This window comes from Alligator mississippiensis, chromosome 1 (genome assembly GCF_030867095.1).
Source record: "Alligator mississippiensis isolate rAllMis1 chromosome 1, rAllMis1, whole genome shotgun sequence".
Lineage (NCBI taxonomy): Eukaryota > Metazoa > Chordata > Crocodylia > Alligatoridae > Alligator > Alligator mississippiensis.
In genome coordinates this window covers 221,691,915-221,836,093 of record NC_081824.1, presented here as the reverse complement: position 1 = coordinate 221,836,093, position 144,179 = coordinate 221,691,915, and the positions used below count along the sequence as shown (strand labels likewise).

At 42.9% G+C, this 144,179-nt stretch overlaps 1 protein-coding gene and 2 long non-coding RNA genes across 6 annotated transcripts in view; 2 read left to right on the top strand and 1 right to left on the bottom strand.

Annotated features, from left to right (window-relative positions):
• BTBD3 (BTB domain containing 3) overlaps positions 1 to 35,993 on the top strand; it is a 38,062-nt gene extending 2,069 nt beyond the window's left edge. The window contains exons 2-6 of one of the 4 annotated variants that reach the window (XM_014595024.3): positions 17,176 to 17,292; positions 23,695 to 23,983; positions 24,533 to 24,623; positions 25,121 to 25,239; positions 30,913 to 35,993. In XM_014595024.3, coding sequence (XP_014450510.1) covers positions 23,841 to 23,983; positions 24,533 to 24,623; positions 25,121 to 25,239; positions 30,913 to 31,945 — 1,386 coding nt within the window. In that variant the 5' untranslated portion in view covers positions 17,176 to 17,292; positions 23,695 to 23,840 and the 3' untranslated portion in view covers positions 31,946 to 35,993. Of the gene's footprint in view, positions 1 to 17,175; positions 17,293 to 21,639; positions 23,984 to 24,532; positions 24,624 to 25,120; positions 25,240 to 30,912 lie in introns of those variants that run through there. The other 3 variants (XM_019500809.2, XM_006277241.4, XM_006277240.4) reach the window with 3 other exon arrangements.
• Positions 35,994 to 74,379: 38,386 nt separating this feature from the next.
• Positions 74,380 to 84,819, top strand: LOC132247099 (uncharacterized). Its single transcript, XR_009458451.1, has 2 exons — positions 74,380 to 74,790; positions 79,128 to 84,819. It is a non-coding gene; the product is annotated as an uncharacterized LOC132247099 (long non-coding RNA).
• On the bottom strand, positions 79,637 to 107,189 carry LOC109286490 (uncharacterized). The gene is made up of 3 exons (XR_002094553.2): positions 106,951 to 107,189; positions 80,574 to 80,672; positions 79,637 to 79,727 (listed from the first exon to the last, which is right to left on the bottom strand). It is a non-coding gene; the product is annotated as an uncharacterized LOC109286490 (long non-coding RNA).
• Between the last annotated feature and the right edge of the window lie 36,990 nt (positions 107,190 to 144,179).

Below are 144,179 nucleotides of genomic sequence, written 5' to 3'. Positions count from 1 at the left end.
CACTCTCACTTGAGGGAATTAGGGCTTTGGGAATTGCTTCTTTCCATCATAGGAAAGTAGAGCTAGAAAGGGTTTCACAAGGTCATCTAGTTCAGCCTCCTGTTCTTGTTGAGTGCAACAAAATCCACATTGGCTGACCTTCAGGGTAAGCTACAACCTACCCTGAGTTGAGTAGAATCGCCTTTTTAATTGCTTGACTTGACATTGTGTTGCTATTAAAGCATGTTTTTCATAAATACCAATTGTTAGGCTACCTAAATCAAAATAAGATGTCTCCATAAACACACTCTTTATTATTTGAGTGGCTTAGTGGGGCTGTTTTACCTTATTTGGGTCCCTTCCCATACATCATTGTCAAGTGCTTAATCTGTATGTCAACACTGACACTAAGACTTTTGGGGAGAAAGGTAGTGGTAGGCTGTTTGTATAATTAGATGTATCAAGTGATATGTGGCCTTGCTTCATCTGGTTTGATGCTAGACTAGCTACTAAACAACAAGTAGTTGTTTTTAGGAGAGAAGAATCGGTCCCACCATTTTTTATTATTATTTTATTTTATTTCTTAAAAAACAAAAGATGGGTATGGTCTGTCATGAACATAGTGTGTCCACTTTAATTATGGAACTAATTCTGTAAATGACATCTGCAGTTTTACCACTTTTAACCTTACTCATTCAGTTTTAAAATAAATGTTCTGGTAATTGTGAAAGATGAACTCTGGGAGTTTGAAGTCATGTCTTGTCCCCAGCTGTACTCTGTAGCCAAATAAACACACAGTTTCCTTACGATATATAGAATCATAGAAAATTAAGGTTGGAAGGGACCTCAGAAGATCATCTAGTCCAACCCTCTGCTCAAAGCAGGACTGTCCCCAAGTAGATCATCCCAGTCAAAGCTTTGTCTAGCTGGGTTTTAAAATCTACCAAGGATGCAGCGTCGACCACCTCTCTGGGTAACCTGTTCCAGTGTTTTACTATTGAGAAAATTCTTCCTAATATCTAACCTAAACTTCCCTTGCTGCAACTTGAAACCATTGCTCCTTGTTCTGTCAAATTCCCTCCATCGCTCTTCACTTTAGTGAATAAGTGAATGTTATTGCTTAGCTGGTATGCTAAAGCTGTCATCGGAGATACAAACAGAATTTGGACTGTGAGGACGTCTACCCATTGGAAGATGTATACAACCAACTTTTCTGTTGGCCGCCAGAGATCTATTGGTGGTGACATAAAATCACTACTAACCTGGGTTGGATTAAGCCTGGTTGTGGCTCCACAGTCTGTTTTCTTAAGAAATGTAGGTTCTCATCTGTTCTGTGAACTGTTCAAATATGATACTGGTGCCACAGCTTTGTTCAGCACGTGTTAGCTAGCTATGGTAGGTCAAAAAAGCAGTCTTCCCTGGCTGCTTCTACCATGCCTCCCCTCCCCCAACTATTCTTTGTATTACAGAAGTGTCTAGAGCCAGGGGCTGGCAACCTTTTAAGCCGTGGTCTGGAACAACCTGGTTCCATTCTGGCACAGGTGATGCATCAACAGTAAGGGGTGTGGGGGTCTCCCGCAGCCATGCTGGGGCCAGGCAGGTGGGAGCTGTGCCTGCACTGTGATGCTTTTCTCAGCCTCCACTCCCCAGCTGGGGATTGAGAGCAGCTTCCAGCTGGAAGGGAGCTGTGCCTGGGCCAGGCAGCTGGGAACTGCACCCATGCTATAGCTGCCACTCCCCTGCCCATTCCCCCATCTCCTCCCTTCCTCTGCCACCCCTTTCTGGCTGCAGTGCAGGTGCAGCTGGAAGCTTCCTGGCTTCGGCTTAGTTCCCCACCCATTGGAAACCACACCTGGTGATTGGGGGCAGGGAGAAATAGTGGTGTAGGTGCAGCTTCCCGATTCCTAGACCCAGCCCTAGCATGGGCAAAGGCAAAGCCTGTTGGATCCGACCAGCGAACCTTATGTTGCTAACCCCTGATCTAGAGACTCCAACCAGCACTGAAGCCTCTTTGAGCTAGGCACTGGCTACATACATAGAAAAGAAAGTTCCTGCCCTAAAGAACTTACGGGTAAGGAGGGGTGAAAAGACTTGTCCAAGGTGGCTTAGTTACATCTGTAGCAAAGCCCAGAACTGAACCCTGAGTTTCTAGTCCAACGTCTTAACCACAGAACCATGCTGTTGAAAGTTACACAACTAAAAAGTTGAACAAAAGGGTTCCTGATGCCTGTCCCTTCTGTCTTGGCTTTCTCATACCGTTCCAGCTCTAGAACCTGACCAACCATAAAGTACTTAAAATACCATATGGATTACAAGGGGATATAGATAATGTATGAATGTATATGAGTTTGACTTGCACAGTTGCAATATATAATAATAAATAATGCCACTATAGGCATTCCTAATTGTTCCAGAGATGGGAAGTAATTCTTTGGAATTGCAGAATCAGTAGAGTAAGTACAAAAGTAGCACAATATTCATTTTAGTTTAACTGAGCCTATTAATATTAGAGTTGAGTTTAAATTCCAAAATATTCCTTCCTTTTGAAAGCGTAGTACAGTGCAGTAGAGTCTATTAAAATTCTTGTCATATGGTGTAGTTCAAAGACTTAGTGCTGTGATTATTAACCAGAGTATCCTGGGGTGCCTTGAGAGCCTTTCAAGTCATGGGGTACCACTCTTACCACTGGTAGTCATGCAAATATGATTCACAAGATAAACTCACAGATTTCAAATAGGGATTCAAAGACAAGAAACAGATGTTGCATTTGTTGCTGGGTAAATTGTGGCTGTGTTTGTCCTGGAACAAAAATATCCTGGGATTGGCATGTACATGCCTCACCTTTCTAATCACGGTTTAGTGAGCCACTAAATACGGTGCCACTTTTCTGCCATTGATTCAATTATGCAATTCCAGGATAACTGTACAGATGTACTTTGCAATATCCCATGTTAAATTGTTACTGTTTCTTAATCTGGGAAACTCTTTAGAATTGATCCCAGGACACCGAACGTGGCTGTCTGTATGATTGCACTTTGTTCCAGAGCAAAATGTTTTATCCTGGGGTAAACACAGCATCTGTTTACAGCCCTCATGTTAAAAACATTCTGACCTGTTGTGGTCTTTCCGAGTTCTTTGCAACGAAATAATTGCTCTATTATTTTTCTGTAGCCAAAAACGAGTGAAAACTAGTAGATGGCATTTTCCAAGGGGTGTCTTGAATCTAAAAAGAACCACTGATTTAGAATGTAATAACAAATGGCACTGTCAGCCAGGTTGGCCAGGTCTTGCCACTGTGATCCCTCTGCTTTACCTGTAGCAGGTTAGGGTGTTATGTCTTGTGTTGTGTCAAGGATGACTGTGTATTTTTGCTAAGAGATTAGGCAGTGGATTTCATAGTTTCATAGTGCTTAGGGTCGGAAGGGACCTAAATAGATCATCAGGTCTGACCCCCTGCTGGTGCTGCGGTCATATCACCCTAGCCAAATATCTGTCCAGCCTTCTCTTGAAGACCCCCAAGGTAGGAGAGAGCACCACCTCCCTTGGGGAGCCCATTCCAGAGCCTGGCAGCCTTAACTGTAAAGTAATGTCTCCTGATGTCCAGCCTGAACCTTCTCTCTAACAATTTGTGGCTGTTATTCCTAGTAACCCTGGATGGTGCTCAGGAAAACAGAGCCTCACCCAATTCTCACTGGTCCCCCCTGGTGAGTTTGTAAATGGCCACCAGATCCCCTCTCAGCCTTCTCTTGTGGAGACTGAATAGGTTCAGGCCCTTTAGCCTCTCCTCGTAGGGCCTGCCCCACTGCCCCTTGATCACGTGAGTGGCCCTTCTCTCAACCCTCTCAATGCTAGCCACATCCCTCTTGAAGTGCACTGCCCAGAACTGGATGCAGTACTCCAACTGCGGCCTGACCAGCACCGCACATAGGGGAAGGATCACCTCCCTGGACCTGCTTGTGATACATCTGTAGATGCACGACAAGGTGCGGTTAGCCTTATTGACTGCTTCCTTGCATTGGTAGTTCATGTTCATCCTGGAGTCAACAATGACTCCAAGATCCCTTTCCGCCACTGTGTTGATAAGAAGGGTGTTTACCAGCCTATTTGTATAGGATAGTTTGGATAAGGATGATTGTGCCTTAGGCAGGGGGTTGGACTAAGTGACTTCTCAAGGTCACTTCCAGCCTTATAGATTCATGGACATTAGGGCTGAAAGGGACCTTGGAAGATCATCGAGTCCAGCCCCCTGCTTCAGGGGCAGGAAGTCAGCAGGGATCGTAGCATCCCAGCAAGATAAGCATCCAAATGTCTCTTGAAGGCATTCAAAGTAGGTGCTTGAACTACCTCTGGCGGCAGTCTATTCCAAACCTTGGGGGCTTGGACAGTAAAGAAGTTCTTCCTTATGTCCAGCATGAAACGGTCATGGAGGAGTTTGTGACTGTTCGATTTTGTCATCCCTTGGGGTGCTCTGGTGAACAGACATTGCCCCAGATCCTGGTGAACACCCCTGATAAACTTAAAGACGGTCACCAGATCAACCCTGAGCCTACGCTTTTCCAGGCTGAAGAGTCCAATGGCTCTCAGCCTCTCATCATAAGGTCTGTTTTCCTGACCTCTGATCATGTGCGTGGCTCTCCTTTGCACGCTCTCAAGCTCTCTCAGCCTTTCTTCTCTAAGTCTGTGAATCTAGAATAATTGCCGCATTGTCATGTAGGATTATAACAATAATACAACTGACATAGGTGAACTAAAAAGTAAATCAAGACACCTTCCATCTGTAGTATAACTAGTTTTGTCTTTCATAAAAGGGGTACTTTGGTTTCAGACAAAGCTAATGCTGTACGCATTTAGAGGAAAGTGTCCCACCATGTAAATAACGTATTTCTTGTTAAGTACATCTTCCTAATTTTTCAAACTAGCATGCAAATAAATTCCCCTTGCATGCTGTCTTTAAAATAGCTTTAAGTTCTCATTTTGATTGCTTGTTTAAACAAGGATTTGTTCCTTCTTAGCTCATCCTCATTTCCCATTCTGCAGCTGCCAGTGCAGGGAATCTCTAGGGGCAGAGTTACCATGGAGGGGAAATAAAACTTGCCATTAGGTTGTCTGGACATTGCTGGGCAACTATCCCTTAATGGTCAACAAGAAAAATATATTTAATTTGAAACCAGGATTTTTAGGAAATAATATCTATTGTCTGCCTTGAATATTCATTAATACAAAGCATACGGCACTACGTTGTGAGGAGAGGAAGGAATTGAAATAAAAATACTAGAGCGTGACTGATCTAATAAGTGAATGTGATTGAAATATTTAAACCCTAAGAATATAAATTCAATTTTTCAAAATAGTATTTAAAAGAAAAGACTGTTTATATTTCATCTTGCCTGTGAAACCTGCATTATACCTTTGAGCAAAAAATCCACATCAGGTACAAGCAGGTAACAGGCTACACAGCCTTTAATGTATGTATGTCAAAGGAGATTAATCCAGTTTAAGTGCCTGCAGCCATGCTGCAATAAAATTTAGCTTCTTAGGATCAGATCTATCAAGGGGTGGTAGGCATCTGGTTCCCAGTGTTAAATTTGAAAGTTAGGCACTTAAGTTCTCTCTGCACCATGCACGGAGTGAGCTGGGCACCTAGGAATGGGATTCACAACAGCTAGCTGTTGGAGCTGGGGATGGCTGAGTTACCCAATAGGGAATGCCAAAAACAGAAGTGCTTCTAAAATCTTTACTTTCTCCTGAATGTACACATTTACCTGCAGCCCTGAAATGACTGGTAGTGTGTGACTGCAGTTTACAACCCTCTCCTGCATGTAAACACCCAAGTCATAAAGTAGCTCTTTGATTTTATGTATGGGATCCTTTTAAAACATGACCAGAGGAGGTGGTAGTACCAGGGATCTATGTAATGGTCTGGTGGTTAAAGCAGTAGCCCTGGATTTCAGTATCTTCCTCAGCTTCAGGAGGCTCAGACCCATATCTTCTACTTTCCAGGACAAGCAAAAGGCAAGGGTGGGGTGGGATGGCATCCCCCATACCTCTTGTTGCATCCTTGGCTGTACAGTATGAGTATGTGTAGGCCAACAGAAAGCAAGAGTATGTATGACTCTCTATAGGCCAGACATGAGGTAGTCAACTAGGGAGGGAACAGAGGAGGAGAGTCCTGGGTTCCTATTCCTGCTTCCAGGACTCTGCATTTTACCCCATGATTCTTTAATGCAAAATACATAAGCAGAATCCAGGACTCCCCCATTCCAGGGGGTTGCTCTCATGTTGGATTGTGGAGTCATACTCACTCTTGCTAGCTCTTGTTTTGGCCCCATCTGTTCTTGCTTTTGTAATTGCTGTGCAGTGGTTCTGGATCAATAAAAGCATGGGGAGAATACCTTCATCATGTCCTAGCCTAGAGCCTGGAAGTGGGAGATTTGAGTTTGATCTTTCTCAGGCTAGGGAAGACTTGGAACCCAGGTCTCCCCCTCTTTTGGGTGGTTGCTGTAACCAGTACATGAGTTTCTACTACATAAGTGATCGGTACCACCTCTTGGCTTTAACTGAACTTAGTACTGTGCAGAGCATGCCTTCTGGAGCTGTCCCTTGGGATTTTAAATCTGGGAATGTCTAGTCCATTAATCCCAGCTGGGTTTAGGAATGAGAGAGTTTCCAAGGTGCTCTCTCAGGAAGGTGGTGATGCACCTCTGGGCATGGATAGTTGCAGAATTGTTGTAGTTGCAGAATTGTTGGCATATAAGGAACTTCAGACCTTAAGTGCCTTGGTAAGATTTTAAGTGCCTATGTACTGTCAGGGGCCTAATTAGTAGATGAGGATTTTGTGGATTGCACTGTTGGGTTTGGGTGCCTGAGTTCCACCTGAGATGTGATTTAGGTACATAAAGTATTTTTATTTTAGATCTGGCCCCTAGAGCTTTGAGTGATTGAAATCCATTTCGGGTTGGTAGTGATCAAAAGTCACTGTCTCTTCTTCACAATTAGTTTAGTATTAACTAATTTTTTTTATGACAAGTCTATGACTTAGTTTCTTTGTGCCTTCACTTATGGGGAAAGCAAACATCAGTAACAGAAAAGTTCAATCACACTTTAAGTACAACAGTTGTTAACTGTCAGCTATGCTCATGAAATAACATATTCTTCTCTCTCTCTGATTGGGTAATATTTGCAATCTTTTTGTCTTTTAAAATGTCCTAGTAAATAGTAAACCACCAATTTTTCCTGATTCTTCCCCCGTGGCCCAAAAAGCTGCCAGGTATAATCTTGTACTATAAACACAAATCTGCCAAGTCACTGATTTGATTTAGTTTTTTATACAACACTTTTTATTTGTAGTAATGTTTAGGGAATTATAGTTTAAAATAAGATTAATATCATCCAGTTTTCTCGTAAGAGAACATAATCGCATTTACTTCTCAGCACCTAATACAGGCAGGACCTCTTGAAAGGTTCCTTTGCCTAGTTTTAAGGGATGCCTGACTGAGCTCTTGGAGCTTGTCTTCAGTCCACTAAATAGAGACAGGGTGGGCAAGGGTGGGGTGAAGTCCTGATCTGTTATGACCTGGTGAAACTGTAGATTTGTCTGCGCACAAAAATTGTAACACGTTTGTCACACCCATGAAAACAGAGCAACTCTCTCAGAATTATATACCTCAAGCAACCCCACCCAGACTAGGGTTTGTATCGAAGTAACTATTTTGTTCAAAATATCTCGCCCTTATCAGAAATAGTTAAACTGGTACAAAACTTTGTGTAAGCAAGACCCTCCTATAAGACAAGAGTGGGTCTCTACTTCCTTTTAGGCCTCAGCCTCTCCATTCAAGCTCCAGCAAGGGTGCTTTCCATTGGGCACAAAACAATCATTACATGCTAATGACTTTTGATTACTACTGACCTCAGTCAATTTAAAATTAGTGACCTATAGATGAAAAGCACTGTATCTTATTACCAGTTTCCTGAGCTGTCCAAACTCTCCTTTGTAGGTCACTTTTGGTAAGGTGAAGAATACAATTAAAGTTGACCTGTTTGTCACTGCTTAGAAAAAGGGGCTGAATGCTGTCAAGTCTGCAGTATTGATTGTAGAAGCCGAAATGACAGTCACTAAGAAGGAGAACTTACCTGTTGACCCACAGATTGCATAGAGCAAAATTAAAATATTTCAACACGCCATACAAAACTCGAGTTAAATGTAATTAAAATTCTAATGCTTCACTGATGAGGGCCAGAAATTGGAATTTCCAAATTGGGCGGGAGAAACAGCCATAGCTGTTTTTAGAGTTTCTATAGCCTTGAAGTAAAATTTTTATCATGTTCATACAGTTGTGGGATTATTTATTCAAGTATTTATTCCTGTGATTAACCATATTCATCTGCAGTTCTCATTTGCGTTTGGATACATTATGAAGCAAATTAGGGTTTATAGATTAAGTTCTAAAGGCAAGTTGGGGATATTGCCTACCTACACTCCCTAAACTGTGATAGTAGGCACTATATACCAACACACTGGCAACACCATACACATGATGTACCAGTCCAACTTTTCATAGATTTCATAGATTTCATAGACATTAGAGCTGGAAGGGACCTCGGAAGATCATCGAGTCCAGCCCCCTGCCCAAAGGGCAGGAAGTCAGCTGGGGTCATAGGATCCCAGCAAGATAAGCATCCAGTTTGCTCTTGAGGGTGTTCAATGTAGGCACTTGAACCACCTCCGGCGGCAGGCTGTTCCAGACCTTGGGGGCTCGGACAGTAAAGAAATTCTTCCTTATGTCCAGCCTGAAATGGTCTTGTAGTAGTTTATGACCATTCGACCTAGTCGTCATCCCTTGGGGCGCTCTGGTGAACAAACGTTCCCCCAGATACTGGTGGTCACCCCTGATAAACTTGTAGGTGGCCATCAGATCACCCCTGAGCCTGCGCTTTTCCAGGCTAAAAAGCCCCAGGGCTCTCAGCCTGTCATCGTAGGGTCTGCTTCCCTGACCTCTGATCATATGTGTGGCTCTTCTCTGGACTCTCTCAAGCTTCTCCACATCCTATTTCAATTGTGGAGCCCAAAACTGGACGCAGTACTCCAGCTGCGGCCTCACTAAGGCCGAGTACAAGGGGAGAATGACGTCCCGGGATTTGCTTGAGAAGCATCTATGGATGCAAGCCAGTGTTTTGGTCACTTTACTAGCTGCAGCATCGCACTGCAGGCTCATGTTCATCTTGTGGTCAATGATGACCCCCAAGTCTCTTTCTTCCATAGTGCCAGCCAACATAGCACTGCCGAGCCTATAAGGATGCTGCAGGCTTTTCTTCCCAAGGTGGAGAACCTTGCTTTTATCAGCGTTGAACACCATCAGATTCTCATCCGCCCACTTGCTGAGCCTGTCCAGGTCAGCCTGGCTTACCCTCCTGTCTTCAGGTGTGGATGCTTTGCCCCAAAGTTTGGTGTCATCGGCAAACTTGGCCAGTCCGCTTCTGACTCCAGTGTCCACATCATTAATGAAGATGTTGAACAGTATGGGTCCAAGGACAGAGCCTTGGGGGACCCCACTGGTCACAGGACACCACGATGAGTGACTTCCATCAATTAGTACCCTCTGGGTCCGACCCCGGAGCCAATTTTCCAGCCAGTGGATCGTGGAGGACCCAAGGCGACAATTGGCCAGTTTCTCCAAGAGGCGATCATGGGAAACCAGATCGAAGGTTTTTTTGAAGTCAAGATATATGACATCAATTTCTTCTCCCTTGTCCAGGTGATAGGTCACCTGGTTGTAGAAGGAAATGAGATTGGTCAAGCAAGACCTACCCGCAACAAACCCGCGCTGGCTATCCCTCAAGATGTTGGTGTCGGCCAGTCCATTAAGGATGGCCTCTTTTTAATAAACTTTTCTAAGATCTTCCCCGGGATAGAAGTCAGGCTAATGGGCCTATAGTTAGCCGGATCCACTTTCCTCCCTTTCTTGAAGATAGGCACCACATTGGCCTTCTTCCAGTCTTCGGGCTCTACACCAGAGCACCAAGAGTTTTCAAAGAGCCGCGCTAGAGGCTGGGCTATGATGCTTGCCAGCTCCTTGAGTACCCTGGGGTGAAGGTTGTCAGGGCCGGCTGACTTGAAGGTATCCAGCTTCTCAAGATGTTCCTTCACGAAGTCAGCATCAATGGAGGGCAGGGGATCACCCTCACCCGGACTTCCCTGTCCCGTAGCGGGCATGGGCGTCCCATGGGGCTGATGAAAGACTGACGCAAAGTACCTATTTAATAGGTTGGCTTTTTCCTGGGCGTCAGTTGTCAGTTGCCCCATCTGGTTCAGCAGGGGTCCAACGTTGCCCCTGCTTTTCCTCCGGCTCCCCACATATCTGAAAAAGGACTTGTTATTGTCCTTGATGCTCAAAGCTAGTTGGAGTTCAGTTGCAGCCTTGGCTTTCCTGGTATGCTCCCTACAAGACCGGACCAGTGCAGAATAATCCTCCTTGGAGGTGACTCCCATCCTCCATCCTTTGTAGGCCTTTCTTTTTAGCCTCAGGAGGTCTGCTAGGTCCCTGGAGAGCCAGGGGGGCTGCTGTGCCCTCTTGCTGCCTTTCCTCCGAGATGGAATAGACTTAGTTTGTGCATTGAGGATCGCTCCCTTGAGGAGCAACCTATCTTCTTGAACTCCCCTCTCCCCATGGTCATGGTCCCTTAGGGCCTCACTGACAAGCCTCCTGAGCTTGTCAAAGTCGGCTTTCCTGAAGTCAAGGACTTCCGTGTTGCTGACTGACTTGCCAGCTTTTCGGTGGATGGTGAAGGTGATCAGCTCGTGGTCGCTGTCACCCAGCTTCCCATCGATCACTAGGTCGCCGACTAGGTCATCCCCAGTAGCCAGTACCAGGTCGAGTCAGGTTTTAATGTTATCCCACTCCACTTGCTGCATACAGGTGGAACAAAATGTTTGTGGGCTATTTAGTTTTATTTCTTTGAGGACTGTAACCTTATAACTTGTATCACCATAAATCTTACTTTATGGCAGAGAGACTGGATCTCATGTAGCAAATGCAGGGTTAAAATAATAACAATTAGTTAAGAGAAAAAAATACAAGGGCAACTTCAAACCTTACATTTTCAACACTCTTTTCATGTGGCTAGGTAGTAATCTCTTTGGTCTTATTCCAAACAAAAATTCTTGTAACAGACCCCAGTACATGTCCATAATTCTGGGTTGAATGCTAAGCCATTCTTCTACAGTATACTGTCAGCTGCAGAAAGAAGTGATGTCTTCTATGTCAGTTGGATACACTTTAGACCCACATATCTGGGCACCAAATAGGTATAATTTCCATTGAATAAGCAGTAGTTAGCATGCAGCTGCCATAGAATTAATCCTTTTATAGCAGTTTTCTGTGATATAGGGAAGTCTGTTGCTAGAAGCTTACATGAAAAATGGCAGGATGGAGTATACCATGAAGTCCTGGGATCATGTCCTGATGATTAGTTCAGCTCCCTTCCCACCAGATAGGTGATGTTGCCATAACCCGTATAGGCTCAATTTTCATACAAGCCTTTAACTAATAGGTATGCAGTGAAATTGATAAACTAACACCATATCGAATCATAGAAAATTAGGGTTTGAAGGGACCCCAGGAGCTCATCTAGTCCAACCGCCTGCTCAAAGCAGGACCCTCCCTAACTAGATCATTCCAGCCAGGGCTTTGTTGAACCGAGTCTTAAAAACCTCCAAGAATGGATATTCCCCCAGCTCTAGATAATCCATTCCAGTGCATCACTACCCTCCTAGTGTGAGAGTTTTTCCTAATATCCAACCTCAACTTCCCTTGCTGCAACTTGAGACCATTGTTTCTTGTTCTATCACCTGCCACTACTGAGAACTGTCCAGCTCCATCCTTTTTGGAACTACCCTTCAGGTAGTTGAAGGCTGCTATTTGAAACTTTCAAAAAGTTTTGAAACGTTTCAGCTTTTGAAGCTCAAGCTGGGCTTGCCTGCAAGGAAACAAAGTAAGTAGAGGGAGGATGAAGAGGGGGGAAGAACTGCTCTCATATTGACTCTGTAGCTGGCCAGTGACTGTGATCCTTCTCCGAGATCACTTCCAATTCCCAGTGCTCTGGAGGAGGGATGGGTAAATAGAATAAAAGGCAGCATTGTTTTAACTGGCTTGCTTTCTGCCTTGGGGCTTGACAGTTATTGAGCTGTCTTCCAGCAGCTCACGAGCATTAGATAATGAAGGCTACTACTAGCATTGATTTGAATGGTTTCCTATTTGCTAGCCTAGCCTAGCAATTGGGATTCCACAATACCTTTTTTCTTTCTTCTAGACCCTTGTATTTTATTATTATATTCATTGATTTATTCTTTTCAATTTTATAATTATATTGGATATTACACTATAGAATTTAATTTATATAGGAAGAGAGGTGCATTTATATTTTATTTCTATACATTTATACCTTGCGGGATATACTACATACCTTATAGAGTTTATATTGATATGCAGATGCATTTATACCTTGTGGCATAAACCACACAGTTTATAGAATTTATATAATCTGGAATAAATCCAATCTCTATACAGAGTCCATACATTTCTGTACCTACTACCTAGGAGGCTGCTGAAGTGAAGTTCATAGGCCCGGCTGTGAAAAGTGGTTTGTAAATTGTTCCCTCTCAGGTTCAGGCCTGAGAGACTGGAGACAGTGTGGGTTATCACATTCCCTCCCCCCCCTAGCCTGGCTCTCACCTCCCTGATGCCTCCATTTCCATTTTTACTGACTGGCTTTCTTGCCTGAACTGCATGCCAGCCTCTGGCTTCTTTACTATCCCTTCCGTCCAGGAACAGCGCATGTACACAACTGCAGGTGCTTACTCGGCCTGACGAAGGGTTTTTCAACCTGAAAGTGTGCTAAGATATATTTCTGCAACTAACTATTCAGTTGGTCTGCTAAAACATACCAGATTAGATTGACCCAAAGGACAGGACCTTGTTTGCCAGTGCCAAGTCCTTAGACTAACATCCCTAGCACCTGACCAGAAGGACGCAGGGCCCCGGGCACATCTAAGCCCCTGAGCTGGGGCTGGCAGGGAGATTTCTCTGACAGCTGCTGGAGAAGAAGCTCCTGCAAGAAAGGAAAGAAAGGCTCTGTTACAGTTTGGCTGCCTGTGTTACTGTGCTAGTGGTCACTAAGTTATTTTATTACCTGTTGTAATTTAAAGTGGTGGACTGGGCTGAGGCTGTAGGGGAGGAAGAGACCTCTTTGGGGCACACTACCATGTCATGCAGAGGCCCCAGTCCCATTGAGGGTGCGCCTTAACACACATACACAGCATCACCCATGTCACAAGTTTTCCTTGTCAGCGGTGTGAAGTGCAGTTTCCCAGAAACCCCTGCACTGATCTCCTTGAAAGCTGGCAGCTCCATGGCTTCAGCGGGAGCCACTATCCCTGCAGTTTTCACCCCGCTGCACTTTAACACACGACACAAGTTTTGCTTTCAAGACTTTGAGATGCAGTTTCCCAGAAACCCCTGCAACTATCTCCTTGAAACTTGGCAGGCCTCAGAAGGGGCTACCATCCCTGCATGTTTCATCTGAATCAGGCAAGAAATGACAAAGTTATAGGCAGTTTTGTGCTTCCCAATTATAGCCTGTGGGCGAAACGTCAAAACAGCGAAACAGTTTCGACAAATCAAAATGGAACAGTGGTTTCAAAACTAAACGAAACTGGAAATGAAACACTGTTCCATCGAAACCGAATGGTGCTGTTTTGCTCAGCCCTACTATCAAATCCCCCCCCCCCCCTCCCCCCCGGTCTTCTTTTCTGAAGAATAATAAGCCCAGTTTCCTCAGCCTCTCAGAAGTCATGTGCCCCAGCCCCCTAACTGTTTTTGTTGTCCTCCACTGGACTGTCTCCAACTACTTCATATCCTTTTATAGTGGGGGCGGAGGGCAAAACTGGACACACTACTCCAGATGTGGCCTTACCAATGCAGAATAGAGGGGAATAATTACTTCCCTTGATCTGCTGGCAATGCTCTTACGAATGCAACCTATTACGCTGTTGGCTTTCTTGGCAACAAAGGCACACTGTTAACTCACATCCAGCTTATTGTCCATTATAACCCTTGGGTACTTTTCTGCAGAGCTACTGCTTAGTTAGTCAGACCCCAGGCTATAGCAGTGCATGGGATTCGTCCATCCTAATTGCAGGACTTTGCACTTGTCCTTATTGAACCTCATGAGATTTCTTTTTGGCCCAATCCTCCAATTTGTCCAGGTCACTCGGAATCCTAGCCCTACCCTCTGGTGTATCTAATACACCCCACAGTTTGGTGTCATCCACAAACTTGCTTAGGGTGCACTCCATCCCATCTTCCTTATCATTAATGAAGATATTGAATAAAAGTGGCCCTGGGACCAACCCCTGGGGCACTCCACTTGATACCAGCTGCCATCTACACTTTGAGCCATTGATTACTACCTGTTGAGCTCAAAAGTCCAGCCAGCATTCTATCCACCTTGCAGTCCATTCATCCAACCTGTACTTAGCTTGCTTACAAGAATGCTGTGGGAGACCGTATCAAAAGCCTTGCTAAAGTAAAGGTGTATCATGTCCACTGTCTGCCCTGCATCAACAGTGCCAGTTATATCATCATAGAAGGCAATCAGGTTGGCCTGACTTGCTCTTGGTGAGTCCATATTGACTGTTCCTGAACACTTCCTTCTCGTCCAAGTGCTTAAAAATTCTATCCCATTCCACTTGTACATACAGCACTGTATCTTATTACCAGTTAGTACCATATACTTGCACCACAATTAAAATTAGTAACTGAAATCTAGCCAGAAAGACTAAATGTGTCATAAAGAAATAAATTATATTCCCTTGTCTTAAGTATTATGTTCCATTTTGGTTGTCCTATCCTTAAAAAGTAAATTGCAGTAAAGATCCAGAAAAGGGCAGTGAAAATTGTTAAAGACTTAGAAAGACTTCTGTATGAGAACTTATTAAACCTGGTTTAGTAAGAAGACCAGTAAGAGGTGATATGCAGAAATGCGGAGTATACTTTCTCTAATAATACAGAGGACAAACAATGAAAATAAAAGGCAGCCAAGTTATTTGATTATTGCACAGAATTTTTTAAGTTAAACTCACTGCTGAAGGTATTATTGAGAGAGAGAACATAGGATTCAAGGACGTTTGGACACTTGTGGAAAGGTATTGTTTGCAATTAGAGAAGCAGAAATACATTTTAAAGTTATATCAAGTAGTGTATTTTAAGGACATAAGACAACTACTAACAAGAGTTGGGAGGAATTTTTTCCCAATGGATTTGTCATTGTATAAGTATCTTCTGTGGCTGTTTTCTTTAAATCATTCGGTATTGGCCATTCTGAGACCATATGCTGTCTTTAACCTGACCATTGGGTTGTCAGCTTGTTCTGTTTTGTTCTTCACCAAGTTTCTTGGCTATTCTAAAAAAGAAGGAATGGCCTCCACTGTTCTAACCTTAATATTTGGCTTCTGTTAAGTGTCTTAACTAATCTACCATCCCATTAGCGCCTCTTTTTTTCAGAAGGTCTTCATCCAGTTCTGTGAACAGAACTTCAAAGCCAGCTTTTGCAAGCAGTACTAGAGCAAAACTGATGGATAAACTAAGGTCTTTTTCAGTGTTCCCATTCAGAACTTTTGAAGCAGCCATAAAATTGGAAGATACTGTCAAATTGTTACCTGAGGAAATCAAAATTAGAGGTATACCTTTTTTTTTCAGGTTCAGAAAGAGTAGTAGTTAACCTTTCCAATATGATTTTTAGGATCATAAATGGGAGGGAAGATAATTGGGTAGATGTCTCCAAAATGAGTAAGGACCTGATCTATAAATGGACTCTGGTATCTGGTTCCCTGAGTAAAATTTGCAATTCCTGTTAGGCACCTAAATCTCCTATCCAGTGTATGGCAAAAGCCTAGGAATGAGCTTCACAATTGCCAGCATTATGGATGAGATGGGGAGGGAATGTGTAACCTAGCCAATAAGGAGCTTTGAAGTCTCTAGTGACTAAGCACTTAACTCGGGGCTTCAGGGAGGTTCCTTTGTAAGAGGAGGATTCACAGGCCACAATCCATTCTTGGATTTAGGCACCCAAGTTCTTCTTTTATTCTTTTAAAATGTGACAGGAGATGACACTTACAGGAAGTGGGAGCCTTAGATTCAGCACCCTCCTCAGCCTGGGTTGTGGAGGATCAAACTCACATTTCCCACCTTCTAAGAATGCACAAGCGGCCAGAGCATCATCACTTCTGGGATGGGGAGCACCACCCACCTCTTTTCTTTGCCACTGTTCAGCCAGGAATACTGGCTCTACAAGACCAGAGAGAGAACAAGTGGGTGTTTGACTGAAGAAACGCAGCGAGGACCGAGGAGTTGTGTTCCAGTCTCTCCTCTCATGAATCCTTACATTTTATCCAATAATTGTTTAATACAAAATGCATTATACTCTATTTAAATGCATGGGACTGGGGAGGGGGAAGGATATCCAAACATAATATAAACATTCAGTGATCCTTAAGGACACAGTGCTGTCACTGCTGTGGTATTAGCAGCCCTGAAACTTGATTAGTGCTGCTCCTTTTCAAGGCAACTAATAGTCTCTGTTGTGGCTGCTACTAAAACCTGGAAAAGGAGAGGAGAGAGCAGCTGTGAAAATGCCTGGCTTGTGTCACTGTCAAAGCTTCTAATAGTACTGCTTTGACATCAGCTTCCCCTTGACTGTTTCTAGGGTAGTGTAAACTGAGTAGGGTTTGTTACAAGTAGACAGTTATCAGTAATAACTACATCGAGTAATTGTTATCAGTCAGCCAGTATACAATTAATTTACAAGACAGTAGATGCTGAGACTGAAAGATGCTCTGCCTTTAGTGAATATATGCACTGAATCTACATTCAGGTAGCTGGACTTTGTCACAGTGCAGACAGTAGGCAACAGGATGGAACTGCCGTTCTGTTATACAGATAAAAGAATGGTGCGCATGTATTTATCAGGTACATGTGCGATTGGGAGTACACGATACATTCATTTTTTGAGCAAAAGTGACCGTAGATGGATGCATTGCTTTGTGCTGAACAAAATGCTGTCATTATGTGGTAGGGGTACTCGAGGCATACCTACCAGATCCATCATTTCATGATTTAGGTGCTCCTACTTTCTCATGCATAGACATGACATGGACACTGACCCCAGCAAGATGGAGGCAACCCTGTGTATGGACAGAAGGAGAAATCTAAGCATAAAGGCACCTTTACTGAAGAAAGTTTACCTGCAGTGGCCTTGAAGGTACCTAAAATATTAGGTGTGGGGTGTTTTTTTGGATTGCACTCTTGGACAAAAGCACAAAAATCTGTCTCAGTACTATATTTTAGGCTCTTAAGTCTTTCTGTTGATCTGTTTGTTTGATTTGTTGGAATTTAGTCTCCAAAATCCTTTGCTTTTAAAGGTGTAGGAAATTTAACTCTTAATTCCAAATCATTCTGAATTTGAGGAGCCAGCACATTTTATATCTTTAATTGAAAGCTTCAAATTAGTAGAAATTGAATGAATAGTATGGGTTGGACAGATGGATACATTTTGATAAGTGTTAATCTTGAGTATTCATTACTGCAAATCAAGATGTACCTTGTGAAGTCAATCTATGAAGGGAAATCTAAAATTTAAACAAAAATTAATAAAAAAAACTGCCATACCAAATGAGAGTGAGTTGGCAATGTAGCAGATGAGAAGTATGTTTTTTTTCTAACTCACTTGGAATAACCTTCCAGTAAATAAGATCTGGTAATGTTGGACAATTAGGAATTCTGATGAGATCTTAGTTTTTGTGGGAGTGTTTGTTCCATGGTACTGATATATAATTAGGGAAGAAAACAAAACATGGCATACTAAGAGACAGTTATAGAAATCTTGGTTATATTTCCTGCCATACCATGAAAAGACTTAGGCATTATTGGAAAATACCTTCATTGATCCCTGAAAATAAATAATTTGTGAATGAGTTGTTGGTGTATTTATACTGGCATCAACAGAGTTTACATTGTGTTAACATTTACACTCTAGTATGCCCCTTATGGCATCCTTCACAACAGGTTTAAAAGGTAATTAGAAACAGCATTCCACATGCATTGTTTAAGTTTGGATTTAAAACCACAATAGACTGTAGGGCTAAGTACAGACGGTCAAAAAGCCCAAGGCTGAACCAATTCAGTCTTTATAGATTAGTCTAAAATGCAGTATTTAAACTGAGAAACAACTGGACATACATCTACATTTGATTCGGGAAGTGCAGCCACATGTAGCCAGAAGCCGGGGGGGGGCGCTAGAGCATGGCTCTCTGGCATGTAACCAGCATGGGCTGTGTGTTCGTTGCTTCTTGCTGCCCCCAAGGTCTCTGGGATTTGCAGTTCAATCACAACAGCAGGACTCTTCAGGGTTACTTATCACTTCTTCCTGCTTCCAGGTGTCACTGGGATTTGTAGTCCACAGTGACTGCCAGCAGTAACTTCCAGTAAGCTTAGCAGGGGAGCTCTATACTCGGAGGCAGGGGGGTTTAACCCCCATCCCTGGCCCCAGACCCCAGCCAGGGTTTTCCTGGGTCAGGGCAGGGAGCAGTCCCTGCCTCTCCTGTCCCCCAGCCCTTCTCTGCTGGATCAGACAGCACAGCTCAGACCAGGGCTGAAAAGCATATTGGGATGCTGGAGGACTCTGGTTTAACTTGAATCAGGAAGGGGTCTGGGACAGAAGTTTCATAAACTGGTTTGACCCAAAACAGTTAAGTCTGATACTGCATTCAGCCAGGTTTATCTTAAATCAGTTGCAGCAATTTTGAAACTGGTTGATGTGCATTGAACATGTGTTCTGTTACAGGTTTAAACCAGTTTCTGATCACTTAAACCAATCTGTGTGTAACTTCTGTCCTTAGCCCCAGAGTTTCTTTAACTTTTGGCCAGATGCTGGTTTCCATACATCTCATAACTTGCTTTTAACTGTCTACATGGGAATAAAGCAGATATCCCAGCCCTGGAGTACCATATTTGCTCACATACCACCCTCCCCCCAGATAAGACCCCGTTTTCAAAAGGCAGAGTGAAGAAGAAAACACTTTATGCTGCTGGCAAAAAAAAAAAAAACAAAAAAAACACAGGCAGCTGCAGTAGAAGGGAGCCACAACAACGGACTGCTCCATTAACTCCTTAGCTACTGGCTGCCTGTGGACAATTTTTTTGTTCAACAGCAGCTCTTGCAGCAGCAGGCCTTGGCTCAATAGCAGCTTGAGGTTGTCTCTGATTCAGTATATACAGGGTTACTTTCCCTTTCCTCCACCCCGCCTTGTTTCCCTAGGAGGTTAATGGAGCAACCCTCAGTTGGTTGCTCCCTCCTACTGTGGCTACCCGAGTTTATGCTCCTGGCAAGCAAGGATATACAGCAAAGTGGAGTCCCAGGGCACCCTCAAGCTGCTGCTGGGGCAGAAGCTTCAGCTGAGTCAGTAGCAACTTCTGCAGCAGGAGCGGGAGGAAAGGGAAACTAACCCTGCTTCACAGGGGCGGTGCAGCGAGTATGCAGGGCTTCTGGAACCCATGGCTAGCAGTTAGGGAGCCCTGTAGTAGCTTAATTGGGGGGGTGGGGAGGGGAGAGGGGCACCAGCCTTGGATGCCAGTTTAAAGGGGGTCCCAGAATGGCAGCCCCTAAGGAGCCAGTACAGCTGCAGCTAGGCAGAGTGGGCAAAGCCAGCTCCAGCCACAGCCCAGCATTACCATACTTCCCCACTTATCACATGCACCCCAATTTCCAGCAGCCGATTTGTTTAAGAACTGGTGTGTATGTGGCATACGAGACCATATAGTTGTATTCTGTTCCTTAATTCTTCGTATCTGGTGGTTTGGATTTTCAGATTGCCCAAATTTTAGGAACTGAGTTGGGAACTTTCGACATCTTTCAAGTTAAAATGTTAATGATTGCTCCTGCAGCAGCTAATTGTTTCTGCAAATAAATTATTTCTCCTTTGGTCTTTTGAAAATAAAGAAACCTTTAGTTCTCATAATGTGAATTTGAGAATGAAAGAAGAAATTAAACCTTATAGGGCATTAGAAAATCATCATAAACGCTTTCGGAAAAAAGACTGCAAGGTAATCCATTTGCTAGGTGTTTTCATCAGGTGCAGGCTGATCTGTTATGGTCTTGACTAAATCAGTTTATGGGAAACTTGTACTAATTATATTGAAACACTAAAGTGTAAAGTCATTAACAATGTATGTGCGCTAGAAGAGTACAGCTGTGTAGAAGAACATGGTCTAAAGCTGCCACAGGAGCAGAAATAACAGTCAGCATTATGTATAGCACTACTGATTTTACCTTAGTAGTTTGTGCACTCTCTCTGTTTCCGCGCATGGACAGAATACATATTGCTTCTATTCCCATGGCATCTTTTAAGTCAAATGATTGTAAGCCCCTAATTGAAATTTCCGAGCTTTCCCCATCCTATGGTCAACTAATCTTATTCATAGCTTCCTAATGGTTTTCTTTCCTCACACAAGGTTGACCATCATTATATGCTTTTATATGTTACAGCAACTTCAGCAGGTTTAATGGAAGATAGTTAAAAACAAAGAAACGTCATAGGTCGATAATCCATCACAGGATGCTCTTTGGAGCCTTGTATCATCAGTTCTGCAGAAAATCTTCTCATCACAGTGTTGATTTCTTTTTTTTCCTGTGTGGCAGGAAATCAGTCAAAACAGTGACATTTAGGTTCATTTTGGGTATAGTGTAGGTAGCTCTTTATCCTATCATCCAGATGCCATCTTCTTGTCAATCAAGTTTTTTCTCTGATTTTGCATATGCTGCAGCAGCTGATGATGGTTTTTGTTCATTTCTTTCCCCAAGAAAGTACAGAAGAGTATTTTTTCAGAAGGTCAAGGTCTGGTCAACTGCTGCTGCATTTAATATTACCCTTTCCTACACTGAGTTAACCAGAACTATGTTTCTTCAGAAATCCAGAGGCTGTTCCAGGATAGGGCCACCAAAATCTATTGGAAATAATTGGGAGATTGTTGTAGATTTTTTTTTTCCCTTAGGAACCTATTTGAAAAAAGGCACGACAATCCTAAGTGTAGTATTGTTCTATATTTACATAGTGTTAAAAAATGGATTTTTCACGCCCAGTCTTAAAATCCAATTTCCACCCCACCCCCCTAGAGTACTGTTGTTTTTTCGCCTTTTCTGCCAAACTCATTTTGAAGATCAGATCATTCAGATATCTAATAAAACAGTCATGGGGGTTGTATCTGTAAAACTTCTGAAGCGTTATTCTTGTGAAATGACTTTTTCAGGCACGCTCAGGGAGGTTATCCTCACAGCCAGAAGGGTTGTGAAGCTCATTCAGAGGGGCTAGGAGGGGGAGGGAAAAGAGAATAATTCATTTTGCCAAAAAAATCCTGGGGATGCCCTATCCCTTTTTCTCATTTTACACATTCCCTAGAGCTGTGTTACAGTGAGAAATTTCTGTAGAATGTATTTCTTTTTCTAAAGACTAAAATGACCTAGGCTGTCAGCTCCCCTCCTAAATTTTGATATTGCCAGCCTTCCATCTGTGGCAGACTGTAACCATATTGCTAAGGAAATATCTGCCATTTGAGGTTGTATAAGTTGTTTCTCAGTGTCTGTACAGCACTTTTAAGCTACAAAGTGCCACATACATTCACTTGTAAATTCACTTGGCTAAGATGGGAATTTAAATCCCACTACCAACTCCCCAGGTGGATCCATTTAACTTGCTTCATTTTCAGGAACAGTGCATAATCTTTGAAATGCCTGCAGCTAGTTCTTGCCATTAATGAACTTTGCTTCTTATGGAGCCATGGCCATGACTTCCAACAACTGAGTTGCAGTCGTTTTCCATTGACTACTCTGGGTGAAATCTTGGCTCCACTTAAATTGATAGCAGGACTTCCACTGACTTTGTTGGGTTCAGGCTTATACCCCCTCTTTTAGCCTCCTTTTCACTGGTGTACTTTTGACAGGAAAATTGTTTTGACCTGAATGTTATGAGATTTATTCTGAAAGCAAAGAGTTGTTTTTTTGTGAAATTTAGAGAAAATTATGAAATTGCCTTTGAGTGGTGAGTAACAAGAAAAAATGATACTGAGAAATGTTGATTTAATAACTGATATTTTTGGGTCCATGTATTTAAAAAAAAAAAAAGAAAAAAACCAAATAGTTAATCCTGCCAAGTTTTTAGAGGCACAGCTAAACACCACAGCAGCTCTACTCTATATTTAAATTCTTCAGTGAGATTATGACTCTGAAGTACATTTCTTTCATATTAAAATTGGTTGGCTTAACTGTCTCATACCCTGTTATTTCAAATGTGTTTATTAATGAAATCTGCATTTATTCATATCTCAAACTATGATTTTAACTGAGACTCCTTAAGTGATGCAGACTTTTTCATCTAAAGCTTTGAAACATTGATTAAATGTATGCAGTCTGATTTGCTTGAATCTGATTTGCACATCTAGAAGTTTTCTTTTGAGGCAGTGCAATGGTGTCTGGTGTAAAGTGCCCTAATTAGCACAGCTTAGTGTTTTGGGACCCTGTTAAAGATGGTTATATTAACTAGAAGCATAAGGAGTTAAAAAGGAAATCTGTGACCTCATCTCTCTCCACGTTACACCAGAGTATAAACTGCACTGAGAGAGACTGTTTATCTGCATCCTTCTCTTTTATGTTGGCAGCTAATTTGCTTGAAATTGAGTTCTTGATTTTCATAACATTCGGTGTTTAATAACTAATTTTATAGCAGTGGTTGTTAGAATGCTACAGAAGCATGCAGTAGTTTTCTTTGTTATATCTATTCCTTGGGAAAATGTCTCTAATCGGAAATGTTATATTAAAGATCTATTAATCCTTCTTATGTAACGGTGCTGTTTTTATTCCCCTGTGGAAATTTGAATAGCATCAAAGATGACCAGTGAGGGAAAAGATCCATAATGTGCACACGTTGCTGGCTTCTCAAGCACTTGCATAACTGCGTGCAATTTCCCTTATTACTTAACGCTACATGTTAAATGAAGAGTGCAACTGCTGTCCCTTTAATCTTAGAGTGATGCACATTACAATAGGTGTCACTGTGCTGCTGGGTCCAATCGTTATCGGTGACTTCAGCTATTGGCTCAGAACGCTGGCTGTCTGACTCCATCTGCAGGGCTGTAATACCTACTCCGTTCAGATCCATTCAACACACAAGTTCAGCCAGCTGAACAGACTAGCAGTGCTACAGCACATCTTGCTAACCTGACTCAAAAAGCCAGTGCTATATAGCTAGAGGCATCCTCTCTTTGCACAGGGCAGCACTTTCAAGTGATCCAGTTTCAGGAAATTTGGAAAAGAGCTTGCAAGCAAGTAACACTGGCAGTAAGGATGGGGATGTATTTAACAAATCAAGTACTGGATCAAACTTAAAGCCTTTTTTTTTTTTTTGTATTCAATGCACTGAAAAGGTCACCTTGTCTTGCTGAAAAAGAAGCAAAATCTGAGCTTTGCTGCTTTTTATTTAACATCCTAGCTCCCTCTTAAATTTTCTTAATGTTCTTATTTAGTTAGGCTATCTAGCTATTCAGACAAGGATACTCATGGTAGATGATAAGGGGAAGAACATGAAATGTCTTACCTTCTTCTTGATGCTTCCAGAGACAGTGAAGAACAGGTCCAAGAAAAGCTCTAAGAAGGGAAATAGCAGCAGCAGCAGCAGCAGCAGCAGTAGCAGCAGTAGTAGCAGCAAGTTACCTCCAGTTTGCTATGAAATCATTACTTTGAAGACCAAAAAGAAGAAGAAGATGGCTGCTGATATTTTTCCCCGAAAGAAACCATCCAACACTAACACAACTGCTGTCCAACAATACCACCAGCAGAACCTCAACAACAACAACACTATTCCAGCCCCCAACTGGCAAGGGCTGTATCCCACCATCAGAGAGAGGTAAGCTCAGGACAGCTTTTTTTTCAAGGCTTATATGCAGCAGTGAATGGCTGTAAAATTTGTTTATAATATTTAGTTTCTCAGCTTCATACATTTGAATAAAACATGATTCTCCTTTTCCCTAAGCAAGTAGTTGTAATGCAAGTAATGGAAACATTTTTACTCTCTTTTTCCAGGCAGAGCAGCTGTTTTTTTTAAGTAGATAAAATTGCTGTAGCAAGCTACGGTACTTTAAACTGATAGGTATTTGCATTCCCTCTTGAGTGTTTCTTGTTTCAGTAATATATGCCCTTGATCTTGATCTCCACTTTTTGAAAAGTTTTCAAAGTTTCTCTTGCCCCTTTTATCCCCAGTATATTTGTGTGATAATTTCCAGAGTGCTCATACTTGTGTGGGTCTTTTTTATTTTTATTTTTTCCTCTAATTTGTGTGCTGTTCTTTTCTTACAGCTAAAATGCAACTTGAAGGTGTAACAAAATTCAATCTCATGGGCCTGGGCAGAAGTAGGATGTCAGATACCATGAATTAACACATTGCTTCTGTTTGTAGAAATGCAGTGATGTTCAACAATGACTTGATGGCAGATGTTCATTTCGTGGTTGGACCACCAGGTGCGACCCAGCGGTTGCCAGGACACAAAGTAAGCAACAGCTGCATTATCAGTTCAGATGTGGGAATAGCAAGAGAAACTCTAAGTGGCGCATTGTAATATAGCGTGGGAGACTCGGAATCAGTGACGCACCCAAGTCTGTATTTTAAATGGCTCTGTCCAATGACATATTTCAGTTGTTACCTTCCTTTATGCTTCCAGTTCAGCATTGGGGCTTATGATAAAAGATGCTCTGTGTAAAGTTAGGAAAACTGTTTTGACTACTTCTTTTAAGGATATCATTGTGAAGATTTTTTTAGAAGTAGTAAGGTTCAGTAATTCTTTACTGCTTTCTTAAACACAGTACATGCATTTCTAGGAGGTAAATGCAAGGAAAACATGTAATTTTGTTACCAAATTTGCCTTCATTCTCATACAACAGCATCAACGTCCGTGTAGCTTAGTATGTCCGTAGTGCTCTCCCACATTGTTTTTGATGGCAATGCTTACAGTTTAAAGCATGAAATAAGATTTCCCTTTCTCAACAGTACGTCTTAGCTGTTGGGAGCTCTGTATTCCATGCAATGTTTTATGGAGAGCTTGCTGAGGACAAAGATGAAATCCGTATACCAGATGTTGAGCCTGCTGCTTTTCTTGCTATGCTGAAGTAAGCATCATTCGTCTCGTGAAAAAGTATTTGTTTATGCTGCATGCGCATACCGGTAGGGTCACGGTTAAAGTATTGGACTTCAGTCTAAACTAAGACACAGAACTAGAAAGGAAACAGTTGTTCAAAAATATTACTTCTTCTGTACTTCTAATATTTTAGAACTTTAAACTTTTACCCCACTTTTCTCTCCCCCTCCATGCATATATTAGACTAATGTAAGCAGTTATAAATAATGACTTTGACAAGGGATCTTTGGGCACATTGTGTACTGTAATGCCTATTGATTTGGTTTGTCACTACACACACTACACAAAGGAACAGAGTTACTAAAAAGGTTTGTCAGCTGTAACAAAAAGAGCTGTTTTACTTTGAAAGTATGGTGAAAAGTAAGAAATCACAATTGGTAGATTCCTACATTAGCATTTTTCTAACTCCTTTTATGAACTTACTGTAAAGAATTCTTGACTGTTTAAAAATCCTCTAAGTTACTAAACACAGCCCCTAAAATTTTTAAATCTCTTTTTTTGTATTGCTACATTAGAAAGTTATTAAAAAGGTATGTTTAAAAGAACATATTCCCTTCACCCCCCTGTAAAAATTGTTGGGGCTTGCATAATCATTTTTTTTTTTTCAGATTTTCTGTTTATGGGGTTCCTTTGTGCCAGCCTGAATCGGAGTGTGTTACTTTTTCACTGGATAAAGGGAATGTAATGGAACATAAATCGTCTCCCTCCTGATTTAACCTGGGCTTTGCCTGTAATTCTCTGATTTTGGAATTGAAATTTTGTCATGAAAACTATTGTTGGGAACTCTTTCCCCCTCCAATTTTAAAAACTGCCATTTTTTTTTGTGTGCTGTTGTTTTTCACTTAAATTCAGATCAATATCTGGGAGTAACCCTCTTAATATGCTACTGATTTTGTTGCATGGAAGAGTGAAATCCCTAGTTAACAACTTAATATGCTTTGTGGGTTGCCTTGACTACCTTCTGATTGCAAAACAGTCCCTTTCTCACATTTCAGTGACACAGTCATGTTCAAAGTTGTATACAGCTGCACAGTTTTCAGTTGTTTCTGTGAACATTAGAAATGTTTGGCATGCATATTGAATAGTGGTTTCTGTGAAAATCAAACTTCCTTCAGTATTTTTAATATATGACTTAGCCATAAAATTATGGCAGGAAACCACCTGGTTAGATGCACCATGCTCCAGTACTTTGCACATTGTTATTTAAAAGGTATTTTATGTACAGTTAGGGCTTGTGCTCTACAAAAGAGTGTGATATAGTCACTTTCCCTCTGGGAGGGGGTAAGGTACTTGGATTCTCCCTTGCTAGGAAGAAAGGGGTACAATGAACAAACCTGGAAAAGGGCATGTTGATACCAACATCTACATGATTCTCAAGCTTGTTTGCACTGAGGCGCCCCTCATAAAATGCCGGCTCCTAGTTTTCACTTGTTTTTTGCCTACAGAAATATAATAGAGCAATTCCCGTTGCATGGAGCGCAGAAAGACTACAACAGATCTGAATGTTTCCAGTTCCCTGGCAAGCTGACAGACTAGGCTGTCAAGTATTTCAGACTATTCAGTTTGTATTTCAAAATAAAAACCAAAAGAAAATACCTCTTAGTTTTCCTGGTTGTTCAGACAACCTTCCACATGCAAGCTTAGGAAGCAATCTCTTTCTCCCTGAATCTGCAGAGTGCCCCAGTGCTTCTGCTGATGCACACAGCATTCTCAAGTAGCAGCATGAAACTGAAGATCCAAATAGCTCCCAAATCAGCCAGGAGAGAAACATGTAGTTCAATCCTCCCTGCCCCCCTGCCCGTCTCCTTCAAAAAGGATGAAGAGATCTTTATGAGAAATTATATGGAATTTGAAAATACATAAATTACAAATTCTTACAATATGATATAACTACAACTATAGACATCAGGCCCTGGTGTAACTAACGCTTACTTGGTGAATTTTGCAGTGAATGCTACAAGATAGACACTAGTCAACCTATTATAGGATACAGAATCTTCAATAATATCCTTTATTGGCTGGTAGTAATTATGCCCCCAACAAAATTGATTAGCTGTTTGCTGTAACTTCACAAATACAGACACACATTGTTCAATTCATATACTAGCTGACATGCTCTGTTAGTGCCTAACACTGAAAATTAGGTTACCAATCATAAATTTAATTTAGGCTGATAGTTTCATTGTAATCCCAATTTGTCCACATCACTATACCCTCAGACAGGTTGATACAGTTGTAACCTACTGTGCTGAAAAACTGGATTGAACTAAAATAGCAGTGTGCATAAAGGTGGAGGTGCTGTGGCAAAATAACAAATATGGAATGTTACAAATGTTGATTTGTGCTATGTCTGCTTTAAATCAGTTATATTAGCTCTTCACTTTCATGCATATTAAACTCAATGTTTATGCCATTTAAATGTAAAACACATGCCACCCTGTTTTGTTCTACTATCAAGCCACAGAGAGGGAATGGAAAGGAGAAAAAAACTTGGAAATTGCTGAGGAGAAGTATATACAGTGGAATAAACTCAGAGAGATGCTAGAAGAAAATATATAGACAATTGGGAATTTAAGCCTGCACTTTCTCCTACAAATAGTCTCTGCTGAAATCAAGAAAGAAAGGTTACAAGGACTGGTCCTGCATTGGAACTTTTTTTCACTTCCTATTTTTTAGTATATCCTTTTGGTATGTATATACTCAAAACCAATACTCCAAATATGATATGAAGAGTAGCATTCTTTGAGGTTCATTATTGGGGAAAAAAAATACCTAATTTTTATTGGACCTGGTTTATCTAGAACTCATAGTTGATTATGTTCTTTGCCCTACTGCATCTTGTGCATTACCAGTTTTTCATCATTAATTAGAAATCCACTTAAGTGCCCAGAGTCGCAGTCAAATCCCAGTTCATAAGAAGAAGTCAGATTATAGAACAGAATTGCCCATACCCACATCACAGGATTGCCCTTTTTCTGGGCACCAGTCAGCAGCAACCAGGGCCCGATTTGAATTTTGGGGTACCCAGTAAGTTTTCACTGTGGCTTGAGCCCCAACCCAGAAAATCTGGGATCACTGAATTTGGCTGAGGTGCCCTGCATAAACCAACCCCCCTCCTTGCAAGCAGTGTAAACGCAAAGGACAGATTTATTATAGAAAACAAAGGAAAAAACCCAATACAATTTAAAACACGACCAACTATAGAGTCTCTAGTTTGCACCCCTTTTGGGGACACTCCACCCATGCCCAGGTAGTTTGAGACATGGGTGCTTATCCCCAGGTTAGTTCTGTGGGGCTTGCATGCCTATACCTGCTACTCAGCAGGAAAGTCCTATTAGCTGCTCCTTGGGTTTTGCTGCATCTTGGGGAGCTGCTAGTGAGCATGGGCCTTTCCGCAGTGCAAGGGGCCTCTTGTTGCTCCCTGGGAAGCTGTAGAGCAGTGATCTCCACTTGCATGTGGTGGCTTTGGGGGGTGACCACCCCCAAAATTTCTCTTGCCAAAACCCACAGCTCCAGCTGAGGCAAAAACTGCAAAAGAACTGGAGAGGGGGAGCCAAGCCAGGCCTCTCCTGATTCCTGGACCTGAACTGCAGTTAGGCTCAATTACCCATTTAGGCTAAGACACGAGAACTGCCACAGCCCCAACAAGGACCAGGCTCCTAAACCTGACCCACACTTTACCAGGCTTTAATCTTGGTGGTTTGCTCCAGGGATTAATAACCCCCACAGTATTATGCCACCTAAAACCCAGGAGAACAAAGAGGGAGCAAAGAAAGGGAGAGGAGAGGAGTCCCAGACTCAGAGGCTCTCTCACTCCCTGTACCCGATTGTTCCCCTTCATGTTGGTTTCTCTAACTGGGGCCCTTCCTGGGGTTGCCCCCAGCCCTCCCAGCTCCCTCATCCTATGTACTTGAGGTGACATCACCCCAAGTATCCAATCAGGGGCCACCAGGCTTCTAGGTTTTTTCCTGTTAACCAATTAAAAAAAAAAAAAAAAAAAAAAAGAACACTGCCCAGTTAGTGAATTAGGCTAGGGGGTCTGCTTTCTCCCTGCTTACATGACAAGAAGCCAGGGTTTCTTGTTTGCAATAAACAGAAGGATGGGTTCTAGAAAAAGGTCTAAAACAAAGGAGCTCTTGCAATGTCCTACACCCTGGCACGTTTCTTTTCAGCTTAAGAAACAGACAAGATACAGCAGAACAAACGCATGTTAAACCTGGTCGTATTCAAACTAAAACAGTATTTTACAGCAACGTAAAACTAAAACGCTTTGCAGTATAATATAGTTATACATTTTGTGTGTGTTGCATGTATTTACATTAAAAGGAAGAATACTTGTAAGAGGGCAGGGATGTTACTATTGCAGCATGTGCCGTTTTATTATTATGTCTCTAGGCCTTGTTTGTTCTAGGAAAATACCTATGTTAGGACTAATACCCTTTCCAATCATATGGTGTTAAGCACAATTTTGCTTTCATTGGGGACAGGGACCAATAGTTGGGAAATACATTTTTAAACAGACTGTCCTTTTCCATACTAAGGGCAAAATTGTTTTTAATGTTGTTTCTAACACAGTGTATGTATCCGTTGTAGCCAGAGCCCTAATGTGTAAGCTGTTAAAAACAAACTACCTATTCATTATTTCCCCAACAGCAGTGAACCTTAAGCATTTAATCACATAAAATTTACCTTACTCTCCCATACACAGCAGTACTGCTTACCATGTTCTTGCACTTGGAAAGTGTAAGAATACACTTTGTTAGAGAAGCTGGCATTAGCATTAACAAACACTTGAAAGTCTTATTTCTACTTTCTGAGATTAGTGGTTTCCCAGAAGGTTTATCAGTCTATGACAAATCTTAATGGTTATGGAGTATGATGATATTCAGTACTTAATATCATCAGATGCACATCTGAGGGTCAAGAGAGAAATCCAGTTTGTCTTGCCACCAGAGTCTCGTTTTTAAAGTGTTTATTGCCAATAAAGTTTCTCAGTTACATATTAAAAGGGAAAAAGGTGAAGTCATGATATAGTTCACCAGAAAGGGTAGATTATTGTCAGTCCTCTGAAATTCATACTTAACTGTTGTTTTAGCCGTATTAGCAACCCTTCTTCAAGAACCTTGATGTAAGTCCTTTTTGGGAGGTGGAAAAATATTTCATTAGGTAATCATTTGTTTAATTGGAATTCTTTACATAAGTTTGCTAGGTTTTGGACATTTAAGAGTTTGACAACTCTTTAGCTGTTGCTGATTTGACCATATAGAGAGCTTCTGTCTACATCCTTCCTGAAAGTAACTTTGATAGAACTGTGTTGGAAGAAAATGTGGCTGGAGGGGTAGTACTTTACCATTTTAGTCTATTTCTTTGTGTCGCTTGTGACCCAAATTTAAGGTCTCATTGATCCTTAGTGTAAATTCATCAACCCCCCCCCCTCGCCCCCAGACTTGTATTAGGGATGAATTTAACTCCTGGTTTTTTTATCAGTATAATTTATGGTGGGTTTGGTTTTTCACAGAAGGTGTTTCTTAGTTTACAAACTGCACCACGCTCCTCAAAAGCCCTGTGTTTTCTGTCTTCAACTGATACTGAAAAACTGTGGGTATGATCAATATCAACATTGTGTATGTGTGTTTTATTTCAGATATATATATTGTGATGAAATTGACTTGGCTGCAGATACTGTTCTGGCCACACTCTATGCAGCCAAGAAGTACATCGTCCCTCACCTTGCCCGCGCATGCGTCAACTTCCTGGAGACGAGTCTCAGTGCAAAAAATGCCTGTGTGCTTCTCTCCCAGAGTTGCTTATTTGAGGAACCTGACCTAACCCAACGCTGCTGGGAAGTGATTGATGCCCAGGCAGAGCTGGCTTTGAAATCTGAGGGGTTCTGTGACATTGATTTCCAGACGTTGGAAAGCATCCTCCGCCGGGAAACTCTGAATGCCAAAGAAATTGTGGTTTTTGAAGCAGCCCTTAACTGGGCCGAAGTCGAGTGTCAGCGACAAGAGTTAACTGCTACCATAGAGAACAAACGCAAGGTCCTAGGGAAGGCACTCTACCTGATCCGCATCCCTACTATGGCACTTGACGACTTTGCGAATGGTGCTGCTCAGTCAGGAATCCTGACTCTCAACGAAACCAATGATATCTTCCTTTGGTATACGGCAGCCAAAAAGCCAGAGTTACAGTTTGTGAGCAAACCCAGGAAGGGCCTCGTTCCCCAGCGGTGCCATCGCTTCCAGTCTTGTGCCTACCGCAGCAACCAGTGGCGTTACCGCGGCCGGTGTGACAGCATCCAGTTTGCTGTCGACAAGAGGGTTTTTATTGCAGGCTTTGGACTGTACGGCTCCAGCTGCGGATCGGCAGAATACAGTGCAAAGATTGAACTCAAACGGCAGGGGGTTATCCTAGGACAGAACTTAAGCAAGTATTTTTCGGACGGCTCGAGTAACACTTTCCCTGTATGGTTTGAGTATCCCGTGCAGATCGAGCCCGACACCTTTTACACAGCAAGTGTCATTCTGGATGGTAATGAACTTAGTTATTTTGGACAAGAAGGAATGACAGAAGTTCAGTGTGGAAAAGTAACTGTGCAGTTCCAGTGCTCTTCGGACAGTACCAATGGCACCGGTGTGCAGGGGGGACAGATTCCAGAACTCATATTCTATGCCTGAGCAAAAGTGTCTTGGGACAGAGTTTGATGGGAAGTACATGTCTGGTTCAGACCCATTGATGCTTGTAGCTTGTTATCTGCAGATATGTGACCAGTACAGGTAAAATGTCACTAAATGCTATGGACAGTTACTGCTTGCTGTACTTGTGGCTTGGATGATGAGGTTTAAATATAATACTTAAGTGTAAGTGGAAGCTGTTAAGAGCCTGTGTATGAGAGTTGGGTGTGCCTACACCCATGATTTCCAGCCTTGTTTGTTGGTGCACCCACGTTTGCAATAGACCAGGAGGTGAATGCTCTCCCTCATGTCTCTTAGGGACCATGCCCCAGCATGCTAAGTAATGTCTTTTTGGTCTGTTTTCTCCTCCTGTCGCCATTTTTTCCCATTTTTGTATTTCAGTTCTCAGTTGTTCATTTGTTTTTGCTCTTGTAGATTCCCACTCTTCAGAAGGCTCAGACAGAAGAGGGCTCCACTGGGCTGCTCGTGTTCTTGTCGCTGAGCCAAGAGAAGCAAAGATAAAGCAGTGCAGCTATGTAGATGTGAGATCCTTTGCTGGCCAACTTTACTAGGGGTAGCTGCAGGAGAAGAGGAAAAGGGTGGGTGACTGGTATACCCAGGGACGTAAGGCCACCAGAGCACTGGAGATAAAACTGGGATCCAACAGTTTTTTTTTCCTACCAGCATCCCTTAGAGCTCATCTGCTTAAGTCAGGAAAATACTTGTATACAAACCACCTGTATAGGCCAGGGGTTGGAAACCTTATGACCTGTGGGCAGGATCTTGCCCATAGAGTGGGGGCATTGCCCGTGCTGCTCCTGGGCACTTTGCCCATACCATATCATGGCTGGGTGACGAGGGAAGCAGCCATTGGGAGAAGTGACAGCAGCAGTATCTAGGTCCTAATTGCAACCCACCTTCAACCTGAACTGGATCTTTCCAGCCTGCTGCCAGAATACTTTGCTGACCCCTGGCATATGTTGTTTTAAATATAGCTCATTTCACTACAGTCACAGAGTTGTTTTTTAAATCACTCTTATTTGAATAATTGCAAAATAACTGGGTGATGACATCTAGTATACAACAAGGTTAGATAAACTTAATATGTAATTGTTTCAAAATGTCCCAAAGCTATTTTGAGCAGGGATTTCCCCCCTACACTATGAAAGGAGGCTTTGGGTAATTATTGTATAGAAATGAAAGAATGTAATAGCCCCCAGTTCAATTTTCCTTTTCTGTAACATGAACTTTACTTTCTTATTGCCACACACAGTAACTCAGCTAAATGGTTAGGTTGTAACAAAATTTCCAAGAGCGGACCAGATCTAATGGAGAGAACCAAAAGTTTTATACCAAGAGAGGAGCTTGTGGCTTTCCTCTTAGCTTTTTTATGTGTAATCTCTTGCAGTTAGCTTTTGTTTTAAATGTAGAATGGAGGATTCTGTGGTGCAGAAGAGTTTTTTTTTGTAGAAAGAAAACCTGATTGGCTTTTCAGACCTGTGTTTTTTGCAGAAAAAGGCTCACTGCTGTTTAAGAGGGAAGAAAGTTTGTATACCTAAAAGATGCAGGTACTTTTTAAACTTGATGAAATAAAATGCACACAATGGAAAAGAAAATCCCTTGTCTCAAGATTCTGAAAGATGTTTGTAAGGAGGACAGTAGCAGGGCAATTTGTCCCACCTTTATTATACCTCTGAAATGTGGTATATTTATTTTCCATGTTTTAAGCTAAACAACAGGACAAAGGTAGGGTCTCTGCTGTATTATTTCAACACAATAATGGATCATAACACAACATTTAATCATGAGTTTTATTATAGCAGTGCTTTTCCCATATGCTTTCTTATCGCTTACCATTATTACACCAAGTGTTCTCTGACTGGAATCCTGGCCTCTGGCCATCTTAAAGAGCCAATATGTCTCAGTGAAGTCCAAAACATGTTCTAAAGTAATGAAAACTGGATTGAAGTAGCCTTCAAAAACTCCAGGGCTAACACCAGGCTTTTCTGTTATCCATAGATGATGAAAAGAAAAGCAAAGGGAAAATTACTCTGCAAGAACCATTCTCTTCACTCACCTTAACAACTAACATTATATACATATATATGATCACATTAATGTTCTTTCTGAAATGTAAATACCCTCAGAAGATATAGAAAGCCGGACTCTTAGTGACATCTGAGCAGAGAGGTTATATTATGTTAGTCTGGAGTCAGGCAGAAGGTAAGACAGGCTGGCACATTGGGTCTCCAATATATGGATACTAAGGCTGCTCCAACACTGTAATTACAACAGATGAATTGAGTCTGCTGGAGCATGGTAATTACTGCACTACAGGAGACTGCAGTGTCATGTGTATCAGCGTACCCACGCTAGAAAATGGTGGTGGAGGCTTGTTTGACAAGCTTTAGTTAAAACGCCCCCACCACTATTTGGCATGAGGTTGCTGATATATTTGACGCTTCAAGTGCTTTAAATGGAGCATCTCCCAAAGCGCCCCCCCCACTGCCTCCCAAAGTACACATTTAAACACTGCTAGAGACTTAAGTGATTCAGAGAGGCATGAGCTGTCCCATTGTACTAGTTGGCACTAGGATTCTGCTCAGCTGTCCGGTCCTGGCATTACCTGTCACCTATAAGTTCTTCCTTCCCTGAACCAGTTAATTCATAAAGCGCCACCCTGCCCTGCCTTCTGCTTGAGCAGAATGCTTCCCCTGAAAACACTTGCAAAGAGATTTTTAAACACCTCCAGTTTAAAAAAAAAAAAAAAAAAAAATTAGATCAGCAACCAAAAATAAACCTGTGACGTGGTGTTATGGATTGGGGGAACAGTTGCTGAAGAAACAACAAAAGAGATTAAGATTTTGTCATGGGATAATGGCCCTCTATGTTTAGGTGATGTCTGAACAGAATTTGAATGTAGTTAAAATAAACTTTAAAACAAAAAGGAAGAAGCTGATAAGCTGCCCAAGTTTCCTTACAGCAAATGATTGACATAGAGGTCATGGATCTGTCTGAATGATGATTACATGGTAGACTGACAGTTGCTTATTGTAATATTAAATAGCTGCATGTGCCTATCCCAGCGTACTGTACTGGCACAGAGAAGCTGGTCTCTGACTGATTCCTGTGTTACTTATTTTTATTTGATTTTATTTTTATTTTTTACTTGTATGCAAATAAAGGTTAGCCATCGACTAAGCTGATTGGCTGGAACAGATAGTTATGGGACCATAATAGTGTGTTGCTGTAATATGTAGGCAATGAGCTTTTATTTATTTCAGTTTTGACTTGTCTCTGACATACTTTTGACAGGGTAGAATGAAAGCTATCCTTGCCTAATTCCTCTGAGTCTGAGTTCCAGGTATTGTTAAGTTTTGAAGTTGGTAGCCATGTTCAGCATTTTCAAATATGGGTGAATAAATGTAAGCACCATATTTAGATACCTAAGTGGCCTAATCTTGAGAGTTTGGCACTATTGCAGTAAATAGAAGCTGTGAGTGCCAGTCACCTTTGATTATAAGGCTGCTTTGTTAATTGCCTAAAATCTGGGCAGCTAACCTTAACACACCCAAGTTTGAAAATGTTGATCTATATATCAGAAGCACCAGTCACATCAGGCTGGAATATAAGCATAACTGACAAAGAAAACGTTTTGTAGATGTTATTTTAAATTGTACCCGGTAATGTTTGCTACTTGTACATTGATTTTTCTTGGCAAGGGGGTTGTAATGTAATATACTTTAAGCATATCTGAAATAGTATTTAAGTACATGTTCTAATTTCTACCTACTTATTGCACTGAACTGTTTTTCTTTTTTTAACTGTTGTGATGAACTCGGCTAATTTCAGGTCATGGCACGCAGTTGTGCTGGAACACTGTTTGACATTAGCAGACTTACCGCATTATTTATGAAGGACAGATATATAAATATGAAGTACCTCATGTTGAATGTTATTGTACTGTATCTTTAATGTAACAGTGCAGATCTTGTTAGACTCATGAATGTGTATAATCATGTTAAACATACCAATAAAACTGGTTCTTAAATACCTGTTTCCTGTAATACTTTGGTAGCATTTGTAGAAGACATAGAAAAATATCTTACATCGGCTATCCTTCTGAGCATTTTCCATTGTTCTAGGCAATTGTGCGGGAACATTTGTTGAGCATAAGTATTCAGAGATCTTTTGATCCCAAAAGAGGTAGAAGTCTGAGGCAAAAGCAAGGAAGAACAATGAATATGTTAATCAGTTGCATTGTTAAAAGGTTGATGATTGAGCTAATGAGATGGAGTGAATGAATGCATTTATATGCTTTATGAAAATCTTTGTCTACTAGCAGTTTAATATTTTTAAATTTTTCTATTAATGTTATTGCGCTTGTGGAGGTGAAGGCAGGAGGGGATCATTCTGTTTATTCTAACAAGCAGTTTGGATTGGAAGGACCATTGCTTGCAATTCTTAATATACTGCAACAAAGCACAGAGAGAAGGTAGAAGTATGCATGGTGGAAGGTGTTTGGAAAGAGGCAGCTCCCGGCGGAAATTTTTAAAGACATGTATCCAACTAATTACATCTCTACCTCACTGAGTAGTCTGACTCCCCATCCTCTCATATAGCCATCTTTTTTCCTCTTACTGAGTTGAGTCTCTGATTAATCTTTAGCAATTTTCTCTTTAAGAACTATGAAGATAAGTTTTCTCTTCCTGTCCTCAGTTTGTCATCTGTGGGTTTTAGATTCCATAGTGAGTGATCTAGCAGAAGAGTTGGGAAGTATTCCAAATTCAATCCAGAAAGGTTCAAAGTGACCTGTTGAATGGAATGGAAAAAAGAACCTTCTGTCCCAACTTGATCCTAAATGCAAATTTAAGTGAATTCCAGACATTCAGAGACATCAAACTAGTGACAGTTGTGATTTGTTTTTTTTCTAAAATCATTACTTGCTGTTAGTCTACATACCATGTGCACACTGAAAAAAACTACCAAACCACACACTAGGCATCATAACCTGAATTACATAAAACCTGTCCTTCTCCAAGCATTTCCAGGGCATTACATTAGCTTTGAAAGCTGACTACTGAGGCCTTGTTCTATGCTAACCACTAGGCCTGTGCAAATAGGTAAGTATTCAATTTGGATTTGGCAGATTTGGAGGACAGCAATTTGATTTGGAGATTCAGATAAGTGTCTTGAATTGATTCAGTTGAATCGGCTTTGGAAGATGTGGCCCCAGTTCAGACAGATTCGGAGATTCGACCATAGATTTTATGCGGAATCACTTAAATACCTATACATTTTTTTTGACTGATTTGCATAAAGATTGCAGGAATGGTAGCCTCTCCTGAGGGCATGAGGCCTGCCAAGTTTCAAAGAGAGAGGTGCAGGGTTTCTTTTTGAAACTGCACCTCAAACTGCTGACAAGCAAAACTCGTGACATGGGTGACAGTGTGCGTGTGTTAAGGCGCACCCTCACTGGTGCTGGGGCCTCTACATGATATGGTAGTGTGCCCGAATGAGGTCTCCTCCTCCCCTACAGCCTCAGTTCAGTCCACCACTTTAAATAACAACAGGTAATAAACAGTGCACTACAGCACAGTAACACCAGCAGCATTTCAGGCAGCCAAATGGTCTTAGACTAGAGCCTTTCTTTCCTTTCCTGCAGAAGCTTCTTTTCCAGCAGCTGCCAGAGAGCTCTCCCTGTCAGCCCCAGCCTTGGTGCTTAGATGTGCCCAGGGCCCTGTGTCCTTCCAGTCAGCTGACCGGGGACAAGTGCTAGGGGTATTGATCTAAGGACATGGCACTGGTAGACAAGGTCCTTTGGGTCAATCCGTTTTCTTTTAGTAGACCAACTGACTAGTTAGAGAAGTATATCTTGGCAAGCTTTCAGGTGAAAAACCCTTCATCAGGCTGAGGAAGCACCTGCAGAGGTGTGTGTGTGTGTGTGTGTGTGTGCGCACGCGCACATGTGTGTGCTGTTCCTGGATGGAAGGGATAGTAAAGAAGCCAGAGGATGAAAGCCAGTCAGTGAAAATGGAAATGGAGATGTCAGGGGATGAGGGATAGGCTGGGGTGGGGAAGGGAAGAGATATGTAGCGGATAAAAGTGGAGAGGTACCTGGGGAGTCAGATGTCCGGCAGGTTGTAGTGTGTCATAAATCTGATGTCAATATTGAGTCCCTGACTTTCTGTACCTAGGAGGCTAATGAAGTGAAGTTCATAGGCCCAGCTCTGAAAAATAGTTTGTAAATTCAACCAAGCACCGAACCTTGCTAACCTCATCACCAGAAGCCAACTTCAGAAGCTCAAAACACAAAACCTGCCAACATAGCTCCAGTATTCCCACAAACTGCACACCAGAATCTATCAAAGACGGCAAAACCCAACTACCTGTGGGGTCACATTCCTCACCACAAAAACACTCTTGTCTCCAGTCTCTCAGGCCTGATCCTGAGAGGTAACTTACAAACCCTTTCACAGCGGAGCCTATGAACTTCACTTCACCCATCACCATGGCTTGAAGGACAGCCCACCAACAGCCTGACATTGCACCAGTGTCCTGTGAGGGACAGGTAGGCATGATCTCCACCCCAGTTGCTCCAAATGTCGTAGGTGAAGTGCAAGGCTACCTGCGGCACTGCCTTGCGCAGCTCCTCCCTCAAATACTCCCTGCATGCCTCATACAGGGCGGGCACTACCGTCCTGCTAAAGGTGGTGCATGCAGGTACTCGATAGGATGGAGCCACAAGCTCCATGGGCTGCCTGAACCCTGGCCGCTCAACTAAGGAGAAGAGCTGGCCATCTAGAGCAAGCATCTCCCCAGTGCTTTGGGTCAGTGTTTCTCAACCCATGGTACGTGTATACCTGGGGGTTTGCGAGACATGGGCAAGGGGTACACGGGTGTTGCATTTTGGTCTTTGCCTGTTCAGGCTGGAAGTTCTGGCCACCGGCCCTCCCACTGTGTCCAAAGCGCCGGGGCTTTCACTCCCCAGCATCAATGTGCTGGGGGATACTCAGGCTGGTTTGCCCTGGGCCGCGGTGGAAAAAGTGGAACTCGGCTCATGGTGGCAAAACCAGAAGTGCCACAGTGGGACTTCCGGTTTTGCTTTTGCTGAGTCAATTGGCAAGGGGTACGTAAGGTACCAAAGGTTGAGAACCACTGCTCTGGGTGACCTCGCTCGCCCTTGCAATGCCCCCCCTTTGTCTGCAGCTTTCCTCCACTACTCCAGGGTGGTCTGCCTCTGCTCTGTGGGGACAGGGGTTTTGGAGCAAGTGGGGGACTTCCCTTTAGGCATGCTCCCACTGGTGCCAGGCTAAGGAGGAACAAGAGCAAGGGGGTGCTGCCTCCTGAGATGCAGCAGCCTTGCTGTGATGGTGAAGTGTTTTGCCTCCTTGCCCCGGCTGATCTGCCTTTGGCAGATAGCATACTTGGGATCATCTGTCACCTCAAAATGATCCTGCATTACGTTACTTCCCTGCTTCTGGGTTGAGGGTGGGGATCCTGCCTTATCCCCCTCCTCAGCAGGCAGAAGCACAACAACAGTAGGAGCTGACTCAGCTGAGCCACTGGCCTCCACAACCTCTTTTGAGGTGCCTTCCTGACAAGGAGACCTGGGTCTAGGGGAAATTTGAGGGGTGTGGAGCACAAACTCAGATTCCTCCTCGGTCCCCAGAATTTCTTTAGCTAGGGCACTCGGGTCCCCTGGTTCCAGATCCAGCTCCTCCTCTTGCAATGGAAGGCTCATGCTGGAAGATGAAATTGGGGTGGAAGAGACTGTCATTCTGCTGCTGGTGCCTATTTCTGGAGTTAGGGGAGGTGGTGCAGGTGCAGGGACATGTACTGCTCCTACCCCCTTGCTTCCACTGGCAGCAGAAGCTTCATGGCTGCTTGGAAAGAGGATGCATCTATGTTTGGAGGGGGGTGGCACTTGTAGCTCTCGCTCTCCATCTAGCTCCTCTACCTCCCCTGCCAGCAGACCTGGCACCTGCCTTTCTAGCATGCTTCATATTACTCTTTCCTGTGCTGGAAAATGTGCCTGTGTGTGTAACTAATAATATATGTCATCATCTTCTTCTCTTACGTATGACTGTCTGACTTCTTCTGTGTTGTTTACTATTGTGTGTATAACTAAAATATCTCTTCTTCTATGACTCTGAGTTCTGTGTTGTGTTAATCTGAATCTCTATCTGACTTCTTCTGTGTTGTCTTTAGTCTGTATGTAACTATAACTAATAATATTAATAGCTATATATCATCTCTTCTTCTATGACTGTCTGACTTCTTCTGTGTCATAATAATATTTGACCTCTTCTATGATGTGTGTGTGTGCATGTTTGTGTGTGTTAATTGTGGTGGGAGAAAACTTCCTGGGGTTTATTGTCTAGCTGCATAGGGACTAGATAACATGGCTAAAGTTTACTGCAGTTTATTTGCTCGAGCAATGACCATAAAGCCAGCAAAGAGGCAAAATGCCCCCCCCCTAAAGGGTGGGGCATTCTTTTATACTTTTTATAACAAGGCAAGACTACAGGGTTAACAAAAGCAATACTTGGGCAGTGCTTCACAGATCTTCATAACAGCATATTTCTATTAAGCTGAACTAGCACTTTTTAAAAGCTAAAAGTTAAGTAACAGTAACATTATGATATGTTAGCAAGAACTTGCAGTGGTAGATACTTCTTAAGGACACGATCACTGTACTTAGAACAATGGCTTCTTTGTCTTATCTTGTTCCTTGCTGTAGCTGATTTTACGGCACACAGACACAGATCCACTTGCTGCATTTTACTCAGAAAATGCTTAACACAGTTAAAATGATTACTTGACACAAGCAAAGGCTTAGCTATCATTCTGCCTTGTGGTCAGCGGCATTGCTAGGTCACAGGTCATGCCTTGTATTCAGCTGTAAAGCTAATACTTCTTAATAATCCAAATTATGTTAACCTAACTATTTTATTTCAGGGTAATAACAAACATGCTCACCACATAATGATTGTGCTTCCCTGCACAGTAATGGTTCACACTGCCAGGGAAAACAGCTTTCTTTGTAAAAAGTGTTGGGGGGGATAAAAACAAAAACAAGAACAAATATAAATGGAAAGAAATGGATTGGATAGGGCTAAGTAGAGGGATTCTAGTTAGTATGCTATATCCAATGCTTTCCAAGAACAGAAAGTAGCAGGATACTGGCTAGGTAGGAAACCAAGTCAGTCCAGTACGTTTCAGACACTTGCTCAGGCATAAACAGCTCAAAAAAGGCACAGAAAGCCTGCAGACAGAGGCTTATGTGCTGTTTCTATGTCCCTCCACCAGAGCACTGTGATTAGAAGGGGACTTGGGGAAAGATCACAGTCACTGGCCAGCTACAGACCAGCTACTGGTCTTTCCCCACCCCCCTTCTCAGTTTCTGTTCCCCTGAAAGACTGCCTTCCAAATTTCCAAATCTTTTCCAAATTGACTTGGAACCTCCGAATTGATGCAGAGGTTTTTTTCTTCTCCTGATTCAATTCGGATTCGGTGATTCGGCTTCTGAATCAGGCTGAATCTTCTACAAAAATAAATCATGGACCAAAGCTTTGCACACTCCTACTAATCACATCAGCATTTTGATACATATATATGATTTTTGTGTTATCAACTACTAACAAACTCAGACCAGTTCTATCTTCATCAAAAACCAGAACTATCGCTGCCAGCCAGCTTCAGCCTTTATTGAGATGACTAAGAACTGAAATAAATGAGCATAGAGAATATGTTCCCTTCTTCACCTTTGAGGTTCTTTACTGAGAAACAGTGAAAAAGAATGGTGCTAGGAAGCTTGCTTTGGTGCTACCAATTTTCCACCTGCTTTGGAGACAGAATTATGTCAAAGGCACTTAATTTACTAATGGTAGCAAAAATGTTCCCCCAGACTTTCCCCTATAAACACGAAGTTAAATCTTGGTCCACTTGAAGTCACTAGTTTTCTTCTGTGGGGCCAGAATTTCAGTTAAAAATAATTAATTCCCAAATAATTAATAATAATTCCCAAAACAGAACATTGGTCAAGGAAGGAAAATTAAATTTTATCATCCCATTATAAATAGATGATCTTAAACAGTCCATCCATGGTCAAAATCCTTCTAGTAAATAATAGAAAACCTTCTCCCCAGCCAAGCAGACCATCTAGCAAACAATTCAAGCATTAACAGGAAATATTTTATCCTAAACCATTAATATGCAGGCACAATGCTAAGCATTTGCCCATAAGTTTGTGTACATTTTTACAAGCTGTGGTTGCTATTCATAGCACTCAAGGTACAGTGTAGATATAGTGTTTTTCACATTAGAGGGTACACTTGAATTGCACCTCTGTAATGCTCAAAAGTGCTGTTCAAAGCAAAGGAAATGTATTGAAAGGCATTAGGTACATGGCTCTGAGGTTCTATTATTTTAAAAGAACTTCCTGAAGTCTGCTGAGTTTGTGGAGAGCATCAGGAATGTATTTATATCAAGCCTTTAATGGCAGCATTTTAGCATTAACTTTCTAATTGTTTGCTATAGACACTAGGAGTGTGATTGGTCTTCAGGGGATCCTACATTTCTGGTGCTGCTGCGCTTATGTTGTAACAGACACTGCAAATGCAATTTCCTAGATCTAACTTTAAAGTTTACAGCTGTAGTAAGTGCCACTCTGGGAGAGTCACTATTTCAAAAACAACCTTGACTGCCTTTTAAAATTGGTTTTCTTAGGCAGTGAAACCACAAGGAAGAACGATGGATAAGATTTTGTTCCTTTAAGGTGGTGGAGAAGAAAGATACCTCTTATTGTGTTGTCTTGGGCATCACCCCATAGTTAATATCAGTTATGATGCAAATATTGGCTCAACCATAAGACAGGATGAATGTTACGAAAACAGGAGAGGAAGTCCTGAAAAGCAGCACTGGTGAAAACATAGTGAGGCAGGCTTGTGTTCCCAGGTCACAGCACCTGGCAGAGAAGATCAACCTGGCAGATTTCTGAGACAGAGAGACCCATTGCAGCCTTTTCAGTGTTTCTTTTTTGTCAGCAAAAAGAAACAAAATAAACTTCTGCAGCTTTGCATCCATCAAAAATGCTAGGATGGCTTTTCTCCAGGGTTCCTTCAGGATTTTCCTGTACCAGCCGGATAGGGCACTTATCTCCTACAGAGCTCTTTTACATTTCTTTTGCCATGGAAATGAGATGGAGGAGTGATTTCCTCAGGCAAGGACAATCTCCACCAGATCACATAGGATGCTATGAATTACTTGCCCTATTGCTTTCACAGGTGCCAGCCTGAATTGGCATGTAGGATCCTTGCCATTTATTCCAAAGAGGCAACAGTGCTCAATTTGCACCTGTAATGCCATGAAGCTAGATCCTCAGCAGGTGTGGGGCAAAAATCTATAGCTCCACTGGGACTGTGGAGTAATGCATCACTTGAGGAGCTGATCCCTTGACTGTGACCCCACATTACTGCACTATCTGGGGCTAACCGTTTATAGGGCTTGCAGGCACAGATCCTGCAACACTTGTTCATTGCTTCCTGCTGGTCTGTCACTTTGTACTAACCCCAAATAGCCCAGTTAAATTGATGCCATGCTTCCAATTCCCAGCCCACTGTTCCCCAGTTAATACTGGAAACATTTGCACATGGTAGGAATCAAAGTGGTTAAACATTAAATCTTAAAGCCAAGAAAAATCTCAAGGCTTTTACCTAGTAATCACACTGTTGATTTTTTTGGCATTACTCCTATTTTGATGTGTTTACCTGGGTGACTCATAGTGAAACACCTGCATAAGCTTTGCAGAACCAAGGTCCTTCTTTCTACCTCCCTGTTTTGGAGACTTAGCAATGCAAAAAGAATAGATTACTGCCAAGATAAATCTTAGCCCACATTGCTGTGGCCTGGAAGGTACCGCTTCACACCAAGTTTGATAAATCTGTACTGCAGACTGGTTAAAATAAAGTGCATGTAAAGGAGAAAAAGAAGGAGCTGCGTTCTAGGGGTTGAAATTCAGTCTTGCTCATCAAGATGCTGGATGCTGCACATTAGAAGTTAAATTTGCTGCCGTGGATATGGCACAGAGGTTCATTTCGGGCAACAGGATGGTGCCAGAAGCTTGCAATCCTGGGCTAACGAGTGACATTTTCCCTTCCTTACGTCTTCCCCTTCCTACAGCTACGTGGTGCACTTTCCTGTCAGGGAACACTAGCAGCCTTATTTATGTCAGACACCATTAGTCCTTAGGTAGAGTGTTGTGGAGAACAGAGAAGTGAAGGTCAGAGCCCCAGAGAGCAGAGGAGACTAAGAAATAAGAGGAAAGGTATCCTACCGGAAACAACAATGCTTGTTAGCTACAGAAAATAAACTGACTTCAGAGGAGCTTTGGGGGGTATTGCAGGAGGCCAATCACCTGACCTAAGCTAAGAATACAAACGCATGACTGCTTCTTAAATGGGGCCGAAGAAGTCACTGGTGCTTGAAGTACCAACACCTTCCCGGGCTGTGCTGCTGTAGAGATTGTTTTAGCCTCAAAAGCAGGGCCTGCCTCTCTCTCTTGCTTCCAGTGGATAGCAAATACAGTTACAGAAATCACGTAGGACAGAGAATCACTGAGCATATCCCTCTTCCTCCATGCCCAAATGCAAGGCAGAGTTGTTCTCTGGTGGGCTGACTCCACTGGAAAAATTATTTTAAAGAAGCCTGCAGATGAATTTTTTAGGCTGCCGCTGGTAGATCACTGAGATCCACCTTTCTCCAAACAGAATCAGTGAGGTTGATGATGAGTAATGAATAAGGGCCTTGGGAGATGAGATTGAGGGGAAATCTCACAGCTGCAGAAGGCATATGGGATTTTCCCTTCCTCCCTCTCAGACCTTCAACAATGGGAAACTGCTTCCTGTCCTCCACTACTCAGAGGTGGTTTTTACTATAAGTCCAACAAACAATACACACTCCTTCACAGAGATGGGCACAATTTTGCTACTGCACAGAATGGGATTTTAGAGCTTCAGTATCTGCATCCTGCTGTAAGATGCCAGACACATACCTCCAGGATATGCCTGCACCAGGCCCCTGGCATGTCTGTGGAGGGATGATTCCAGTGCACAACGTCCACCAACTTTTCTGGCAGATGCCAAATGCAGCAGTGAAGATGCTCTGAGAGCGTGTCCCTCAAAGTGCATGCCCAGGTCCAGTTTCCAGTGTGCTGGAGAGTTACCGCTGTGGAGGTCCCTAGAGCTGCTTCATGGCCACTGTTTTAGCTTTGGTATGGATGAGTAGGAGTGGATGGACAGATTATGCTAAGGAGCATCCCTTCATGGATGTACCAGAGTAGTAGTGTAGATATAGTGACTCAAGAATTGGTAGGAATTATTTGCATGCATGTCTTTTCCTTTACAGGGCTCAACAATTCATTCTTGAAGATTAGCTCTATATCTTTTAGGGGGTTGGGGGAGATGCTGGGCAGTTAGTTGTCTTCTATGCCAGGCCACCCTTTGCCCGCTGCCAATGAGGAGGCCAGCACCTGGATTTGTGCAACCTTCAAGACCACTGTCATGTTATGCAGTGGCAAATTTTGAGTGAACAGTTTCAACAGTCCCAAACCCAAGCACCATGCTGGCTCCTGTTCTGCTTCTGTCAGCCAAGAAGAAATATCATTCATACACCCCCTGCATACTGAAAGAGGTAACATTAGCACATGCTGCATCTGTAGTTCTCATCCTTGCCTAGCAGCAGATATCAGAGGCAGATACCTGGGGAGTGCTGGCTGCTGCCTCTCACTTGCTGTGTTGACCTGTGCAATTGCTCTGAACACCAATGTCATTAACTCTAGCGTATTGTAATATGGCACACCCTGGAGTCTGAAAAGGACTGCTTGAAAAGCAGATTTTGGCATATTAAATAAAATCAGCTGAGAGGCTATTGTTAGGATCATGGCTTTTTTATCCTTCGCTCACTTTCATCAGCCATGCATGCTGCATTTCATCCAAATGTATAATCCTCATTTGAACATAAATTTATATTAATATAGTATCACAACAGTTAACTACAAATACTTAGCACCTTCCTCTAAAAGAAAAGCATGATCTGATATTTAGGCAACCAAAGTGTTGTTTTGTTGGTTAAGGATACAGAAGGTATTAAGGGATCCCTATGTGAGCAGCAGTGTGTCTGAAGCCTATAATTTTAAACATTTTAAAATCAGGCTAATTGAACTGAAGCTTGAAATGAAATACTGATGTGACCACAACTTGATCTCAGAAACAGGATTGCATAAATAATATTTACAGGACTAAAAGAAAAAAAAAAAACTTAGCAGAAAATTATACTTTAGTGAGCAAGCATGCATGGGGGAGGGGTGAAGGGCATAGTGCTGAATTAATAGTCCTATTCCATCTCTACTTTCTGTAAGTCAATATAGTTAGTCAAGTAGATGTATGGAGAAAGCAATACCATGCGTCCAAAACCAGATAAGGGTACTTAAAAAAATACAGACAGACGATTTGGCCATGTAAGGGGTGGGGGAGCAGGGGAGCTAAGAAGCGAGATGTCTGCTGTTTGTCATGCTGCTCAAGTGATTGTGCAAGTTGCATGCATTTTCCCTGAACTCCTGCTAAGACACCCTAGTTAGAGAAACAAATTGCCCCTGAAGGCCAGAAAGAAAAGTCTTTCTGAGGTCTTTATCAGAACTAGTTGCTTGTCAATACCAGACTTGATTGGAGGAAAGACTCTAGATTGCAGGTCTTCGATTGCTGATGGAAAGCTTTTAACTGCTTCCTGCTGGTCTGTCACTTTGTACTAACCCCAAATAGCCCAGTTAAATTGAAGCCATGCTTCCAATTCCCAGCCCACTCTTCCCCAGTTAATACTGGAAACATTTGCACATGGTAGGAATCAAAGTGGCTAAACATTAAATCTTAAAGCCAAGAAAAATCTCAAGGCTTTTACCTAGTAATCACAGTGGTAATTTTTTTTTTTTAACACGGCGCAATAATCAGTTGCAAAGCCCCTGCTTTTGAATATCATGCTATATGCAGAATGTGTACTATATGCATTAACAGCATCTTTGAATAAATGCTGTAGCCAGGCAGTTCAGCATGAGTCAATCTGTTAGCTAGTTTCTCACAACGGCCTGGAAGAAACTGATGGGCTAGCACTGAATGCAGCTGCTAGTGTATGCCAGTCCATATGGCTGTTCAATAAGGATAAGTGTTAGCAATCTGGTTAATGCCACACTTCAAACCAGGACATAATCATCATCTTTTCAGGATGGTAATCTGGTGAAGAAGTCTCTAGTCCTAACTGGTAGGAGGTTTTTGGCTCCTTGACTCAAGTGATTCCTGTTTACCTGAGTCCAAGAATAAAAGGAATAAAAGCAAGCACTTGTCTTGTTCAGAAATCCACAGTCTGCCACTCTCTGAGCCCAGAAAGTTATCACTGCTTCCAGTTAGGATCACACTCACAACTTCTCCAGGCTTTTTCCCTCACCACTCATCTCCAATGGATTTTCTAGCCCTTGTGTTCAAAACCAGAGAAATCCCTTAGCTACCCAGTTTAGCGTTGATTTGCTATAGGTCCCCATCCTCAAGGGTTAACTTCTGCTTTATTTCATGAAGAGTTTGACTGCACTTTGGTTGACTCTGAGAGTGCCTGTTTGGCACCACTGTTGGACCTGATACTTCACTGATGGCTGCCTTGACACTTATTAACACCATTAGGGGTAGGAATATATTGCTTTTCAAATTACGTTTTAGATTGCATCTCATATAACCTTTTTATTCATGTTCATAGCTGTATATAACTGCATTCCCCCCCCCCACTTATCTAACCAGTTAAGCTGGGTGCTGTTTCTCATCCTCCCTGTCCCAGCAGTAATCCCAGCCTTGTGTGCTCTTTTTGTGTGCATCTACCTCTGTCTTCTTCCAGCTTCCCTCTTCTTATGGATGAAATCTCCTCCTTGAGCTCATCCCTCTAAGGTCCTATGACATCATTCTTTAAATGCTTCTTAAAAGACCCCCCTACCACCATCAAAATGCTACTTGTAAAAAAATCAAGGTGACATATATATACACTGCCTAGTGTTGTTCCCCTTTCTCCCAACCTCACCCATCTGCCTTTAGCCCTTGCCTGGCCTCAAACCTTACCTGTGGTCAATTCCATGAATTGGCTGAGTGCTCCTTGGCACAAGCACAGTGTCCCATGGAATACTGCAAAGTGCTCATTGTACTCTGGATGCTCCTATACGTAAGTAAGAAACATTGATACCCTTTTGGGAGGGGTGTGCAGAGTTGAAGAAATCACTGGGCTAAGGTCTCAGAGACTTGGGTTTGAGTCCCAGCTCTGCAGAGTGAACTTGGGCATCACCTCTCTGTGCCTTGGTTTTGCCATGTGCAAAACAAGGATAATGATACTGCCCCATTGATATCTACCTGTCAAAAGTGCAGTCGAATAGTCAGATGTTGATATGATTCTGATAAACGCTGTTTACAAAGACTTGGCCTGTCAATCAGAGATTTTCAATACCATTAAATGTCACAGAACTGAGAAAAGTAGTGTTACTGAAAATCTGGGTGAAGTGGCCTCAGAGATAAATCCTTTCTAAACCTTTTGTAATCCTCAATTGCTTTCATTTCAACATCTCTTTTAATAATAAAAAAAATCACCTACCAAGAATAAGTACAAAATGCAAAGTATCCCCTATGCAAACATATTACTGACTTTTAAAACAAGCCTATTTAAATAATGTGAAAATATATTTTTAAAATGGAATCTCTTCAGGTTTGTTTAAAGCTAAATTAATGCAAATATTACATTTTTATCCTGCGTTAGTCCCTTGAGAGGATTCACTAGGGAAGCAATTTGTTTCTTTTTAACTAAGACAGGAAGCTTTGAAGTCAGTGAGTTGTCTATATCTGCAAGTAGCCCACTTAATCTTGGGGGGGTGGGGGATGGGAGGGAAAGTGTCATATCTAAGCTGGTGTAAATTCTTAACCTCTTGTAGATCTTTGCATTATTTACAGATGTGGCTAAACAAGGTCTCCAGTGAGATGCCAGGCCCTGGTACAACAAACATGCACATATGGATGGTGCAGATGGGGATCCACTCTGATTTTTATTGCAACTGGTTTAGGATGACCCCAGTATTCATCGAAGGCCTTACAAAGCAGCTAAAGGCTTATTAACTACACGGTCACATTTTGCATATGCACAAGCTGCAGTAGTGTTGACTGAGAATGTTCTAAGGCTGGCAGGTTGGCACACAGTTGCTGGGATAGCTACTGTGTTGCTAAAATATAGTTCCTTTGACATCTTTAGCGTTAATCTATGCAGTTGATTCCTGTTAATAACAAGCCAGTGCCTGGTGTTGTGTTGCTCCCAAGTGGCTGTTGCTTTTATAGAGTGTCATCTGAATACGTGAGGTGGAAAAATATTCCCAAAGGAAATCTTGCTGTTAAGAGGTTATTGCTCTTCCTAGATGTGGCTGCAAACAAGCCTCAATTGTATTACATAGTTCTTCTGAAGACGTTTCTTCCCAACCCATCCAGTGTAGATAAAACTGATGTATGGAAAGTTCTGTCTATGCTCCTTGGAGCATCATGTACACTAAGTCTGCAACCATGTGATTTATAGCAGAAACCACCTTTGCCACAGAAAGATGTTATTGAAACTTTCTGTTTTATTATAGACTGGACTCTCAGCTGGTGTCAATCAGTAGAGCTGCATTGATATAGTATTAACTGGCAGGCATAATTCTCTTCAATTTCTGGCCTTAAGAGTCTAGGCTGGCGGTTTGCAAAGAAAAAACTGAAATGTCTGGAGAAGCGATGCAATGAAGGTATTGTCTGTCTGAAGATAGCTTGAAACAAGGGGCCTAAGGGAAGAGTAAATTATCTGTTATTTCAGTTGGGGGCTCACTCTGTGCTTGAGTGATGCAAAATTCAATGTTTGCCAGTTGCTACTGATTGTTGTAAAATCCAGTTAACAATCTTTCCGCAAAAATCCGAGCTGCCTTCACATCCCTCTTCCGCAGGTTCCATAAGCCTTCTTACAAATCGGCTGCAGAAGCATCAGATCTTTCCTTTGATGACTTCTGCAAAACACCTATGCAATTCTGATGCAAAATTTTATAGCAGGTGGAAAACAAAAATGTTGGAGCCAGTGAAAAAATAAATGTAGTAGTCAATCAAACGATAGAGGGGTTGCTATAGTGAATAATTCATGTTTATATCTGAAACAACAGAAGATATCTTATTTGGCCCCCGTTACCATAGTACCCAAGCACCTTAGATCTCACAATACCTCTAAGAGATAGTGAAATATTATCCCCATTTTGCAGATGAGGAAATGAGGTTAGGCAAGAATGCTGCACATCTGGGAATTGATCCCACATTTTTTTGTGTAGTAGGTGAACCCCCTAGCCCTTGGAACAGCCTTTTTCTTAAGGGAGCACTAAAATTTTTGTCTGATATGAAACTGTTGTATGATCTGCCATCTGCTGTAATGGATGGTCACAGAAAGCAGTCTCTCCTCACATCAAGTTCAAGGTTAAACTTTCTGTGGCATATGTGTGGCTTTCTCCCAGTTCTCTCAGGCAGAAGCCCCCGTGCTAGGAGTTTGGAGTTGCTGTTTCAAAAGGTGTCATACTAGTTCTACATCAGAATGATGAGCAGAGGGGCTGTCACTGAGTTCATGGCTTGTTCAAATGCACTGTAATGGCAGTTTATGTCAATGATTTACAATGTATATCCTAGCTTACAACAAATAGGATTGGTACTTGTTTTAAGGACCAATCTGTGCTGAGTTGCCAACAGAGATTTTTTTTTTTACTGACAATCTGAACACTTTTTACTGACAAACTTTTTTTACTAACATATGTCTTACACAATGTAAATGTAATCCTTCTACTAGGCCCTGGATGGTAATAACAAGGACCAGGTTCAAAATTTAGGGAGTTTAAACCATCTTTCTTAATCTGGCTCGAGTCACCACCTAAGAAATTGGGAAAATACATTTTACCACGGTGTTCTAAAGCAAAAAAAATCTGCACTCACAAGCAACATTCCGTTAAAACAGCGTTAATTACTAGGGGAAAAGGGATGAATATCCAATCTTAGAGAAAGCTATGTCCATTAAACATTAAGTGAATCCCAAACAGTTAAAATTCTCAGTCACTAACAAACCAACCCAAGGGAGCTACTACCTAACCCTGTCAATTGTTATTTGCCCAGGGCTGCCATCTGTAGGATTTACCTTCTACAGTAAAGAAAAATAACCCCCAAACACTAAGACCTAGGCTCATAAACAGTAAAGAAAGCACTAGTAGCTCCCAAACCTCCAAATTTGTATAGTACTGAGGGCATGCAAAGAAAAAATACACAGTTACCAGAGTGCGGCCGGGTGGGGGTGAATAACAAAATCTTTTTCCCTGGGACTTTCCTGCCACACTTTGGAATGATGAAAGAATAAGAAGTTAATTCCCCAAAGAGAGAGGGTGTAGTAAATTACCCCAGAAGCAGGATAAAAGAAAATTGGTTTATTAGTAACTTCCCCACAGGTTGTGAAGCACCCTGGCTGTCCTCACAGTTTGTGGTCTCCCTTTTCTCCACCACTGTGCAGCCCATTCCCACAAGTCAGTCAGCTCCACTCCAGTCCCACTCTCTTTTCTCTTTCCTGCGGTATGAGCAGGTCCTTTCTCCATGGGACCTTCTCTCAGCCAGTAGGTTTTTCCTCTTTTCCTCACCTCCTTACTTCACCAGTCACCATGGCTACCTACACCCAGTTGGCCGATCTTATCTGCAAGCTGCTCCAGTGCTGGATCTGCCACTCCTGGCATCCCTGTTGAATCGTTCCATGCTGTACCTCAGGGGACAAAGGAACACCCCTTGATGTGGACTTAAGTAGCTGCTGGCTCCTAAACCATTAATATTCACGCCAGGTGCAATCCCCTTCCCAACTGTGTTTATTAAGCAATTAACTTTGCCTTGTCCCTGACCTGACTACTTGCAACTTAGTAACATCAAAGGAACAGGGCTGTCTTTGCCCTGTTACAGGTAGCAGAACATAATCATAGCTGAATCTATGTAATGTAAGCAGGCTTACATCAAGGAAATTCAAAGTACAAAAAATGCACACAACTAAGAAATACAAAAAACTAGAACCCTTGGTTATTTTAACTAAGAACTATTTTTAACCATCCCCAGAATCCTTCTATTTGAAACATCAACATTGTCAACCACTTCAGTACTAATTAGCAGTACCAAATAACCCCCTTTGAGTCATGCAGCGACATCTGAGCTGCACTGTTCCCCTCCCTGTCCTACCTGGTGTATCAGACAGCCATGTGCTGTGCAGCCTCGTCTACTTTTGAGGCAAGTAGCCATTATAGGCAGCACAGACAGATGCAGTAACAACCCATGGTTGGGTGGGAGGGAAAGAACTCTGAAGGCTCTAGTGGGCTTCAAAGTCTTGACAGCCCTGAAGGCTGCTGTGCTCCTGCTAGGGGTGGGCAAAATATGGCCCATGGGTCAGATCTGGACTGCCAAAGGATTCTATTTGGCCCATGGCAAGACCCTCAGCTGTGCCCAGTCCAAGTGCAGGGGGCAGTTCAGGCCATGGCATGTGTGGCTGGTCCCACCACCTATGGGAATAGAGGTGTCACCTAGTATAGTGTACAGCCCCTCCCGCTGCCACTTGCACAGTTCTTGGGCAAACCAGAAGCTGTAGCCCATGGGTCTGGGTGGTGCATCAGAAGGGCAGGGGTGACACAGCAGCGAGACTCAGCTTCCTGGCAGCCCCTGCACTGGTAGCTCACTCTTGCCCTCATACCCCGGCTGCCATGGCCAGTGTCCCTGCTACCAGACCCAGCCTCACTGCCTAGGCACCCTGGCCTGTCCATCCTGCACCCACTGTCAGGGATGCCTGACGGAGCAAGTGGGCAGGAAGGTGGGGTCTCCATGAGGAGACCCCAATGGGTGCTCATCTGGGAAGGACATCCTGGGACCCCAATGGGTGCTCATCTGGGAAGATGGGATGGGGCTGTGTGCAGGTGGAAAGCAGCACCCAGGAGTGGGATGCACAGTGAGGGGTGGGATCACAGGGTGGTGATAGCACAGGGCTGGGGCCCAGGGAAGAGCCGTGATCCACTCCCCACACATCCCTGTGATGGGCACCATTTCTGCAGGCACAGGCCCTGTATTTCACCACCCTATGATCCTGGCCCTGGCTCCAACCCCAGCCCTGCCAACCTGTCCCCGTCCCATCCACCCACACGAGCATCCTCTGCCCATGGGGGCCCAGACCAGTCTCCACTGATTCGAGATAGGATCAATTGGCATTTCCTTCCCCTCACCCCCACTGCTCTGGGTGGTGTAAACAGCCATGATTGGGGGGCCAAAGCCAGGTCAGTACCCTCTCCCCTCAGCCCTCAACATCTCACTAAAACTCTCCAGCCCAAATAATTGCCCACCCCTCAGATGACCTCATTCCAATGACAGATTTTCAGTCAGGCTCATGGTTTCTTACTTTTTTTATGGACAGATGAATTTTTTTGTCTTACCAGCTTTATGGATAAGCATGTTTAGCTCTTGTTTTTATGAACTGTCTGTAAATTTAAGGACAGCTGGCAACCATGGTTGCATGGGTAATATACTAGTCAAATCCCATACTCCTTTAGTCACATGCATGATGGTGAAGTCAGTGGGAGCTGGATAGGTATGTGACAGGTAAGCAACAGAAAGTAAAATATGTGTAAGTAAGAAATGAAAAACAGAAAAAGAATTAAGCTATTTATTGGTAAGATATAGCAGTCAGGAGCTAGCTTCAACTTTAGGGCTGAAGTTGCTTGCTTCTGCCAAATGTAAAGGGTTGTCTCTTAGAAAGGAATGCTGAGAAATTATGCTATGAAAGGGGAGCTCTCCAATAGGGAGAGTAATTTGAATCTAGTGGGTTATCAAGGATGAGGCTTTTAGTGATGTTGTTATTTCTGTAAATAATGCTACACAGGAGTCATACATAGCTGTGGTAATTCACTATAAGGAGAGTCTGAAGAGCAGAAAATGCAGGTACTGAAATTAATGTAATGAATTGCTTACTGTAAAAACATATGAAAATGAGTGGGAATTTTCACATTCCTCTGACTTTCTAATATTAGCATCAGAAAAGTAAATTACATTTACCAAAAATCTATTTTTTTAAAAGATGGAAACTGATAGAAGGAGGCACTTTGCTGACACTAATATTTTCCCCACTTCTAAAGTCACCACTACCGTGTAAGATTCATAGTCTATCTAAGCATCTGACATAACAGAGCATGATGAGTTTACACTTGCTTCTTCCGTGGGATGCAGCTTTCAGCATCACTGCAAAAGAGATAGATGAACTCATGACCATTTAGCAAATGCAAGTGAATTTCTTTACTAGCTTGTAGAACTAGCAGAGGGGAAAGGGGACAAAATTCAAATATCACACTTCATATGTACACAGTATAGGGTGGCCATCATAGAGGACAGCCCAGTTGTCCTCTGCCCTCTATTGATACGAAACTGGACACCTTTATGTCCTCTATTTTTCTGTTGAAGAGAAAAATCACTAAAAATCACTATTTTTCTCTCAGAGAGAGAAATAGAGGACACAAAGGCGTCTCTGTGTCAGGTTCTGTATCAATAGAAGACAAAGGACAGAGTAGCAGAAAACTGGAATGTCCTCTATGATGGCCACCCTAACACAGCATGAAAGCAAATAAGGACAAATTTCTATTCAAGTTAATTGCAGTGGATGGATACAGAGGAAAAGTACCTGCAAACAGCCCCAGAGTGGAAAACAGCAAAATATTTTCTAGATAATGAACTATACAAATACAGAGACTAATGTAGGCCTAAACATAAATTTTAGGGCAACTATATGGCTCAGGACATGAAACCAGGATATGATTCTTTTGATTAATGGGGCCAATGTTTTTGCTAGGCATGCAACAAATTACCTCCACACCCTCCCCAAGTGTTACTCCAGTCATTTTCCCTTGCTCTATCTACTGCTTAGTTTTCTGCTTCTTACCCTGTGACCCCTGCCTGAGCTGGTCCTCTGCTTTCTGCTCCTTAACCTATCTACCACTTTGTCCCCTCCACAGTCTGTTGTGTGCCACACACAGAGGCTGCCCAATCTGTTTGTGGCACCCCTGCTACAGACTGACCACTCCAAAATATAGCCAAAAGCATTAGAGCCAAAAGCTGATCCATGTAGTATGACCTTATTCTACTTCCCACTGGGTATGTCTACACAAGACCCTTTACTGTGCAGTAGACTAATCTACTGTGCAGTAAAGCAATACTATTTAAATATATGCAAGCTACTGCACAGTAAAATAGGCTAGTGTGCAGTTATCTACTACCTGAAAATACAGGTAGTAGATTAATTGTGCATTAGCTACTGCACAGTAGTGCATGTGTAGATACTGGCCAGGAGCAATTTGCTCTCAGTCAGCCAAGAGCAGGGGGCCCACTGCTGCCTGGCTAAGTCCCATGTGGTAGGAACTATCCTGGCTGCAGGTGCAGCTGTCTCCCTACCACGTGGGGATCAGGACTGTCCTGATCCCTGAGTGGCAGGGAAAGCTGTCCCAGCAGCCAGGACTGCTGCATTCCAGTCAGGTGGAGATTGGGACCCTCATGATCTCTATATGACTGCCAGGCAGCATCCCCACCTGGTGGAAATGCTTCTCCCAGCAGAGATACCTCTCCCGGCCATGTGGGGATTGGGTCCAGAGCTGGGACACAGCAGTCCCAGCTGCCAGAATAGCTGTCCCTCTCCGTGTAAGGATTTGTACAAGCCCCCTGCCCCTTGCCAGCCCAGGCCTGGCACCCAGGGGAGCCTGGAGCTCCTCCTGACTGCTGCAATGGGGCAGAACAGGACAGAGGGGAAGGAACTTTCCTCATCTCACCTGCTCCAGTTGGGAGCAAATTTGATTCCAGGCTGGGGCACGTGTAGACCCTTTCCCTGGGAGCAATTCACTTCTCCTTTTTTAATGCACAGTATGCTTACTGTGCATTAATAGCATGTGGAGATGGGCCCATCGGTATTGAAACCATGTGAAAGCTTTGCTGTTTTAATGTGTTGCATTCTTTCTTGCATTCTTAATGTAGACGTCTACGGTGGACTGGATACAGAGAAGGAGTTTCTTCAAAAACTGAGGATCTGGACAGCTGAACACAAACCCTCATGTAATTTACATTGGTTTTATATAGCAGTGTAAATGACATTGCAATCAGGAATGAACAGGTGTGTAGCTATCCAGGAAAAGTTCACATAGTAGGCAGCTGTTACTGCATGTTGCAGCTGAGAGGTAGGGAGATAGATAATATCCTGTTTGCCTTCAGGAACCCAGGTTCCATGAGGATGAAACCTAAACCAGTGTACTTTACACTAGTAGGGTGCAGCTAGACATGCACTCTACTGTGCAGTAGACTAACATGCTGCACAGTAAAGCGTGACTGTCTACACATGCACAGCAATTAGGCTTGTGTAAACTAATTTACTGCACTGTTGGATAGTCCCATCAGACACAAATATTATCCAACAGTGGAGAAAATGACTGTGCTTAAATGCATATGTAGACGGTGATATCCAGATTAGTTTTTTCCACCTCAAAGTATACCAGAGTTTAGTCGGTTCCATTAATTGCACATGAAGATGCACCCATGAAGTTTTCCTCTGATTCTTTCAGGAGTAATTCTCTACTGGATTGGGCAAAGTTATCTCAGCTTCCAATTTTGGTGCCATCTGTCTGCCACTTTTATATTAGTGTAATGTGATTATACCAGAGTAAATGTGTTGCCTGTCCATATTTGGGGGCTGGGTGGAGTGATCTCAACAATGCGATAGCTAGATAGATGACTTTGTCATTGCAACCATCAAGTCAGCACCTTTTACAAGCAAGGAGTTTACACAAGTATTAGATTTAATAGTGACATCTTAATTAATTCAACAAAAGTGAATTCAATTGCAGAGAAAGAAAATCATCATGAGAGCAGGAAGGTTCTGATGGGCCATGTTGGACCAAAATCATTAATATGGGGAGTAGAAACTTTCAATCCTGTTAGAAAGCAATAAATATAAGGAGAGTATGAAAAACTGCTAGGAGCTGGTCAGACCTTATTTAATATGTATCAGAATGGATTCTTATTTAAACTTATTAAGTACTAAGCTTATCCATACAGCTCCTTCGCCTACCCCCACTCCCTTGTGTCTTCCAATTGACAGTCTATCAGTTTTTTACACCTTTCATAACTCTGATGTATGTGAGCAGAGTGATCTAAATACCTCTGTGGTTCCAGAAGCCTGACTCTGTTTTCACACTACTCCTAACTCCAATAAATCAAAGCTCTCAGATCTGTGGACTGCATCTCCAATAAAAGTCCTTTGGTAGGGAACGGTTGCTGTTTATGCATTTTTTACAGCCATGAATCTCCTGGATGGCATTCCTGCTGACTGGAATGCCTTGCAGCAGTTATATAATTGCAAGTAAAAATTTCACTGGCTCGCCAAATTACTGAACCAGAAGGGTTTGCTTACTAAAGAACCAGAGGGTAGAATTTGGAAGGAAGAAATCAAGGCAAGAGGCTGTATAGTGTTGGACTGAGATCAGCATTTTGATTATCTTAAGAATTTGTCACGGAAAAGAATTAAGGTTATGTTGAGTGCTAGGCAAATAAATAAGAACATATATTTTACTCAATGAATTTCACTGTTTTCACTGATTAGGAATTTCCTACTAACAAATCAAGGTTTTACTGGAGGACACTCACTAGACAGTCTCTGCAAATAGTTCTTGAGTTGGGGCTTTAGAACAAGAAATTCATTATGAGTTTTTGCTATTCCATTAAAAACTTGCAGCAAACAAGAGTAACAACATCCAAAAAAAGTAATAATGCAGAAACTGTAAATGTACAAGTCTTGCTATCCCCTGGAGGCTTGGGAGAGAGGGTATTTTTTTAACTCTACTGTTTACAGTTCTATTCAGAGCTGAGATACCCCAGTGATCTTAAAACTTGAGCAAGGAAGATGAAATTTGCTATATTTTAAATGGATGTTTAAGTCATATGGTATGTTTTGGTGTTCTTATTGGATGAATGCAAATCATTAGGATCAAGTTTCTGATAGGCATATTCATCTTCATATGTTTTAGATTGCCTTTCTGCAAATCTTGAGCAGAAAACTGACCTAGGAAAATGAGATCTTATTGCTTTTACCTTCATCATCCTACTCTCTCTCCATTATACTGCAGTAGATCCCTGCTACCCATATAGGGTTAGGTTGCATAGCTCTTGAGAAGCTAAGATTTTGCAAACCAACCAGGGATCATACACAACTGCAGCAAACACCTGTGTGGGACCACTAAGGTGCTCCAGCTGATGGCTGAAGCTTTCATTTCAAATTGTGCAGCTGTGTGGGACCACTGATGAGCATCTGCTGAGTGGAGACGCTTTTGTACCCTTTGAAGTAAAAGGTGCAGCAAACAGCTGTGCAGCTTGTCCTGCACTTAGCAAGCCACCCTGAATTAATAATCAGGGTTCTGCTGTAATTGTTCTATCCACATGTTGCATCCTACCAGGGAGTGTATACTCTTCAAACCAGAGACAGTATTAGCTTAAGGGATGGCATAGGACCATGGAAAACTGATCTCATTCTACAAGACAAATAATAAAAATAAGCTAAAATAACTCTCCAGCATGACCTTTCAGAGATGTTGGGAGAAGTTATTTACCTTATGGCTGACAGTGCTTTAATTATATTGTATCTTATATCTGGCACAGAACATCCAGAAGCCTAGTTAAAGTGAAAGGATGAGAAGTTCATATAAGCACCAGATACAGTGGAATTGTAACATGGGTGAGGCCCATCAGAAGTTTTGGGTTCAAACTCTGCCTCTGCTACTGACTCTATTTGGCCTTGGACAAGTCACGTAGCTTGTTCTCTTTAAAATAGGGATGTCACAGCTCCCCAAGGTTTGCTTGGAGGATAATGTCCGTGATTAATGTCTCTGAGGGACAAAACACCATGCTTTCAAAGTAACTTAGTTCTTAATCTTAAATGAAGTCAGAGGCACTTAGGTGACTGCATACATATGAAGATTTGGGTGAAAGTTACACTGGTGATAGGAAATCACCAAATGTTTTTATGGATACGAATGGTAGCAGGATGTAGGCTGCATTGATAAAATGCTATAAAGGAAGAGGAGAGGAGGAGGAAAGGGAGAGGCAAGATTTAATAAATTCTATGCTTTTACAAGTGAACTCATTGACTAATAAATGGTTTTAGAGGGCAGTCTCAAAAGCCTTTCAATTCTGTTTTAGATACTTGTCCATTACCATATATCAGAATGTCTGGAACCTGACCTCCTCTTTCACAGCCTCACTGAGGTCAGGATCAGGGCAGAAATTGCTCTGAAGTTTGTATTCAAACTCTGCAATGTAGGTTTAGTTATTAATAATGAACGCACAAGATGAGATGACCTTGAGCCCCATGGTGGATTAGGTAGACAACAAGGACAGAAACCACATTACATGATGAATTTCTTTTTTCCGTCCAGGTTACATCACGTTGCTTTTGCCAGGCTGAGCATTATCATGAGGGCACTTTCATATGAACGTGAGCATTTTGGCCCTGCTGACCTTTGTGAGTACTTCCACCCATCACAAATGCTCCCCCGTGACTTTTGCAGCACTTGCTGTTATTAGCTAATTCCCATACTTGTGACCTTTTGACCTTGCGGCATTTTAGTGGAAATAGCTAATAAAACAACAAAGGAAGAAAAAAAAATGTAGACAGGCTGAGTCAGTGGCCTAAGTTTGGGAGAACTTGACAATGAGGAATTCAGGTAATTTGTGACAAAAAATGGTAATTAAACAGCCCCTTTTTCTCTTGCTGTTGAAATGCACAGTTGCTTTTAATAACTCTTTAAACCTCAGCTCTTTTATACCTTCCTAATAACCATCATAATCATCACCTAGGATTCTCTGGGAGTGATTTGTGAATGTGCTTTGTATAGTAGGAAGAAAAGCAAAGCTACTTGACAGAACATCAAAGGCTCGAGCCACTGAAGTTTTATGCAGCCCTTGCTGAACCTTTCATGCTTGAAACAATGATGAAAAATGACTGTCAGCTATGAAACCAAATTACATCAATTCATTGCTTTTTCTATTTAGAAAGCATGACCCGACCCACCACACACAACTTCTTCCCCAACTACAGGCATTCCATCAGGATGAAGAAAAAGAAGTAACTTGATCAGTGCTGTACAAGAAGGGGCTATTGTATTTCATGATTATTCACACAAGTGTCTGTGGGGGGAGATGGGTAACAAATAAAATCAGGCAGGTCAATGACCAATTACTATGTTCTGATTATCTTTATATAACAGATTTATCTAATAAAGTATCTGTTCTTTAGGCTATCCAGGGGGAATTCTCAGCGTGGAAGAGTTGAAATGGAAGCTAAATGTTACTCTAGGCTTTACCTCCACAGACATGCAGCTGCAGGTAATTTTTCTGGCTATAAATAAAGTGATCCTTAAAGGCGGCTGCTAAGAACAGAAGTTTAGGGGTGATTTGGCTCATCGTCTCTACTGTAATCTATTCTTGATGAGCATCCTGTTTAACTACTCCTGCACCTGCTTATTTTCCAATGCATAAGCCTCCTCGATGTAACAAAGAAAATAGCCACCGGATCCTAGAAGCAGGAAAGAAATGAAGTGAAGGTCTCAGTTATCAAAGCTGAGTACAGATGGTGATTCCCCTTCAGCTAGGGTTAGCATATTTCCAGTTTCAAAAAAAGGACACCGTGTGGGGGGTAGTGATATGCCCATGCCCTGCCCCTCACTCCCTGGCTCAGCCCTGCTGCTGCCTCTCACTCCTGACCCACTATACCCTGCCCCACAGACCATGCTGGTGCCCCTCACTCCCAACTCGTGGCTCCCCTGTCACTGCTGATACCCCTCAGTCCTGACCCCCTACCCCCCCAACCCTGCTGCCCATGTAGCTCACACACACATACTCTCTCTCTCTCTCTCTCTCTTACCTGCCTGCAGCTGCCGGGGCCATACGCAGAGCATGTGATGCTCCAGCTTCCAATCACCTTTCCCCTGTGCCCCCAGCCCCAAGCAGCTATTTGCTCAGGCCAGGCAGACATGCTGGCAAAAAGCAGGGGCAGAGCAAAACCGTGGACATTTGCTTGCATTTCAAAAACCTGCCCAGACAGAGGATCATAAAAGAGAACATGTCCGGAAAAACCCAGACATAGGTAACCCTACCTTCAGCGGCAGAGAGGGCACAATTAGAGTGCAAATTGCAATCCATTCCCATTCTGGGTGCAATGTTTTGTGTGCGCAATGTAAATTCACATTTGTGGAAATTCAGTCCTGGGAGAGTAGAGCCATACATGGAAAGTGTGGTTGCATATGGGGCATCACAACAGGTTCAATTTTGATTTACCTAATCTTTAATAATGATCTTATCTGAATCCCTTTGGGACAAACACTACTTACTGTGGCACAGTTGCCAGTTTCCATTCAAATTCCCCCCAGGTCAGAATGACTGGGGCAGCTGGGGATTTTATTTGTGTATTTATTTACTTATTTATTTTTGCCTTTCTCTGTAGTGTGGGGCACTATCTCCTTCCTAGGATGATCTAGGCACATTTTCTATATCAGATTCTTTGCCATTGCAGGGACCAAAGGTATTGATGGTTCCCTTTTCTCTCCTGTTTCCTTTCTCTGGCACATTGTAGGTTTTTGAGACTCAGGGGTTTTGTTTGTTTTAGAGCACTAGGGAGACGCTTTGTGAATGTGGTGTGCAGGAGGGGCTGGAGTGCATGTTGCAGAATGGGGCTTGTCACTTTGCCAAAACTTGGTGATGATTTAATCCACAGGTTTAGAGAAGTTGTGTTGCAATATAGTGATTATAATGTGAACACAACATTATAACATACATAAAACATGGGCTCACATTCAAACATATGGGAGCCTTCTTGAGAGTTTGTTACTTCTGATAAGGTATTATTCAATGATTAGTCACACAGGCCATAATATACATGGATATTCTTCTCCTCTCACCCTCCTACTCTTCCTCTTTCCTTTTTTCCTCTCCTCCATTCTCTCTACTGCCTTTCTCCAGTGAAGAAAATGGAGGAAGAAAATAAAGAAAGAAAATTCAGCCTATAAGGAAAAGGTTATAAAGATAAATGGTACCATTCAGACGTGATTCATTTATGATTGTGCTGCGCAGTAATAGTTTTTGCATGTTGATGAGATGTTGTCACCTTCTCTGCTCACAATGCTTCTGTGTTTTTTCCATAGTTTCCCTGAAGAATGGAATAACAATAGTTATTGCTATTCCTATCTAAATGCTTTATTAATTAAGCTTCATATTGCCTCTTAGTTTGAGCAGCTAGCCAATATTCAAGGCTCTGCAGGCTTGTTTCTGGCAGGGCAAGAAAGGGATGGGTTGAGTCAGGTGTATTTTGAGTATAATCCTGTTTATTTTTAAAGAAAGCACACAAAGTCCTGTTTCCTGTTAAGTAAACTGGAAAACAAGACTAGCCCAAGAAGACCTGCTTCATTTCTGGGTCATGCTCATAGCTGCTTTTTCTGGCTTTCTCTGCCTATTGCAACCCAACACATTAGTCAAGTGTTTGCAACTAGCATGATCCCTGTTAATCTATCTGCATAAACTCTTCTTAGGACTTGGGTGATATCTTCCATTGTCTACTGCTCTTTTCATGCATAAAGGGTCTTAACTGTGGTCTTATTCTTATGCTGATTTCACCATAAGTCCTCATAATATCTTGAGGATGCAGATAAGTGTTATTACCCACACTTTGCTAAGAAGGAACAGATCTGAGTGACTTGAAGTAATGGCTGAGCCAGGAGAGTCATTGCCCCATACTCTAAATCTCCCCTACTTTGTACATGAACATTTCACCCCTTGTGAATATCTATATTAACTATAATAACACAATTATAAAAACAGGACTGACTCCAAGCATTGATTACTGAATAGGAAAGTCTTCACTCTCAGGGCCCTGACTAACAGGGAGAGAAAGAGAGTGGGTGAAATTTAGCTGGCATGGGGTAGGGCCGTAATTTCTAGATAAGCAAGAGCCAACATCAGATTACTGCCCACATGCAACAAGGTGTAGGAAGGGAGGAGGAGCCAGAGGAAAGATGGTTCTTTCTATGGTCTGCTCCTGGTATGGTACAGCCATGTGCCATTCCTTACATGAAGCAACTGGAAAAATGGAGCCTTTAAATTATGAGCTATTAACAGCAAGGGACGTTTTCTTCATCCTTGCAAAACACAGCATACAATGGTGGTGCCATTCAAGTAATATATACTAATAAGGTTTTAAAGAGCCAAATGTTCTTGGTTTTGTTAAGAGAAGACAGGATCAAAATGTACAAATATCAGAAAGAGGTGATGAAAAAAGCTCAAAGATGAATTAGTATGGTTAGTGTGATACAACACAGCATGGAGGATAATAGGATGAAAATTAAAAAAGGAGAAACTTATACAGAATATTTTTTAAAGTACTTTCTTGCAGAACATGTGTCAGGCAGTGGAATAGCTTCCTGCAAGATGAAAGACCCCCAACACTTAGGCTATTTGAAATAGAAGGGACAAAAAGTAATAGCAAAGGTGTGCCATGACCTTGAAAAGTGGAGTGGTCTGTCACTGTATGAAGGTCCTTGTAGTGCTTTGGAACTAGACTGCCATTGGGAAGAATGGAGAGGCTTGAATCATGTCTTTGAGATAGAAAAGCCAGCTTGCTCCTGTTGCTGCTGCTTCTGTGGGAGTACTGCTTCTGGGAGGAGCTATGTTACATCATAGAAATAATGCCGATCAAAGGATAAAGCAACATGCCAAAAATAGAAGCTGGCAGCTGGTATTGTTTTACTTATACATCTGTATTATAGGATTTCATATGATTATATGGTTCCACAAGGTAGCTGTAACTGCATTATAAAAGGCCCCATAAACTTTCCAGCTGCTGGCTGGAGGATTGTGAAATAAAGCTGATGGTCACATGTATTTTGGAATGAATTTTGGATCACTTTTGTTTTAATTTATTTAGATTTACCAGACATAAGCTTGAAACAAAAAGCCCCAATGCAAACACCTGCAAGCTTTGCTAATGTTCTCACTTTTTCTAAAGGACTCAACATACCACTAGGTCTGAACCCCTAGGAAACGTGGATTGTTGGCAATTCAATCTCAAACACATCTAAAACCATCTCTAATTCACAAATGAGCTGATAACCCTGTCTGTCCATATGACTATGCTTTTTTTTTTATCTCTATAACCTCATTAGGGAAACACAAGAGCTATAGATAAGAGGGCTTTTTCATTTGAAGTTCCTTTTCAGTGTAAAGGGAACTTCTTCGGTAAGTTTATTTTAAGAAATGTATCTGATTACTCCTTTTCTTGCTGTAGCTTCTTTTTGAAGGTGTGTTTTACTGTTAGACACACTTGTTCACCACTCAAATTCAGTGCTTTGGACATGGACATTTCAGACACTGGATCTGCTAAGCCCAGCCTCCTCTAGAATTAGTTTGTATTTTTAAACATAGTCCTGAGTATGGGAATGCAAAGCTGCATGGCCTAGGAAGCAGCAGAAGAGTGTCTGTGCCCCAGTGCATGAGGTTTGTGTAGATATTAGGGGTATGCAAAGCACAAAGTATTCAATTTGGATTCGACCCGATCTGGGGACAGTGATTCAATTAACTGATTCAGATCACTGTCCCGATTTGATTTGGCTAAATCTGAAGATTCAATTCTAATTTGGAGAATCAGCGATTCAGCCATAGACACAGCTTTATATGTTTTTTCTACATACTTCGAGGTACCAGGCGTGGCTCGTAAATGCTGAGATGGTGGGGCAGATGGAGCGTCTCATGGGAGTGTGGGGGGGTCCACCACCAAGTGCATGGGGGACCCCCCCCCCACACACACACACCCAGCTCAGCAATCAGTTGTGGGGGGACCTTGGGTGTACCGCAGACCCAGGAGGCACCTGTCGCCTAGCTGGAGGGTGGGGGGGATCCCCTGCGTGCTCCACAACGGGCACAGAAATGGATTAGAAGTACTTCTGGTCAACTTCCAGGTTCACCACCAAGTGTGTGGGGGAGCCACCTGCTCTCCCATGGGACGCTCCATCTACCCCTCCATCTCGGTGTTCACGAGCTGCACCTGGTACCTGAAGGTACGTAGAAAAAACATATAAAGCTGTGTCTATGGCCAAATTGTCGAATCTCTCCAAATTGATTCGGAGGCTTCCAATTCAATTCAGAGAGATTAAAAAGTCTCCTGATTCAATTTGGATTCAGAGATTCGACCGCCGAATCAGGCCAAATCTCCTCCGAATCAAATCAGCGACCGAAGTTTCCACAGCCCTAGCAGATATCACCTTCTTAGAATACTGTAGTGTCCACTGCAGTCAGCAGTACTATAGGTGAACCTTCTCCTAGCTAATCCCTACCTCTTTTTTGGTGATGTGCGCTCCCAGCTGTAATTGACCGTGTTTGCACATGGATATACAAACCAGGTGGGAAAGTAGGAGGCACAAGAAAAATGCTGGTCACAGTCTACCTCTCCTGCATCCTGTGTTTAATGATGGCCACTAATTCTCTCCCGTGAACACACAGGTTGTAATATTTGCCACAGTGCCAGCTTAGCATGTGATGCCTGAGCAGCACAGTCACCAATTGCTGGGAACCTTGGTACAAAGTAGGCCTAATAAAAAAAAAAAAAAATCTTATTCAGAGAAAATATACTCATCTATTAAAAATGGCCTTTTTAGTCTTTTTTGGAAAGAATATTTAGTAGCTTCATTCAAAATCTCCCACCATTGTCAACAGAAAATGGGTAACCAAAAAATTGGTATTTTGGGGTCAAATGGATAATTTATGTGAAAATGTTAAAAAGAACACCTTTTTTTTTACCTTCCAAAATTTTCATGGAAAATGCTTATTGTTATCATGCCTGAACTAGCAAAAATATTAAGACATTCTACCCCAGATACAGAGCATACAGGCCAAAGTGCTTTCCATTGCTTGGAACTCATCCATTTAATACTATATTTCATCAGAATGCCTAAAGGGACTTTTCCCTCATTGGGTACTGCTTTCTTGCTAAACACCTTAGATCTAAGGTGTTTAGCAAGAAAGTGCTAAACTATTAGCAGACTGGGTCAGACCTACCATCTAGTCCTGTTTCCAATAGTGGTCAGTACCTCGGTGCATCAAATGGAGATACAAGATATTTCACCATAGGCAGACATGGAATCTATTCCTCTGTAGATATTATCCTCGGTAATGTATGTAAGACTGGCAGGGGGGAGAGAGATCACAACACCAGCTCAGTAATGTCACAACATCCTCAGTAATGTAACTAAGACTGGGGCGGGCATGGGGTACAAAAATAATTTCTGTTGTGCTGCTTGCCATAGTTGGTGCCATAGTTTATAGCCTGGCTGCAGCTGCTACCCCATGCACTACCTCCTCCCAGGGCACAGACCTGGCCAGTTATACCTCTGCTCATCTCTATCTCTAATTGGTCAGCATCAGCCTTTAAAAATCAGGGTTTAAAAATGCCTTCCAATTTTTTTTCACTGTTAATCATTATAGCCCTGAGGACTGTTGCCTATATAACAATCCAATCCTTCTCTGAATCTTGCTAATTTTTTGGCCTAAGTTGCATCCCATGGCAATCAGGTCCATTTCAAGCTTCTATTTCCAGTACTGAAAACATATTTTTTTTTCTTAAAGACAACATTCCATTTAAAAAGGTCAAAATATTCTTGTTTGATCTTTCCAAATAAATTCAAACATTCAGGCAAAAACCATACCTGGGAAATTTCAGCCAGAAAGATGAAAGTTTTGGAAAGCTATAAACGGGAGGAGGGCGAGGGGGAGGGGGAAGGGAGAAGGTTTATAACAGAAATGTAACTGTTACATTGAAAAAATTATTAGTGATCAAATAGGAAGCCATCTTGTTGGCAATCTGATTGTCTAGCTTTGCCAGCTCATGGGCAACAAAGCTGAACAAGTCACATGCTGCTGGCAACACCATATGTTGTTCTCCTTGCCAACCTTAGTTTTAATTTTTTAATTGTCAGTAGCTGTGAGAAATATTGGAGAATCCTGTGGGTAGTTTGCTGCCCACAAGCCATGGGTCAAGGATTATTGGTCTAAACTATCAGCTCTTTAGGGCAACATCTTTGCTTTCCTACCAGTTTGTGAAGTACCCAATATACTGTTGCTTCTATACAAAGGAGTAAGAATAGTTAATGAAAGAATATGGAAGTATTAGCTTTTCCATGAGAAAGCATTAGGGACTTGATAACTATTGACACATCACCTGGACAAAGGAGAAGAGTTTGATGTCATATATTTAGATTTCAAAAAAGACTTTGACTTGGTCTCCATGATGCCCTCGTGGTAAAATTGGAGAACTGCAGCCTTGACAACCTTGGGGTCCAATGGCTGGGGAACTGGCTCTGTGGTAGGACCAAGAGAGTAACAGTCAATGGAGCTAAGTCAACATGGTGACCAGTGGCATCCCCCTTGGCTCAGTACTCAGACCAGTATTCTGTCATATATTTATACATTATCTGGATTCAGGTGTCACAAATGGACAACATCAAATTATGGGGAAGTGCAGTCACACTAGAGGATAGGCTAGCAATTCAGATCAACCAGGAGAGGCTCGCAAGGTGGGCGGATCAAAACCTGATGACATTCAACATGGGGAAATGCAAGGTGCTCCACCTCGGGAGAAAAAACCCACATCATACTTATAGGCTCGGCAGTGCTACAATCACTAGCACCATGACCGAAAGAGACTTAGGGGTCATGATTGACCACAAGATGAACATGAGCTACCAATGCGATGCCACAGCTGGCCAAACAAATAAAACTCTGGCTTGCATCTACTGATGCATCTCAAGCAAGACCCAAGAAGTTATCCTCCCACTTTACTCATCCTTGATGAGGCCACAACTGGGGTACTGCATTCAATTCTGGGCTCTGCACTTTAGAAAGGATGTAGAGAAGCTTGATAAGAGTCCAGAGGAGAGCCTTCCATGATTAGAGGTCAAGAGAAGAGGCCTTATGAGAAGAGGCTGAGAGGCATGGGACTCTTGAGCCTGGAAAAGCAAAGGCTCAGGGGTGACTTGGTGGCAGCCTATAAGTAAGTAAGCGGAGTGCATCAGGAACTGGGAGAAGGTCTGTTCACCAGGGTGCCCCAAGGGAAGACAAGGTTTAATGGTCACAAACTCTGGGAAGACCATTTTAGAATGGACATAAGGAAGAACTTCTTTACTGTCCAAGTATCCAGAGTCTGGAATAGACTCCCCCCAGAAGCAGTGTGGCACCTACTCTGGATACCTTTAAGAAACGCTTGGATGCTTATCTTGCTGAGGTGATCTGACCCCAGGTGACTTCCTACCCCTTGGGCGGGGGGCTGGACCTAATGATCTTGCAAGGTCCCTTCCAGCCCTAAAGTCTATTAAATCTATGAAATTAAGGAAACCCAGCACTCTTATTCTTACAATGAATGGAGCCGTGGTTCATCTTGTCTATTATTCTGTCTCCTACTATGACCAGTACTTGCTGCTTCAGAGTAAGGTTCAAGACATCTTGCAGCAGCCAGTTATGGAATGATGTAGCTACAAGGACTATTTCTTCCTAGCCCTCATTATTTATAGGCTGATTTATGCATTGGAGCATGGGGGTTTACATCCATTCCATCTCTTAAATTTTCAAAATCCATACTATTATAACCCAAGCTGTCTTTGTTAGCCATAAATATGTCTTAGCTTCTTTTGATAGCCTCTTTAACTGGTTATCTTTGGTATGAGTTCCCCAGGCAAACTGTGCTTTGTGTAGATAAGAATTTCTTTTTGTCATGTTGAATTTGCTGATTTTCAATTTTTGTTGAGTGTCTCTTTGTTCTCATTAGGAGAGAGCATGACCAGTAGTGCTTAACTGACCTTCATTAAAATGTATAATTATATCAAAGTATATTATATTACCTATTTATTTTGCTTCCCAAAGTATTATGATAAATTATTGGTCTCTGAATATCAGCAAAACAAACCCTTATAATTTTTTCCTGAGAAAAACAAAAGTAACTTCTCTGTGGAAGAGAGAAATCACTTTATTTTTCACTTCCAGATATCTGTCTCCAAACTCATTTTTGATGGGAAGAATATGAGTTTCAGACTCAGATGAATGGTCCTGAACTGGAATGTTTTTTCAGCTATCTGAAGAAAGAGTTAAGTGTTCGTCAATTTTGTCTAAACTGCTAGGTTTTCCTGGAAATAGTGCTAGGTTTTCATAAGCCTGGAGACGTTTTTGTCATTTCAACCTCATTCAGTTTATTATATCCTGCCAGCCATGTCTAGATAAACTGTAATGAAGGCTGTGCCACCATTATAAGCCCAGTTCTACTCTATCAACAAGACTTCAGTACCATGACCATTATAAGAGCCCTAAAATTTGATCTGCCATTGATGATAGGCAAGTTTCAATTTGTGCTTGCTAGCCTGCAAAAATGATCTACAAATGGCATGTTGCAGGCTGTTATTTTGTATCCTGCTACATGGTTTGAAAGATCTGTCCCTTCTCTTCAACACGAAGGTCATTTCTCCAGATCAGAAATTACAATTGTTCAAAGAGGAATGTGGGACCATGGCACAAAACTTAATTTAAAGTTTAAAAAAAAATCTCTAGTCAGTAGAGTTATGCTATGTGTCCACAGTGTCTATCATTTGACCAAACATTAATTTATTCCCACATAGAAGGTCAAGACAGTTTCCAAGGAAAACACTACACTCATTTTAGGAATATCCTCTTAAATTGGAGTATTTTTTAATGATTAATGCTTTTTTCCAAAACAACTCTCATTTTATTTTTAATACTAACCATCCTGCCTCCCTACTTTCTTTTAAGACAGTAAAACATCTCCCCACCTACTTTTATCAGGCAGTTATTTTCAGAGGGCATTTTTGAGACTGTGTCCATCCCAGACTAAAAACTAGTACATCCTTTTGTGGATTATGTCAGTTCCTAAAAAGTATGAGTAGCAATAACTAATCATTCGTAAGTGAAAAGAGTAGCTATCTGAAGGATTTGCTACCTGAAACAAGTTCTTCTTTTAAAGAGTTGAATTAAAGATATCTCCAAACAGTATTTTGTAAGTTAAGTCTATCTGTGTATATGTGGCGCATGTGTACAGATGTGTCTGTGTTCATGAATAGATTGGTCTTTAGCTTATCCTGTACCTGTAAGCTAGCCATACAATATCAAGTTCTCTGATGCAGAAAATTCTCAGAGTAGGAATCGTTTGCATTTCTATTTAAGCAGCCTGGAGACAAATATAATGAAATGAATAGCCTTTTAATTTAATTGGCTTCCAATGTGAATCTGAGAATAGAAAGCACAATACATTTCACAGTTACTGTAGAAACAGTTGAGGTCAGTAGCTCAGCAGGCAGACCCTACATCAGTCACCACTGCTGTTGTGCAGTAATTTTTTTAATTCTCATTGCATCTCCATCAGACCCCAGGAAGCCTGATAATTCTGCTTTAGTATTCCAAGTGGAAGTGCTGGGCCATTTGTCAGTGGTCAGATCATGCAATGGAATCCATTAAAAAAAACCTGCCAAAATGAAAAACTGCATTATGTCAGTGTTCTTTTATATTGGCAACAAGAAAAAGATCAGGCTAAAATAATAGGAGAGGGAAAAAGCCTTCAGTTTCCTTATTATAGGAGAGAGAGATAGAATGAGGCAAGAAAAAGTAGTAGAAAATGGATAATAGTCTGCCAAGAAACCTTTTTCATATACATCTTTCTATTATAAATTACCAGTACTTAAGATTTATGTGCAGCTTAGTGGAGTCCGCCTTACTGAATGCAATGCAAGCAAAAAGAGAGATAATATCTTACTAACGTTCAATATCTTTCTAATGTTGATCTTGTGCTCTTTACATTGTAGAAATAGGGAGGGATAGTAAATGCTCGGCCGGTCCAAGAGCTCATCAAGGAAAGTGTTAAACCTTCATATCCATGCATCCAGCAAAATAATAATGCTGGCATTGCTCCCAAAGATGAGAAAAGGGATTTCTCTACTATTTTTGGAATGCTTTGTTCAAGATCTGTGATGCTGCTCAAGCCTTTTATGCTTTTCCAGAAAAGTTCAAATCTCGTTATGTCTTGTGCCTAATCTTCAGAGCTATCCTGGGATCATAACACAAATGTATGTGTATGCAACATAACTGGCTGTATAAAAGAAGAGTTTCAAGAGGAACTGGTCATGTTTTTGTTTCTAATGCTTAGAGTTTTGTTTTTGAAAGTGCATTGTCTTTTTGACAGGCAAGGCTCTTTGGGTAGATGTGATCTTTTTTATTAGACCAACTGAGTAGTTGGAAAGAGTTCTTAGCAAGTTTTTGGGTGCAGTCACCCTTCATCAGGCACAGGGAGTCTCGGCTGGTCTGAGACCCCAAGGCTGAGAGAAGCTAAAAGTGTGGTAGGATGTCAGTGAGAATGCAAATAGGTAGAGATAAGCAAGACAAAAAATGAAGCAGGGGAGGAGAGAGGGAAGAGAGCAGGGGAAAAAAGAAAAAAAAACAGAGGGAGGAGCTCTTTTTTGAGGAGCTCTCATGAAAGTTGTTACTCTGATTAAATGGTAGTGTTGGAATGATGTAGCTATGACAGTCCAGGAATTATGCGATGCCATGACCAGTTCCTCTTGAAACTCCTCTTTTATACAGCGAGTTACATTGCATACACATACATTTGTGTTATGATCCCAGGATAACTCTAAAGATCAGGCACAAGGATTTTTATGCTTTGTATCATTAATGGGACCAACTGCTTGCTATTTTCCTCAGACCTGAAGAAGAATGTTTCTCATTCAGAACTTTGTCTCTCTCAACCATGCAGTTGGCCCAATAAAATATATCAATCACAAAAATCCTTTACTCTGATTAAAACAATTCCAGGACTGTGCTGTTAAACGCTAATTACATACTAGTCTCTTGACTTTGGTATTAATTCCAACTCTTATTTGCAAGGATCTTGGAGCTCTTGAACTTTCACTGTTGAATTACAAAACTTCTTGGTTAGCGCTGGGGCAATATCTCAGATTCAGTGCTGCATCCGCCAAACTTATGTGTTGTTGAACTCCTGCACTTCAGGGCATACTAATAATGAAGAAAGCCCACAGAAACACTGATTTCAATAGGATAAGAAAAGGATTCAATAAAGGTTGTGTGGAGCCATTTGAAATCAGCATGCTCCGTGTGCAGTAGCCTAGAGCTAGCCGATAGCAGATGCTGAGAAGGGAATGTCTCTTAAATCTGACCCTTTATGCAGGGAGGTGCCTTTGTCTACTGCAGAGAGCCTTTTCTTGAAGGTAGAGATGTCATTTCTTTCACAGGTGAACGGGACTCGCTCCTTTCTTTTAAAACACAGCTGCTGGAGGAGATGGTGATGCTTCCCCATGTACAGTAGCTTAGTACAGTGGTTCTCAACCTTTTTAGACTCAAGGCACCCTTTAGAAAATGCCTTAGCTTTCAAACATTTGAAAAAAATATGAGAGCAAATTGCTTGGAAAGACCAGAACAGGTCAGAATGTTTTTAACACTATAGATTCATGTTTGAAAGCTCTGGATTGATCCTGTGAATTACATGTAGGTGTTTGCATACATACCAGTGCCATTGGTTACAGTACACCTTTAAAAGATCTTGTGGTATCCCAGGGTGCTACAGCACCTTGACTCATAATCACCGCTGTAATGGTCAGAGCTCCAACCCCCAAAATGAGAGGCCTCAGTTCAATTCCCTCAGCCTGGGGGAGGGGAGGGAATTCAAACCCTATCTCCCATCTCTGTGAAGTGCACCCTAACTGCCAAGTAACTATGGACTATTCTGGGTAGTGGGTGCCCCCCCTGCATGTAGCTACTGCAACACTGTGTCAAAAACAATCCAATATTCATTGGGCTAAGAAAGTGAGCATACAAGACAATATAGGATTTTACTGTTGTGTTGAAGGCATCTTTCTGAGAAAGGAAAAACCTGATTCCAATCTGTAGCTGCAATAAGTGTAAGTTAATTGTACCCAATGACTGGTTAAGGTAAGTATCAAAACAATTGTGAGAGTGAGAACTGCAATCAGGGTTCCCAGGTGAATGTGCAAGCTGCTATTGATTGTACAAAAGGAGCACGCTGTCTTTCCTCTTCCTCCCCTGGCTGTTTTTAAAAAGAAATAGGGGCTGCCACAGCATTTTGTGAGGAGCCTGGTCTTGTTAGCAATATGATTTATTTCATAGACATTAGGGCTGGAAGAGACCCCGGAGGGTCATCGAGTCCAGCCCCCTGCCCCAGGGGCAGGAAGGCAGCAGGGATCATAGGATCCCAGCAAGAAAAACATCCAAATGTGTCTTGAAGGCGTTCAAAGTAGGTGCTTGAACCACCTCCAGCAGCAGTCTGTTCCAAACCTTGGGGGCTTGGACAGTAAAGAAGTTCTTCCTTATGTCCAGCCTGAATCAGTCACAAACTCCGCTGTGACTGTTCGATCTTGTCATTCCTTAGGGAGCTCTGGTGAACAGACGTTCCCCCAGATCCTGATAAGCACCCCTGATAAAGTTATTTGTGGCCACCAGATCACCCCTGAGCCTGCGCTTTTCCAGGCTGAAGAGTCCCATAGCTCTCAGCCTGTCATCATAAGGTCTGTTTTCCTGACCTCTGATCATGCGTGCAGCTCTCCTCTGCACTCTCTCAAGCTTCTCCACATCCTTTTTGAATCGTGGAGCCCAAAACTGGACACAGTACTCCAGCTGCAGCCTTACCAAGGCCGAGTACAATGGGAGAATGACGTCCTGGGATTTGCTTGAGAAGCATCTGTGGATGCAAGCCAGTGTTTTGCTGCCTTTACTGGCCACAGCATCACATTGAAGGCTCATGTTCACCTTGTGGTCAGTCATGACCCCCAAGTCCCTTTCATCTGTAGTGCTAGCCAGCATAGCACTGCCAAGCCTATAAGCATGCTGCAGGTTTTTCCTCCCAAGGTGGAGGCTGCCACAGCATTTTGTGAGGAGCCTGGTCTTGTTAGCAATTTAGGTGTGCTCTAAGAAGGCCCACTGGACTGAGTGCCTCAGGGGATGGGAAAGAGAATGGGAATGCCTTACTTCAGGATCCTGATTGGGTTTAGACATAAACTAGGTACTGAGCTGCTTAGCTCTGCCAAGGCTAAAACAATTCTAGGCATGTGGAGACACAACTTAAGCATGTGGGGATTTTACAGTAAAAAAGTAAGCCACTTCTTGTTCAGGCTTTTCCAAGATTAGGAGGTACCCGAGCAGGGTTCTTCAGGATTGCACTTTTGAATTTAGGTGCCTGAATGCTACCTCAGTCTCACTTTAGGCACAGAAGAGGAGGGTGGCCATCATGGAGAACAGTCCAGTTGCCCTCTGTCCTCTATTGATATGAAACTAGATGCCTTTATGTCCTTGATTTTTCAGGTTTCATATCAATAGAGGACACCATAGTAGAAAACCAAAATGCTCTCTATGATGGTCCCCCTACAGAAGACCCTTTTCATGATGTTACTCTTTGTAGCCAGCTGGGCTGCTGCTTTTAAGGGCCAGGAAGCCTAGGGCTGGCCACCCTGGTCCAATTATCAAATTCAGCTGGGAAGTTATTAGATGTTACTCACAAGGACCTGAGAGAAGGAGTAAGGCTTACTTCTCTACCAAAGGCTGAAGCAGAGGGGAAATTGTGAACAGAAGGCTAAGGTAGGTAGAGGCTTGTTTTGATGCTGCTGTTTGGGGGTAGGTTATGAATAAGCCTTTGCTTTGAGAGAGCATGGGCAGGGCAGTGAGTTCTCCCAAAGCTTGGGAAGGATGGCTATTGGTTAGTAACTCACATGAGTGACCTGTGGGTACCTTTTACTTGGGGTTGCTTTTTGAAATTGGAAAGAGCTATAAACTTGCCCAAGAGATGACACTACAAGAACCCTATTCTGCTACCCTGGATCTTGCTGAGCAGTAATTCACTTTGAAGTTGGCTCAGAAAAATTAATCTGAGTTAACTCTTACAAGTGGATTAAAATTGTTGTTGGCTGCAGTTGTTGAGACTGAAATTAGCCTTAAAGTCTATGCGGTGGTAAAGCGCACAGAGAGATGCGTGAACTGGCTGGTACTGGAAGCAGTGTTGCTGCAAAAGCCTGGAGCTCTGCGAGAGCTCAATTACTCAGCTGAGAATGAGCTAATTTGGGTATCTACTTTGCACTGCAGCAATGTAGACATAACCTTAGTTGCCTTTATTTACTATAGAACTGAAGTAAGTGAAGGTAAATTAATGTCACTTTAATGCTGAATAAGAATCTCCACACAAGTATTTAAGGCAGCCCAATTAATTCCCTCTTTAATTTTCACCTTTAGTTAATTTTGATTAATTTTCCAGAGTGTGTCTGTTTAGGCAAGTAGCTAATTCAAAGGGATTATTCCTTGAATATACCTCCAGCAGTAGGCAAAGAGGGAGATACTGCCAAGAGGATGAGGAAGCAGGTTTTTAGGGGAAACTTGAAAGTAGTGGCTATAAAGCAGCATAATCTAGGATTAGAAGCAAGACACAAACCCTCAGTGAATGATGGAGAGTTTAAAGGAGGACAATATGCACGTTGACTTCCTTTCAAGGGACCAGAAGCTTTAGAGTGGTTTCTGATCATAAAAACAGTTCAGCTCAGGCCTGTGATTCTGAATGCGTTTCTGTGATGTTAATGCACATCATGGGTTGGGACAACCAAGTCAACAACTGATAAATATTCAGCATATAATATTAGAATTGGTCAAAAAAACCTACTCATCTTTTTTTTTTTTAATGTTTAGCTAGAACTAAAGTGTATGGGATGCTCCTTCTCCTAGGGAAGGAACTGAGCTTTACCATAAGCATGCTTTTCCTCTCACTAGCTGACACCCTGTTTCTAAAGGTAGCCTTCTTATAGTACTCAGAAATGAGCAGCCATGCAGTGACCTTTTGAGTTTTATCATGTGACACATTTTAATGCAATCTTGCTCCCGAATTTTAAAGAAATGCCACCTATTAAAAGCTGGCCTGATAACTGTACACAGAAGAGTAGTTGTTTTACTGCAAAATGTTTTGCACCTGGCATGTCCTTGCTCTGCAGTATGCTAAATAATGCATGCTCTTTCCAAAGGATATTAAAACGCTGCTTTAAAAATGAAACGGAGAGAGCAGCTCGTAAGATACTACGTTGGGGAAAATGATCAATAAGAATGAATGGAGAAAACAGCAATGTCAGCCCTCATGGAAATAACTCATCTTTATAATCTTCTGATTTAGGTAGCAGGAGGACTCTAAAAGGAGCCATGCTGATATTAGGTGGTAGAGTGAGGGGGAAACACCATGACCTGTGCAGTAGCACCCAAAGGCATAACTGGGCATTTCTGTACTCTGGGCAGCAACAGTGTACAAGGACAGGGGCAACAGCTGGTAGAGCTACAACAGGACAGGCTGTGGGGCTTACCATGGAAGCAACCACCAAAATGTGTGTCAAGCAGTGATTGTATTAAGGGCATGAGGGTTAATTAATACCTCCCTCAGCATCAGTGGCTACCCCTGAGAGCAGACCTCTGTCTGGCACCCAACCCTGTGTCTACTGCTCTGCCCTCCATGCCCATCTCATGTCCAACACTGCACCCAGAGCCAGCCTTAGGGAAAATGGTGCCATGGGTGAATTTGTATTTTGGGTGCCCACCCTCCTCCTCTGGCACCCTTTAAGTCAGTAGCACTGCTGTAGACATGGCAGATAGGGAAAGGACTGGAGGACTGGGGCCACCTGCCTGGCTCTTCTCCACCCCTGACCGTAGAGCTGCAGCCACCTGGCAGCTGGAAGCTGGGCCCACCAGTGCCTGAGTGCCCACATGGAGCCGCTGCCAAGACTGGGAGTGACTATGACATGCCTGGCACAATGTGCAGTCAGTCCCAGCTGGGGAAGGAGGGAGGAAGGGTGGGGGCAAGTGGTCCTATCCCATGCTTGGTCTCCATCACTGTGGGAGTGTGTGTGTGGTGCCCCCTGGCATCCCCTGACCAGACCAAGCTGGGCACTCACCTACTTCACCCACCCCTAAGGCTGGATCTGACTGCACATGCCTACCAGAAACACTGTATAGAAAGTGCAGGGTGGGGCAGGGCAGGATGGTGAGGTGCCTGATGGCTACATTACAGAACTACCCCCACATCTTTAGGCAGCATCTGGAGCTTGTGCCCCACTTGCCCACCCCTAGTTATGCTGCTGATAACACCTAAACAGACTGAAATAATTTCAAAACAGTGAATTTTATAAAAACATGAAGGGGACTGACTAAGTGACCTCATGAGATCCCTTCTTACTTATTTTCATCTGTATGATAACTGGGATATCCTATTCTAGATAGAGTAAGAAGCCAGGCAGCATCAAGGAATGGGAGAGGTGGAGAGGGCACCTTGCCCTATACTCATGGTATGTTATACAGCTTAAGAAGTTAAAAAGCCATTACTATGTGCCAAGTCTCGTCTCAAGAAATGAGGCATTGTAAGTATTATAGCAGTGTAGTTAAGTGTGATGGGTTATTTCTGTTTCCTTGTTTGTAGAGGTCTAATCTTTTTTTAGGGGTTTAGGTTGTAGCCGTGTTGGTCTAAGGATATAGGCAGACAAGCTTTCTTGGGTGAATTTGATAACTTTTATTAGACCAACCCAAATGGCTGGAGAATAGTTATTAAGCAAGCTTTCGGGTTCAAAAACCCTTCATCAGGCTAAGGACGCTGCAGCAGTTGCTGCGTGCTCTTCCTGGATGCTCTTCCATCAGGTGGTGATTAAAGGGAGGGTTGAACTATAGATTTCTTGGTCTTGTTTCCTTTCCTTACGTTTGTCATTTTTCTGCCTCCAGGATGAGATGGTTTTCCTCAAAGTAAGATGTACCTTGTCTCAGAAGGTGTTGCCATGTAGCCCTGTCCTGGGCTAGTTTTTCCCAATTTGTGGTGTCATACTATATCAAGGCAGCAGTTAACTCTCCCCAAGTAAAAGGGAGTGGGGGTCCTCCCATAGCACTTGTTTTCTGGGGGCTAGCAGGCTTGTTTGGTGGTGGGGTGGCATTGTAAACGGGGCCTGGCATTGTTACCTTGTGATCATCCTACATGTTGTTTCAAGAATAAAGGCTTCACCTGACCCACTACTTAAGGGGTGGGGAAAGTCTGGCCTGTGTGCCGGATTTGGCTGGCAGTGGACTCCATTTCCCAACAGCTCCTGCCCATGTGGGTGGAGCCGGTTTCCCTGGAGGCCCCAGCAGGAGCCATATTGTGATAGCACAAGGCTGGGGTTTCTGTGGATACCCACCCCAGAAGCACTGGCAGGGCACGCAGCTGCTCCAGGACCAGGCTGGGTTCTTGCAGAAGTGATAGCATGGTCCAGAGCCAGGGTAGAGCCTGCATGCTCCAGGCAGGGGCATGCAGGCACCGGATCGCAGCTCTACCCTGTAGACAGACCACACTGTCACCGCTGCAAGGAGCCAGGGCAGAGCTGTGACCCACAGCCTGCACGCTCCTACCTGGAGCATGCAGGCTGCAGATCATGGTTCTTCCCTGGCTCTGGACCATGCTGTCACTGCTGTAAGATCCCAGCCCTGGCCCGGAGCAGCTCCCCACCCTGCTGCATGCCCTGCCAGTGCTGCTGGGGCTGGTCTCCATAGAAACCCCAGCCTCGCGCTGTCACAGAGCAGCTGCTTCTGGGGGTCTCCATGGAAGCCGGCCCCAGCCACGTGGGCAGGGGCTGCTGGGAAATGGAGTTTGTCTACCAGCTGGATCCACCATTTTGCCCATCTCTGCGCTACTGTGTAACTAACTCCACTAAGGCCAGGGCCCAGTGATTTCAGAAATACCCCAGTCCTTGCAGCCCTGATTGGTTATCCCAACTCCCCTTCCCTCCCTGCAACCAACCACTTTTAAAATAGATGTTTTAGGTTACTTGTCACTATGGGACACAGCTGGATACAGTCCAGACACAGTTTCTGTAATTGCAAGATGTGTTAAACTTCTAAGCTGTTTGAACTAGGGTCTTGTACCTCTATGGCAGGTGAAATGAGAGCTGGGATGGAAAAGGACATTGCAGCAAGAATGAAGAATAAGAGAGAGGAGCAGGAACAGAAGACAATGGATATGGACAAGATAATAGATCGCATCAATGGATGAAACTAGCTTGTGCTATTGCAAAGCAATTTCTCTTCTCCACAGCTCAGCAAACTTGCAGAATATTCTGCATTTCATTGTTCCTCAAATCATGATGGCTTTTTGTTAATGCTTAGTTGACTGAATTGGAGCAGAAAAAAGCAGTCCTATTAACGGCTTGTCTGGTATCAGACTCCCTCTCTGTTCTCTCACAGCAGGAAATCTTTTCACAGAACAAGTCACAGGCACATCCCTTCAGAAATCAGTGCAAACTCGTACCCTTTGCCAACATCTTCACCCTGACCAACGCAAGCTCAAAATTAAGCCCATGGTGTCCATTCCAAAATGAGCTACATGCCACTTGGGGCACAGTTGTATCGGGTACTTACCTCCCTGTATTCTGGTTAATATCTTGTCCAAACCTGTCAACTGACATGTACCTCACAGGCGTAGAGATGGGGGATGAACTTTAATCAGTCTATTAGTGTCTCCCACGTGCACAGGCCTGCTAAAAGATATATAAATAGTAATACATCAAATGCATCTAAAGTAACAATTTCAGGCTGCAGAGCAGAAATTACAAAAGTATCATTAATTGACTGCTGTCAGCAGTTTACTGTGAAGTGTTATCAATGCACTATTTTCATTGAAATGTTTCAGAATTTTTTGTCACCTTATGGAAAGAATAATTGGTATTTAATTGTAGCCTGACTGAATAGCAAAAACATCCTTCCCCTTCCCATCCTGCTGTTCCCCTGAATTCAATTTTAAAATGGTCTTGATCAATTAAACTGGCTAGCCAAGAATCACGCGTCTCATCCTATAGTGGACTCCAATAATAAACAGTCAACTGGAAAAAGGCACCCCTTACGGACTGTAAAGCCAATGCAAAATATAGATAACCAAACATGGGCAATATATGAAGTGAAAGGTGCATTTAAGACAAAACAACAGGACCACTAGACAGACACTGGGAAGGGTGCATCTTGCAGATCCACTGCAACTAGCCCAAGTATTTGGAAAGAGAGTTTACCTACTGTTTCAACAGGTAGGGGACATAGAAATAACCAGATGTAAACAAGTCCTTCTAGAAGTGTTGGGATAGTTGTTAAATAAGGGACAATGCTTTACTTTTCCTAAGACATAGTACAGCTGTTCTTTGTTTGGAAAATATTAAGCATTTCCACGATAATTTTTGCAATAATACACATTGCATGTATGGAAGGGGTTGGGTAGAGACAACAGAGGAAATTCAGTATTCCCCTCTCGGAAAACAATCCCTCAGAACTGGCTTAATCGAAGATGAACCAAAAATCAGAACTTGATCCAAAACAAAATCTGACTGTAAACTGACCAGCCGGATCTGCTGGAGGCTTCTTACTCCCGAAGAATCAAACTGTGTCAGGTGGGACACCTTGGGTCAATCCATCCTTAGGAAAAGGTCCATCATCTCCTACAAGAGAATAATGTAGGAAGGAAACCATAACCATTCTTTTAAGGACCTAGACGGACAATATAATTACACCAGTGTCACTTGCATTGATTGATTTGATACTTATGTAAATTTATGCTGTATCCTGGAACAAACAGATGTACAGCTGTCTTGGGGTAGCTACATGCAATAATAGCAGCCTACAGCATCTTAATAGTAGGTGTTGAGCAAACAGATTCTAATCTGTTCACATTAAATAAATGACTCATCCAAGGAAAAGTTTGAACAGATGACACCTATGCTAGTGTAATGTAGGGTGTCGCCAGATATAGCTACCTTATTGGTATCAAATGACAGTGATATATAATTTGTTATGAACTGTTATGTCCACATACTCCTATAGCAATACAAGTGCAGCAAAACCATTGTAGCTTTAGCCTTGAAAGAAAGCAGATTACAGCAGTTTAGGTCACCCCTATCTTTGTAGGTGGAACAGATAAGTGCTGATGTGGGTAACTCTCCCACCCCTTTTTAAAGCTGTTTATGGTTGCATCTATTTTGTTGTTGTTGCTGTTGTTTTCTTTTTTTTTTTAGCTGTAATCTAGTGTAGGTTCCCCTACCACCACCAGGGTCACTGTACACCTGATTGGAGTAAACTTCACCAGCTTGGGCTTGTACAACCCACACCCAAACTTCTCTCTTTACAACAATAGAATTGTGCTGTGTCCAAGCCATTAAAGTCATGGGCTGGAGTAGGGCAAGGCCAACGCACCTTGTGTTGAAAGTTTCCAGGCATTTCAGTAGTTATAATAAAGTAAAGGCAAATTCAAATTCCACCCTGAATTCCCATGAACAAATGACTGTCAAATCCCACGTTTTGATGGCTTTTGCGAAAGCACTTGATACAGTGCCGCATGAGGAAATTTTGTTAAGCTGAAGAAAACGAGGAATTGTAAGGAGCTGGCTCATGTATGGCCAGAAGTGTAAAGTGTTTGAAATGGGGGAAACATCAGGTTGTAGAGATGTTACTAGCAGAGTTCCCAAAGATTTGTTTTAGGCTTGAACAGGTACATATTTTTCATTGATGGCTTTGGCACACACAGCAGGAGCATGGTAATGAGATAAAGCAGAGGATTTGGATAGCCTACATAAAGAATGAGATGAGTTTGAGGATGGGGGTGGAAAAAATGGAATCGAGTAACACAGAACGCAAGGTTAGGAACTTGAGGGTGAACAACAAAACCTCTATAAGTTGGGAGCCCATCAGTCAGAAATGACTGAGGTGGAGAAGGACCCTTGGGTTATTATTTGGTCTTGGGATGACTATAAGCTATTAATGCGAACCTGTGGCACATAAGGAGTATTATTTTCAGTAGAGGTAAGGAAGTACTAGCAGAGCTGGCCTTAAGGAAAATAGTGCCTTGGGTGACCTTGTGTTTTGGCTCCCTATACTCCCTCCTGCCCTGCCCCAGGGGTCACTGTGGCCTGGCTTGGGTTGTCACATCTCCTTTTCTTCCCCTGCTGCTTCTCATGGCCCCATTAGGTAGAGGTGGTGCCATGCTCCCCCTTCTGCTTCTTACCCCCATGACCCAGAGACAGGGATAGGCTGTCTGTAGCTTGAGATGCAGCTAAAGGAAAAATGATGCAGGGATGACACCAGTGCTCCCCCTTGCTGCAGCTCCTGGTGGCAGTGACATAGGCAGCCTGAGAAGGGTGAGGCAGGGGTCTGGGGTCCTGGCCTTGGGTCTCGCCTGCTAGTGCTAGCAGCAGCCCTGTGGTCATCACCCTGCAGTGAGTGGGGGTAGGCAGAGCTGGGCAGGGTGGACTCAGTAGCTGTGCCTGAGCTGAATTGCAGCTTATTCATGCTTCCACAAACAGGCACAGAACTTGCATGTCCTTACCTGTGTGAATAAGATTTCAAAAGCCAGCAGTTCCCTATGTAAAGGGGCAGATGGTGTTTGTGCCTAGAGTGCATGCAAGTCATTTGAATGACCTCTTAAGAAAAAAAATTAGCAAGAAGTTAAAAATAGACCATACCAGACAGAATGCATCCTCTTTGGAAAGTATTAAGACCTCTCTTAAAATCTTTGCCATACAGGATTACATTCCAATACAGTAAGAATCGACGTGGGTAAAAATCAGCCCAGTTTTAAATGTGTCAAATGCCCCAAATATCTATGGTCTGTTCTACCCAAAGATTTTTCCGTGATTGACTGAAATAAGTCCCAAGTGAATCTAATAACTTACCACTGGTAATAAGCATTCAGAGTTAAGCTTGTATCAGGTACAGCCATGTAAAATATAATATTACTGAATCCTAATAACTTTCCAGGTAATTGACCAGAGTTTTTGACAATGAACAGTTTTCAAGGTCACAGTTTGCCACGTTCTTTTGGAAAAGTTTTCAAAAGGGTCTAAGATCTCTTTCTTTCTTTTCTTTTTTCTCTTTGGCAGTGCAGAGTTGGACTTCCAGCTCACTAGGAAGTTAAAGTCCAGCAGGTCAACTTAAGTGTTTTAGGCTTTTTTGGTCATCTTAGAACTTAGATGCTAGCAAGAGCAGTCCTTCTGTTGCAGAGCTATAATGTTCACAAGGCAGAGAGTAAACTCTCATGTACTGACTAGTATGTGCAGCTGTCTTGGATGTTTGTACAAGAATTTCTGCTGATGGCAGTTCTCCTGAAATGAACCTCTATGCAAAATATATGCCTTTGATAATCTGCCATTGAAATGCTAGTGGGAAATGTATTTTGTTTTGTTTGGGGGGAGCAGGAGAGGGGCAAGAGACAGACACATGCTAGTTACTGGGCAAATAAGCTGGGGAATCTAATAAACTTCTGCTTGTTTTGAAAGTAGTATACAAGTGATCTAATCTAGCCCCCAAAATGTGTTTTGAATTAGGCTTCAGTCAAGAGTGCCACTTGGCAGACAGAAAACCTTCGTGTATCAATCCTATAATCAGTACAGAAGGGCAAGTGATTTCAAACTGCCTATGAGCAAGACTCCTTATGACACTTATTCAAACTATGTTCAGCAGAGGAAGTCTTCCTCTTATGTTTCCTGAGCTGTATAATCTAAGCCCTCAGTAAGCCTTAATGAGAATACCATCCCACTCCAAGTAGGAGCTAAATAATATAACACGCAAAGATGTATGTACTTCCTGGTAAGCAGACCTGAGTGCTCACCAGTTAGGGAAAGGAGTTGTTATGCCTTCGTGGCATTAGAGAAGAGAATGGATAACCCAGCACTTGCTATAGAATTAGATATCAAATAAGCTTCCTCTTCCTCTTCCATTTTCTTGACGCACTGAATTTTTGAGATCGAAATGCCTCTTACAAAATTGGCCTGTTTCAAAAATTCAAGCTGAAGTTGCTGCTCATGGGGTCATACTACTATTCATTAAATACTGTTTTGTGACTGGCTGTTAGTGGAGTACCTCTCCCTGACATGGAGGAACAATCACTGTCTCAACTTCACAGGTTTGAAAGTATCTGGATCTGGCTTTTGTCAGGCAACTCCCTAACTGACCTCAGCAGGCTGAACAAGTGACTTCAAGATCTCATTCAGCTGCTCATGATTTCTGTGCCTACCATAGCTGGAAAACTAGGCAGTGCTGTGCCACTCTAATCATATGATCAGAAAAAGACGGGTAGCTGGAGCTAAAATATAAGTTATATTTTGAATTTGATGTAAACAAATCTGAATGGTTGATTTGCACACAAATCCAATACACGTCACCCTGTTCTGTATCATCTTTTTATGCCAACTGTTCATCAATTTTGTTACTTCTCTTGTAACTCTAAATTCTTAATAGGTATTCAGTTTTGTTCTTTGGGTATGCTGTTATGGTCCCATCTAGCAGCAGTCCATAAATCTAGCATGCCTCCTACTTCTCTTTACATAAATCTTCCAGTGTCTTAACTTTTTCGTCCAATATGTTCTCTACCCAGAGCGTTTAACTTCTTTCTTTTGTAGCTGACTGTTTACAGATATCTATTTCCCCTTCTAACAACTTCAAGAGTTTCCCAGATTAGAAAAGGAGATACCTCTGGGGAGTTATTGAATGTAATTGCTTCAATAATATCTTTTGTTCATTTCTGCAAGCATTACAGGATCTTTAAAGTACATGTCATTTCAGTTCCAGGATCATTAAAGTCACTTATTTTCTCAGCCCAATAGTACTTTATGTTCTAACTTTCGGTAGTTTTAAAAAGACACAAGTATAACAAAATGGGCGTTAAATGGCAAATGCGTAGTAAATAAGTATTGACCAACACAGTCATCATGTTGATTAAAATGCTGGAGGCCAGTAAAGATTGTTCTTAAGTGTGGTCAGACTTATCCTTTTGGTTTACTTGAGAAGACATTTTTTGGGGGGGAGGAGGGAGAATGAAAGGCACACAACTGACAACTCTACCAATTTGTGACCTACTTCACAACACCTGAAGGCCTGTGGTACTTCTTCTTTAGAGAGGCCTGTATATGGGAATCCTACAATCTGCATTGTTTCTTCAGCGACTGGTAGAAACTTCCTTAGATTTTTTTGCCATGGTATAATGAAGAGCTAATTCAAATGTCTGACTTGTAGAAGAAACTGTTCAGCACAGGGCATGTGGTATATTTTTTATATCTTAGTTTCATAGTTGGTAGGGTTGGAAGGGACCTGAGCAGATCATCAAGTCCGACCCCCTGCCATGGCAGGAAAAAGTACTGGGGTCAAACAACCCCAGCAAGGTTTTCGTCTAACCTCTTCTTAAAGACCCCCAGGGTAGGAGCCAGCACCACTTCACTTGGAAGTTGGTTCCAGATCCTAGCCGCCCTGACAGTGAAGTAGTGCCTCCTGATGTCTAGTCTGAATCTACCCTCTGCCAGCTTGTGACTGTTATTTCCTGTCACTCCTGGTAGTGCTCGGGGGAAGAGGGACTCCCCCAGTGCCTGCTGGTCCCCCCTGACTAGTTTGTAACCGGCTACTAGATTCCCCCTCAGTCTTCTCTTGTGGAGGCTGAACAGGTTCAGGTCCCTCAGCCTCTCCTCGTAGGGCCTGCCCTGCTGCCTCCTGATCATGTGGGTGGCCCTACTCTGAAACCTCTCAATGCTGTCCACATCCCTCCTGAAATGCGGCGCCCAGAACTGGATGCAGTACTCCAACTGCTACCTGACCAGTGCTGTGTAGAGGGGGAGGATCACCTCCTTGGACCTGCTCGAGATGCATCTGTGGATGCATGACAAGGTGTGGTTGGCCTTCCTGACTGCGTCCCCACACTGTCAGCCCATGTTCATTTTGGCATCAATAATGACTCCAAGATCCTTTTCTGCCTCTGCACTGACGAGAAGGGAGTTCCCCAGCCTGTAGGTATGCTGCTGGTTCTTCCCCCCCAGGTGCAGCACCTTGCACTTGTCAGTGTTGAAACCTATCCTGTTCTCATCCGCCCACCCCTGTAACCTGTCTAGGTCCAACTGCAGCCTATTCCTCCCTTCTAGCATGCCCACATCCCCCCCACATCTTAGTGCCATCAGCAAATCTGAATAGGGTGCTTTTTATCCCCTCGTCCAAGTCACTGATGAAGATGTGAACAGCACGGGTCCGAGGACCAAGCCCTGGGGGACCCCACTGCCCACATCCCTCCAGGTCGAAAATGACCCATCCACCACCACTTTCTGGGTGCGGCCCTCCATCTGACTCTGTATTTGCTTTAAAAGTTTTACAGAAAGGGTTCAAATACATATTGATGAGCATAAAAAGAGCAGGAAAACCAGTTGATGTGACACTGCCCAGCAACGGCAATAATACACCACTTGACTCCCTCTCTTTGAAGTTTTGGCATCCTGTTTTGTTTGTATGTCTTTTCTGTATGAAAGCAAAATCTGCTTCCGTGTCCATGACTCACTTTTATTTAGTCTGAAAAGCTAACCTAGCTCATAATTACTGTAGTAAATTCAAAGCTGTCCAAGTTGCTGGTGAAGAAGGTCTTAAATGTCTCTGTTCTTGTTTTAAGGCCTCTGATGCACCATCTAAAGTCCCTATACTATTAAAAGAGCTGCAAGAGATGTTGACTGAAATCCTTGGCATCTCTGAAGTCTGTGGCAAAGATCTCATTTACTTCAACAGAACGGAGACTTTATATTTTCTCTCAAAAAAAAAATTTACTTGATTTCCAGTTATTGCTTCAAACCTCACAGTACAGTGTCAACAGTAATGAAGGAAATGAGATGTGCAAATATAATAATGAATATTTGACTCAAACTGAAACTGCTGCTCATGGGATCATACTATTATTCATTAAATGCTGTTCAGCCCAAATGCCAGTATTCATGAAACTATTAGTAAACAGTTTGTGCTGGAATTGCATTCCATGTTATTCACTAACTGTTCAATATATCCCTATTAAAAAAAAACAAACAAACAAAAAAAGCAAATAATGCAAAATCTCCAGTCTTCTAGTTAAGAAACACGGACAAATGGTCTGATTGATTAGGGGTGCTTTGAATTGCAAGTACCAGACATCAAAGAGCTCAGCAAATTAAATGTTTACATCAACCCTATAGAGCTGAGCTGTTGGGCTCTCTGTACAATGCTGTTATACAGGTCTTATAACAATCTTTTAGATATAACTTAATACAAGTTTTGAATGCCACCAGGCCAACATCTCTCTCTCTCTCTCTCTCTCATATAGATAGATAGATAGATAGAATTGAACATGTTTCATCCCCCAAATAACATCCTTAGACTGCATGCTCCTGGAGGCAGAGGGCACTATATCTGGGTTTAGTACAGTACCTAGCCTGTGTCACTACTTGACTAGGTTCTTGCCTATCGGTGTGTGTGTGTGGTACACATGTAACACTTGAGAGAGTGTCATGTGGCCTGTGAGTTTTACATTAAGTCCTGGTTCAGTCCCTTTCAGTCGTATCTGCATTAGAGTTGAGTTGACCAACATTTATTTATTTTTTCTTGGTAGGACTGCAGCAACATGTTGCCTTGTAGATAACATCACCTGACTTGCACTTCTTAACCAAATTCCATGATCAGTAACCTCAGTCAATGGCATTCAATTTTACTGTTATGAATTCACTGGTAGGATGTATTTTAATGCTAGAGCACAAAGTAAAGAGCCATAAGGAAACAATGCTGTTTAAAGAACTAAAAGAAGCCAGTGAAGAATATATAGTGCTTGTATATACTACATAGTATTTGAAATTTATCACATTGTCTATCTGATTCATCTGAATGGCCCTTTAACATTCACTATGCTTTACTTTATTTACACATAAAAGTTAAGTAGCATTAAAATTTCTAATTTACAGAGCCAAAAGCAGGGGAATACTGAGTTAAGGCTGTTGCTCCAGCCCTAAACACAGCTTCTGTGTTGGCTCACTGCAGCAGTAGCATCTCTGCTGTATGCGACTGTGTGTACTGTTGTCATGCTTCTGCCATTTCTGTGCACAATGGCTGGACTTTTATAACCTTGTTACAAGAAGCACCATCCAGATTTGCAGATATGTCACACAGAGTTGTAAGGAGCTACCCACAGTGAATTTAATTAGCACCAAACATGGAATACTTGGTGACCTGCAGTGCAGATAACATAGTTGCTGTCCAATGATACTAACTTATTTAAAAAAAAAAAATCCTATAATACTGTGATACTATAGCCCATGTATTGGATTAAGCTAACAAAGGATTATAGCTGGTAATTTACAGTCAAGAAAGCTGAATCACAAATGGTAACAACACCAAATCCAAGCCTGTTCTGTGCAGCAAACCATGTTGTTTTGCAGTTCAAATAAAAGATCCAGAAAGAACTGGGAATAACTGCCAGTAATTACTAGGTATTTCCCCAATATGTATGGATAGATTTTGGTGACGGATGCTGTAAAGACAGCCTTCTAAAATGAGCTAGTAATCTCCGGGTTTAAAGTATACAAGGCAAATACTACCAAGATTTACAATCAGAACCAACTATATTATAGCCGGCTTGTGCTCTCACACAGAAATCTGGTGTTTGACTTGTGAGGGGAAATTAAAAAGGAACTGAGTCCACCCCTGTTTTGTTAGATTGATTCTCTGATATGCTTCAGGTTAAAGGAGAATGTTTTGGCAGTCATTCCAGCAGGCTATGTTCTCCTTCCCTTTTTAAAATACTAATTAAAAGATCAGATGCTTGAGGCTGTACTTAGATGTGATATAAACAGTGGCATGTTTATACAGTTAATAAATATATGTTCCTTAGAAAAAGTGTCCATGTAAAACTCCTAAATAACATTGCTCTACTATTGACTTAGAGGGCCAGAATATGCTTGGCAATAGTCATAAGCAAATTCTGCCAAGGTAAGAGGCGCAAGATGGTCTCAAGGCTAGAGCCTTATCCTGAAATCTGAGACCTGGGTGTTGTACCAGAGTCAGCTGCTGACTTGATGAATGATCTAGAGCAAGAGATAGTCCTGCTTTTTTTCTGTATGTTTTCCCCTTCTGTAAAACTGAAAGAACATCACTTAGCTTACTGTGTAAAGAGCTTGGTCATTTAGAGAGGCCACTTATGTAAAAGCTAAATTGTGATACTGTCGGTTTGGGATGAATTTTCCTAGTGGTGTGTACAGTGGGCAGAGGGCTGCTTTAACCTACCTGTTCATTGTAATCTTACTTTGCGCATGCAATGAGTTCCACAAAATTAATACGGGCTACTTTCTTCTACATTTTAAACCTTGTTGCACCCATTTTGTCTGACCAATTTATATCCGATATATAATATACAGCACCTTTTATCTTGTGCTGGAAAACATTTTGCAGAGCAACTTTTATGTGAGAAGCAGTTACAGCAGGCTACTTATAACCTGAGTTTGACCCAAAGTGAGGGGAAAGATTTTTAAAAGCTTTATTTTCAGTTTTAGTATAAAATCTGCACACAATGGAAGTAGAAGAAAAACTGGGGATTTTAAAACAGGAGATGGGTTATATACACATTGAAACAAAAGGAAAAGCACTGTATACACAGGAAGACGATTTATAAATAACTCTTATTATCCAAAAAAAATCACTATTTCTGGTCAAAACCCCTCTTGTATTAGAATTACCGAAGTCACCTGTCAGAAATGACTGAGTATTCAGGCTTTTTGAGGGATATTTCTGACATTTTCCTCTTCAACCTCTGGAAAGAGAGCATTGTTCAGTGCTACAACCTATGCTAAGAGTGCTTTGGATGCCTTAGTTTGATTGTTTTTTAATGTGTAGCACAATAAGAATTAAATAATTTCTCAGTGCAACATTGCTGTAAACTTAAGCCAGTGCATTTCATTAATGACTTATTAACTGGGTCCAAGTTCTACATGTTGGACTTGAGAGCACCTAAGGTCCAAATGACTGTACAGAGAATGATGCTCCCATAGCTAGGGGGAGGAGAAACCTCTCTTCAATTTTCTCTGCTACCACAGACTTCCAGTGTGATTCCAGGCAAGTCATTTAGGCTGCTGACTGATGTGAAAAAAATAAATAAATAAAAATAAAACCCCCAAAAAACCATTGCTTTACCAGAAGAGGAAGTGCATTAGTTTGACTCGTCTCCCCAGCTTCTGTATAGATTGTGCGCTTCAGCAGGACTTTTTGGCACTTTCATCTAATAGCTGATTGAATCGGCTTTAAATAAAAGTGCCAAAAAACTCCACTGAGGCACGCAATCTATACAGACACTAGGCAGGCTGGGTCAAATTAATGTGATGCCTCTACTGTACTATGGCACACTGAGCTTTAAAGTAAAGCACTGGGGTTTTTTTTCTTTTTTTCACATCTGTAAGCAGCCTTAGTCTCTCTTTGCCCTCTGTAGAATAGCAAATCAATAGCTACTATTGTGATCACCAGGTTAAAAAAAAACAACACAGGCATATGTGAACTAAAAGACCTAAATAATGAGCTTTGTTGTGGAGCAGAAAGCAACTTCTGCAAACCCTTGGTCTCTCTCTACCTAATAGATACTGCCTATCTGACAGATCATCTCCCAATTCTTCTAATTAGGGACTGTCTCTACATTTAGAACCTTTATCACTACACCTAGTTCCCAGAGACACTGTGAGGATGAATAGACTCAAGATAGCCACATATTTGGATATGATAGTAATTGAGGAGATGTTGGGAGGAGAGGGGAGTATGTAAATGCCTAAAATGGGTAGGATGAGTGGTCATGGAGATACCATATGGATACTTCCCTATGGCTTTGCAGTACCTGGCTGGACTCTATCCCTCAATGGCAGGGACACATTTTCAAATGCATACGTGAACAAATGTTGGGACAGGGCATTGGTAGGCAGATGTGTGTGGGTGGGTGTCAGCTGTGTGACTATACGTCTGAACAGAATAGGATTTTTGGTAGAAGAAACCATTTGGAAATTTTGGCTGGATATTCACTTTCCTAGTAATATATTAGTTTAATTTAAATTCACTTTACAGTCAGTGCACAAGAGAATTATTTTGAAGGTTTAATTTTGCTAGCTGTGAAAGCAATAAGGTGGCTATCAACAGAGAAGAAATAGCTTGGTTGTTTGTTAATGCTCTTGGACTGTACTATAGCTACTAGGGGCAGCTGGAACTGTAAAGGATCAAATAAAATATGTAGCATTGTTGCTTTTTGGATTATTTGTTTTGTTATCTCGACAGTTCTGTTTTGTTTCTAGAAACTTACAGTTGATTTCTGTGGTTTAATCAGAAAAGAGCCTGTTTTAATCCTGAACAGAAGCAGGGAAAGGCCTTTAGCCATCTAGAAAACATAATGTTTGGTCTGTTATTAGTAAGAAGGAAAAATCCATTACATTTATCATGTTTGCATTGGTGCTAATTTTCTGGACATTTTAATTGGGGAAAACTGCATTGAATTGCCTATATTTGGACTGGGAATTTAGTGTGTTAAGATGGAGATATTTGATTTTTATCTGCTATAAGCAGCCATCTGGAGTTAATTTTATTTGTGTTACGTGGCTTGCATGTGTTTATATTGCAGATTGAAATCCCTTAAATTGCATTCTTTGAATTTTTACATATCCTAAATGACACTTGCTTGCAATACAGTAATCACTCCACTGTGAATATTAAAATGGAAACATGTGATTGAAAAAAAAGACAATGTATAACAAACAAATTCATTTACAGCAGAGTGCAAAGTCATACTATATAATGAAATGCATAGATTGCACGGTGAAATACATCTTGTGCCTATTGAAATGCAATTAGAGTATTTAAACTTGTCCTATTTAACACAGCCAATGTTTTGTTATGCTGCAAGAATGCAAACATATTTGTTAAAAGGTATCTTTGGAAATGTGCTTTATATATGCCAACCGGAGTAACCTCAGTATCGCTTCTTGCTATGGACCAGAACATTGTTGGTTCTTGTACTACAAAAAGACTTCTATTTATTCAAAACTGTCCAGTCAGTGCTGTAATGAACAGAATTGGCACCCAACGTAAACTGCACAGGACAGCTATGGGGAAGGTTGGGTTGGAGTGTGGTTCCAAGGGTGGGGGCAGATGGCCCCAGGTTTGGGAAGCTGCAGGTCCTGGGGAGGAGATGGGTTTTGGGGGTAGGTCCTGAGAACAGGAAGCAGGAGGGGCAGCAACCTTATCCATGCTGGGATTCCTACATGGTCCCAACTGAGCCAATGCTGCTATTACATGTGCTCTGCCCACTCCAGGTATTGGTCTTAATGCATCATCAGCCAGAGACTATTTTGGAATTCCTGACACAGACTCTGCAGGGGTAAGAGGTGATTCTGGCAACCCTCCTAACTTGGCACCCTGGGCAAGCGCCCCTTTTGCCCACCCATGGTTACAATACTGTGCCCAGTGCAGCTCTGCCTTAGGATCAAGAAAATTCTAAAAGGGTCCTGAAGCTGCAAGTTATGCAATGCAGCTGTCCTCTTCTGCAATGGATAAAGACTGACAGAGGTCACCAAACAAGACATTTTCACTCTCTAAATCAGTGAAAAGTTAATCTGACAGTGGGATTCAGATGCTTCTTGAGAAGGAATTATTGTACAGCATGGTGGCCCAACCAGAATTTTTTACTTCTGATATTTAGCTCAACTTTTCATTTGTAGATCCCAAATGTACCTACATTTTATCTTAATTCTATCACCAAATGATACGTCCAGTCTTATACCTGATATGTTTAGTTACAATGTATGTTTAGTGTATTTGGATAGCAAACCAATAACAACATCATCTTGGCTATCTTTAAACTCTTCTGTATCTACAGGAAAAGAAAACTTTTACGCAAAATACTTGAGTCAGAAAGCCCACTGGTATAAAGTGGCACGACTCTGGTTCATAGACTTTACCTCTGCTGAGTCTCCATCCAAATTGTCTTTGTGGCTGGTATTGAATTACTGACTACAGATGACCAGTTCACTGTTTGTGGTTACATTTCTATTCCCAATGTGAGGAGTCCTATCTCTCATGGACTAACAATTGATTTGTCCATTTTCATCTTCATTTCAGCTGAGAAAGTCATTATGTAAAATAATAACAGCTTTCCCCATGAAAATAAGTGTGTCTCTTGACAACTAAGCAGGAAGCTGGCATTTCATTTTTTTTCCAGGCTATCAGCTCATTATGCTACTGAATATAATGTTAAAGACCTGACATTCTAAAATGACACGGCCAGATACTCGGTTATATTTTTTTTTTTTCCTTCTCCTGAATCAAGGGAATGATGCTTTGTCTCATCAAGGCATGCCAGCCAAAATGTTTTAAGCTAGCTGGACAAACTGTACAAGGAACATGTACGTTATAAATGGACTTGTAAATGTAATCTTCAGTGAAGGTCTCCAAAACACCTGATTTATCCGTGAGTTAAAAATGGTCTCTGTATGCTTAGACATCTGAACTGTGACTCATTGAATCACTAAAGTGACTTACTAAAGTTGGTGAAGATTTCCTTTGGCTTCTTTAGGCTTTGGGTCACTTCTCTATTGAAGGAGACATTAGCCAATGCAAGGTTTTGAAGGAAAGTGAACGTATTCCTATATAAGTTAATATGAATTTTGCTGGACACATCTCTTAGAAATGCATTTAACAAACTTAGAGGTTGGAAGTGGGAGAGTGTGAAGTTAGAGTCTGTTTTCTATCTACAACATCACTGAATTCTCAACAGTCCACAGAAAGTCAGAATAATCCAGGATTTAAGAGGCTATCATATAATCATAGGAAAGCTGAGTTCAAATCCCTGACTTGTCACAGACTTTGGTGCCACAGTCCTTAGTGACTTACCTGAATTTCATTTCAGGCCAAAACTGCAATTCAAAAATCCCATGCTCAGCTGCTACCTAACTCCAGAAGTGGCTTAACTCATAAGCTAAAAGCTCTGTTCTGTATTTTCCTGGAACTGCCCAAGGTGGAGCAGCTTGGGAATTACTTTATCAGGACCCAAAAATGAGGTATCCTTTTGCCTGAGCACCCTGATGGGCTCAGTCCTGTAGGTAGTCTTGAAGCTTGCAGAGTTGAAATCAGGAAGGCCAAAATGCAATTGGAGTTGCAGCTAGTAAGAGACAGAAGGTTAACAAGGAAAGTTTTGGCAGGTATATCAGCAACAAGAGGAAGGTCAGGGAAAGTGTAGGTCCTTTACTGAATTAAGGAGGCAACCTAGTGACAGATGATGCAGAAAAGGCTGAAATACTCAATAACTTTTTCACCTCAATCTTCACAGGCAAGGTCATGTCCTGTACTATTGCATCTGTCAGCACAGTTTGGGGAAGAGGTGAGCAGCCAGCAGTGGCAAAAGAAAAGGTCAGGGACTGTTTAAAAAAGCAGGACATGTACAAGGCCATGAAGCTAGAGGTAATGTGCCCAAGGGTGCTGCCAGAGTTTGGATGTGACTGGAGAGCCACTGGCCATTATCTTTGAAAAAACTCATGGTGATTGAGATATATGGGCATTATATTTGCCCTTTTCCATTTCCACCTTTGAAAAAGGAGGATCCAGGGAGCTACAGGCCAGTCAGCTTCATCTCAGTCCCTGGAGCAGGTCCTCAAGGAATCCACTTCTAAGCACTTGGAGGAGAACAGTCGGCCTGGATTTGCCAAGGGCAAGTCATGCCTGACCAACCTGACTGCTTTCTATGATGAGCTGACTGGCTCTGTGAATGCGGGGAAAACAGTGGACATGATATCCCTTGGCTTTAACAAGGTTTTTGGTACAGTTTCCCACAACAGCCTTTCAAACAAGCTAAGGAGGTACAGGTTGGATGAATGGACTATAAGGTGTATAGAAAACTGACTGGAGCATTGGGCTTAATAAGGAGTAATCAATGGCTTGATATCTAGTTGGCAGCCAGTATCAAGTAGAGTGCCCCAAGGGTCAGTGCTGGGGGTGGTTTTGATCAACATCTTCATCAGTGGCCTGGAAGATGGGATGGAGTACATCCTCAGCAGGTTTACAGATGACACAAAGCTCTGGGGGGAGTAGTAGATATACTGGAGGGTAGGGCTAGGATTCAGCGAGATCATGACAAATTGGAGGATTGGAACAAAAGGAATCTAATGGACTAGGGACAGACATTACACAAAAACTAGTTTAAGTGATCAAAAACTGGTTTAAACCGGTAACAGAACAGACATCCCGTGCACATAAACCAGTTTGAAAATGGCTGAAACCAGTTTGAGATAAATGTGATTGAATGTAGTATCAGACTTAACTGATTTGGGTCAAACTGGTTTGTGCAATGTTTGTCCCAGATCCCTTTCTGGTTTAAGTTAAACTAGATTCTCCCAGCATGGTCTGTGGCCTGGATGGGGCTCTCTTCTCCACAGCAGAGCTGGCCCCTCCCCTCCGCTCCAGGTATCTTCCTGGCTTCCCCCTGCTCCTCCCCACTCCCTGCTAAGGAGGGCTTTTCCCCCCATCTCCTCTGCCTTGCGTAGTATCTAGCAGACCACATGCTGGCTATGGTCTGTGCTGTGGCAGACAGGACAAAGGCAGAATCAACAGGTAGCTGGTAATGTCCCTCTGTTTTCTTAATAGGGTAATAAACACTGTGTTATCAATTCCTTGCTGGGCTGGTCAGAAGGGCGGGATTGGGGCTCCCTAATTGAAGCATCATGCCAAGGCCTGGCCATGCCCCCCTCAGCTCAGCATTGTGCAAGGGAAGGGAGGGCTGCTCTAGCGCCCCCTCCCCCAGCTTCTAGCCTGAGCCACTGCAGGCATGTGCCTACATTTCTGGTATGCCAAGCTGATTCAGCCTAGCCAGGTTAGACTAACCTGCAAAAATTGAATCAATTCAGGCTCAGGACTTTTGCATGTCTGTCCCTAGCCAGGAGGTTCAACAGGGACAAGTGCAAAGTCCTGGAACTATCCCATGCACCATTACAGGCTGGGGACCAACTGGCTAAGCAGCAACTCTGCAGAAAAGGACCTGGGGGCTACTGTGGACAGTTAGCAGAGTGTGAGCCAACAATGTGCCCTGCTTGCAAAGAAAGCTAATGGCATGTTGGGCTGCATTGGCAAAAGCATTGCCAGCAGATCAAGAGAAGTGATAATTTCCCTCTATTCAGCACTGGTTAGGCCACATCTGGAGTAGTGTGTTCTGTTTTTGGGCTCCCCACTACTGAGGTCAGACTCATGAATTTGGAACACCTGGAATCAACAGTACTGGTCTATCAAATGAGGAGACTAAAAAAGGGAAAGGTTATTGGTGTGTCTGACTACTATTTTTTAAGAGAATATTCAAGTAATATAAAAGGTTAAGATTTTAGCTTTTGTAATGAGTGAAAGAAGAAGGAAGAAAAAAGAAGTAAATGAGCTGTCAAACTTTCTTTTCCTTGCTTTGTCCCAGCAGCTAGTAGATGTGGGAAAAAAGCTAAGAAGTATCTTGCTATACTGCCTTAGGGCAGCTAAACTGGGACACGGTGGCTAAACTGGGGCAGAGACGGAGAGGCTGTGATCTTATATAATGTCGCAGTGTGTATAGTTTCCAGCCTGGAACATGTTGATCTGGTGATAATTCCCCAAGTAAGTCTGCAGCCACTGCAGAACTGTGTGGGAGCAATATAGTAAAAGTCATTGGAGCTTCAAAAGTGTTCAAACTGCTTAACTATTACCTTTCCTACCAGACCAAAAATTTGAGTGCTTCCTGTCTTCCTATGCGAAAATCTGTTATAACACTGCATAATGAATTGCTCTAAAACCATAAGGACAAATGTAAGCATAATCAAAGTTATCTACATCAGTATAGATAGTGCAAGTACCTTGGCTTAGCGTGTCTGTTGTACAACAGTACTCCCTTGCTCACCTTTTCTTTGAAGTTTCTGTCTTCATTGCTTAACTGGCCTCTCTTAGACATTACTCAGGACAATTGCATATATATTTGGTTATTTGTCACTTGCTGGTTGTTTAAGATGGGTAGAAGGGGTGGTGATGGGGAAAAATGCTGTGGTAATTAGCACAAGGAGGGACCAGTCCCCTTTGACTATCTTTCACCCTCCATTCATATACCATTCACTACTGAGGAAAAGAATCTTTGCCATGACATCACTTAAAGGGTGGGGTAGGAATTATGTAAATAAAACAGCCTGGAATAAGATAGCCTCCCTGTCCCAGGCATGTACCAAACATTGCCATGAAAATGCAGACTTATATGCAAGGATGCTTATAAGAACCTGGTAAAAGTAGGAAGAAAGAACGACATAATAGCTTGTAGAAATAATTTTTTGTTAACTTGTACCTAGACCAAAATGCCTCTAAGGAGCATATTGTTATGCTAATGGTTGCCTAGGCATATTTACAGCATCACCCAAGAGCCAGCTTAGAAAAAAAAAAAGAATACTAAAACAGGACTTGAGAGGCCTCAGAGATTTTTTTTTGAGGGGGTGGTGGGGTGGAACAAATAACTTCAGTGCTTGCCTAACATGGTAAAGGCTGATTGTCGTTGAATAGCCATCCTAATAGAAATTGCAAAAGACCATAGAAAGCCAGGGACCTTAGGGCAAAAGAGCAGATAGAGAAAGATCACAGGTAAAAGAAGCAGGAAGGAACAATCCAGGAGAAGGTAAGGAACTGGGGAGCAGAATTACCAAAATAGATGGAAGGTATTGGACTTTGTGTAGGGTGAGGAGTTGTTATCTTTTGATTGGCCAACTATATAGTTGGAGGAGATGTTCTGAAAGCTTGTCTAAAAAGGCTTTTTTCTCCCAAAGTTTTGTCTAACATCTCTCCCAACTATACAGTTCATCCTAAGAAAGATGTCACTAAAAAATCCTTGACCCTTCATGAACTATCTATGCCACAGATGTATAACACTCCAAACCTGCTGTATAGGGAAGGGACACTACTGTCCAGCAGGTCACAGGAAGAGGCAAACCAAGGTGGTTGAACTGAGAGGGAAGATGCCAGAAGGAAAGGAGAAGAATGGGAGTGTAGTAAGACAAAGGAACCAGGGGAGGTAGGGTAGAGTGAGCACTGGATTCAGAAAACTTGAGGCCGGCCTGAATATAGATTTGTGAGGGAAGAATGAAGCTTTTGAACGGAGGGATAGACAACAAAGCAGTCTCAATTTTGTCATAGGACCTCTGTTGCTGTTGCATAATGAATGTAAATTCATGGGGTGAATGTTAATTGAGGGGCCCCTGGGCAATCTGAGGAGGAAGATTGAGGGGCTCTCCCAGAGTTGACAAAAGCCATCTGTGGAGTCGGCACCCTCTCCCCCCACAACTATCGGACTAAAATGACTCTTCTGCTAATAATGTGTTTGTGCTGAACAAAATGAATATGTACAAATTAAGAGGACAAGATGTTCAGCAAGATGTGTGGCAAATTCACACTTTTTTCTTCTTCTTTACACATAAAAACAAACTTAGATGGGGAGAAATGTGTGCATGTGTATGTTGTGGGGGGAACCATCACATCAGAATAAATTGCACAAAAAGAACATTACAAAATACCAAACGAGCCAAATGTATGTCAAAGCACCTTCTAAACAAAGCTTTGCATTAACAAGATGCTTTGCCACACTCATATTAATAATAAACAGTGAGGTTTCTTCCTTTCAAGTTGCTTTCTTCTGTAGTAGTCATGAGAGATTTTGTTTTTGCGTTACAGAAAATAAGTCATCGGCTTTTCCCACCATGCTGAACTAATTTGCCTTGACCCTGCTCGGGAGAAGGGAAGTTAACTTTCCTTCTCTCCGGCAGGGTTTTCAAGCCAAAACTTTGTTGTTGTTTTTTTTAAACTAATAATCTGCAAACTTTTTACTGACATATGTTTTTCATAATGGTAATGTAGCTCTTCTGTAAGATGCTGGAAAAGGGCTGGGATCAAATTTAGGGGTTTAATACCAATCATAGTAAAAAATATTTCGTTTTCAGTAAAAAGTCTGCAGATTATCAGCTAAAATATTGGGTTGGCAACCCTACTTGACTGCAGTGATGGTTTTACACCCTGTTGCCCTACCCCAAATATCTCCTACTCGCCTCCACACCCTGATATTTCCCCACCAACACACCCTGCACTCTGCAGCCCCCCTAGTCTTACACCCCAGCTTTACCAGGGACCCCAGACAAGGACTACTGTCTGCTTAGCTGTGACTCAGTACTATTATAGACAGAAGGGATGCAGCAGATCATAGCTTGGTGGAGGAGGGAGACATGAGACTCAGGTGGAAACACAAAGCCCTGACAATCTCCCTTCAGGGTGCTGAACACTTGATCGGACATTAAGTGGTACTGCCCCAATCTGTCTGCCCTTCAACACTGCCTCCAGTTTCTTTCTGAGCACTGAGCTTCAATGAAGTTCCAGTTGTGTAGTATTTCTTTTTACTCTAAATCTTCTGTCAAGCCTACCTTTCAGTTTTAAGTAGTGTAGAGTACCTGTTTTCAAGGTAAGGATTTTGGCTGGAGCATCTGCAGCAATGCAGCGCTCGGAAAAATTCTGCTTGGAGCTGTGGCTGCGGGGGCAACTGTCCCCACATCCTGGTTAGTGAAGGGGTCAGAGGGAGCTCTAACTGCTCTATGGTAAGAAAACCAAAGGCAAACAGCAAAACGTATAGATATTTAGAAATCATTTTATTATGATGATAGGTAGGCTGTTAGGCTTCCAAATTGCTTTAACACTGTAGATATATCAATAAAATATTGATTTCTTTCTTTCTCTCTCTCTCTCTTATCTATATAGTGGTCTTTTGTTTTCATTGTGGAGGAACATGGATTTTGGGGTATTTTACAGAGTGACTTTGGGATTTTTCAGTTTTCAAAAAGGGAATACAAGAATTCCTGCTAGGGAGGCAAGTGGCAGGACCCAGGCAGAGGAACCTGCTCAGAGCTAGCACCTTGGACCCAGTTGGGGCCAGGAGGACATGCTTTGACAGTTCAAAGCAGGCCAACATGGGGAGCATCTTCTGGCAGCGATAGCTGCCCAGATGGATGGGCAGGGGCACATATGGCACTAGTGCCGCACAAAGGCCATCTCTGCAGCCACAGCCCACTGGCAGATGGCCCAAGATGCCTCTACTGGCTGTGCAGTCCCCATCCAGTTTTGGCAAGTGTGCAGCCTTGGGACTACATGCTAGTGCAGGTGGCAGCAGGTCACAGCCAGGAAGCAGCCCCCACTGCCAGACTGCTGCAGTGGGTAGAGGGTGCAGGGAACTCTCAGAGCTGCTTCAGCAGTCCAGCTGGCACAAGGGGTAGTGTCCCTAGGTACCAACTTGCCAGTCCCCAGAAGTTCCTGAGAGTGAGTAGCCCTGAGCTACTTGCCAGTGCAGCTTTTTATACTGCTGGGGACAGCACAGGTGCTGGCCCCAGGCTCTAGCTCCCCCTGCCTGCAGATCCAGAGGGAGCCAGGCAGGGTTATTTTGCCCCAAGTGGCACAACTTGCACCACACCAAAGAGCATGTCCAGGCATGTGTGCTGAGGCAAAAAGCCCTGGGTAAAATTTGCATCGCTTGTATATGAGCTGCTGCAGGCATATGTACATGTGTGGATGCGCCCCATACAGTGTGAACCTACTACACGGCAGCAGCACCCTGAAGTGGGCTGTGCTGCTCTGGGCAGGCAGCCTCTAAAACCAAAGGCCTGGAGAAGAGAGAGACTGAGAGGGGATTTAATAACAGCCTTCAACTACCTGAAGGATGGTTCAAAGAGAATGGAGCTAAGCTGTTCTCAGTGGTGGTGACAGAACAAGGAGCCGTGGTCTCCAGTTGCAGCAAGGGAAGTTTAAGTTAGATATTAGGAAAAACATTCTCACTGGGAAAGTAGTAAAGTGCTGGAACAGGTTATCCAGAGAAGTTGTGGAATCTCGATCCTTGGAGACTTTTAAGGCCCATTTAGCCAAAGCTTTGACTGAGATGATTTAGTTGGAGCTGGTCCTGTTTTGAGCATGGAGTTGAACTAGATGGCCTCCTGAGGTCCCTAAGGGTCCCAACCCTTACTTTCTATGAAAAGTAGTGTAACTGCTTCAGTGCAGTACTATGGGCTGGCTAACTAGCAGGGAGGTCAGCTACTTGTCACTGGCATTTGGCAGGGCTAGTTAGCCTGTCTGAACCACCAGGTAGTTATGGTCATGCCACTTCACACTTTAGAGTTAGATTAGTAGTTAATGAAAAGGTGAAAGCATTCAGAGAGGGGAAAAAAAATCCTTTCTCCTCCCCTCTTAAACTTCAGAGGTGGGGGGGAAGGGTAGAAGAGGATTAAGCCTTGACCACATTTCACTGCCCACATTCCCTCCCCCCTCTTGTAGAACTTATGGCAGCATAGGGCAGGGGTGGGCAAAATGCAGCCCGTGGGCCGGATGTGGCCCGCCAGGACATTCCATCCAGCCCACGGAGCCTCTAAAAATGTAGAAATTAATATTAATCTGCCCCTGGCTGCCTGTCATGTGGCCCTTGATGGCTTGCCAAAACTCAGTAAGTGGCCCTCCGCCCAAAATAATTGCCCTGCCCTGGCATAGGGTATATGTGGCATGCTTGAGGTTAGAATACAGCACCACCAAAAGTCCATCTGTGGTATCATTCCTCTAGATAATACTACTTTATCACATGAGGTGATACACATTGCACTTCTTCCTTGTCACTGACTAACAAAAGATCTCTTACTAACATACATAATACAGACTCACCATTAGGACAGATCTAATCCAGCCTGAGACAATTTTACAAAAATAATTGGATTTTGAATAACTTTTAGTTTCATGTTAATGAGATCCCCTGCCATCCTTACTCTCACAGTGAGATTAGAAATTGTTTTATAATTAATAGGTATGATGATGCCGCTTCTTTATGTAAGAGAGGTCTGTAGCTATCTCCTCATGAGAGATTTAAAAGACTAAAAATAGGTAATTGTTCTGCCATCTACAAAAAATGGTACATAAGAAGCTGGAACTATATAATATGCAAGCAAAAGAGTATTCCTTATGTCAATAATGTAGAATGGAAGAGTCCAACTAACATAGACAATTTACCTAATTTGCATAACTAGAATAAACTGCAGTTGCCCTAAACTTTAATATAGATATTTCATCCATAGAGACCTGCTTGACCCAACATGGACCACAGTAACTCATTAGCTTTGTAGGTTATGCCTCTATGTTCAGGATAGTACTGTCCACTGAATGAACACTTAATAATTTTTGGGTGCTGGCAAAGCTGAATAGTTATGACTGACAAATCTCTCCCTCTCCCTGCCCCCACCTTGCATTTTGTAAATTTGTGAGGGAGGGAAGAGAAGAACCAATAATTTTGTTCCTAAACTATTTTGCTTTTGCCAAAAGCATTAAGAAAAATTAGGGTTTGATTAACTAGGATCTCATTATGCATTATAATTGCACTAGGTAGGGAAAATATGCAGACTTATTATTTAAGGAACTAATGTGTTTCTAGATCTCTTTGGAGCTCATATATGAGAGTTGTTAATAAGCACTCTGTAGTTTTATTTCAGGAGAGCTAATTATATCAGTTCATTTCTTTCTCAGTTATTTAAACCTAATCTAATCCCATATCATCCTAAATCCCTGTGATGCGCTCAACTGACTGGGAGCATCACATGGATTTAGGATGATATTACTGATTTGAGTGAATATCAGGAGAAAACATCAGTAATGAGTATTACTGATCTGAGTGAACATCAGGAGAAAAACAGGTCCTGTGGTCCTCCCTTTAGCAGTAGAGTGATGCTATGAGCCAGGTCCTTGACTGCTGTCAAGTCACTGACTAACTGAAATGGAACTATGTCAATTTACATCAGCAGAGGATCTGGACCACTTGTCTTTGATAGGTAAGATTGTTGCCTACTACATTAATCCTTTGGTCTCCCCAAACCTGTAAAGATAAAGTAGTTGTAGCAACAACCTTTTTCCCTTATCTGTTTTTAACAATACCCCTACATCAGCATCACAGGTTATTGAATTTGGCATTGTTTCACTGAGGTGGGGGAGTTGTCAAGAGCAACTTATGACTATCCTTTCACATTTTGGCTAGGGAGAAGGGTCTCAACACTTAGTATATGAAAGGGGACAGATAAGGTATAGAAAATGTGGAAAATGTCTACTGAATAGGCCTTTCAGCTGCAGCTCTTCCATCCAGTATCATCAGCAAACATTTGGATACTTCTGTAGAGACCAGTCAGCAAACTTCTCTTGTTTCTTGAGAACCAAAATCAGAATTTTATGTAGAAGCTGAGGATGTCCTAATGTTGTCCTAACGACTCTCTGACAGGGCACATCTGATCTTTAAAAATATGCCTGCAGAACTGGAAACTTCACTTTGCCCAAATGAGCTTTGAAAAATGCTAACTCCACAAAATGAAGGCTTCATAGGAAACCACCAGCCCTTTCTCAAAAGTGGGGGTGGGAAATGTTAAGTTGAGAAGAACACTAATATTTCAAACCTATTGAAGCACCCTGTTCTGGTACTTCTTATATCAGAATGTCTCAAAATAATTGAAATGAGATGTGATTTTTTTTTTTCTCTCTTTGATATCAAAGAATTAGAAATGTTGACTTTCCAGCTCTATTTGGGAGGGGTGATTTTTTTAATTTCAAATGTTTGTATGATGCATGCACACATGTATGCACGTGTTTGTGTGTATGCGTGCACTTTTCTATCCTATCTATATGTTGCATGGTGTCCTATATAAACATGGGCCTAAAGATGTCAACATTTGTTCCCTTATTGACCAAAGCATCTCTGCTGAATTCTCCCAAAACTCCTGATTCTGAAATCTGAAGTTTTACCTCAAACTTTGGGAAACATCAGTGCTGGACCATAGTTTTACTTCTTTGGATAGTTTCAAAGATCCAGTGGAAGAAGCATCTTTCTGGAAACACTATCAAAGTGCATCTCCTCTCAGAAAGTGCTGACTAAAAGAAATGGCACTTACTGGGTTTTTTTGAAAAGCTGGCAAGCCAGCAGCATTGCCAGGGAAATGTAGGGCACATTGTGGTTTTGAAAACTTGACCTTTTAAGTGCATGTCCACACATGCAGGCATGCGTGCTTGCAGCAGTTCAAATGGGAGCAGCACACATTTGAGCCAGGGATTTTTGCCTCAGTGCACGTGCCCAGACAAACACTTTAGTGTGGGGCAAGTTCTGCCTCTTGGGGCAAAATAACTCTGCCTGGCACCTCCCAGATCTGCAGCCAGGAGGAGCTAGAGCCTGCCTTGGCAAAGGCTAAAAAGCTGCCCTGGCAAGTAGCTCAGGGCTACTTGCTTTCAGGAGCGTCTGGGGGTGCCTGGAAACTGTGGGGCCGCTTTCCTCTCACTTGTCTCTGGGCAGAGCACTGCAGAGCACCTGTGGGCGACGTCCACCAGCTCCTTGGATGCCTTTGAGAACTGGTGGGTGCGGCCCAGAGGGCCGTGGCAGGTGTCCTCAGGTACACTTGTTTTCACATTTTGACCCACATGACACTCCTATCCTGTTTTTTTTTCCTTAGTTCTCCCAAGTATTTTGTTGTAGCATTCACCCATTTAGCCCCCCTACAATAGGGGCTACTAGTTAGCCAGGTGGGCCTTAGGGCCCACAGTATTTGAATGTTACAAATAGGAGCTTCTGGGGCCCTGCCAATTGGTATCTGGGGACACTAGCCCCTTGTGCCAGCTGGACTGCTGTAGCAGTCCTAACCAAGAGTTCCCTGCCCCTCTACCCACTGCAGCAGTCTGGCAGTGGGGGCTGCTGCCTGGCTATGATCTGCTGCCACCTGTGACAGCATGTGGTCCCCAATCTGCACACCTGCCAGACTTGAATGGGAACTACATGGCCACAGCAGAGGCATCTGCACCTCTGGGCTAGCTGCCAGTGGGCTGTGGCTGCACCGCTGGCCTTTGTGTGGCACTAGTGCCAAGTGTGCTGCTGCCCTGCCATCTGGGCAGCTATCACCCAGAAGATGTTCTCAGTGTGGTGGCCTGCTTTGAACTGTCAAAGCATGTCCTCCTGGCCCCAAGTGGCCAGGAGGTCAGCCATCTCCAGCTGGGTCCTGGGTGCCAGCCCTGAGCAGGCTTCTCTGCCTGGGCCCTGCCACTTGGCCAGAAGGTGCGGGGGTTGGAGCACTCTGCTTGTCCCCCATCCTGACTGACTTCAGATCTGGTGGTCATTTTTAACGTGATCTAACCTCCCCAAATGTCTGCATTTAGCCTTAGACTCAAAACCTAGCACAATCAGAACCATCTCAAGTGAGGTGGTCACCATATCAAGTGAGATACCTGTTTGCAACCTTAAAGGTCAAATTTTCAAAACCACAACGTGCTCTCCATTCCCCTGGGAATACTACTGGCTTGGCAGCTTTTCAAAAAATCATCATTACCCACAGTCATAACTTGTTTTTGTACCTATGCGAAACTAAGCTTTATTTGAAATTTGCCTGGAAATATCTGTTTAGTGCATAGACATTAGAAGCAGAAACCCAAAGTAGATAGATGTAAAGGCCGTCCGATCCCCAGAAGTTACTTTTTTCGGTATCTTTAAGGCTGTTTGTTTGTTTGTTTGTTTTTAATTATTATTTCTTGAGTATGGTACAAACATAGCATCTATTTCAGACTTTGCTTTATCCTACCAATGAACTGGCAGCCTTGATAGAATGCCAAATTGTTTCCTATGGGAAACTAATGAGACTGGAGTATTCAATTCTGGGGGATTAATATGAAAATACTGCATTAGGTAATACTAAAGAGACCTGCATGAAGCTTCTGCTTTGGAAAGAAGAACTGAGGAGGAAATCCACCAGTCTGTGTTACTGTTAGTGATAAGGGAATTATATATTATCTAACTAATGTAACAGAACATCTACTCAGTAACTAGGCCTTCTAACTTTACTCCACTTTACCTGCAAATAAGTAGATGTCTTTCTTTACAAAATGCAAAAATAAAGCCACAGAATGTGACTTTTTATGTCTTGCATTCCAATTTTTCAGTAGTGAGATACGCAAAAGGGTTGCATTTCTACAAGAATCCTGCAACCGGTTCATGTCTAGAAACAACAGATGGTATAGCTTTTGATTAACTAGGCTTCAGGCTTTTCCTTAAATTTTAAGAATAGCCATTAATAAACACTGACATTGAATTGATTATTCATTTTTATTGCTTTTGCTAAGAACATATACTCAATTAAACACCACTACCTTTCCAAGGGTAAGCAATCCACACAGACATCTACCAGTAGCACTGCAATGTGTTGTTCCTTTGTTACTAAGGCAGCAATTAACAAGTTTCTAATGGAACAAAGGCGGCCAGTGACAAGCACAGCATGATAATAGGAAGGTGTCTAGTTTTGACTTCTCAAATGGTGAGATGGCTTAGAAAGGATAGAAAAGCTCACAGAGTGCTGGGTTTAGATTTTTTATTCCTTCACTCGCTGCACTGCATTTAAAATAATATTTGCACGTTTCAATTATTAAGGGGTTCTAAAACATAAATTTAAACTGCAATCTTGTTATAAGCAAGAGGTGTCCTTTACATCAGAGAAAAAGAGGAGATAAGAGTTTTCTCTTTTTAAACAGCAAGATGTGCGTGCAGTTGAGTTCTGCATTATCAGGCTCTGTTGATGGAGTAATTGGTTTTTAAAGTGATTCTCTGTTTTTAATGTCATGTTTATGCAAATTGAAAGGCAGGGAAACGGAGAAGGAGGATTGTCATCTTTTCAAAATAATCTATATCATTTTTTAAAATAAAGATCTCAGCTGGGAAGTGATTGCCTCTGTGCATGAAATTTAACAGAAGACAATAGCAAATTATTTTATTAAGAGGTTTGCTTTTCATCCAAGCTATTTAAAAATCCATAAAGAGGTGCCCCTGAAATTCTGCATAATAATTCAGAAGTAAATTAAGTATGTATTAAGAAATGTAAAACGCACCTTTCCCTTATTGCTCTTCAGACTTCCAGGCTTTAATGTACTCTATGCTTCCGATCTAAATGAGGAAGAACTATTCAACCTACCAAACCAGAAAGCCTTGTTGCTTCTTCCTGCTTTTGAGGACACTCCTTCCCATACAGCCACGAAGAATAAGGTGGTCTTGACAGTAAAGGATGCAGACAGATGTGCAGCTCCAGCCCACGCTGGTTTCAGAACTGGAGGGGGGAAAGGGAGCAGAGGGAGCTAATTCTCGGGGTTTGCCAGCTGGTGTTGGAGGTGGGGTGGGTGGATTGGATTCCCCCCCCCACCTACGGGGGGGGGGTGGGAAGGGGGAAGGGGTGGCTCCAATCCACATGCCTCACTTCCCAGTGTTGCCTAAAGAAAACCCAGGCAGAGCTCTCTCCGTTCCCTTCCCCACCTGAAAACAGCTTGGAGTCTGGCAGGCAGCACAAACACAAATTACTGAAGACACTATATTTTGAAGCCTCTTCATCTGAACTCTCATGCAATGAGGGGTCAGATTTTTATGGGCCTGGGCCCTTTTAAAGCACTTTGCAGCCATGTGCTTTTGTCTGGCCATGGCTGTAGAGCACTTTCGGGGGCTAGATTGGGCAAAAACTATCACTTTTGTCTGTGCCCAAAGAACTAAATTGAGCTGATGCCGGAAAAAATCTTTTAGTAGGGATGGGCATGTCTTGCGCGACCTTGGGCAAGGCACTCTGCTTCTTCTGTGAAATTGAAATAAAAAAGCTTCTTTATTTTTCTTTAATTTGACTGCAGAGTTCTCAGAGCAGGTTCTGCCTCCTGCTGTAGATGCATAGCCCTGATGTCCAGAGTGTGGCTATTGAAAGGCACCATTTACTGGTTTGCCAAGGTGCAGCTCTTTTTTTTTTTTTCCCCTGATTGACAGGGAAAAAAGTAAAGAACAGAATTTTAAAAGAGAGTGAATGGAATCTGTCACATGACTAATTATCTATACCACATTTGTTCAGCTATAGGATGACCCTCACTATAAGATGCCCCCCACCAATAATTAGATTATATACGGTAAAAGCTCTGTTATCTGGCATCCCCCGGGAATGGGGGATACCGGATAACAAAATATGCCGGTTAATTGAATGGCCCTGGCCACTGCTTCTCCTGCCACGTCTGGGGCATCCCTCTGCCCCTCTCGCGATGTTGCCGCCCCTCCCACCGCATCACTGCCTGCCCTGCAGGACAGGGAGGTGGGCCCCTCACAGCCTGTTATGCCCCTGGGCCGTGGGGGCTCGGCAACATAGGCTGCTTTGCCCCTGGCCATGGGGGCTCAGAGAAACCAGAAGTGCTGTGGTGGGCACTTTTGGTTTCACTTCATCTTACAAGCTGGCATGCCGGTTAGTAGAGCATGCCGGCTTGTAAGATGCTGGATAGCGCAGTTTTTTCTGTGTCTGTCTATCTATCTGTCTGTCTATCTATCTATCTGTCTGTCTGTCTATCTATCTATCGATTTATAGATATATGGAAAAATTATATATATATTCTTCAGGTATAGAATCTAATTATTTGATGTTTGCCTTGAATAAATCCCCTTTCCCAATGCTACAGCAGGGAAAATAGACCTGAGGGACATAGCCCTTTGCCATCTGCCATTCCCACCCCTCAACTTCTTCCCCCTGCAGCCCCTTCCCCCTTTCCTTCCTGCCAGACCTTGTTCTCCCTAAGCTCATAGAAGTGAGAGGCAAATTTGAAAACACTGACCTTGAAATAAATATAGCTATAGTAATTTGCATATAGGCAAATTACCACACCACAAGTACCCATAGATGTAGTTAATCCAAAATTGGTGCATTTTAGGTTTTTTTTGAAACTGCTACACATTTTAGCACAGGTACTTCCATAAGCATACTTTCTAGCAGTACTTTTGTACCTACTTACATATATATTAAAAACTTTGTAAGCTGTTAGTCCACAGCCAAAAGACCTATGATTTAACATATAATGCATTGGGCTGGGCCCCAGCACAGTCAATACTGTTTCAAGCCATGGTGATCCCACAGCTCGGCACTGCTCAGTGTGTGTGTGTGTGTGTGTGTGTGTGTGTGTGTGTGGCAGGGAGGGTAGAGTAATCTGAAGTACACACACACACACACACACACGTGCTAATTGGCCCATCACTCATGACTTGAGCCAGGTGTTCTTATCATGGGTCCTGGGACCCTTCAAAAAATTGTATTTTGATGAGGCACAGGCAACCTGGTCAACTCATCATGGAGAATGGGGCCACATTAGTCATCCATCAGGCTGAGAAAGGGGTGACAGAGGGATTCTGGGTGAACTGCTTGAGGCCCTATTTGGTGATGTTTGCCAGACATTTAAGGCTGGTGAAGAAACAGGAATCATTGGAAATGGGAAAGAAAGACAACTCAGCTGTAGGAGTGAAGAGGAAGTTGAAATGTATTCAGTGTAGTAGCTCATAACGACTTTTTAAAATGAGCCAGTATTGAGGGGGATTGCACGTGATGGCACTACTGTATATATCTTCTTCAGATAGACTGCATTAACCTATCCTTGTGGCAGGTTCCTGTGCTAACTTGGAAGGGGAGATGCTGTGATCAATTAAGTAGTTTTACTCTACCTGGCAGGAAAGAGACTTCTCCTCTTGGCCTTGAATGACTTCATATAGTTGGAAGGTGGGGGCCTGTCCCTTGCACTGCAGGCAGGCTGACCCCTATCAGAGTCTATGAATACCTTCAAACATAAAAACCTCACCTTTGTAATTTTAAGTTCATGGGGGATTGCTCTTGGGCTTTCCCTCTAGCTTGTTCCTTCAGCCTTTGGCTAGGGGCAAGCAAGACAAGGGGGTATCTGAACTCCAAGGTCTCCAGGGTTGGGGCTTGCATGTAGAATGCCTGCCATGGATTTGGGAGTATCTGAAGCCCCAGACTGATGGTAGTCTGGGAGGTAGGATACTTGTCTGTGGTAGCACCACACATTTGAATGATTGAGCTCTGCTCAGTTAATAGAATTCAGAACTGATTTAGCCTGAGTCAAGAAGTTAAATAAAAAAATTGAAATTTCATTAAATTTAACTTCAAATTTTGAAATTGCATCAACATTTTTGGCACCTGGGGTGGCTGTCAGAGCTTGCTCCGGCCTCTCCATGTACCAGCTTGGTATTACAGTACCTTCAGGCCCAGTGCTCATTCCCTCCTATGGGAGCAAGTGCCCGTTTGCTTTTTTTTTAAGAGACACATGGATGAGCACGCGCATGCGCGCACACACATGCGCGCACACACATATACTCTGTTCCTGCTGTCCTGTGGGGCTAGGCCAACTCTCAGGATCTCAACATTACGCTGTTAGATGGGAGAGTGTGACACAATTGCACATATACACACACAAATCAATTAGGCACTTACACACACCCCAGGCTCATATGCATACACTACCAACTCAGGCACATACACATCCAAGATAGCCAGTCTAAGCACATGCACACCTATCGCCAATTCAAGCAAATACAATGGTAGCAGGAGAGAAAAAGGCTTGGTGGAGGGATTGGAGTTAAGAGGTGTAGGGACAGAGTCCAGGTCCTTTGCTTGGGGAAGGAAGGTGGGTGATAGGCATCTATCCTGGGCTGCGAGTTGATCCTCGATGGCTAGTCAGAATCTTTTCCAGCAAGGTGTTGTCCAGAGAGGGTTGCTGGCAGGGCCTCTGGGTAGGTAGGTGGTGTGGTATAGTGCTGGTCCAGATGGAGAGGGCATCCCAAGGAGGTCACACTCTACCACCCCTTTTATAGGGGTGGGCTACCTGTGTCTCCTATGGGATGGACATATCCAGGCAAGGACAGTCCTGGTGTACTGAGCATGTGCACTCCAGGCAAGGACATACAGTTCCAGATGTCTGTGTTGCAATATAGGCAACCCCTGCTTAGCGCTCTTAATTGGTTTTGGAAAAACTAAGCGCTAAGCAAAACCCATTTTCCCCATTGGATTTAACGTAAATAAAGACAATTGATTTTGCACCTCCTGCCGGCCCAGACCATGCTCCTCCAGCCCCACCCTGGGCCCTGCCAGCCCAGGCCCTGCACTCCTGCCGGGCCTGGGGGACCCGCCTGACCAGGAATTTATGGTGAGAAGGCAGCAGGGCTCTGGCACAGGGTAAGCAGTGGGGCCACCTACTGGCCTGTGCCCCGCTTTGCCCAGCGGGAACTCCTTCCAGGGCACCCAGCACAGATCACTGCAGGGGGTGGGGGCTGGAGTGGGGGAGCTTTGTGGGCTTGGCTTGCATTCACCCAGGCCCTGCACTCCTGCCAGCCCTGGCCTTGGGCCCTGTGCTCCTGCCACCCACCTGCCCCGGGCCCTGTGCTCCTGCCATCCACTTGCTCCGGGCCCTGCGCTCCTGCTGCCCACCCACCCCTTCTTGCTGCCACTGCTGCTCCTTCCCCCTTGCTAGCCATTCCCACACCACATACCAGAGCGGACCCTGCACTCCTGCCACCTGCCAGCCTGGGCTCCAAACTCTCACTGTCCAGCTCCCCCGCCCACCCCTTCTTGCTGCTACTGCTCCTCCCTGCCCACTCCAGTACCATGTGCCAGAGCAGACCCTGGGCTCCTGCCACCCCTCTCTGGGCTCCCACCGGCTGCTACTCACCACTTCCCTCAACACTGATGCTGAGTGCTATAACGAAACATACTCAGCGCTAAGTGAAAACAGGTAGGTATTTTAAATTAGTGCTATAACGAAACCATGCTAAGTGAAACCGCGTTATGTAGGGGTTACCTGTAGTGGGTTGGCTGATTTCTGTAGGGTCTTTGTTTTTCAGATGCTGGATCTGTGGTTCCTGGGTGAGTCAATGGAAGGCAATAGTCCAGTCATCAAGCTGATGGTCCGGTTGTTGAGTAAAAAACTTGCCTTTCATTTGGTAGTTAGTGGAAAAGATTAGAAAAACAGCTATAGTGAAACTGGAAAACCACATCCACTGTATCTGGTTTCAGGCTTCATTATAAACTCAGTGCTTGGATCATCTGTGCAAAAGGCCTGCTAAAGATTTATGAACTTCTCAAGAGAACATGGTCCTAAGTTTAAGAGAACAAAGAGGTGATTTTTTGTTGTTGTAAATTGAAAATGAGCTCATGAACTGCTATGCAGTACTTCTGGGCAGGATACTTTCAGGCAAGCTGTAGCTTCATTTTTGAAACTGTAAGGAGTTCTATATAGCCTTGGAGGTGAGCCTATCAATGTAAATAGATAACACTATTCTAGATGTTTCTAAAATGAACGCAGTCAACACCTGCTGTCCTCAACCCAAATTCACTGAAGCACTGGACAGGTCTTGCTTCTACATCTAAACATTGTGTCTTGGGGTTCATTTCTTGCAGAATATCAAAATGTTATGGATGATTTGGTATTGACCAATGCAAATAGAAGTAATTATATTAAAAAATAGACATTACTTCCTGCTAGCAATATCCTATATACTGGAATCTCACCACTTAACTAGTATCTTTATCTTTTGACAGAATTTAGAAAAAAAAAATGTTCTAATGTTTAAATGCTGTTATTCTGGATTGCTCAGTGAAAAGCTATTCATTATACATAGTCTGCCAAAATAGCAAACAAAATATTAATATACCTGAAGAAATGAATAAATTATAATACTGACAATATAATAATGCCACAGAAAATATTTCATACTGTTCCGGTAGGTCTCTTAAAAATACAGCAGAAGAGTGGATACAGAAGTGAAAAGAAGGACAACAAATTTAAAAGCTGATGGAATTATATATACCATATATAAGTAAAGCATGGGATTCAAAAAAAACCAGGAAACATTCTGAAAAATATAGGCATTTACGAAGACTATGAGACTACCGAGATTTTGATGACAATCTACAGGTGTGCTGGATAGGATAGAAGGAAATAAACAAAGCACTGATAAACAAGGAAAAAAAGAAAAGCTCTCGTGAGCTGGATACTTTATAAATATGAGGTTTCTCGCACCTTCTTCTGAACCACATAGCCCATCTTTAATTAGATGGATACAATGGAATGTGATGAACCACTAGTGTGATCTGGAATAGTTTTTAGGGCTGTGCAAAGCTTTGGTTGCTGATCTGATTCGAAGGAGATTCGGCCCGATTCAGCAGCTGAATCTCCAAATCCAAATCAAATCAGGAGACCCTTTAATCTCTCCAAATCAAATCGGAAGCCTCCAAATTGATTTGGAGAGATTTGACAATTCGGCCATGGTGTGACTTTATATGGGTTTTTTTTCTACATACCTCAAGGTACCAGGTGCATCTCGTGAACACAGATAGTGGGGTGGATGGAGCATCCCATGGAAGTGCAGGGGGTCCCCCGTGTACTTGGTGGCAGACTCAGAAGTGGACCAGAGTACTTCTGGGGGGAGCTCCCCCCCCCCAATCTTCCTGTGGGATATTCCACCTGCCCCACCATCTCAGTGTTCACAAGCATGTGCCTGGTACCTCAAGGTATGTAGAAAAAACATTTAGAGCTGTGTCTGTGGCCGAATCGCTGATTCTCCAAATCAGAATTGAGTCAGGGCAGTGATCTGAATCAGCAAATCAAATCACTGTCCCCCGAATCGGGTGAAATCCAAATCAAATACTGCCCACTTTGCACACCCCAATGGTTATTTTCATGGTGTTGTTATGTCATGTTGCACTGTATCACTTCAGATAGCAGCCCTTGTAACATCTGCTGTTAGAATTCTTGTCCACAGGCTCTTCTCCAAAAGGAAGAGCTACTGTTTAGAGCAAGAAAATTGAAACATTCTCACAGGGGCAAGGGTCAGAAATTACACACGAACTGGTGAAAGTGATCAGAAACCAGTTCAAATTTTTCACACAGGAAGTTCAGTGCAAGGTCAGTGTCCAAAAGTGGTTTAAGAAAACCTGGATGGATGTAGTATCACACTTAACTGATTTAAGTTAAATCAATTTATTGAACTTCTTTCCCAGATCCCTTCCAGATTCAAGTTAACTCTGTCCCCCAGCATCCCAGGATGCTTTGTACCTCTCCTGCAAAACTCCCCTCACAGGGTAGGCAAGCTAGCCTTGGCCCAAACTGTCTGCTCCAGCTGAGCAGAGCAGCATGCTCTAGCACCCCCCAGCTCCTGGCCTGGGCCACTACAAGCATGTGGCTGCATTTCCAGAATCAAAAGTGAATGTCTGTCCATTTAGTTATAGGTTCACTCTGTACAATTTAGATTAACCTGCAAAGATTGGATTGATTCAGCCTTGGACTTTTTGACTATATTTACTTAGCCAGGAAGTGAACAGATTGCTCTTCTATGTGGGTTTCAGAACAGTCCTGGTTGGGGAGGCCACCCTTTTAAAAAATTTCTTCCTAAAGCATACTTCCTTCTCTCTCTGGACTGTTGTGCAAAAGGAATTGGAATGAATTGCAGGTTTCTCTTGCTTTATGTGTGTGCTGTATGTTTAAATTCACTCTTATACAATTAATCTTTTAATATAAAAAATTCACTATATGTGAGGTAAATTCACTCTTATGCAATCAGTGTGGTGGAAGCCCACAGTCAGCTGCTTTGTGCGGTGCATTGTGGGAGTGATGTGTACCAAAATACAGTGTGGATATCCAGTGTGCATCTATGCTCCTTGCTCATTGTCTGTAACACATGTTTCTGTAGTTGCCATCTCTGTTATGGTAACATTCACCACCACCCTGGGCTTGTGTGCACTATCTGCTGTTGGTGAGTACCAAAATTGTCTTGTAAAAGTGGTAGAAATGGGTCTGGAGGTCAGTACAGTTGAAGTCTTGAAACGTATCCCTATTTGTTACATTGTAAAGTGGGTTCCCTTTATGCAAATTCAAGTTATGCGCTGTTTTGAGAAACCTATACTGGGAATCAAGTAGTGCCCCTGTACCTGTCACAATAACAGGCCGAGTAATTACATGCATGGAAGCTGTGTGGGCACTTGGGAAATTTGGGTTAAAAATCCCTTGTTCATTAATGCAACATTACACCACAATGCTCATAGTAAAAGATATTGTTAACTGAGTCATTCAATAACTTCATACACTTGCATTTTCTAATATGCTGCCCAGTTAGATCATTTTAAATGGTCTAAAAACTCCCTACAATAAGGTACAGAAAATCATGTTAGCACTGTTTCTGAGAGATGAGTAAACTATTGTCAGATTCCCTTGCGTATCCTTAAGAGCAAGTGTTACAATTGCAGATCTATTGAACTGCACTCCATTATCTCTTATTAATGGGAAATTGTCCATAAATTACTGAGGCGTGACTCGTTTTTTCCCCAACACAGCTGCAGTCTCTTTATTCTGTGAAATTTTAGCCTCTCAAGGATAAAAAGAAAAAATGGAGGGGGACTGAAACCACTCAAAACAGCACCTCCCAGCATTCCCTGACAAGTGGACCTTTCTCCATGATGCTGAATCAGCCCAGCATGAGAGCTGGAAAATGGATTGGGGGAGGCAGCAGCTAATGTGAGCTTCCCATAACACTTACGTGGAAGGGAACAATGAAAGGTGCAGTCTGAAGAAAATCTGAAGCGGCAGAGAAAAAAGTAATAAGTTAAATCATTACTAACCAGAACTGAAGTGTTTTGCCTTGTTACCCTGAAGTCAAGCAGATGGTAGGACAAGGTGATAGCTTCCAGACTAGCTGATTCATAGACATGAGTTTTCATTGTCAACATCCTGCTTAGTCAGATGCTATGAATGGACTGGCAGAAATAATATATAATACATGGAAGGGGAAGGGACAAGGAAAGAGAACAGTTGTAAGAAAAGGAGTAAGTAGGTTGTTTGCTCAATTGAGATGAAAAAGGCTGTTAACACCTGGGGGGACACAAGCATTAGCAGCCATTCCAAGTAATAGGATAAGAATCCATAGTCCCTGTAGAGAACGAGACCAGGGTTGATGCAATCTAGTCTCTGAATGGTTTCTTGTTCTGCAATTTCATATTGAGTGAAACCCAGGGCAGGGTTGTCTCCCAAGCTAGCTTAAGACAGTGGTCATTTTCCAAAAGGGGTTGAATATCATCAATGATGTGTTTTAAGGTATTTGACCTGGGGGGCTGTAAGTGACGACTAAAGAGATCTGTTGTCCTTATCATTGGGTTGATATTGTAGCAGGTCAGACAGAGATCTGTCTGGTTCTGATTTGAATGACTATGGCTTTGAGAATGTATTGTAAAGTGTGGATCCCTGAAGGACTCATCCCACTTGGTGCAATCAGGGCAGATATGGTTGTAATGTATCATTGCATTTGAACATCACATGGATGATGGATCTAGCAGGGTGCTTAGGATGAAGCCTGGTGGCATGGAGTCAACTGTAAGAGTTTGTTGTTTTCCAATACAATATGGTGGTGGTGTTGACATTGCAAAAGTTCACAATAATATGGCAGAAATCACAGGGTGGAATGTTCAAAGGTCAGTTTGATAGATAGGGCGAAAGTCTTCCTTCTCATATTTCCACGTGATGAAGATATCATTGATGTAGCTCGGGTATATCAAGGAGATGAGAGGACAAATGCAGAAGAAGCAGGCTTCAAGATCTGTCCTAAATATATTGGGGGCATGCATATGCCTGTGACCAAATCATTTGTTTACAGGTACAGGGAGTCTTCAGATCTGAAGCAGTTGTGTGAAAGGATAATACAGGAAAGTCTGATGGAAACAGACCTGCCATGCATGGGAATAGAGTTCCTTATGGCTTGTAATCCATCCTCATGGGGAATGTTGGTGTATGTACAGAGATCTGACATCCACTGATACGATGTTTCCTGGAGTTTGTCAGTAGAGGCTAGTGTCCTAAGAAAATGTGGTGTCCGTCCCTCCATCAATGCTGACCTTGTGAAGGAACACCTTGAGAGGCTGGATACCTTCAAGTCAGCTGGCCCTGACAATCTACACCCCAGGGTACTCAAGGAGCTGGCGAGCATCATAGCCCAGCCTCTGGCACGGATCTTTGAAAACTCCTGGCGCTCTGGTGTAGTGCCCAAAGACTGGAAGAAGGCCAGTGTAGTGCCTATCTTCAAGAATGGAAGGAAAGTGGATCCAGCAAACTATAGGCCCATCAGCCTGACTTCTATCCTGGGGAAGATCTTAGAAAAGTTTATTAAAGAGGCCATCCTTAATGAACTGGCCACTGCCAACATCCTGAGGGATAGCCAGCATGGGTTTGTTGCAGGTAGGTCTTGCTTGACTAATCTCATTTCCTTCTATGACCAGGTGACCTATCACCTGGACAAGGGAGAAGAGATTGATGTCATATATCTTGACTTCAAAAAAGCCTTTGATCTGGTATCCCATGATCACCTCTTGACAAAACTGGCCAATTGTGGCCTTGGGTCCACCACAATCTGCTAGCTGGGAAATTGGCTCCGTGGTCGGACCCAGAGGGTAGTAATTGATGGAAGTCAATCGTCATGGTGCCCTGTGACCAGTAAGGGTCCCCCAAGGCTCTGTCCTTGGACATGTATTGTTCAACATCTTCATTAATGATGTGGACATTGGAGTCAGAACCAGACTGGCCAAGTTCACCAATGACACCAAACATTGGGGCAAAGCATCCACACCTGAAGACAGGAAGGTAATCCAGGCTGACCTGGACAGACTCAGCAAATGGGCTGATGGGAACCTGATGGTGTTTAACACCAAAAAATGCAAGGTTCTCCACCTTGGGAGCAAAAACCTGCAGCATCCTTATAGGCTTGGCATCACTACACTGGCTAGCACTATGGAAGAAAGAGACTTGGGGGTCATCATTGACCACAAGATGAACATGAGCCTGCAATGTGATGCTGCAGCTAGTAAAGCAACCAAAACACGGGTTTGCGTCCATAGATGCTTCTCAAGCAAATCCTGGGACGTCATTCTCCCCTTGTACTCGGCCTTGGTGAGGCCACAGCTGGAGTACTGTGTCCAGTTTTGGGCTCCACAATTCAAAAAGGATGTGGAGAAGCTTGAGAGAATCCAAAGAAGAGCCATGCGCATGATCAGAGGTCAGGGAAGCAGACCCTACGATGACAGGCTGAGAGCTATGGGGCTCTTTAGCCTGGAAAAGCACAGGCTCAGGGGTGATCTGATGGCCACCTATAAGTTTATCAGGGATGACCATCAGTACCTGTGGGAACGTTTGTTCACCAGAGCACCCCAAGGGATGACGAGGTCGAATGGTTATATACTACTGCAAGACCATTTCAGGCTGGACGTAAAGAAGAATTTCTTTACTGTCCGAGCCCCCAAGGTCTAGAATAGCCTGCCATCGGAGGTGGTTCAAGCACCTACATTGAACACCTTCAAGAGTAAATTGGATGCTTATCTTGCTGGGATCCTATGACCCCAGCTGACTTCCTGCCCTTTGGGCAGGGGGCTGGACTCGATCTTCTGAGGTCCCTTCCAGCCCTAATGTCTATGAAATCTATGAAACTAGTTGGTAGCTATGGTGGCATATGAAAATAGGATAGATTCAACATAGCCAGAAACTCCCTTTGTGATCATGCCATTACCAAAGGCAATGGGGCGTCCTGAGTTGCCCGGTTTGTGTATCTTGGATAATTCATGGCCTGTGTCTCCAGTGGTTGGAAGCATTTCCATTACAGCACATTACATTTTCTCCTGCTTTTTTAAAGATAGACACAACCTCTTAAAAGGCTTTACCTTTAAAAAAGCTGGAGAAAATGTAATGTAATAGAAATGTTCCTGTTGCACTTAGCTTCTAACTCAGGTCTGTAAATTCCACTCAGTCAAGTGTCACGACTCAGAATTGCAATGCCTAGTTTCTTCTCATGAGTCCACTTAACTGATTCCCTGCAACAATTTAAGAATTGGGATGGCCTGACCTAAGTGCTCATGAAATTCTTCTGAGAATACTGTAGGTACTAATAAAATAAATGGTGAGCAGTGTACCAGGGGAACAGAAGTAAATGGACACACTTCAAGGCCTCTTTGTCTCACCATCTTTGTCTTCAGAATCATTGAAAACGAGGGTTGAAAGGAAACTCAGGAGGTCATCTATTCCAACCTTCTGCTCAAAGAAGGACCATCCGTAACTAGATCATCCCAGGAAAGGCTTTGTCTACCAGGGTTTTAAAAACCTCTGAGATGAAGATTCTACAACCGCTCTTCGCAGCCTGTTCCAGCGTTGTACTACCCTCCTCATGAGAGAGTTTTTCCTTATGTCTAACCTAAACTTTCCTTGCTGCAACTTGAGACCATTGCTCCTTGTTTTGTTATCTGCCACCACTGAGAACAGTCTAACTTCCTAAGTCATGTACCCCAACCCCCTAGTCATTTTTGTTGCCCTCATCTAGACATTCTGCAATTTGTCCACATCCTTTCTGTAGTGGATGGCCCAAAACTGAATGCAGTACTCCAGATGTGGGCGCACCAGTGCTGAATAGAGGGTAATAATCACTTCCCTCGATCTTCTGGCAATACTCCTACTAATGCAACCCAGTATGCCATTAGCTGCCTTCACCACAAGGGCACACTGTTGGTTCATAATCAGCTTATTGTCCACTGTAACCCGCAAGTCCTCTTCTGTAGAGCTACTGCTTTGCTGCTTGGTCCCTAGTTTGTACCAGTGCATGGAATTGTTCTGTCCAAAGTGCAGAACTTTGCACTTTTCCTTATTAAACTTCATGAGATTTCCTTTGGTCTGATCCTCCAGTTTGTTTAGATCTCTTTGAATCTTAGCTTACCCTCCAGTGTATCTGCTACTCGCAGCTTGGTGTCATTTGCAAACTTGCTGAGGGTGCACTCCATTCCATCTTTTCTTGGCCTACTTAGCATTGGGATCAGGAAGTGAGTAACCTTTATGTGGCAAGTAGTTACTAGTCCCTGTAGTCCACCCTGTGTTAGGGTTTTGTTCCACAAACAGGCTAGGTGCCAGGCTTTTGAAGCAGAAAAATGCAAGCCCTTGCTTTCAGTTCAGCTGTGAGGCATCAGAGTCCAACCACAGTCTCATGCCATAGCTTTCTTCTAACCTGAAGCTTTCATTCAGGTTAGAGCAGCCTCTGTGCTTGAGACCAGGTGCCAGCAATGCAATTCTCTATGGAAGTGTGCGCTTTAGGCTAGGGAAACAGCCTTAAATAACAACTGCAATGGTCCAGCAGGGGAGGTAATGCTCAGGGACAGCTAACAGGTTCATTGAGGGCAGGTCCTGCCTGACTAACCTGGTTTCTTTTTATGACCAGGTCACAAAGTCCCTGGATGAGGGTGTTGGGAGGATGTTGTCTTCCTGGACTTTAAGAAGGCCTTTGACATGGTTTCCCACCACATTCTCTTAAAAAACTTGGTGACTGTGGCATTGATGCCTACACAGTCAGATGGGTGGCAAAATGGCTCGATGGTCGCACCCAGAGAGTGGTGGTGGATGGGTCATTTTCAACCTGGCAGGATGTGGGCAGTGGAGTCCTCCAGGGCTCAGTCCTGGGGCCTGTACTGTTCAACATCTTTATCAGCAATCTGGATGTGGGTGTGGAATACACGCTTTCCAAATTTGCTGATGAAACCAAGTTGTGGGGCGAGGTGAGCATGCTGGAGGGGAGGGACAGAATCCAGCTAGATCTAGACAGGTTACAGAGGTGGGTGGATGAGAATAGGATGGAGTTCAATGCAGACAAGTGCTAGGTATTGCATCTAGGCAGAAGGAGCCAGCAACACACCTGTAGGCTGGGCAACACCCTTCTCAACAACACAGTGGCTGAAAGGGATCTTGGTGTCATTGTTGACTCCAGGATGAACATGAATTGCCAATGCAAGGAAGCGGTCAGTAAGGCTACCTGTACCTTGTCGTGCATCTACAGCAGCATTACAAGCAGGTCCAGGGAGATGATCCTTCCCCTCTATGCGGCACTGGTCAGGCTGCAGTTGGAGTACTGCATCCAGTTCTGGGCACAGCACTTCAAGAGGGATGTGGCTAACCTTGAGAGGGTCATGATCAGGGGGCAGCAGGGCAGGCCCTACAAGGAGAGGCTAAAGAGCCTGAACCTATTCAGCCTCCACAAGGGAAGGCTGAGAGGGGATCTGGTGGCCATTTGCAAACTTACTGCCGGGACCAGCAGGAATTGCGGGAGGCTCTGTTCCCCTGGGCACCACCTGGGATTACTAGAAATAATGGGCACAAATTGTTAGAGGGAAAGTTCAGGCTGGACATCAGGAGATATTACTTTACAGTTAAGGCTGCCAGGCTCTGGAATGGGCTCCCAAGTGAGGTGGTACTCCCTCCTACCTGCGGGTCTTGAAGAGGAGGCTGGCAGATATTTAGCTAGGGTGATATGATCACGGCACCTATTCCTGCCCGGGACAGGGGGTCAGACCTGTTGATCTGTTTAGGTCCCTTCTGACCCTAAGCATTATGAAACAACCAAATACCTGTAAAGGGGAAGGAGGAGGAAAGTGAAGAATCCAGAGAAAGGCAACAACCAGTGAAGGTGAAAAGGATTAGAGAATAACAGCCTTGTCTACATATTTAAATTATAGTGAGCATTAGTATGAGTTAGAGCCATGTCATGCATCTTATTTAGATTGTCATAGTTTTCTAAGCAGTTGCACTGTAATGCTCACTACCACCTAAGGGCATTCTTACATGTTTCCAATGCAGCATCAAGTGCTTTTAATTAGCAAGCCATTCTAATTAAAAGGGCCCATGCATCATGTGTATCAGTGGCACAGCACGCCTCCACTGAGAAAATGGCAGTGGTGCACTTTGCACTAAAGCACATTGAACGTATTTTAGTTCAAACCACACCAGTACCATTTTATTAGCAAGGAGGTACACCACACCGCTGATACACGTGATACGTGAGGCTGCCAGAGCATCTCAATTTTACACGGTCTAGCAGACTATTAATCTAGTCTGCTCTGACGTGCTGGATTTTCAGCTCATTGGAGCAGGCTTCCCACATGTGTGCAAGTGTCCTAAAAGAAACACGTCCTAAGATGGAGACACTAAAGACTTTGGTGTCTTTTGGTGGGCTGCAGGGGCTGGGATTTTCAAACAGCTGTCAGCCCCGTAAAAATACCAAAGTCTTCAACTGGCTCTGGTAGGTGGGGAAGGGAGGGAACTGTGACTGACAAATTAATGTTTGTTGGCCCCAGCCCTTGCAGAATACTGTTCAGCCAGTTCCAGTGCTATGGGGTGCCACAGGGGTGTACACACCATGGGGGTTTAATTTGGTTTAGATCTGCATTTCAGTCATGAATGATGCGTGCCCTTAGTGGTGCTGGCAGCGGCGGGAGTGCAGCGGCGGGAACGCGGCAGCCGTAAGCAGGGAGCTCCTGCACGTGCTGTCAGTGGCGGCAGGGGCGGGTGGCGAGCGCCAACCAGAAGTCAGTGACCACCTGTAAATGCCACTGCCAGCATCGGCAGCAGCCAGCGGTGATTGCTGACTGCCCGCAGACCCAGCCAGTGGTGTTGGCAGCGAGGAGGGGGGTGGGTGGCAAGCGGTGACTACCTGCAGGCACCACTGACACTGTCAGAGGTGCCTTTTTGTAGGGGGTGCACCAACACACTCAAGGGATGCACACGCACCTATGTGCACCCCCTACACATCGCCAATGATTTCAATTTAGGGAGAACTAAACCGAACTAAACCCCCATGGCATGTACACAAGGGTGGGGGCCCAAACCTTACCTGCGCCTCTATTGGCAGGGGCTGGGGGAGGGGGTGAGATGCCAGTGGGCCAAGAGGTATCTCAGGTACATGGGGGCCTGGGGCTTCCCTCCACAGCTGCAGTAGGGCTGATGCTTCCATCCACGATGGTGGTGGCACCCCCCCAGGCAGCACCTACCTTCTGGCACTTGGCCTGGGCAGTCCCAGGGGGTCCCACAGCTGGAGAAGGAAGCACCAGCCCCTCTGCAGCTGCAGAGGGAAGCACTGGGCCCCCATGCAGCTCAGGCAAGCGGGCAGGCTCTGGAGGGGGGAGGGGGAGAGAAATAAGTCTCCTCTCTGCTTTTTTTCTTTCTTTCTTCGTCAGTTGAGCCTGCCTGCATGGGCTGCATCCGGGTTGCCTGGCCCCTGAGCTGCGTGGGGCCAGGTGCTTCCTTCTGTGGCTGCAGCAGCCCCGGGGACTTCCTGGACTGGGTGAGAGTGGGTGGGTGCCACCTGGCGGGGGGGGGGTGCCACAGGGGAAAGCACCAGGGTCCTCCACAGTTCAGAAGCTGTGAGACTCAGTGGCAGCTCCCCCCCACCCCTGCTGCAGGAGAGGCTGGTAAGCTCAGGCACCCCTGCACCATCCCTGCCACCTGGGACTCCTAGGAACAGCTGGCTTGCCCCTGGGACAGAGTGACAAGGCAGCAGGAGGGCGGTTTGGTGTGCTGGTGGTGGTAGAAGGTGGAGGAGATGGTGCACAGGGTTCTGGAAGCCTGCCAAGCCCTGACCCGTGCCCCGTGCACTGTTACACTTTGTTAGGTAGAAAACTAAAATACCTCAAAGGTGTTTGATCTTGCTATGTTACAAAGTCATTTAAAGTGAAATATGCCACTGAGCAAACAGCAACACTAGTAAAGCAGTGTAGAAGGGCATTTAATCCACTTTAAAGGCCAATTCTGTGGCGTATACAAAGGCCCATGGAGGCTGGGACCAAAAAACAACTGTTTGTTCATTCTAGTTCGCCCGCCCTCACTTCCCACCCCCCATGCACACAAACCAGAACCAGTTGAGGGCTCTGGTGTGGTGGGAAGGCTGAGACTGACAAACAGGTGATTGTCAATCATAGGCTTAGCACTGCACTGGAATTTTTCTGACGGTGTGCACACTTACACATGCATTTACTGTGCAGTAAGCAGTTTTTAGGCTGCTGTCTACACATACAGCTGTTTAAAGCACAGTATCACTGTGGGTGGATTAACATGGGACTAAAGTTAGTCCCAAGTCAGTCCACATGTGCAGTAAGGTGTCTACACATGTGTTACTGTCCGGTTATTAATTGGGCATAAACTTGATACGTGCATCATGCAGGTATCAAATTTATGCCCAAGTAAGCTTAAGTTGCCATACTTACTGCGCAGTATGAGCATGCATGTGCAGATGCATGCCTTTACTTCATGGTAATTTTTGGTTACTGTGCAGTAAATGTACACTTGTAGATGCACCCAGTATTACCTCCATGGAGTAGTCAACCATATTCAGTACTCAGAATTTCAGGTAATGCAATCTGGAGAAATTCCTCACTGAAAAAGTTCAAACTTTGTCATGCTAGGGTGGTGCTTAGCATTTGCTTTACTGTTTGAATACTTGAACACTAGCATTTTAAATGCAGTTAACACCTACTAAGTATAACTTGTGACAAGGCCCTTAAGGAAGACTAGTTCCATCAGATGCACCTGGTGAAAATTCTGGAGCACAATTGAAACTTTTAGCCCCATAACTGCCTAAGTATGCACAGAAATTCCTTCTACAGGCTTCCGTGGACTTTGCTTCAAGGCATAAGAGGGTGGCCTAGAGGGCAGGTGACCTGGCCAAATCATGAAGAGAACCCATGGGGTGGGATTGGGTTGGGTTGGGCAAGTCACTCCACCTCCAAGTAACTCCACTTGCCCATCTGTTAAATGGGGCTAATGTTACCGACCTCCTTTGTTTTGATATCTCTTATAAAGAGTTAGGAAGCATTATTATCTACATATGAAAGTAAACCAGTAGAACAAGTTGTTTTGTATTGTACTTAAGCTTATGACCAGGTCTAGCAGTAAATAAGTATGGTTTTAAGTGGTTAATGTAAAAGTCGCATACTGGGGAAAGACAACCAATGTCAAGGATATGATTTTGCCTAGTGTAATTGGGCAATATTAACAGTACTATATCACTTTCAGGTTCTCATGGTGACCTGTCACTATGATATGCAGTGCAGAACATATGGCTCTGGAATCAATAGGCTATAAACAATTAAGTACATCTGAACTTTTTGTCTGTGGTCTCTATTGCAAGATTAATTGGGGGGGAAAAAAAACTTTTTTTTTTTTTTTTCATCCTGTGAGTCCTGGACACACCCACCACACCTGTGTAGTTGCCATGACACCAGTTTAAAATAGCACACAGGTGATGTATCCCCTGAAAGGTAACTTTGACCACTTAAGTAAAGGGTTCCCCCCTATAAGAATCAGAGTTACAACTACACTGGCATCAGTCAGGTTAAGGTTTTGGCTATCTATAATCCTGGGACAGCTGTTAAAGGCAAACATGCTATTGCCTGTGCCCCCAGCCATCTAAATGCCAACTTCATGCAGCTCCCCTAAGGTATCTATACTTCTGTGTTTTCCTGATCCCAGCGCTATTACTATTGGTATATGGTTATCTTTTCCAGAGCCTGTACACTGATGATCATTTACTAGGCCTGTGCGAGTCGGCAGCAATCCAATCCGGCTTTGGATCCAGCCGCTTCGGATGGCTGCGATCTGATGCGGAGCTCCGGACTGGGTTTCCACCTCCGTCCAGCTGAAGCTTCGGAGCCGCCTTGGAGATCCGGCCATAGGGTATAATGGGGGAATCAATGAAATAGCTATAACTTTGTTGTTTCTTTTCTGATTTGGATAAAACCTGCAAGGATGGTAGCCTCTGCTGAGAGCATGAAACCTACCAAGTTTCAAGAAGATTGGTACAATTGTTTGAGGGAAATTGTACCCCCAATTCTTGAAAGCCAAACTCATGTTATGGCTGTGTGTTACAATGCAGGGTGGTCAAAACTGCAGGGGTGGTAGCTCTTCCTGAGGCCACAAAGCCTGCCAAGTTTCAAGAAGATCGGTGGAGAGGTTTGGGGGAGAACTACCCCTCAAGCTGCAGACAAGCAAAACTCATGCCATGGGTGACACTGCGTGTGTTCAGGCGCAGCAGGGTGACAGCTGCAGGGATGGTAGCCCCTGCTGTGACACCTGCCAGCTGTGGAGGAGTTCGGTGCAGGGGTTCTGGGGCCCTGCACCTCTAGCTGCTGATAGGCAAAACTCGCGCCAAGACTGTGTCTGTCTTGGGACAGTTGATTGTCTGTATTGAGTCTTTCCTCTGCTCAGCCTGGTTTTGTAGGTGCTAATTGCTGCTCGTTAAGTCGTTATGTAGTAGCTAGGTCCTGTGTATTGAGCTGGTCCCTGAGTAAATCATGATTGATTGATTGATTGATTGGTAACTGGGAACACAGCAGTTTAGCAGCCAGGCCTGCAGCAGTCTCCCCCCTCCCTGCCCCAAGACCGACAGAGTCAGTCCCGCAAGCACCCATGGCACAAGTTTTGCTTGTCACCAGCTTGAGGGGCAGTTCTCCCCCAAACCCCTGCACCGATCTTCTTGAAACTTGGCAGGCTTTGTGGCCTCAGGAAGAGCTGCTACCCCTGCAGTTTTTGACTCCCGTGTTGTAACACACAGATGTGACAGGAGTTTTTTGGTTTCAAGAATTTAGGGTGCCATTCCCCCCCAAACCCTTGGACTGATCTTGAAACTTGGCAGCCTTCATCCTCTCTGTAGAGTTAACCCTCCCCCCCCCCCCAAAAAAAAATTCATCCAAATCAAACAAAAAGCAACAAAGTTATAGATATTTTATTGTTTCCCCATTATACCCTATGGCCGGATGTCCAAGGAGGCTCTGAAGTTCTTCCAAAGCTCCAAACCGCTTCCAGAAGCCAAACGAGGCCAGCACTTCAACCCGGACATGCTGCTTCCAATCCGAAAGCATCCGAAGCTTCTCCGGATCCAAAGCTCTGTCCAAAGCCTTGCACAGCCCTATCATTTACCCTCTGCCAAGTAATTTGTAAACTCTAAAACAGATCCAATCTTTCAAACTACTTCAGATTAATATTAGAATTTTATGGGTGCGCGTTATAGAAATGAATGGTTTCTTGATAAAAAGAGCATTGAATAAAGTAACTTTTTGTCCTTTGATGCATAAAGGCTTATACTAGAGAGTAACAAGGTTCTCCCCACTGCAAAAGAATACATGCAGTCTGTTCTGTACTATTATTTGGCTTGAAGTTACTAGAAAATACCCCTTTATTGTAGGGTTGTATATTTGACTAGTCAAATAAAGTTTAGTCAATTAACCAGTCAAATATCAGTAAAATATTATTTAAAAATTGGCAATAGATCCAAATAATACACAGGAAAACACAATTTTTTCCTTAAGAAATGTGTCAAAAAGCAATTAAAAACTTATTTCTATTGAAAAAAAACCTATGAAAATGTAGTTTAAAAAATAAAATTGCTATAATCTTTAACTGGTCAAAAATATGTAGTCAATTGACCAGCTTGCTAACCCTACTTTATTTAAGATGTCATGTTTAGCTGATTTTAAATGACCACTGCTCCATTGGGAGGGTAAAAGATTTGTCCCTAAAAGTTCCATTTTTCCCTTATACTATGCTTGAAGTCCTCCTGGACTCTAAGTTAGTTTCTAAAATCCTGTACAGTATATTTAATCATTTATTACTGATAGCACTCAATATTAGAATTTGAGTCCAGATATTCAAAGACACCTGTCATTTTATGCTAGTATTTTGTGATATATATGAAATTCTCCTTCCCTGTGTAGCAATTTTGTCATTACTCAGGATGGAAAGAAAAATGGGAAATCCATTACAAGGCTGACTGTGTTATGACAAAGAGAAGAATCCCCTGAGAAGCTGGATTTAATTTTTCTTGAAAGTAAAAATGACACCACATTTGACACTATTCAATTTACTATATATTTATATCAGAAACTTGAGACTTACTCTTTGTCAAGGCTTCTTTAGACTTTGAGATGTGTGACAAGGAAAATCATTCCTTGCATCCTTGACATAGAAATGTATTATTAAGTTAAAATTAAACTGTTTGAACTAGAGTAGAATGCAGTAACTTCATTAACAGTGCTGTTGACAGTTACTTCATTAAAAGGATGAACCACTATTGGTGTCTTATCAGTACAGCATAAAATTGTCAACCTAAATTCTAGTTTAGGAATGCTTAAGCACTTGGTTAAATCACATTCATAGATTCATAGATGCTAGGGTCGGAAGGGACCTCAATAGATCATCGAGTCCGACCCCCTGCATAGGCAGGAAAGAGTGCTGGGTTCAGATGACTCCAGCTAGATGCCTATCTAACCTCCTCTTGAAGACCCCCAGGGTAGGGGAGAGCACCACCTCCCTTGGGAGCCCATTCCAGACCCTGGCCACTCGAACTGTGAAGAAGTTCTTCCTAATGTCTAGTCTAAATCTGCTCTCTGCTAGTTTGTGGCCATTATTTCTTGTAACCCCCGGGGGCGCCTTGGTGAATAAAAACTCACCAATTCCCTTCTGTGCCCCATGATGATCTTATAGGCAGCCACAAGGTCACCTCTCAACCTTCTCTTGTGGAGGCTGAAGAGGTCCAGGTGCCCCAGTCTCTCCTCATAGAGCTTGGCCTGCAAGCCCTTAACCATACGAGTGGCCCTTCTCTGGACCCTCTCCAGGTTATCCACATCCCTCTTGAAGTGTGGCGCCCAAAACTGCACGCAGTACTCTGAATTGCATTCTGCTGTTTTCTGCTCATATGTCCAACCTGTCCAGGTCGGCTTGTAGTTGTTCCCTGCCCTCCAGAGTGTCCACTTCTCCCCACAGTTTTGTGTCATCCGCAAACTTGGACAGAGTACACTTCACTCCCTCATCCAAGTCACTGATGAAGACATTGAAGAGTATCGGTCCAAGGACCGAGCCCTACGGGACCCCACTGCCCACACCCTTCCAGGTCGAGACCGACCCATCCACTACGACTCTCTGGGTGCGACCCTCTAGCCAATTCACCACCCACCGGACTGTGTAGTCATCCAAGTCACAGCCTCTTAACTTGTTTACCAGTATGGGGTGGGATACTGTATCGGAGTCTTTCCTGAAGCCTAGTAATACATCAACCCCTACTCCTGCATCTAGGCGTTTTGTAACCTGGTCATAGAAAGAGACTAGATTAGTCAGGCATGATCTACCTGCTATGAACCCGTGCTGGTTTCCCCTCAGCATAATTTGTCCTGCCGGGCTCTCGCAAATGTGAGCCTTGATAATTTTTTCGGAGACTTTGCATAGGATGGAGGTGAGACTGCATCGGATTAATATTAAAGGAACTTCAGTGCATACCCTGGCTCTGAAATGTACTGAGGTCCTGCAGGTCTTGGTAGGGGAGGATGCCTGACTTCCTGTAAGAAAGAATGGCCTTTTGGGTCACAGACTTGATCCAGTAATGGAACTGGGGCAACCACCTCAGATGCTGACTTGGTGGGGCAGCTGACACCACAGCCACATGTTCATGCTAGTGATGAGGCAACAACCAGAAGTCATGGCTGTGCATGTATGTGGCAGTCACCCTGAACTTCTGGATGCATCATTACACCTCTGGCCTGATCTAATGAAAATATGTATCCCAGACATGATGGAGGAGTGCACCCACGTCAGGCACTGTAGGAGAATATGCAGAAGAAAAAAAGACAGCTACGCTAGCTCAAAGGAATGGAAAAGGAGACTTCTCTCCTAAGAAAAGGGGTAGGAATGAATTAGAAAAGAGGGGTATAAACTGCATACATTTAATTGTCACAAAATACAGATCATTCAGACACACTATAAGAACAACAATCATACACAACTCAAAGGGTCACCGTCTGAAACCAAACCAGACTTTATGTTCAAACAAGAGGGTGTTAGCAGCTATGCAAAATAAGGTATAGCCTTGCCAGGGTGAAAAGTGATTCTGGATATATGAAAAGAGGTGGATGATGTTACTACCTTTATAACTGCCAGCAATATATAGGTTTGTCTATGTCAGTTTTGCTGGAATCTGGATAAACCCAAGTGTTTTGGTATCTTTCTCATGAGATTTTCCTTTTCTTTTGTTAGTTTTTTTGCCAGAGGGATGCCATTCATGAGTTTCAGAAGATGTGGGGCATGGGGTTCTGATAATATTTCTACTATCCAGGAACAATTGCACTGGAAGATCAGATTCTGTTATTTTAGGGCCCTCTGAGGTATTAATAAAGTGCCTGTGGAAAACACAAACACTAGAATGTGGGCATGGCCAATGTTACTTACAACTGCAAAAAAAGGGTATGTTTTTCACAGGAATCAATCCATTGACCAAAGGAAGGTTGGGGGGGAAGAAGCAGGAGAGAGAATTTTAGGAGAAGAAGAAAGACAATAAAGCTGAAGCGGTGCAAGGGGATACAGGAAAACTGAACTAGAGAGACTTAGACTGGTGCCAACAGAGTAAGATAATACTTTTATCCCCCTCCCAAAGTTCTACTTCTGCACATTCTGAAGCTTATGTAAAATTCATGGCTCAAACCAGCATTTATCCCTGATTCCAATGCTTTGGGAGATCAGTGAGATTAGTAAGGGAGTATTAAGATTCAATTTAAATTTTTTATTCCTCTTGACATCATAAAACCTGTATCGCACTCTCCTAAATGAATATCCATTAGAGGGACAGAACTACAAAAGTAGTTTCCCACAAAATAAGAAATCTGATGAGGTTTATTACCTAGTATTCCAAAAATAGCAAAAAACTGATGAAGTATATGGTGATGTTTCCAATCACCCATTTATTTGTGACCTATAAAATCCACAACATACAGTGTGGCTTTCCCCCTCATTTAGGTCAACTATAGCATTAGAGTAGTTTCAGTATTGCTTAACTTCTGGCAAAGGAGATAGGAATACATGCATTTTGTATTATGGTATCCACAATCAGTTCTTCCCATGCATTCTCCATCTCCACTAGGCACTAGTGAAACAGCCAGAATTTTACTTCCTGCTGCTTGTCCTGCGTATTCAACAAATAAAAAAAAGTTAATTAAAAAGCTGATTCCTATTTACATTGGCTTGCAGGAACTAAGAAATATAAAATATTAATGACATTCTCTATGTACAATATATCAAAGAAATCCTGGATGGAAAGCTGCCATGTTTTATCATGCAAATGAAGGAAAAGCTGCAGAGTAGTTGTTAAATGGTGTTTATTTTTTTCCCCAGTGCTCAGCCATGGCAGACTGAAATTTATAGGAGACTTTTGCACCGAGGGCTCCAAGACTGAATGCTTTAACCTTTTTTTTATTAAAAAAAAAATTAAAGGGTTTTGGTCTCTTCACATCTCTCTAGTGTGAGATGATAAAATGACATCTAGCCACTCTAATAATTTAAGACTACATTTTTAAAAGGTACCTCTGGATTTCCTTTCCCTTTATTCCACCACTAGGCGGTCTTCTCCCCAGTTCTCACCTCCAGGCCTCTCTTCCCCTCCCTGGCTGCCCTTCAAGATCTGTTTGAGATCCTATAAGGGAAACCATTTCTGGCCCGGGGTCAGCAGAAATCACAAGACTTTCCTTCAAAAAGTTGAGCACAGAACAAGAGTATCTTCTATTGTCAGGACAGAATGCTTTTTTCTTCCCTCTAACTCAAGGTGGTTCATGCTCACCTATCAAGTTTGAGTGGTCACACTAATCTCCTCTATGTTTGGCCAGCGTACTCTAGTTGACGTCATCAAATACAAATAGGATCTCAATCCCTCGTTTCCTCTGTACATCACCCCTCATTGTGCTACAGATGACCCTCCCTTCCCCTCCCCTCCCCTCCCTTCTTGAGAGCACGGAGGCAGAAAAGGATCTTGGAGTCATTATTGACTCTAAGATGAACATGGGTCGACAATCCGAGGTCACGGTCGGCAGGGCTAACCGGACATTATCGTGCATCCACAGATGCATCTCAAGCAGGGCCAAGGAGGTGATCCTCCCCCTCTATGTGACACTGGTCAGGCCACAGCTGGAGTACTGTGTTCAGTTCTGGGCACCCCACTTCAAGAGGGATGTGAACAACATTGAGAGGGTCCAGAGGAGGGCCACCCACATGATCAGGGGACAGCAGGGCAGACCCTACAATGAGAGGCTACAGGACCTGAACCTGTTCAGCCTTCACAAGAGAAGGCTGAGGGGGGACCTGGTGACCATCTATAAACTCACTAGGGGGGACCAGAAGGGTTTGGGGGAGACCTTGTTTCCCCTAGCGCCCCCCGGGATAACAAGGAATAATGGCCACAAGTTGTTGGAGAGTAGGTTTAGATTAGACATCCATAGGAACTACTTCACAGTCAGGGCGGCTAGGATCTGGAACCTACTTCCAAGGGAAGTGGTGCTGGCTCCTACCCTGGGGGTCTTTAAGAAGCGGCTTGATGCCTACCTGACTGGGGTCATTTGAGCCCAGTTTTCTTCCTGCCCAGGCAGGGGGTCAGACCTGAAGATCTACAAGGTCCCTTCTGACCCTACTTCTATGACCTAGTTGTGGGTCATATAATGGAAACTGTAGCCACCTGATAGCTGCCAGAAAGGAAAAGTAGTATTATTAGACATGAAAGGAGAGATAGTGTAAGGGTTAGAGCATTAGCTTGGCACTCAGAAGAGCTGGATCAGTTGCCTGTTCTAAGGCTTTCACTTACGATGATCATAAGCAAGTCATTTAGGGCCATATCGATAGTATTTGGATACCTCAACAGGCAGGAAGAGAACCCAGGAAATTTTTCCAAGCTGTTTCAATGGCTAAGTCCCTTTTTGGCCAAATCCACAAAGGTGTTTAGGCACCTTTTGGATCTGGCTGTCGGTGTCTGTCCCTCAGTCTGTAAAATGGGAGTGGGGAATAGCAGGATAAATATATTAAAGATTACAAGATGCCTAACTTGAACAATAAGGGAGGTCATATAAATGCCTAAAATAGATTAGTCCAGGGGTTGGCAACCCTTCAGGATCAGCATGCCAGTTTAGCATAACTTGCTCCAAAGGTGCTACCTCCAATCCAGCTGCCACTCCCCCTCACCACTGCTGCTGATTTCCCCCAGCTGCCAAATTGCTAACAGAGTCCCAATGTACATTCAACCAGTCACTGAATTGCTACCAACATCCCGCCTTTGTGCATTGGATGATATCACTTCGTGGGCTAGATCCGGCCCATGAGTGATAGGTTGCCAACCCCTGCATTAGCCAAAAGAACCTTGTCATGGGGGAAAGAGGCAAAATGACACCTATGTAAAGGCACAGGCCATGTGGCATCATACAGTGTGTGAGAGAGAGAAATATTTTGGAAAATAAAAATATGTCAGATTGTAATATACATTTGTGGTTATAAGCTGTCATGTATGTTCAGTTAGATCTACACTGTCTTGACACTATGGAAATTGGGAGAGTATCGAAGGAGTTATTTTCGCATGGACCTCAGACACAAACTTAGTGAAACTGAGTGCTTTTAAGTGAAACTGCCCCAGACCCACACAAACTAAGTGAAACTAAGTCCTCCTTTTTCATGCTGAAGCTTGTTTGTATTAGTTTGACAATCAACTATAGTTCTTCCCATACAGAAATTGGAATGTTCTTAAACACCTGGAAATATAATAATTAAATTTAAAAAATTGGCAAGGGGAACTCTGGGACAGCTGGATTACCTGATAGAACATTGATTCTGTTTACCACCCTTAAATATATTTTGGTCTGGAAGAGAAATGGAAGGTGTATAGATGGGAGGTTAAGGAGTATTTAATTGTCTCTTTCTTTCGTTATCTCAGGAGCTAGTTGAAATGGGCTCAAATATTTATATTTTTTTTCATTTAAGTCCTAATATTTCATGATGATTTTTTTGTTTTGTTTTTGATGACAAAAGCAAGTCAAAATGGAGCAAATTTTCATTGACCTTTTGAAATTTTTCAGCTCAAAATTTTCTGTGAAAGTTTTTGAACATCATTTTTTGTTGGAAATTTCTCTTGGGTTTGTGTGGCTTTTTCCCATCATTTCTTCTTATGCCATTACCTGCTGGGACTCCACCATGAGATCTGTTTACATGGGGTCTTTGAGAGATACCAGCTGTAGTATGCACTTTCCTTAAAGCCTTTACAAGTTCAGGCAAACCCCATCATTTTTCTTTAGGACCTTTACTTCATGTAAACTTTCTGGCTGTTGTCTCTCAGTGCTGACTTTATAAAGCAGCACTTCACAGCTTCCCCTTGACAAGCCCTTGCCTTGCACAAGCTCCTATTACTATTAATGGGATCTATGGACATACGTAGGGGAGAAAACTGATTTCCTTTCTCTTTTAAATGCTCTTGTCAGGCAGTGACAAAAGTATTTGCATGCTAACATGACAGCTGATGGATCTCTTGCAAAATCCGACAAGCTGGCTTAGGTAGTATATTATATATTATTTATTTGTATTGCAGTAACCCCGACAGCTCCTAGTCATAGACCCATTTTGTGAGGTATTCTGAAAAAGCACACAACAGAAAGCCTGTTTCTACCAGCTCCTTGCTTTCTCTCTTTCTCTCTTCTGCAGTTTTACAAGCCTATATTTAGGAAACTCAACTGTGTGGACATCATCCATCATTTGCTATTGTTTTTCCTGTGACACTAGTTTGAAAAATAAAATTACATTAACTATAAGCACACTCACAAACACCCATGTATAGCAAAGAACATACAAAGCTGACAGATGAAAAAGGAATCCAGCTTGAATTAAAAAAAAACCCCAATATTTTCCCAAAGTACTTGTTTTCACACTATTGCATATAAACCGCGTGTGCAAGTGTTCAATCTTCATTCTGCTTGCCAGAATCAAGCAAGGTGTTATAATTTTGTCATCTGTGCCATTTGGTTTTCCTGTGCTGAAGCTTTGCTTCTAAATTAAACTCTGAATTGTGTGTCTTAAAAACAACCTTGGCAATTCAAGTGACTCAGAATTTCCACAGAAAGGCAAATCAAAGAAACTTTTGAGTCTAAGGAAGTTTTGATTCTCAGCTCGGGTAAATTGGGATAGCTTGGTGACTTGGTGTAAACGGTGCCATCAGAGTCACTAGCTTTAAGTGAATTCACGCTGGTTGAGGATTTGGCCCTTATTTTTACTATAAGGACTGAGATGTCTGCATTGCTTTACTCAGAAATGTCTGTCCTTTGCAGAGTTGTGACAGGAATCCCCTGAAGTCAAAATCATACTTCATTCAAGTAGTGACAGTGACCTCATTGGGACTCCTCTGAGAAGTTGGATACCAGGATTTGGCCCTGGGAAAATGTGGATGCATTGAGGGAGGAATTTGTAGGTTTGATGCATGAACAGGTAATTTGCTCCCTGACCTCCCTGCAGTTATTTTTAACAAAAGCAGGAAGTCATGGCAAAAGATGCAAAGATGCTGAGGAAAGTCTTGCTACTAACTGAACGTGAAAGAAATTCAGATGATAGGCTTGTAATTCTCACTGCACAATATTTTAATATCAAATTTGGGGGAATTATGGAAACGAGAAGTCCAGGTCCAGAGGGAGGATGCTGTGAAAATTAAAGATTTTTGAAGCAGGCTAGAGAACACAAAGCAAGGCAGTAATTAAAACAAGGCAGATATCCCTTCTTTTTGGAAAGAGAGAAAATACGGGAGGGAGGAAAGTGCCATTTCACAAGGGACTACTCTAGGAGTTGAAAGCATAATGCAAGATCTAGTGGATTAAGAGGAGGTGAGAGGGGGGATAGAGGAAGAAAAAGCAAATAGAAATCTAGAAAAAGCTGAAAAGAACAATGTATTACATCTCACAGAATAAGGATAAGAAGCTTGTGTATGTATGTGAGGAGTAAAAAGAATCTTACAGGGGAAAAATGGCAAGAAGTTTCTTTATTTAGAAAAAATAAGGAAAAGGGGTACAGTCAGTTAATTAAGGGACCCAAACACTATGAAGAGAAGATCCAATAATAAGTGGATAAGAAAGACCTAGGAAGAATTAAATACTAGAGAGGCATTTAATGGAGTTCCTCAGAATTCTTCTCTCTGAGAGAGTAAATTAAAAAAAGGCTTGTGCAATAATACTGTTAAGCCAAGTGAACCCTTGCTGATGGACTGCACATCAGATTATTTTGAAGGGCATTTTATTCATTTTGGATGAAGAACCCTGCTGTATCTCACAGGGGCTTACTAATAGTCTGGTTTTGTATCTTCATTAATGATACCAAAAAGGTGATAAAAAACCCATTAATTAAATTAGTGGATGATGCAAACCGGGAGGTGTTGTAAACACCTGAGAGGACAAAGAATATGGTGATGAGATACTGTTCCTGAAGGAATTAGTAAAAAGGATACCATTAAGTTTGGAAATAGACTTTGTCTGAAGCCTCATTTGTGCCTCCTAAAATTTTTTTTAAGGCAGCACAAATATCAAGCACATAGCTGTCCATACCTTTTGTTGCCCCGCATGACGAGAAAATCAGATGGCAATAGACTCTGCCACTTTATTGTGGCAGCTGTCTATTACCTGTGACACTTCCTCTGTTGCCCCAGACCCAAATCATGGGTCAAGCAGTGGAGAAAAGTACTTCCCTGCTGAGCCAGCACCATGGAGCTGCTTGGGCAGGGGGTAGGCATAATCCCTGCTACCCCGACCTGTGCTGTATGGCTGGGGCAGCAGGGAACATGGAGAGAGATCACATCACCCCTTGTCCTGTACCATCAAGGGTAAGACAAGGGGTGCCATATGCTTTGCCCAGTGAAGCAGATCAACTGTATTGCAACATATTGTAATACAGCTGATCCCCTGCATTTGGCAACATTTTATTTCTAGCCTAAAAGAATGAGGTTCACTTAGGAAATGTATGAATTTCCATTTTGGAGGGGGTAGATAGTTACATGAATGAAAGCCCAGCAAGCATAAAGCCCTTTGTTAACAGGAATTAGCAAATTTAGGTGTGACTTCACACTGCAAAGCTATTTGCGGTTTTAGATGCCAAGGCATTGTGACAAGATTGAGGAGCCTAATCCTGCATCATTTCAGTCACTAAGAATTCTTTTATGACTTCTTAAGCAGAATCAATGGCTTGAGAAACAGATTTTTCTCCTTTAAGAGCCGAGGCCATTCAGCATCACCTGAAAGGGATTTAAGACTTTCCAGGATTGGGGCTATCCTATATGATAGTGGTGGAGTTGTACCACAGTTTGAGGTACAGGTAGACAAAATCAAGCTGGAACACTTTTTCATAGAAAGATAATAAAGACAAATAAAGCAGTAGTGAAAGATTTAAACAGGTGTTGTTAGGTTACAAAGAGAGCTAGACAGTGATAAGCAACTCCATATCTGTGAGGCATACATCAGAAATAAAGGTGATGCCATCTAAGATGGTAGTAGCATTCATATAAGCAATAGCATTGTCCATTTTTTTTGTGAATTAAAGTAGACAGAATGCTTATGAATGTATCAGTCCTACCCTGGCAAGGGGAACAGGTTACGACCCACCGGTTCTTTTCTCTACCTAATGTCTGTAGCACTCTCACAGGAAAGATCTGGAATCGTCCACCTGATCTCTTGTTTGACATGGGAAATCCACACGGGAGATTTATGCCCTGACTGCCTTCTACCCCTCATCCTTCCCCTCCGTGCATCCTAGGTGTAACTTGACAGGAGTCGTACCCTATCAAAGCAGGAATTGGAGGAGGGGAGAGAAGATCTTAGTCATCTAATAAGATTATCCTCAATACAACATAGTTTGTCTAGCACAGTGAAGCCCGATGCTTCTGGCCCTATGGGGATGGAATTTGGTTGTGGTATTGCTAATTGTTGTGGGTCCCAAAGCCACAGCAGCCACTGTTCCTCCCACTACCAAATTTTCAGCCCTGCAGGCATCCCTGAGGGCCAGATGACCCAGCTTCGTCCTCCAGAACCAGCTCACAGGGCTCCCCACAGGTTTGAAAATTTGGTGGCAGGATAAACAGTGGCAGTATTAATTGCTGTAGCTTGATTGCCACCACATGCCACACCACCAAATTTCTGCATCCATGGGGAGCACCATAGGTTAGATGACATGGCTCCAGGGTCTGTATCTTGGTCACCCCTGGTATAGCATGGTTTTTGGGCTTATGTCTTACCAGTCCTTTTTAGGTTGTGGTGTATCTTCAGCAACAGCAAAGCTATCTCATGCCACTCAGGCATAGCCTAAGCCTTGTATGTGGCACAGAGATGCACAACCCCAGGATGCAGCCCCTGGGGCATTGTATGGGAAGCAGACTCAGTGACTCCTAAAGCTCAGAGGGATACTAGAGGTTGGATTTACTGTGAGGGGGGTGTACTACATGTTCCTGTCAAGCACAGCCACATCTGTTGCCTAGGGCTGAGTTCTTACAGCTTTTCCCTGCCATAGCTACTTTAGGTATCCTGTCCAATTTTGTGCTTGCTAAGTATGAAGATTATCTCAGCTTCTCTAGGTAGCCTGTTCTAATGTCTGACGACCCTCATAGGAACAAAGTTTCTCCTAATTTCCAAACTAAATTTCCTTTGCTGAAGCTTGAGGCCATTGATCCTAGTCTCCTTACTGAGGAAACAAGCCCTGACCACCTGCTCTCACTCATGAAAATGAGGTTGTGAGGACACTACAGGGTCAGCTCTTGCACAGTGTTCAGGACCTGGATTTCTTATGTGCTCACAGGCAGTGGGTTGGAGCATTCCCAGGTCATTCTTCCTGCCCCATTTTCATGGCTGATGCATGCAAAGTAGCAGCAGGTGAACAATACTTATTCTCCAGTGGTAAGAATGATTCCCCTTGCTGCCATGCTGCAAACCTACCCTTCTTGCCCATAACCCACCAAATGCTGGAATCGACTCTGAATGCAAATCCACACACTAGATTCTTCCCATGTGTTACTTAACCTTTGAAATTCTTTCATTTAATCTTTTAACCTGCTTCTATGATTCAGAGATAACTAATAGTGTGAGGAGGAGCAACACCACCAGAATCTGCTACCCATGACCTAGACCCAAATGACATCGCTGAATGTTTCATGTGTGGTATTGTTAGCGTGACAAAATTTAAATGCAAGGTGAAGGTTCACTGCCTGTATTGTGCATCATGACATTTGTTATTCAGAGTGGCCTATTACCTTGCGGAGTTGCCAGCCAAAGCTTGTAATCATTCCATGAATCTAAGCATTGCTGTTTAGGAAATCAAGCTCTGGGATTTTATTTATTTGACTTAATCATGTATTGGTACACTTTTCAGTCTATTTTGACCCTGGGGTATAGTAGATGGAGTGTGCTGGGTGAGCATTTCTTGTAATCACTACTTAAGACCAGGCTTTCAAAAACACCCAACATATTAATACCCAGGCAATGATGTTTAGAGTCAGCTTTTTCAAAAGAACTCAACAGCCACAGGGAAAACATGCACCAAGTTTTGGGTTGTGACACTTGCAAGAGCTGGCTGAGAGCTCTCTGATTATCTGGCACTAAAAGCACAAACCTATCTCTGCAAAATAGTTTGATCCGTTGCAAAAGACTTCATATATTCCCAAGTGTCAAAAAGTCATAAAACTTTATTTGGACGGGGGCGGGGGAGAAACCCTGCTAAAACAACTGTGCAACTAATTGTTCTTTTGACTACCCAGCAGTGTTATGCTGCTTTTGATGTTTACCTCAATTTCTTCCTCACCTTTTGCTCGAGCCTGCAATTAACACCTATAATGAAAATGAGGGAGATGACGTGCTGTTGAGAAATTCTGGTGTTAATTAAAATCATTAACGATGAAAGAAAAATAAGCAAGGAAAAGGGGGGGGGGGGGAAATAATAGCACTTAATAAATCTCCAGACGTTTCCCCCCCCCACCACCACCACCTTAAGGTAGACCAGGCAGAAATTGACTGGAAGACTAAATTATTTGCCTCAGAAATAAGCATGAAGCTTAACCAAAATCATATTATGGTGTGAAATTTGCACCAGTTCATGGGACCAGCACTCATTGGTCTCATTTAACCAGGAGATAAGTATGCCCAAACCTATGCATAAGGTTGAATTTTTCCCACTACTGAATAGCCTCTTTAAACACAAAAAGGATTATTATAGTGTTTACAGAAGAACAAAAGGGGAAATGAATCCTGTCATAAAAAAGAAGAAATGAGACTGTGATTTTCTTAGTAGGGAAACTTTTGGTACTGGAAGGAAAGTGCTTACCTAGTGGAAAATTCTGAAAAGATCCAGGGTTTCTAATGAGAGAGATTCATGATCTATACATCTTTCTCTACAAGGGTAACACAGGGCTAAGCTCTCTTATGTAGGAAGGTAGTGATATGTGGGCCTTGTGCTTGCCCTCTGCAGATACAGCAGAAAAACCCAAGGGCCACCTTGGCCTTATTAAAAGATTTCAGCCTCTTAGTCTGGAAGTGATTATTGAGGACCCAATACCTGAAGTATGGGAGGGCTGAAAAAGGGATCAAAGCTTGTTAATTCTTTTCCTGCATCAAGACCTGAAATTCGATTACACATGAGCAACCGTTCCATGTGAAACCTTATTGTTACATGATCACACTTGAAATATCAAGGACAGGGATTAAGTGTAAATACACTTAAAGATGTTATTGATTAGAGGCATCCCTTGCTACCCACCCATTCTAGATGCTGGAACACGACATGAAAAATTATTAAGGGATTATCTTGGTCTCTGAAAATCCCTACAGGTTTCAAAATGTCTTTCCAGAATTAGTTTTCCCATGGGGAAGTCCCATAAAACTGGCATTTTCATACTGAACAGTGTGATGGCTTTGAATAGGCTGTTGAGATGCACCCTGAGATGTTCCAGGTTTCCAGTTTTAAGTAATCATTGAATCAGTCAAGCTGGTGATGAAGCCTTCTGTGCTTTCCAGAGAGGGACATAATAACTATGGAAAAGCATCTTAGGGTTTGAACATCTTTTTTCCCCCAGCCTTAACACTTCTTAACACTCCAGGGGATAAAGAGCATAAAGTTTGATATGAACCATCTGACCTGAATTAATTGCAGTAGGTGGAAGCAGAGAAGCAAGAAACAAAGCCATCAGAGAAATGAATTCCACAGTTTGGGGGGGGGGTTCTCTCGCTAATGACTGGGTTTGTTTCTAAATTAGAAACATCTTGGCTTCTTTTTTATTCCAGCTTGATAAGCTTCTGTTTTGGACAACTTTCCAGCAAGTTTTCAGTCAACATAACCAAATTCCTTCTTTTTGTATCTCTGCATCTTCCAGCAAGGAATTAGATTCAAACCACTAAGAATAAAAACCCTCAGGACAAACTTCTGATACCTTTGGATTGGGCAAAATTCCAACTGGCTTTATTGAGAGCTTTCCTGGGTAAAGACAAATGAAGACCTCAGAATTTTGACTCTTCACTATAAATTAGTCATTTAAGCTAGTGAGTTTAGGTGATGGCCTTATAGCCATGGGCTGATCCAGGAGCAGGGCCAGGGGCTGTGGCAACACCCTCCTCAGCCGTGCAAGAGATGCTCAGTGATCTCTCCAAGCCCACCAGCTTATTGGTGAAACTCCAACTAGAGTCACTGCTTTAGATTACCTCCAGAACCTGGGGGGGGGGGGGTTGGACCATTGCTTCTGTGAATTCAGTGACCAGCAAGATGGGGAGAAAGGGTAGCAGCTGGTGGTGATCTTCACCCCCTGGGTTCTAGAGCCATGCTGCCAGGTCTACTTCTATGCTCACTATACGTGCACTGTACAGCTGGAGGTGGGTGCAAGCACACCCCACATCTTCCCTGGGTGCACCCCTAGATATAGCTGCGATTATAAAACTATCCGAACACCACGCAAGTTTTAGTGTATTTGCTCTTACAATAGCCCCATGATATAGGGAAACTGCTGTTTCCCCAGTTTACAGAAAGATGGCAGGGCACGGTGCCACACGGCCTGGCCTTCTACCTGACTTCAGACTACACAGCTGCTTACCTGTTTCCCAGATAGAGAACAGAGAAACAAAGGGTATGCCTATGCTGCCTCCATAGAGGGCATGGAAGTGCTGCTGAGAAACAAACTTCATGCATATCCAAGTCCATAAGTTCAGAAGTATAGCTGGTTTGGGCAGCCCTCAGTCATCTAACCAGGCACAAGCAAGTTGGGTCCTTTTTTAGGAACTCAGGTGCTCCCTCCAGGAGGTACAGGTATCCCAGGAAAGGGAAGTGACTTATGAAGAGCAGACTTGAACCTAGGACTTCCTAGTTCACAGCCATGCTAATCCCTAGCCATTCTTTTCCTCTGAGAGGATGCTTAAATGACATGTGTAGTATCTGCTGAATAAAGCTGGCGATGATTCTTTGAAAGTTTTGAAATTCAGAAACAAATGATCAAAATAAAGGAAAAATGACTCTGTGTTCATTTTACTTATCCCCCACTCCCACTTAAGCAGCTAATTGAATGTTTTGGGGGAAGGTGTGTGTGGCGGGGTGTGGTTTCAATTTCAAAACTTTGGGGGAAAAAAATCTAAAATGCAAAATGTATTCCAATTGTCTCCACCAGTATTCACAGCAACATCCTGGACCATATTTGAGTATCTGCTGAGGTTTTATTAATCTACAGGACCAAATTCACAGGTGATGAGCACAGTAGCAATATATTAGCTACCCTTACATTAGACTCTTCTTGAACAGACTGATAACTAAATTGGCACTAACAGGGGAAAAGATATAGGCTGAAAAAAAAGAGATAGACTATGATAATTTATATACTTATGTTGGGCTCTTACCTGTTTTTCTTACTACGTTCTTTTGTTCAGCCCTCTACATGAGTGACAGAAATTTAGACTTCCTATGAGTACCTCATACTCAGATTGGCCTTGGTTTTAAGAAAGTCTGTAGGCCTTGCTTTTATATTGCTATTTTGCTTTTCCACAAAGAATGCATTCTCTACCCTCTTAGACCATGTCCTCGTACCTTGAGGCTCTCTTTTTTCCCCCCACTGTGTAACCAAGGAGCTTTCCACTGTTACTAAAAGATGAGAAATAAGCCTAGATTATTTTACTTTGATAAATGACTGTGGATCAGAGGCCCTGATCTTTCAGTGTGCAGAATATGGCTGGTTAGTTATTTAACTCAGTTTCTAGCTTATTTTTCCAGTAAGAAGGAACACCTGTCATTTCCAAAGAAGAGGAAAAGATATTTCTGAGGGGAGGAGAGGTGAAGGAGATGTTGCCAGAGTTAAATAACTGATTTGCATTTGGTTGTATATTATACAAATTAACTTATACAGACCCCTGAGTGCAAAAAAAAAAAGTTTTTTGCACTATTGAGGACTGAGGTAGAAGAGGCTTTGACTTGCTTTGAGTAAGTACTCAGAGCCAAAGGTGAAATGCTATATTCACTGGGCTGTCTGGAGCAAAATGAATAACTGCCAAGGTAACAACTTTCTGCACCATTAAGGATGGTCTGTAATATGATGTGTGGGAAAAGCACATAAAAACAGCAGGATTTGGGAGCTCTTATACCGCAGAGACAATACATGTGGCAGCCCAAATAGACTAAATAAAAAATGGTAATTGTTCTCTCTCTATTTAAGCTGTGGGTTGAGTGAGTTCAAACTCATATTAACATAGACACTGATAAGTCACATTCCCCCAACATAATATGTAAACATATTTCTGATTTCTGGTATTGGACTGAAGTGCTTCCATTGACATTCATGGGAGCAGCAAATGAGCTCACAGCGCTGTAGACCAGAAAAAAAGCCACTTTTGCACAGGTTGAATATTTCTCTGCTTGGAGCAGGCAAAAGTCAAGGAGTCTTTGTGTTTCCTCATAGAGAGGGAACTAGCCAGAGCTGAATCCTTTTCTCTTCTCAAAATTCAAGGTCTGCTCACAGCTACTGTCCATGTAAGTCTCTCTTATGGGGAATGGGAAAGAGCTTGGAAGAAAGAAGGACTATGGTCCTAACCCTCCATAAAAAGCAGTGGGATCAGAGGATATCAGGAATTAAAGTTACAAAACGTGGCAGCACAGATAGACAAATTAGATGAAACAATAGAATCAAGAGTTATAGCTCTCTTGAAACATGCCATCCAGCCTAGTCATGGCACCAAAATGAGATAGCTGAAATTCAGTACAACTGTGGGTTGGTTTTTAGTTGCGTGGCAAAACAAGCTGATGGTATGAGACCCAAATGGGTGTAGCCAGGTAGCAAATGGTATATATACCAAATCCTCCCCTAGGACTGCACAGGAAGTGTAGCTTTATGGCAAACTTTACACTTCAGCCTATGTGGGCTGGATCTTGGCATCCTTAATTGGTTTTGTTTGAGTCCTTACTGCAGCAAAAATCACACTAACTTCAAGGGACATTTTGCCTGTGCAGAGACTTAAGAGTTCATTGTTTGGAAGGAGTTATGATTCGTTTATAAGAGTGTAACAAAAAGTCAATAACTTGTAGCAATTTAATAGGGTAAGTCCTCGAAATGACCTCCACCCTTGTAAAGCAGTTATGGACAAAATTGATATTGGCTCAAGGGTACTGTGAAT